This window comes from Cyprinodon tularosa, unplaced genomic scaffold, assembly GCF_016077235.1.
Source record: "Cyprinodon tularosa strain WSP-4 unplaced genomic scaffold, ASM1607723v1 ctg106, whole genome shotgun sequence".
Classification (NCBI taxonomy): Eukaryota; Metazoa; Chordata; class Actinopteri; order Cyprinodontiformes; family Cyprinodontidae; genus Cyprinodon; species Cyprinodon tularosa.
The window spans coordinates 1914454-2058632 of record NW_024037849.1 but is presented as its reverse complement, the minus strand read 5'-3'; the positions used below and the strand labels follow the sequence as shown (position 1 = coordinate 2058632).

Below are 144179 nucleotides of genomic sequence, written 5' to 3'. Positions count from 1 at the left end.
GTGAAGTGTTACTCAGCTTCAGCCTCATCACAGTTTTGATAGCAAAGGAGTGGAGTAAGAATGAGAAAGCTTGAGAAAAGAAATCTGTATTTTCTGTTTCTGATTGCCAGAGGTTTTCTTTTAATGTAAGGAAGAAGTGAATTGTGATTTTTAGGAAATATAACAAATATCTGTTAGAAAGTTTACTCTGTAATTCAATGTAACAATTAATTTTGATCATAAATGTATTACAATTTCATTTCTCAGGAAAACTGCATTGGTAGTCAAATCATTGGCATGCATCAAGCAGAGAAAACATCTAAAGAGATTGCAGAAACTACTAAATTTCGGTTAAGAACTGTCCAACGCATTATACAAAACTGGAAGGATAGTGGGGACCCATCATCCAACGTGTGGTGAGATCAAATCGAAGAAAAACAACAGTAGAACTCAGGGCTATGTTTAATACTGAAAGTAAGAGCATTTCCACACGCACAATGCGAAGGGAACTCAAGGGATTGGTACTGAACTGCTGTGTATCCATAAGAAAACCACTAATCAGTGAGGCTAACCGAAAAAAAAAGGGTTCAATTTGCTAGGGAGCATAAAGATTGGACTGTGGAGCAATGGAAGAAGGTCATGTGGTCTGATGAGTCCAGATTTTCCCTGTTCCAGAGTGATGGGCGAATCAGGGTAAGAAGAGAGGCAGGTGAAGTGATGCACCCACCATGCCTAGTGCCTACTGTACAAGCCTGTGGGGGCGGTGTTATGATCTGGGGTTGCTGCAGTTGGTCAGATCTAGGTTCAGCAACAGTATGTGCTCAAAGAATGAGGTCAACTGACTACCTGAATATATTGAATGACCAGGTTATTCCATCAATGGACTTTTTCTTCCCTGATGGCACAGGCATATTCCAAGATGACAATTCCAGGATTTATCGGGCTCAAATTGTGAAAGACTGGTTCAGGGAGCATGACACATCATTTTCACACACTGATTGGTCACCACAGAGTCCAGACCTCAACCCCATTGAGAATCATTGGGATGTGCTAGAGAGGGCTTTGTGAAGCGGTCAGACTCTACTATCATCAATGCAAGATCTTGGTGAAAAATAAATGCAACACTGGATGGAAATAAATCTTTTGACATTGCAGAAACTTATCAAAACAATGCCACAGCGAATCCGTGCTAAAGTCGGTCCAACAAAGTATTAGAGTGACTGACCTTTTTTTTTTGGTGGCGACTTTTGTTTTGGCCAGGCAGTGTGTGTGTATATATATATATATATATATATATATATATATATATATATATATATATATATATATATATATATATATATATACAGTTATGGTCAAATAGTGGAAATATTGATTGAAAGATCTAAAAAATTAATACATTTTCCCAATAATTTTTTTGCTAGTAATATGGCAATATCATTTAAAGATGTTTAGCGGACTTTAATTGCTGTAACTTGCTTGCTAGTTGTGAATACCTAAGATACAAGCCTTGAGAACACCTCACAGAAATTACAACCCTAACATCAAAGTGTATATGATATTCAGCGTTGAATTTCTATTATGCGTATTATCTATTAATCCATAAACTCAGGTTTCGTGTAAAGGAAGAAACCACTGATAGCCTATTAAAAGCAACACTTCAGGTAAGTATTAGCCTGACGTAGTCCGACTCAATTCTAGTCAGAATATGAGTCTGATACTGCTCCATAGAGCTGTGATTATCGGGCGTGTTTCGAACGAACCAGGAAAAAAAATGCCTCTGCACTCTATTGGATAGACCTACAACCAATAAGAGCAACGGAGTGCGTGACGTATGTTAAGCGAGGCATAGTTGTTGTCCACAAAAATCAAAGCGTGCAGTTGCACGCCTATAATAAGAAGATGAGACTTGATCGCGTTTCTCTGTTCCTCTTTTAAAATTAATTTGCTGTCGATATCTTCTAGAACAGACCTAATAGCAGAATCTACTCACCTAAACTCTCCAGCGGCAGCCATTATTGTTGTCACCCAAGCGCGCATTGGTCACGTGGTTGATTACGTTACTGTTGGTCATCTGTCCATCATCGTATAAAGCCCGCCCTGACAATTTGATTGGATCGCCTGACAGTGGGCGATAATACTCGCGCTACTATGGAGCAGAGCCAGACCGAACTTCCCGACCTCAAACTTTGTGGGCGGGACAAAGTTCGGAATGGCACCCAGGCTAGGTAAGTATGGGACGGTTCATGTATTAGACCAATCAAAGCAGAGAACTGAGGGAAAACAGAGAAAAACAGTCCAAAAAACAATGAAGAGCATTAAAAATTAAGAAATTAATGAAAAAGGAAATAATAAAGAACAGGGAGAAAAAAAATACTGGAATCAATTTAAATGGACCAAATGCAAACACATCTTTGAGCCAGAGAACAAATGTAGTTTATGGCTTTTTATTAAACGTCAGGAAATGGATTTTCTCAATTTTCGTATGTCTTTGACCTCATCTAGAAATCAAGCTTTGAGATTTAGAGCCTCTACTCTGCAGTTACCTTCACAGAGAGCCTGAATGTTGTACAAAGTCTCTGGTTTCTCTTCTGTGCTACTGTAGAGTAGATTAAAACTATTTAATTCTATATTACCAAGATGAAATACAATTTGAAAGAGTTTTCTAAACAAAACATACAGCCAATTATACAGTAAGTGGTCAACGGTTTTCTAAACTTTTAAAAAAATATTTGTATTAGATAACATAAACAAATAAAACCTAGGCTAAAAACAAGGATACATCTCAGTGAACCACAGAGTGGCTGCTCTTTACCGCACCTTGCTAATGTTTTTTTTTCTATAACATTCAATTTATAACCTCTGTGACTCCTTAGTTTTCCAAGTGCTGAGAGTGGATCCACTAAATAAACATATTTTTATTAAAACCCTTTAGAATAGTGGCGTGATAATTAGATGATTGATCAATATGGGATTCCTGCTGCTCAACCCTGGGTGTTGTCCATGGTGCTGAACAGCACACAGCAGAAAAAGAGCAATGCTCGGTCGCTTTTATTCAGGTGCAGCTCCCACAAACTGCTTTTTAACACCTTCTGCAAGGCTTTAGGTGATGTAATTGATCGTGTCATCTCGTGCCTCTCGGGGTGAATCCCATCCCACTCTTCAACACATGATCCCTGTGCCTGCCAGACTGATAGGCAGTCATGCCACACATAGAGTTAATTCAGATGCCTGCTCCTGAACAAGATGAAAGATTGTGTTTGTTCCAGAGAGTTGAACAGATCCCCTTGACACCGTAAATCTGCTGCACTGCAGGTTTTTTTTTTGGTTTGTACATTTGCACTCCTCTTACCTTCAACCACCAAAAAGAGTAACTTTTAAAGAGGGAAAAACATATTTCCTGAAGCTCTTTTCTCCGCTAAAAATATTTAAAAAACTTTCACAGAAGTGCAAAGACTTGTGTCTTTCAGCAACATAGTTTGTTATTTGTGTGTTGTCTTGGATATATGCCAAAAAACAGAGATGGGATAATAAGGATTTCTCAGTACTCATACAGAGATAAAAGCATGCAAGTGGAAAATAATTACATCTTTTGGGAGTCAGGAATCTCTTCCTGCAGCACACGCAAGAATGCACTCATGCAAGCAGAAGTAGATAAATACACTAATTCTGCTGCATTCCTTCTGCATATTGGATACAAACTGTTCTTCAATTCATTTCTGTGTAATTGAGTGTGGGTTTAGCTGCCATATAACGGCTACTGTGGAAATTAGAAGGGCGTCTGTGTGTCACCTGCAAAGCCTGATATGCTGCTCTGGGACATACACTTCTTGTCCAGGAAAGAAGTTCTGCTACAGTTGTGCCAGTTCACTGAGTCACTGAATGCAAACAGAAGTATATATACACTTGGAGGCTGTTTTGAATAAATTGTTAATATAAACCTCCATTTTGGACCTTCTAATGTAATTGGTTGGACTTTCATTGCATCACCAACTATCCCACTTGGGCTTTCGAAACAGCAAGCAAAAATAATCCCAGCTGCAATGAAAAGATAAGAATTCACTACACGGTGGGGGATAATCTCCTGATAATGTGTTTTGCAGCAGGGAGTTGTGCAGTGCAGGTAGCTGGTGGTAGTCATTTAAAAGTCCCATTACCAGTTGCAGAGACAGCCTTGCCGCTGTGGGATTTACCGAAGTATTGGTCCTGTGAGAGGCTGGAGTTACCAACACCGGTGCAACAAGGATTGCTCTTCCAAGAGAGAGTCACTTATGAGATTAGGGAGCAGAAATAGATCAGGAGCAGACGTTTGGGTTGTATTTTTTATTTGCAGTTTGTTTGCCCTCTCTCTCTCCCATGGTCTGCTGAAGTGTCTATTAGTTGATCTATTGTGGTTCATATAGAAAATGTAACTAAGTGACACTTAGTGTTGCTGTATATTTTTCTGGGGTGCTCTTTCCATTCCCCTCAAATCTTTATGAAATTTGGGCATGAACAAAAATCATTGTATATAATTATGATTTGAATGTTATACAGTAGCTCAATATTCAATGTAAAGTTTTGGAACCCCTGTTTTTAAGCCTAAGAGGAGAGCGTAATATTTAGCCGGTAATTTCAGAAAACCCTAAATAAATCATATTAAATAACATAAAAATCACTTATTTAGTCCCATAATGGTGTGTAATTCAATCTCACTATTGTTGCTTTATGAGCAAACAGCATCATAAAGACAAAGGAACGTACATGTAGGCAGGTTAAGGATAAAACTCTCCAGCTGTCAATGGGCGAGAGGCGGGGTATGCCCTGGACGGGTCGCCAGTCTATCGCAGGGCAACACAGAGAAAAACAACCATTCACACACACACTCACATCTAAGGGTAATTTAGACAGGCCACTTTACCTAAAAGTCATGTTTTTAGACTGTGGAAGGAAGTGCCTGAAGAGAACCCACGCATGCTCAGGGAGAACATGCGAATTCAATGCAGAAAGACCCAGAAAGAAAGGAATGCAATGCAACTTTCTTACTGTGTATGCTGTATATATATACTGTATATATATATGAGAGAGAGAGATGTTAAGTTATAGATATATATAAATGCTGCTAAAATGCTGCTAAAAATATAAAGCTATAATGCTGCTAAAGATATATATAAATGCTGCTAAAATGATGCTAAAAATATAAAGCTATAATGCTGCTAAAATGCTGCTAAAAATATAAAGGGAACACTCAAATGACACATCCAAGATCTAAATGAATTACAAATTCTCATTGCATACTTTTTTCTGTACAAAGTTCTAACAAAACAAACAAACACAAAAAAATATACATACATATTTGATGACACTGCATTTCAACACATGTCAATTGTTACTACTAATTACAATGTTCCAGCAACATATATATATGTATTTCTTTTTTCATTCCAAATAAAACTGGAGTTTAAACCTCTCTGTTTCCAGCTTTGAGTATAAGAAAAAGGTAAGAAGATTTAGTTCTTTACACTGTACATAGATGAAAGTGAAGGAAGTGGGTATGGCACTAGAAAATGGCCCATTAATATGTCCCTGGAGCCTTTAAATCAATAGGGTGGTGAAATGGGAGCTTTTGATATTTATCAATTTAGATGTTCTTCACAAAATATGTCTTATAGAAAACAATATTCTGACAGATGCCTAAAGAAGTGTACCAGGAGTCAGTTGATCTGAAGGATTTAGATACAAATTATTTCTTCTCTTTGGTTTCTCACAAACTTGGTTTTCCTATTTTTAAGCTTGGTCACACAGTTCCATGGGAAATTACACATCATTAAATAACTGTTGATTCTGTGTATTTTGGCATAAATGCAGCAAAGCTATATTCAGGGATCTAATAAAATTTTTCACATGAGTGCAAAGCAAACAAGAGAACAGAGAGAGGTGTGTGCCTTTGTGGATATTAGAAAAAAGCCTCAAGCAATCAAGACAACAAATTAGCAGGGCAAATGAAGCAAAAAATGAATAACACAAGTAAAGGAAAATTTTCATCAATTTCTCTCGACCTTGTATCTTTATGTATTTCTCTTCATGAGATTTAATCAGTGCATTAGTCAGCATTTTCTGTTCTATTAAGGGGTTTTCAAGCGTTGTTAGAGGACCCACTGTAGAGAGTGTTTGGGTGTGTTTGGAGTAGCAGAGCACAGACTGTGCTCTGACTCAGCAGACAGGAGTGGATCTGAATGTTAAAATGACTAAATGCTAAATGCCAGCTCAGTAATGAGAAACTGTCTGAAGCTGTCAGGAGCTGCCTGGACCAAACGCTCCAGTTTGATTAAGACTCGTATCGTCTGCGTCCCACAAACAGAAAGCAGACGGCCCTCTAAAAAGGTCATGTTTTCAGGCAGAAAGAAACATTTGTTCATTTACCCAGTGACATATCTGCATTTTTTCAAAGTGGTTTGATGTGTTTAACAAGTTTGTGGAAGCTATTCTGTCAGTGGGATTGTATGAGTGCTTTTCGGAAACTGCTCTGATATGCTTGAAACAGAATAATAATTTCCCTAATTGTTCTGCAGCTCTTTGAAGAAGAAGGCTTTAATCAACTTCTTTTGGGTTGATTTCACATTTCAAAACTAAGATCCAAGCAATGAGAAATTGTAAATGTATTCACCTACTTTTTTTGTTCTACTTCCTGTGTTTGTTATTTTGTTTAGATTAGGGATCAAAGGGGTAAAAATATCCGCATATAAACTTACCAGCAAATTTATTAGGTACACCTTAATGGTACCCCGTTGGACCCCATTTTGCCTTCAGAATTACCCTTATCCTTCGACTCAAAGATTTAACAGGATTCTGGAAAAATTCCTCAGTGCTTCGTCCGTATTGACATTAACAGATGCTGCATATTTGTCGGCAGCGCATCCATAATGCAAAATCCCCTGTTCCACCACATCCTAAAGATGCTCTATTGGATTGACATCTGGTGACTGTGGAGACCATTTGAGAACAGTGAACTAATTTCCATGTTCAAGAAACCAATCTGTGACTGTTTGCCTCTTATGACATGGAGCGCTATACTCCTGGAATTAGCCATCAAATGATGGGTACACTGAGGAAATTGTGGGATAGACATGGTCCGCAACTAACTAAGGTAGGCTGCGGCATTGACATGATACTCAATTGGTACTAAGGGGATCAAAGTATTCCAGGAAATATCCTCCATACCATTACATTACTACAACAGCCTGAAATTTTGACACAAGGCAGAATGGATCCATGATGCATGCTGCAAGATTTTGACTCTACCAGCCAGGTGTTGCAGCAAAAATTAGGACTCATTTGACCAGGCAACATTTTTCCCATCTTCTGTTGCCCAATTTTGGAAAGCCTGTGTGAATTGTAGGCTCAGTTTTCTGTTCTTAACTGACATGAGTGGCACCCAATTTGACCTGCTACTGTCGTAACCCATTTGCTCCAAGGTTTGATGTGTTGTTCCTTCAGAGATGTTCTTCTGCATACCTCAGTTGTAACGAGTGGGTATTTGAGTTACTGTTGCCTTTCTGTCTATTCAATTCAATTGAGTTTATTCATATAGCACCAATTCACAACATGTCATCTCAAGGCACTTTACAAACACAATTCAACCAGATCATACAATCAAATTGATTCAAAGTTTTCTACTTAATGAGAACCAGCTGACTGCATCGACCCATTGACTCGAAGGTAATGCCTCAAACTTAGCATCCTTGTAGTGACAGTGGAGAGGAAAACTCCCCTTTAACGGAAGAAACCTCCCGCAGAACCAGACTCAGTGCGGGCGGCCACCTGCCAAGGGCATCTGGTGTTCAAGGAGACAGAGGCAGAGATACAGAAAGAAGCAGAGATCCAGAAAGCCAACAATCAACCAGCTCCACAGGCAGCCCTGTCCGGGAAACACACAGCCAGGTAGATGAGCTCACATCCAGCTCCCATGTCACATACAGTTTGTCACACCAAGAAACAGGACAACAATAAAAAACTGGCCAAGCTCCAACATGTAAAAATAAAGGTGTTGATGGCAGCAACACAGCTGATATTTCTCTCCATGATGTAGTAACAGAAAAACAGGAACAGACCAGATGAAGCTACTATGAGAAAAAACAGTGAGAGCATGACATTAGAGATCGAACTAACAAATTTTGCAGAATGGGAGAGTAGAGATAGAATGAAGCAGAAGGATGAAATAGGGATCCCTTTGTCCTCCAACAGTCTAAGCCTATAGCAGCAACTATAGAGAGAGCTCAGGATGACCTGAGCCCCTCCAACTATAAGCTTTATCGAAAAGTAAAGTTTTAAGCCTACCCTTAAAAGTAGACAGGGTCTCTGCCTCACGGATTAACACTGGTATCCGCTCGAATCAGTGGCCATTGTCCTTTTTACCTCTGACATCAACAACTTTTATGCGCCTACAGAACTTCCGCTCACTGAATATTTTCTCATTCTCTGAACGTTCTCTGTAAACCCTAGAGAGGGTTGTGCGTAAAAATCCCAGTAGATAAGCACTTTCAGAAATACTTCGACCTGCCCCCCTGGCAACAACAACTGTGTCATGCTCAAAGTCACTTAAATTGCCTTTCTTCCTCACTTTGATGCTTTAGTTTGGACTGCATCAATCCTTTCAGATTTATTACTAAGGTATTGTATAACTTTGGATTTTTTTAAATATGAGGAAAGCAGTTGACAAAGATATCAGTTGTTTCCTCTGAGTGGTCTTTCTTTAGTCTCATGTTTAAAGAATAATTTATATTTTCTAATATTCTCATATAAGTGTACTTACTGCTGCGAAGGTATGACCAAAACAGCTTTTGTGAATATTTCTTCTTCTCAAATTTATACAAGAACTAAACCCATCGTAACACTGATAAGATTCCTCTTGCTTACACAATTCAGTCAAACAGCTAAAAATGTTGTTTAATAAAACTATCATTAATTTGATATTATAGTTTGTTTATATTTATTACTATTTTCATACTATATTACCTGTTGTGCATTTAGAGTACATTTTCAAACTAAACTCAAAGCCACAGTATTTTGCTGGCAACTCCAGCAGCATCTCTCTGCTTAACGGTGCTCTTTGTAGCCTTTGTTTAAGCATCATTAATGCAGAAACCTGCTGCTGAATGCAGGTGGCAGCTCGCCAAGAGGTTGCCTACTCTATAAATGAATCTGCACATGGAATACACTGATTGTGTGAGTCATTCTCAGCACAATGTGTTTTACTGCATATTTATTTCAACGTTCCCTAACACATGAACACACTCTGAAGCCTGGTGCTCTATTTTTTTTTTACCTAGGAAAAGAAGATTAAGTTGCTTCTTCGATTCATGGGGATAAAATTGGATGGATTCACATGTTTTTGCAGATTTAGGATGTTTCCCTGTTATCTGATTTCGCATATTCTAAGATGTATTCTCCTGACTGTTTTTAGCTGTTTTGAATATGTTAGTACAGAATGTATGTCCAATTTATGCTCTATATTTTAATACAGAATACAGAAGAGTAACATTATTAAATTATGATATTTCTGAAATGTTCTTCTGTTAAGCATTTATTTTGTTAAATGATACTTTAACACTTCTTTGTATAAATTCACTAGTGAGGTTAGGAGGTGAGGCAAGGCTTCATAGCATGTTCTGAGTTCTCAAGGGGGTTTTTCTGCAAAAAGTCTAATAAGGCTTGGTTCATTTAGGGGAGGAGCCTAAAATGATGATGTTTAATACTTGTCAACTTTTTTTTTTTTTTTACTTTACCTCTTTGATCATGCATATAGTTAACTATTATATCTGGAAATTATAATTGATAATGTTTTATTCAAATCAAAGGGAACAACTAATTTACCTCAAGAAGTGGGCAGTTAATCAGTTTAGACTGAGTTATGTTGACCACCAGTAAATGTTAACAACCTTAATTAGAGTTTTTAATCATCAATCTGTAACCACCAAATAAAGGTTCTCTGTATTTCGGCTGTTAACTGAAAAAGAAGATACAATATGAGGGGAAGGATTTTTGACAGCTTAGTTATACACTTTACCTGGTTTTCATAGAAGAAAGCCATATTTAAAAAAACAAATAATGAAAAAATATTTCTCTCACTACATAATGTATAAAGCCCTACTTAAAGGAAAACAGTTAGAGGCAGCAAAAACGTGCTTAAACTGGGATTCCACTCAAAAGAAAGGAGGAACTAGAGTACTGGGAGAAAAAAAAAACAGCCATGTTAAATTTAGCATTTAAATTATGAAATTTGAAATTCAATATGAAAAGCATTTTCTAATTGCACAAGCACATTTTAAAATGAATTATTAAAGAGGAATTGCAAATTGTATTATTAAATACTGACTGGAATTTGAAAATTAATTTTGAACTTCTATTTCAACAATTAAAATTTTAAAACCAAAATTCATAAATCTGATTATAAATACATTTTCAAACCAAACCTTTAAAAAAGTCATTCCTTAGTCCATTTCTCTCTCAGCTTTCATTTTCCCTTGTTGAAATTGGATTTTATTTTAAGTTTCCCCCACTCCGATTACTTTTTTCCATTAGAATTAAACAGTGATAACACTATTCCAGAAAATTAAAAATAAATCCTAGCAGGAAAGTATGTTTTTTTGTGTAAGAACATGTAAACCATGCAAGTTTGGGAAGTTTTGGCCTAGAGGGTTAGAGCAGTGCGCTTGTTCTCTGAGAAGGTTGCAAGTACCCAGTTCGATCCCCACAGCCTGCACTCTGGGTCCCTGAGGAAGATCCTTAACCTGACTCTGCTCGGCTGGTGCCACACAATGCCAGCCCACTGCTCCCCAAGGCGATGGGGCAAATGCAGAGATAAATTTTTCCAATATGAGATCAATAAAGTTCAATTACCGATATTATTATTACTAGGGTTGGGAATTGAAAAGATTTTCACGATTCCGATTCCCTTTTCGATTCTATGAAACGATTCGATTCTTTATCGATTCTTTTTTCGATTCCAATTTGGGGAAAAAAGGAGAACAAACAGTTTGATTATCAGCATCAACTTTGTTTACTTAACTATTGCACAATCTTACAAACTCAACAAGATCAAGATGTCCACAGGAAATGTGAAACTGAAGTAACATCTGTGTTTAAATGAAAAATGAATACAAGAACAAACTTAATAACCAACAATGTCTAATAACAAATGATGGGATACTAACCTACTTGAAATAACAAAAGATACTAATTATAAAACAGTAGTAGGGAAAATGAACAGTTCTTTGCAGAAAGATGAGCATATCTGCTTTTTCTGGAAGGATACAGGATCTTTCAGGGCTTATGGTGTCTCCAGCCGTGGAGAACACCCTCTCAGATGGGGTGGAGGAAGCCTGCACACAGAGGTAGTTTTCAGCCAGTCCAGATAGCAAGGGCAGCGTATCTTGCTTGTTCCACCACCACAGTGTGGCGCTATCCCTGCAGGGGATGGAGGGCAAGCTTTTATAGAGCTGGATTTCCTGATCTACCCTCTGGACTAAGGAAAGACGGGGCTTTGATCACACAGTGACCGCAGCTCGTTGTCTTCCTCCTCGAATAGTAACTTACGTAACTTGCGTAACTTACGTAAAAAGAGCCGGCGCTCTAGGCTCTGGTGCTGCGGGAATCGAAAAAAGAATCGTTCAGCAAGCTGCCAAACGATGCCATGGAATCGGAAAATACGGAACCGGTTCTTAACAGGAACCGGTTTTCGATTCCCATCCCTAATTATTACCTCTGCATTCCAAGCGCAATGCCCTAACCACTAGGCCACAACTCCAAACAAAATAATTACCAACGCTTTTACTATCTAATTAGTTACAGTGCTAGTCACTGTAACATATTACTTTATAATGCATTATTTCCCACACTGGTAATAATATAAATGGAATACTTTGTATTTGTTGTCTGTGTAGCCAAAGGCGTACGTGACTCAAATGTAGCCAGCAGCTTGGTGGGGAAACTGTTTACATGAGTTATTTTCTGGAGCCACCTTACCCTCTAGTCGTTCGTACAACCTCTTAAAGTCTGAGAGGAGTATATCAATGAATCACTTGCTGCAGGCATAATTCGCTAGTCTACTTCCCCATTGGGCACCAACTCCTTCCCCCCAGGACATTGGTGGGCACCCTGCCTACACTGATAGGGGAGTTCTGGATGTCCGTTGGTGCAGCAGAGGTTTCCAGTATTTGTTGGACTTTGGGGGTTAGAGGAATGTTTCTGGGTTTCTCGTTCCCTCATCCTGGAACCTGACCACATTAGAGACTTTAAGGATTCTCTTCTTGGCCCCAGTAGACCACCAAGGGGAGGTTGTTGGAGGGGGGACTGTCAGAACCCTTGTGGGGAGAGTTTTTCCTTTTCTTCTGGAGCACTGCAGCTGCGTCCATCTCTCAGTCGCATACTATGGTACCAATCTAGCCAATGTTTAGTTCCTATGAGAAAGTTTTGTCTGGCTCCCAGTGAAAACTTTCTACTTGCTCACCTCTCGTCTCTCTGGATTTTCAGGTTAGAACGAAGCACTCCCGGACTGATCCTTCAGCATCATACTCCGCTACCTGCTCCTGTCTGCAGCTTAGGTTCACTCTACCTGCTTGCTCTCCACCGACTCTGTGCACCTCCAGCCACCTGCACAGCCTGTGGCTGTGCTTCCCAATTTTTCTTCCCCATCCAGCTTGGCTGAGTTTTACAATATACCTTCTCCCTTCAGTTTGTGTCCGTGCCTGATTCTGCATGTGGGTCTGAGAGGTTCAGACAGACATGACAAAAGGAACCTCCTCATTGGGCAGAAGAGTATCTAAGGAGACAAAGGAAGCATAACTTTGCTTAGTCTCATTGCTTTAGAAGAAGACAGGAGATCAAGGACCAGGAGAAACAATGACCCAGAGGGACCAAGAACCATCATTCTTACTTTATGTCTCTCTGTTTTCTTTAACTTGTTGTGGTAGATTTGTCTGGCCTTTTGCTGTTTGGTTGTGTAACAATCCAGTAGCGGGACATCAGCTGGACTCTATCATCTATAACTGAAGTGCTGCCATCAGTGCTTAGTCCTGTTTGTCTTCTAGATGAACCTATGGGCTCAGCTTTGAATGTGACTAACTGTACCTTCTCACTTTCATCGCTTTTGACATGAAAACTAGCTCAGCTCACCTGCTTAACTGTTTCTTTCCTAGACAGTGGATGTAGTTTAGTGGTACATTGTCTACCATATAAAGTTTTTAAGGATGAGTGCTTCAATGTTTCTTTAGTATGTCTCTTCCTGTCTTCTCAAACCCCGAATCAGCCTTGGCAGAAGGGCACACACAATGAACTCATTCTATTGTATTCTATTCTATATGCTATACCCTCCTCAGTTTTGCATTTTATGGTGCTGTATAAGGTAATTTCAGTCAGATCTTATAAATCAACACAGCAGATGGAATTTAGTCATTGACTTAGATGGTACTTCTTACCAATTTCTTTCACCAATGACTTTCCTCTATACAACTTCACAAGTAGCTAGGTGTTCATATGAAAAATAAACAAAGCTGAAGAAACAGCACAGATGCTGTTCACTGGAAGGATGAGAATAAACTCACCTACTAGGTATGCTGACACCTTTTGGAGACAGGGGGAACTTCCTAACTATTTTGACTCTGTGTCGATATCAGTCATTGTCTATTTACCACTTTATCTACAGCAGAATGGAACCTGGCAGTGTCTTCCATAAACAAAATCTTACTTAAAAGTATAGTTGAGGATTTTCACTAATTTTTGAAAAGACCTGCCCTCTCCAGTTTAAAAAAAAAATGCACACGCACAACTCTGTACCTGCTCCCGAGAGGGAATGCCTATTAAACATGTGGGAGAGCATACACAAGCCCATTTCTCCTCATGCATGCTCTGTTTTAAAGTTACTTTTTGCATCATACAAGATTACTTTCCAAAGGAAGATTTGCAATGTTTCTACTATGTCAGACTCACCACAGTGCTATGCAGAGAAATACCTGCTTGCCAAGAATTACTTCCCCCCTCACACATTAATGAGAAAATGGATTGAAATATGAAAGAAAAAGGGAACTTTTAAAAATATTCTTAATATTTTCAGATTTCTTGTGCATGGATGCCCTTGAACTGAGAGTTTGAACAAATAAATGATGAGAAATTCCTGCCTGCTGAGAATGACCTCCCCTGTTGCAGGAGCGTGAATCGCCCTAAACTCTTTTAACAACTTGATTATTAGACTGGTAAGTTAAAACTTTCCTCCTAGTATACAGTCATATATCTCTGTTAATATTTTGGCTGTTTAGTAGAAGCATAATACTGGCACAGAAAGCTAGCAGCCTAAAAACAAAAGCTAACAGAACCCCACAGCCTAAATGTGTAAATCTTAGGCATTCCATGCAAACAACAGATTCCTCTTTTCATAAAACAAAACCAGTAGAACATAGTAGATAATCTTGTATGTCCATGATACTACTTGGCTTATTTTATTTTATTTTTTTATGTAATTGGCAGGGCAGCTGTTTTTACCTGTGTAGAGGTGAAACCTCAGACATGAACATTAAACATCTAGCGCCCCTAGTGGCCAAAAGGTACACTGTGTGCCTTCAACGAACTAAGAAAAATAATAGAAAAAAAGAAACAAGAGGATATTCGTCTTTATATTGACTTGGGCAGAAAAGAGAGAACCAAAAACAAAAATTGCTTTCAACTGCTAAAAAGGTGATTGGATAATATGGCATCCAAGAGGGACTAATCAGGGGAAAGCTGAGCAGCTTGGTGAGACAAAATGGACAAGTAAACACATAAGACCTACACTAAAAACAGAAGAATCTTACCAGACAAAGGGCTTAAGACTAAAGGGCAGATTCTACTTCTGCAATCACACACATCAAATGACGCTTGGGTCTGGTTGTGAACCATTTTTGCTCGAATGCTTCTGCACCATCAGTCTGGAATCTCTAGGGACACACAGCAGTTTCCCTCCAAAGCATAAGGGCGAGCCTATTCAAGATCTCATGAGAACTTCGGCAGATGGTCACGAGAAATTCGGCGGCGCCAGCAGGAGGGTTTACCTTCCATAACAACAATGGTGCATGTGCAAGATATCACGGTCACGGAGATGGATCTAGAGTTGCTAGACATCGAAGAGGAACAGGTTCTACTGAACCTGCCAGATTAACCTTTGTCGTAGTTGTCCATTGTTCCTCGGTTTTTAAGAATGGTGCACCGGCACCGAATTGAGAGGGAAGACCACACAGACTTCCGGAAAGGCATATCGAGGACCAATCACAGCTGCTTCTTGTCTGTGCACTTCCGCTTGAGGTCCGAGCGGGTCTGCGACCGTCGGACGCATAGTCAGGATGTTTTTGAGGTGCGCGACAACGGTTGCAGAACCTCTGAGCAGGGGGCCACGGTCGTGCACAGAGACAAATTTGACGGTTGCAGAGGCTATGCGTCAGAAGCATAAATCGGCCTTAATACAGAAGAAAAGTCGTGGGCAGAATAGACCTGATATTTGCCTTTTTGTATTTGCAAGTCTTTTTCATGTTCTCCCTGTGTCTGAACCATTTGAATCCTACTCCTTTCCATTCAAATCAGATGCATATTCTGTTAATCACTTGGGACTTCAAATTGATAGAGACCTTCTTTTCAGCAAAGTCCACTCGGGCTGTTCTACATTAGCACATTTTGTAAATAAATGATTAAGCACCTCACTCATTATGTTCGCCACAACAGAGTTATATTTTATTCAGCTTGACAGTGCTTTCAACAGCTATTGCAATCCTCTTCTATTCTGTTTGATAGCATGACTAACATCAACAGGGCAAGCATTGCGTCTTCATGTTTAATTCTTTCTCATGTGTCCTTTTTTTGTTGTTTCACATGGCCAGAAAACAGACAATGTCTTATGTGTATCATTGGACAGTCTGACTAAGCAGACAACATACTCCTTTCACTAGGTTCTTTTTTTAACAAAGCTCACTTTGATTTCACAACACATGGTTGGTAATGATGCTCTCAGTAGAGCACCCTCTTCAGAGTGCTTGCAGGCCATGTTTGTTGGTGTTGTTCAGATGCATCAATCTCACTGCTGAATAGAGTGGACTCCTGCTGTTTCTGCATCTCAGCATTCAAATGATCCTCCAGTCAATTACTCATTAAGTTGGGAAGAAAGCACATGCAAAGGATGTATTTTGTTTGTTTCAACAGAAAATGACCTAGATTCAGACAAAAGTGAAATGTACACTTTGCCAAAAAAAAATAAAAACCTGACAATTGCCCTAGCTGACATATAGTGATAAAACTTCCCTGCTGCTTCATAACTGTGGAAGAGTTTACTTTTTATTTCAGAGAGAGCTATTTATGGAGTTTTGTGTTTTTTCTTCTTCTTTTTTTAAGCTGCTGGGAGAATGAACGCAAACACACCCTCTCACATATGTACACATCCCCTCACTCCCTGACAAGAGCAGAAAGCCCTCATTAAGATCAAAGACTTGTTTCTCTTAATTACTCTGTCGCTGAAGCCCTATCCTGGCCTCACATGCACACACAAAGGAAAAAACTCATTAGGATTGGGTTATTTTTAAATGTAGCATCACTGTTTCATGAGAGAGCTTCTATGTCATGTCTGAGTTCAAGGTTAGGATTAACATATAACCACTGCCTTAACTGGCTATTTCATACTGTATGTCGCACCTTTTTTAGACAGGCCTGATACTCTACAAGTCTAAATAGTACTGATGGCGCAGTGAAGTTTTGCATTCTTTTTTCCGTTAAATATTTAATAGTGTGCTTTGCATCTAACATCCAGAAAGTGTGTAAACCCTTTAGAAGTCATTTTTGTCAGATCAATGATGTATGTCTGTTAAAACCAGATATTTACAACTTTTAGTATTTGATCATCTGACTAAACTCTTCCTGGATTTGGTCATTTGAGATTAGCAAAATGATCTGCAGTTTTAAAGAGTGACGGGAACACATCCATCCATCCATCCATCCATCCATCCATCCATCCATCCATCCATCCATCCATCCATCCATCCATCCATCCATCCATCCATCCATCCATCCATTCATTTTCTCCTGCTTATTCCATTAGGGTCATGGTGGGGCCGGTGCCTATCTTCAGCAGTCTATGTGCAAGAGGTTGGGCACACCCTGGACAGGTCGCCAGTCTGACGCAGGACAACATAGACATAGGGCAAGGACAATGTAGATATGCCAGTTAACCTAACAGTCATGCTTTTTTGACTGTGGGAGGAAGCAGGAGTACCAAGAGAGAACAGAAAAACCCGGGAATCGAACTGTGCTACAAACTGCTTTTCCATCAACTTTAATTCCATTCAATTCAGTAAATTAATATAATGTCACTTCATAACAAATGTCATCTCAAGGCACTTTATAGAGACAATTCAACCAGATCATACAGTCAGACTGGTTTAAAGTTTTCTACCTAACGAAAAACATTTTGTTGCATTGACTCATGGACTCAAAGGCATCCCTAACAATAAAGCTTGTAGCGACAGTGGAGAGGAAAGACTCCCTTTAAACAGGAAGAAACCTCCAACAGAACCAGGCTCAGTGTGAGCGGCCATTTGCCAAGGTCGACTGACGTTCAAGGAGACAGAAATAAACATATAGAAAGAAGCAGAGATACAAAAGGCAACTGCCAACCAGCTCCACAGGCAGGCTGTCCAGGAAACACAAGGCCAGGCAGACATGCTCTGAGCTAGTTCCCATGTCAGAGGATGAAAGAGAGCACATATTCTTAGTCCCAGTCAGAGAGACAGGACTACACTGAAGCTAATATTTCTCTCCAGGATGTCACAGCCAAACGGGAACTGACTAGATGGAGCTACTATGAGAAACAGCAGAGAGAACATAACATTAGAGATTGAACTAACAAATTCTGCAGAGTGGGAGAATAAAGAATTTATGAAATAGAATGATGAAAAAGGGTTCCCTATGTCCTCCAGCACTCTAAGCCTATAGCAGCATAACTATAGAGATAGCTCTGGAGAACCTGAGCCACTCTAGCTATAAACTTTTAAAAAAGGAACGTTTTAAGCCTACCCTTAAAAGTAGACAGGGTGTCTGCCTAACTGACTAAAACTGGTAGTTGGTGAAAAAATAACATCCATCCATCCATCCATCCATCCATCCATCCATCCATCCATCCTCTTACGCTTATCTGGGGTCGAGTCGTCAAATTACATTTATAATCGTCTAACTGATAATGAATAACTAGCTTTACCCTTGATTTGAATGACCTATTAATCAACTAACCTCTTGTTCTAGTTATTTAATATATTCATAATCTTCTGGTAAGCTGAATGGCACAACAGTGTTTACGTCCATGTTGTTATTTTCATAGTTTCTATGGCATTATTTGAAAAGGTTTCCTTTTTCCCAAACACAGTAGATGCGCATTTAACTGGTCTCTGTAGTTCCCCCACTGTGTTTCACACTTTATTTATATCAATCAGAGCTTGCCATTTTCTCTTGAAATTCACACTCACGTGTCTTTTTTTAATGATGGCATATTATTTATTATACAGTTAGCGTGTTTGATTTGTATATACCTTTTTAAACAATTTTTTAAATAGTTTAAAAAATAGTTTAAACATTTTTCCTAAAACCTGCTGGCTGTTATTTGCCTTTCTCATTTGTAAATGACACACCTGAATTTCCCCATTGTGGGACAGTAATGAATATTTCTCTTCTATTCTAAATAGAGCTATTTTGCTTAGGTGAGGGAGAATAACATTTCTGTCTCTAGATAGGAAAAACTGATATGGATTATGCCCAGCAAATATGCAGCTTCAGTGGCTCTGAATATAACTGTATCCAACACTTTTCTAGAATCTCTGCTGTTGAAAAAGAAAAATTATCCATCATTTTTCTTTTTTTTAGCTTATGACATTGGTTCCAAATAAATCAAATATAAGTTGTGGAATACAATGACTCAATTTGAATAAAGCTTAATATGCAGAAAATGATACCGAACTTACTAAACTTAGCAAAACTATTGTTGATAATAGGCATTCACTTTTCCCACTGACAAATCTAAACAACTCTAAGACTGCTTTACTTTTTTGTAAAACTATTCCTGTAGCCATAGTTATTTATTTTTTCCTTGAACCTAGAAGAATATGTCTTAACTAAAGCATTTAAAGACACTCAAGCTACAATAATTTACTAATTGTAACTCGTATAGGTCTCATATCCCATAAATAATATAAGTTGAAGCAGCTGAAAATAATTAATTCCTCATTTTTTATCAGTTTTTCTGAAACAAAACATTGTTCTCCACTAGAGATTAGACATTTAATCCCATATTCCTACAAACCTCTGGTGTTTTGTTGCTTTTTTTTTTAATGATGCCTGCATTTCATCACTTTCCACAATGGCACAGATCTCAGCCACCCATACAATGTACTGTACATATCTTATCTATCAGGAATATGATGCCGCAACAGTAAATCTAGCACAAATACACTGACTGTAGGAACAGCTTCTTATCCAGAGCTGTGGAAGCTATCGACGTGATGCCAAATGAGATTGCTCTGCCTACACGGAAACACAAGCTGGTGTAAACAAAAGCTCTGTCAAGTGCAGGACGGCAACATAGTAAAACACAATGTTAACTGAGGCATTTAATGAGGCTTTCACCTGATCAGAAAACATGAAGGCAAGGACAGCATGAGAAACTGTTTTCTTCATTAAGTCAGATAAGATATTTCAAGGGAGAAACAGAAAAATTAACCTTAAAGGGCACACTTTCCACATTCAGAAGAAGCCTAATAAGCAACACGATTAGGCTAGCTGTGAGTGAAGTTGTGTTTGAACGCTTTGCAGTTACATAAGCAGGTAAGTTAAATGCAAGTTAGCATTGCAATAAAAAAAAATGAACAATGTACACTTTTCCCAAGCTAAGCCTAAGCAAAAAATATTATTATCGCAAAAACAGGTTACTGTCATCACGCCCACCGACAGGGGGGGGACAAACGGGTCAATCGTCCCAGGCCCAGGACAGAGGGGGGCCAAAAATTGATACTCTGACCATCAAAAATACAGGCAGCGCAAGTAAATTTTTCAGAAAATATTTAATGTTAGAGTAACTAAATACATATCTGCATTAGGTATATGAAATATGTTTTCTTAAATCAGGAGCCATTAGAACTCCCCCCACCCCAACATAAAATGCTTTGACCAGGACTACGGCGGGCTCTGACTTTTAAAGTTTGTTTCACTGCAAACTAAGAATTTCAGGTTTTCAAAAGTCCAGCGCACAGAAAAAAAAGAGATAAAGGGAAGATGACACCAAAGGCAGGAGGGAAGGCATGAGGGAGACAGAGAGAGTCATTCTTACTGATAAAAGAGAGGTGGATATGGTTAAAAAACTATCAAAACATATTTTACTTTTTTAGTAGGTAATGTCATTCTATTGTCTTAAGATGGTTATATTTTATCAAATTGTGTATTTATAAATATATTCATGTATGTGTGCTCACTTCAATTCTAAATACTTTATAAATCCCAAAGTAAAACTAAATGTTGTAGTAACTGATGAGTTATTTTCTAAAACAGGTGTTATAGGTGTTGATAGATGTGGGCAGAAAGGAGCTCCTGTATCAGTCTGTCTTGCACCGGATCTGGAGAAGCCTTTTACTGAAGACACTGTTGTTGTTTAAAAGTCTTCTGAAGAGGATGCTCACTGTTATCCCCAATTATCTTCACTGTATGAAGAATTTTTCTTTCTGAAATTATCTCCAGAGGTTCTAGAGGAGGAACAGAGCGGACCTTCTTAATTAGCTTGGTGAGTCAGTGGATAATGCTGTTACACCAGCAGATGATGGCAGAAGAGATCACACTCTCCGCCACAAACTTATAGAAGACATGTAGGACAAATATATACATATATGTACTCAGCTTCTTGGCCATCTTTGATGCACCCAACGATTGCAGAGTCATCTCAGTATTTCTGTAGATGACAGGACTCTGTCTGGTACTGGAACTCAGAGGTGTACAGAGTAGAAAGGAATTATGAGAGTACTGTCCCCTGTGGTGCTCCTGTGCTGCTGACTATTTGATTAGACAGCTGACCCTTCAGTCTAACAAACTGTTGTTAGGTATTCTGATCCAGGTGATTGTTTATGCATCCACCCATTTGCAAAAGGTGTATGAGATAGTTGGCCTTGATGCATGGCTCTGGTGCTGGAACCAGTCTTTTTGAGAGGGGCTGGACATTCCTTCACTCATAAGTTCCCTCTGATGAGAGGCGCTGAGCAGGAGTGGGCATAATTATTGCCCCTAATGTTGGTGCCTATATGTTGGGGTTTACCCCAGTTAACGAGATGCGGGCTTCTCTCAGTATACGTGTAGGGGGACAGGTTCTGACTGTTGTTTGTGCTTAAGCGCCAAACAGCCGTTCAGGTTACCCACGCTTTTTGGAGTCCTTTGAGGGGTAGTGGAGAGTTCCCCTCCTAGGGACCCCCTTCTTCTTCTGGGGGACTACAACGTTCCCGTGGACAATTTTTTTTTTGAACAATGTTTTTATTAATTTCCAATACGAACATACAAACACATGTTGACAAGCGTTACACTGTTTGCATAATGAAAAGCTGGTGAACCTCATTACACACAAGTAGATAAAACAAAAATAAAATAGAATTAAAAAGAAATTGATTTAAATTAATTCAAATTAAGATTTCAAAAAGTACATACATAAACCAATAAAAATAATTGCAATTACAAATAATGATGCAGAAATAAAATGTATAAATAAAACAAATAAATCAAAACTACTACACTCAATAGCCTTACAAATAAACACATCTACTGTTGCTTAAGAAAGTCCATTAAGGGTGTCCATATTTCTTCAAATTCTTGTGCTTTACCTCTTATTATATAGGTTAACTTTTCTAATGTGACACACATTGACATTTCTCTGGTCCAGGTTTTTGTAGAGGGCATTTCAGTCTCTCTCCAAGGAGGCCAAAGTTGATCAGGGTCTTACACTTAGAGTTCACATGAAACCAATCCGGATACACTCCTAAAATACAAAGTTTTGCTATGAGAGCTACCTGAGTACCTGTGATTGTACTCAGAGTGCACATTACCCTTTTCCAAAAATCCATCACTTTAGGACACTCCCATACACAATGGATCAGGGTTCCTTTCTCAGTCAAGCATTTCACGCACAAGTCTGGAACATCAGGTGACCATTTATTGAGTTTCTCAGGGGTAATATACGTTCTCATCAACCACTTGTGTTGTAGTATCTTCATTTGAGTACTAATAGTTTGTGATTGAACTTTTAAACAAGCCGACATCCACTCAGCTTCTCCAATTTCTTTCTTAACATCTACTCACCATGCTCTCCTTCTATCATGGCTAGACTCCTCATCATGCGAGACAAGTGCTGTATATAGTATAGATATTTGTCTGTTCCCATTCATGTATTTCAGCATAATGTCTTCCAAGCAGGACAGAGGTGGTTCATGTGTAGCCTGGTGCTGTATTGATGAAATAAAATGCTTCAGTTGCAAATATTTAAAGAAGTGATTTTTTGGAATTAAATATTTCAAACAGACGTCATTAAATGTTAATAAAGTGCCCTGTACATATAAGTCTCCAATTTTTTTTATTCCCTTGTCAGCCCACATCAGAAACCCGCCGTCTGCCCTGCCAGGGGTAAACCGCGTATTCTTCCAAATAGGTGAAAACTGAGAGATGAGGGGAGTATCACCAATATGTCTATGAGCCTTAAACCATATATCTACAGAGTTTCTGAGGAAAGGGTTTGTTGTTTTTTTCTTTAAAGTTTTAAAATCTGCAGAATATAAGTATAAGCTTAATGGTAGCATAGGTGTTGATGCTTGTTCAATATGAACCCATGACGGAAGCGAGTGTGTGACAAAATAAAACATAGCACTACGGAGCTGAGCGGCCCAGTAATACCACTGTAAATTAGGCATCTGTAATCCACCCCTGTCGTAAGGCAAATATAGTAATCTACGTCTCAGTCTGGGTTTCCTATTGTTCAAGATAAATATACAAAATGCAGTATTAATCTCTTTAAAAAATTATTTTGGCAGTGGCATTGGGAGAGATTGAAACACGCTCACGTGGACAATTAAAGTAAGACTTGGACGGGGTGGGGAGGTATGGCCAACATGATCTGAACTTGATTGGTGTTCTGTTGTCGGAGTTCTATGTTCGTCATGGATTGTCCATAACAAACGCAATGTTCACGCATAAGGATGTCCATATATGCTTTAGCAACAGGACACCCTAGGCCATAGGTCAATGATTGATTTCATTATTGTTTCATCAGATGTGCGACTGCACGTCTTAGACACTCGAGTGAAAAGAGGGGCTGGAGCTCTTCACAGACCACTACCTGGAGGTGAGCTGGCTCCAATGGTGGTGCAGGACACCGGTCTGACCTGGTAGGCCCAAACGAAAAGAGTAGTGTGCCTTCTCCAGGTTGGGGAGGTTGTACTGCCCTTAGTGGAGGATTTTAACTATCTTGGTGTCTTTTTCATAAATGAGGGGAAGATAGAGCGGGAGAGCGACAGACAGATTTGTGCTGCGATTGCTGTGAAGTGGCCAATGTGGTAAAGAGAGAACTGAGCAGAAAGACAAAGGTCTCAATATACTGGTCGATCTACAGTACGTTCCTTTTTATGGTCATGAGCTCTGGGTAATGAGTAAGAAGAACGAGATCCCTTATACATGCAGCCAAAATGATTTTTCTCCATGTTTTCTGGGCTATCCCTTAGAGACTCCACGTCAAGAGGAGACAGTTTAGGTGACTCGGGCATCTTGTTGGGATGCTTCCGGGCACATGCCACCAGGAGGAGATCCATGATACTCTACACTGCAAAAACAATCCAGAAATAAGTAAAAAATTGCTTAAATTAAGTATATTTAGCCTTAATTTGAGCAGGTAAATAAGATGATTTGCCAATGGAATGAGTATTTTCACTCTTAAAATAAGATAGTTAGATAATATTTACTTGAAATAAGACGATAAAATAGTTTTTTCTTATTTTAAAAGGAAATTGTCTTGTTCCATTGGCAAAGTGTCTGTTTTACCTCCTCAAATCAAGGAAAAACACACTTATTTTAAGAAAAAATAACTTATTGAGGTTTATATTTTTTGCAGTGTAGGAGCTATGTTTCTCAGCTGGCCTTGGAAGGCCTTGGGATTTACCTGGAGAACCTGGCTCAAGTGGCTGGGGCGAGGGATGTCTGGGCCTCCCTACTGAAGCTCCTCCCCCCGTTATCTGCCCCCGGATAAGCTGAAAAGGATGGATGGATGGATGGATGGATGGATGGATGGATGGATGGATGGATGGATGGATGGATGGATGGATGGATGGATGGATGGATGGATGGATGGATGGATGGATGGATGGATGGATGGATGGATCAAGAATTAAATGAATTAGTGACATTAAATACTTAGCTAGATATTAATAGGTAATGAGAATAATAAAGGAGAACCAGATGAAAAAGGTAGATTTGAGATCTGGCAAAGGATAGTTAGCTAATAATCAAATCCTTCCAGGGTGATAGTTGAATATTTTACCTTGTATATATATATATATATATATATATATATATGGCTTGACTGTATGTTTGTAGATTATTGTGAATCTCAAATTGTTTTAATGAAATACAGTCAGAAAGTTGGATAAGAAATTGTGTTACATCCAGTCTTTCTCACATTAGCAATGAGTCATTGCTCACACCAAATGATTTCTAAAAGTCAAGTGTGAAGTTTAAACTATGTTTTGTCTCCACAACCCCCTAAAGAATGTGTGAATCTGTTTACCCCATCTCCAAAGTACTCCCTGAGTGCCAAACTGACAATGTGCATGTCCTTTGTACCTGCCAAAAAAAGACCTATCTCTCATTTCACAATTTGCTGCTGGCATTGTCTTTCTGTGTGTTTGTCTGTGTGTCTGTCCATGTTTGTGCATTTGAAAGTGTGTGGCATGTGTATGGCACACCTGCCACTTCAAAGCTGAAGCCAGATGTAGAAACAGGGGGGAACTGGCACCCCAGTAGGAGGTACCCACACAGTTCAGTATTGTATTATTATATTTATGCATAATTATTCATGCAGAAACAAAACATGGTTGCAGTGCTTTTGCAATGCTGTAAAGCCCTGTGTCTTCACCTGTGGTCTTCTTTTGATGGGTCAAATGGAAGAGGCCATTTTTCTTGCACCTTCTAACAATACCTTTTCCTTAGATCCTGTGTAAAAACTGTGATGGCAATAAATTTATTTAATTAGTTAATTTATTTATTGTTTATTTTGTCTGACATAAATTTTACCTTGAAAACAAACACACTTCGTGTACAGTGGGTACGGAAACTACTCAGACTCCTTAAAATTTTTCTATCTTTGTTTAATAGCAGCCCTTTGCTAAAATCAATAAAGTTAATTTCATTTCTCCTTAATGTACACTTTGCAAGCCTTTTGACATAAAAAAAATGTCAAATTTTTTACTAATTTCTTAAAAAAGAAAAACTGAAATATCACATTTCACTTTTGAGCTAGTACAGCCAGTAGTCTTATTGGGAATGATGCAACAAGTTTTGCACACCTGGGTTTGGTGATCTTCTGCCACTCTTCCTTGCAGATCCTCACCATGTTTCACTGTTGGGATTGTATTGGGCAGGTGAGCAGTGCCTGGTTTTCTCCACATATACCACTTAGAATTAACGCCAACAAGTTCAATGTTGGTCTTATCAGACAAGATGAGTCCAAGAGCATAGTCTGGGATTCCTTCCTGTGCTTTTTGGAAAACTCTTTGCAGTTTTTATAAGTCTTGCACTGAGAAGAGGCTTCCATCTGGCCACTCTGCCATAAAGCCCAGAGTAGTGGAGGGCTGCAGTGATAGCTGACTTTGTGGAACTTTTTCCCATCTTCGTACTGCATCTCTGGAGCTCAGTCACAGTGATCTTTGGGTTCTTCTTTACAGCCAGGTCTAGGACATGTTCTGGTCTTCCCAAACTTCTTCTGTTTAAGGATCATGTAGGGCCCTGTGCTCTTAGGAACCTTGAGTGATACAAAAGTTCTTTTGTAACCTTGGCCACGTCTGTGCCTTGCCACAAATCTGTCTCAGAGCTCCTTGGACAGTTCTTTCAACCTCACTATTCTCGTTTGCTCTGACATGCACTTTGAGCTGTAAGGTCCTATGTAGACAGGTGTGTGCCTTTCCTAATCAAGTCCAATCAGTTAATTTAAACACAGCTGGACTCCAAAAAAGGAGCAGAACCAACTCAAGGAGGATCAGAAGAAATGGACAGCATGGAATTTAAATAGGAGAAAAGATACATTTTCAGATTTAAATAAAGGAAGGAACTACTTTGTTTTTCTTAAGATATATTTGGTGAATTTGAGAGTAATTCACAGCTGGGTATATGAAGGTGGTTATACTGTCATTAAGGGAATCCCTTCAACATAAATGATTGCTACGTGTGTTGACATGAGTTAGTATTTTATCTCTCAGTCTCTCTGGTGAAATGGGTGGAGGGTAAAATAGGTGGTAGGTGTGTTACTCTACTTACATTTTTTTGCGTTGTTGTTGTTTTTTAGCCTGCCAAGTCCCAAAAAATTTGTCTGATTTGCGCCAATTCCCGGACAAAAATCACGGCATCAGGCGGAAAATCTTGCGGCGTTTTCAAATCACATGAGAATGTGTACAAAACAACAAAAATGTCGCGGCAACGCTTCTGGGTCCTTTTTTAAGCGAATGTTGGTGATTTAAGAGTAATTTTGAGTGCTAAATAATTCTTTTTTGCGATCATTGCACTTGCCCGGCGGGCATATGCAATGAAATTTGTACTCTCCCGACAATAAAAACTACTTTCCCCGGGAGATCGGGCAATGGTTAACATCGAGCCCTGACGGATAATATTTAAATGTGCGGCATTCCTGGAATATAACATATCAGAAGCAGAAAAATACAATCCCAGAATCCCACCAGATTGATGAAATTAGGAAACTGGTCAAATGCACTTATTTCTTACGTTTTTTTTATGGTTAATTTAACTATGTTGCAGGTAGCTCAGGAACATTTATCTCCTTCTTAGGTCTGAAACACTAGGTACTGTTTTTACACCTAAATATTTATATGATCTAAATCTGGAGGCTCCATATGTAATGCTATTAATTTTGATGGAAACTGCTGTGCAAATGTTTTGGGATATTTCTAGCAATCACATTTTGACTAGAACAACAGAATTTTGATATTCCTTTCAAGCATTAGAATGCTGTCAGGATTTTGTCCATTCAAGTGAGGAGAATCAGACAGGGGGAAAAGTAGAGGAAGTAGGATGACATGGAAAGCACACACATATGCAGGCACACACATTCTGTGTTTCGCTCATTCTTTGGCTGGCATTTCCCAGGGTTGCTGTCTCTGCAGGAGCTTTTCACACATCCTCCCTCTCAGCCTCTGAGCAACGCTGATCTGATGGGCAGAGAAGGAGGAAAAGGGAGTGCAATCAGCCAGATAGTTGGTCAGAGGCAGCCAAGCAAAGAGTGGTAGTCAGAAAAGGAGACAGACTGTGTGGGAGTTGAGCCGCCACCTGAATTTCTATTTTACCAAAACCAGACTTTGTGATGCAAACATCCAACAGAGATCAATTCAGCTGATGCGAATGCAAGTTGAAAATGACATGTATCCCTTAATGCTCCTGACAGAATTGACATTTTCTTCCTCCTCAAAATCAGAGATTCTTTAACTTGTCAGTTTACCTAAGTTAAAAATAAGTAATACAACTTTTACCTTTGCACTAAAGTTGAACTTATAACCCTATAATGGAATATGCATAGGAAAATACTTGTTCTTTTCATCATTGCATTGTGTTACACCCAATGACTTTAGTAACAAGTGAAATTCATTTGTAAATGACAGCTCCACACCCCACCTTGTAAATTAGCTAAAATATTAGCAGAGTTTAAATTAGATAGATCAAACCATTCCCATCAATAAACTGCGCCTGATCACAACTTGTAATATAAAATATGTCACAATAATTTAAAAATCAACTCTACTAAAAAAAAAAAATACCAGCCTGTCTTTCAAACAAGTAAAAAGAACAAGACTCAATAGAGATTCAGTTTCTCCACATTATTATTCACTTTATTCATATTTTTTCTCTCCCTCTATCACACTTGGCATTGATATACATGAGGCTAAGTTTTAACAATTGGAAGGTTTTTGTTATTTGTCATTGGGGATCACAGCTGGATCTGAAAGTATAGGGCAGCAAAATAAAAAAAAACACAGTTTAAGTTTTTCTGTTATGACAAATTATTACTGTGTTCAGGTTACAACTGATAGCTTTGTGCTCACTCAGAGTAACATTTATGTCAATCCCAGTAGTATGTAGGGAGATCCTCTAATGCCCGCTTTTGTTGGGATCTGGAGGTCTGTCCACCTTTCTCCAGCAGAGGGCGTCCTAGGTCTCCTGGAACCGAAGCTGACTTCTACACCTGCGGCTCGTTAACTCATCAGAAGACCAGCATATAAGCAGTGGCAGCGCAACACTCCAGTGCCAGAGTGTTAAGCCAGTTACGGTTAGCAAGCCTGAGCCAACCAACCTGTCTGATTCTCTGACTCCCTTGAAACCTGAACCTGAATCTAACCAGTTTTGTCATCTCTGCTTCTTAGGAAGAACCTGACTGAATCCTGAAACTCTGGAAGAGTTTCTCATCTGCACTACCTGTCTGATCTCTGGAGATCATTGGATGATCAAACTGTCTGAACCTGCCTGCCCGCTCTCAAGAAGAGAACTGGAGAAAACCTCTGACCTGAACACCAAGAAGTCTGAAGTCAAGCCCTGCCACTGCCAAGCCCTCTGCTCACCATCTGCCTCTGGACCCTCCTGGTTCCCTCCCTCTGCCGCTCAGTCAACTACTGAACAGGTACAGACCTGCATTATTCTACAAACAACTGAACCTGGATCTCAGCTAACCGAACTGTCCCTCTCTGCAGAGAACCCTGTTGTGACCAATCCCGGACCTGTTAATCTGAATTAGTCTTTATTATCCATTGTGTAACCAATAAACTGTTGAACTTTTCTTCCGTGTCTGAGTGTGTTCTGCATGTGGGTTAGGTCCCTTAAAGGAATAGTACACCCAAAACATGACTAGCCTTCATTTTCTACTCACCCCCATGCTGAACAACACCCTGGAGTACTTTTTTGATATCTCAAATGCATCTGGAGATCTGGGAGGCTTCTTGCTGTCTGCTGACATTCAAATAATGGAGGTCTATGGTGCCCGAGACAGAAAGGTCCATAAAAGTCCACAAAAAACATGTCAATATTCCTCCATACTGCTCGTCCAATGTATTCCAAGTGTCCTGAGTGGGTAGCATCCAGAATTTACTCGAACCGAAGTCATTTAGAATGTTTTTAGAGCATAAACAGTAGTGTATAGGATTTCCTGAAAGCGCGCACCTGCGCGTTCACGACGCTACGGAAGCCGGCAGACCAAACCAGATGAAAGTGCGCATTCAGCGTCTGCTCTGCCAAAAATGCAAGCGTAGAAGAAGAAATGTGCTGTTTACCTGTGCAAAGAAAGAAACAACGAAAGAAAAATGTCTGAGGACTTCAGTGTTGAGGAAGAGCATGAGTTCTTTGCCGAGCTGAATGCGCACTTTCATCTGGTTTGGTCTGCCGGGGTTTCCGTAGACTCGTGAACGTGCTTTCAGGAAATCCTATACACTACTGTTTATGCTCTAAAAACATTCTAAATGACTTCGTTTCATTTCGAGTAAATTCTGGATGCTACCCACTCAGGTTTTTGTGGACTTTTATGGACCTTTCTGTCTCGGGCACCATAGACCTCCATTATTTGAATGTCAGCAGACAGCAAGAAGCCTCCCAGATCTCCAGATGCATTTGAGATATCAAAAAAGTACTCCAGAGTGTTGTTCAGCATGGGGGTGAGTAGAAAATTAAGGCTAATCATGTTTTGGGTGTACTATTCCTTTAATCCCACCATGACAGCTTTAATTACTGATCAATTTTTAGTTTGAAACCCTCAAGCTTGAAAGGGTAAACGGTTAACAGTCTGTGATCAATTTTATGTTTTGACAAAGCAAGTTCCAAATAAACAGTTTCAACTTTGTGTCTTGGGCATAAAAAAAACATAATTCACTTTATTGCCATTCTAACACAAACACACACACAGATGCACACACACAAAACACAAACATACTTTTAAGGTGAGGTAAAAGCTAAGCCTGGGCTTTATCAAAACTTGACAGCAACACTAAATCTGACAGACAAAATTCTTTAGTGCAAAGTGTTCTCTTTTTTCAATTCCCACTGGCAACCCAGTATACTAACAGTTTATGAAAAATATCAGGAATAACTTTGAGAATCTCCCACCCCTCTTTTTATTGGGGCTGACATTAAATTACAGGAAATGTCAGTAACAATACATTAAAAATGATAAAACTCGAGTCCCAGAAGGGCTTGGTGAAGAAATTTTAATTTTTTTAATTTGGCACAACTTTCAATCGCCCTACTGAAATCAAATGTATGGAAAGGGCTTTGATAGGAGAGTACTTCCACATACACTGAATAAGGTACAGTAACTATAACTTCAAATTCAAAAAAGGGCAAATATCTGTAGGAGGTTGGATCTTAGAGAGTCGTATCTACTGAACACATCTAAAAAATTCTAACAAAAACCTTTGCTAAGAGATTGAGCATTAAAACAGCTAAATTAGTGCACCCAGATTAGACTGAATTTAAACCTCAGAAACATTCTTTTTAAATCTGTGATTCCTTTCTAATGTCTTTTAGTCCCCACTAGCATCCAAGCAGGAACCTTTGATCCTATCTTTGGATGGTGAAAAGCTTGGAAAGATAAGGACAATTAGAAGAATTTTATTCATACAATTACTTTAATCTAACAGGCCTGAAACTGGTGGTGGAGTGGAGATAGATGAACTAGGTTCAGTCTGTAGACTGCTGGTTGGCGAGACGGTTTGCTTGAGCTGTATTGGTGAGTTCCAGTAGACTGCATGAGCTGATACTAATGCTTCACTCAGGGACCTGGGAAGATGGAAGTCCAGCTTGGATAAATACAGGTTGCATGAACCTTTCGATGATGAGCAAGCATGAAGCAACAGTGGAGAGGAAATACTCCTGTTTGGGAAGAAACCTCTGGCATAACCAGGCTCAACAATAGCGGTCTTCTGCCAGACCGGTTGAGTTGAGCCAGGGGATGCCGTAAGAGTTTGGGAGGAATTACACTCTGATAAGGACGGAGTAGAAGAAGCATCATGGAAAATTCAGATGAAGCTTTAGCTATGATGGTGGAGAAGGGGATGGAGATGTGTTGAATCGGGGTCATGTGAATCAATTCAGACATTGCGCAACCACTGCCTGTTGTGGATTTGGAGACCTTTTAAGATGAACTCTGAATGCTTATTGGGCTTCTTGGAGGTGTGGTTCAAAGCTGATTGGCTTCTGATGGAGGGTAAGTAATTCAGTTTCAGTTGAACGTCCGCCTAGGCTCTATTACACATAACAGTCTCTCAATAGCTTCTTTATAGGATTACAAAAGAGAGTTTTGCATACTTATGCATAGTACTCATAAGATACAGTATTATGATTCACTTTCAAGGCTAACTTTAATACATAAACAAGATGCAAAACAGCATACAATTTTGGAGGACACTCCTGTACTGGCATTGATGAGAAGCAGGCAGCCTGTTTCATCAGCTCCCTTTATTTTCCTGAGTTTTTCATACTTTTATTTATCTTTTTGATTATTTTTGTTTTTAGTGTGACTTTGTAGCTTTCTCATACTATTTATAACATAATGGAACTCATTTTTTTTTCTGGAAAGCTCTGTGTTTGATTCTTTTTTCGCTGTCTTCACGTGAGGAGCCAACTGTCATGATGGGTTCACTGATGAGACCCAGTTATGCAGAACACCACAGAGACGGAAACAATAGTAAAATTTTAACAAGGTTTATTGTTCACAAGCACATGGAATAATGACTGGAACTGGTTCAGGCCTGGGGACGGGTTCACTGGAGTCTGTGTAGATAACAGAGCAGTTAGCTTTGAGAGCAATGGGGTTTGTTTCTGTGATGTTCAGATCTATACCTTGAGGGTTCCGGTTTGAACTCAGAGAGAGGAGCTGTTGGATCCAGAGAAGGTTTGTTTCAGCAGAGTCCAATAACTGCTTCAGCGTCTTACTTCTGATGAGGGTGCAGACCTTGGCTTTTGGTTCCCAGCTCTTAATCCAGAGCTGCATGGGAAATCCAGAGAAGAGTCTTCGGGTTTGGCTCAGAGGGCAGGCTCGGCAGTCTAAGCTCATCCAGAGCTTACAGAGAAAAACTGGTTTCCTGGAAACAGAGACACAAAGGATTAGAATCCAAGCAGGACTCAAAGAGCTATAAAGATTTCTCAGAAGGTTCTTTGGCTCAGGTGCTAACCAACTAGATTCAACACTGCGGCGTCGAGGCAAGGTCTGAAGACAGCTTTTATAGTGGACCCTCTGATGAGGGGACGAGCCACAGGTGCGTCGCAGGCTCGGCTCAGGAGGATCCACGGCGGACTCTGCTGGAGAGAGGTGGTACTTCTCCAGCTCCCAACACCAACATGTTTGACCAGGCTCCCACTGTTTACACCCGAGACCAGCAATTCACCTTAGGAAACTCTGCTATGCTGCTATGAGTGGACACATATCCCCCCACTAGCTGAGGACGAATAGACCTGGCAGCCATGCGAGAGTCGGGCGATACCCCCTGGAAAGGTGGTATCAACCATACCAACCAACCCGTTTGTCATCATGGTCAAAGTCAGATCGCTCTCTAACAAGGTGGATGAAGTGGCAGCTCTAACTCGCCATGAAAGACGCTACTGAGAGGCTAGCATTGTCTGAGATGTGGCTAACTGTGCTAACAACGGACTTTCATGTAAACATGGATGGATTCCGTCTACTCTGGGTCGACATAACCAGGGAGAGTAGTAAGAAGAGAGGAGGGGGTCGGGCTGTGTTTGTGAACAATAGATGGTGTAACTCTGAACACCTAGCCATTAAAGAGATGCTCTGCAGGAAGGACGTTGAGCTGCTAGCAGTTAGCATGAGGCCCAGCTACCTGCCCCGGGTATTTACACACGTTATTGTGATAGCTGTATATGCAATGTAGGTTTGACCAACCACCCACTTCTCCCATAGTCCAGAACCCCCTGCTGTTACCTTCTCCCTCTTCAACGACTGACTGCTTCACACTTCCCAGCTCTAAACCATCATCCAACCCCCCTACTCCAAAAAATTCCATCACACAGCCCAACTCCCCTGCCATCTTGTCGCTTTCAACAACACATGTGAGGAATGAGCTGCAAAAGATCAAGATGCCAAGGCTGCGGGTCCAGATGGCATCAGCCTCAGGCTTCTGAGATGCTGTGACGGTGAACTGTGGCATCTTGTGCTAAATGTTCAACTTAAGTCTGAGGCTGGGAGAAGTACCACAACTGTCGAAGACCTCTTGTGTGGTACTGGTGACAAAGACAAAACATCCAAAGGACCTCAGCAGCCACAAGCCATTAGTGCTGACTTCACACCTTATGAAGACCTTAAACAGTTGTCTTACATCATCTCTGCCCCCTGGAGAAGACTTCTATGGATCCATTGCAGTTTGCCTACCGTCCTGGGATTGGGGCAGATGATGCCATCATCTTTCTCCAGCACCAAGTTCTGCCTTACCAAGGGAAACCTGGAAGAACTGTCAGGATAATGTTCTTTGATTTCTCCAGTTCTTTCAACACCATCCAGCCAGGACTCCTAAGGGAGAGGTTGGAGCTGTCAGGAGTGGACCAGCAGATGTCCAAATGGATTCTGGACAACCTCACTTGCAATCCACAGTATATGAGGGCACATGGCTGTGTCTCAGATAGGGTGGTTTGCAGTACAGGGGTCCCACAGGGAACAGTGCTGGCACCATTCCTCTTCACCTTGCAGACTTCTCCATCAACTCCCCATGCTGCCATTCTCTGATGATTCTGCAGCCTTCTAGGCTTCTGCATCTGGAACACTGTCAGCTGCATCTTCTTAGCCGATCGGATGGAATCATCCTTATTCTCTGGGCACAGACTGAAGTGTAAAACCAGACATTCCTGCCTTAGACACCCTAGCTGTTACAGCCCACAGGACTGCAGATCAGTTCCACCACTGTTTAAATAAATGCTTTTTAATTATTCGACTCTCTGTCTTGACTGAATTCTGGGTCCTACTTTCTCAGCTATTACGCACTTAGTGTAATGTATGTTGCTTTAAAAAAAATTTTAATCCGATGTATGTACTCTAAAAAGTTTATGTTTACTAAACCAGTTGTAAATGCTAACTGGGTTTATTTATAAGCATGAGCTCAACTGTTCCGTACATTATGTTCATAGAGAGCTGCCTCCACTTATCCATACTTAGGACCGTATCCAGCCCTTGTTCCCAATATTCCAGTTGTTTTAAACTTCCAAATAATTGCTACATCTGTAGTATATGGACACAATTCACTGAATAGTTGTTTTCTTTCTTGTTTGCAGTGCCTGATCTCTGAAGATCAAAACATGTCCTACATTTTTAACTAACTGGGCTCAGCTGGACATTTCAAATTGTTTATTGAAAAGCTTAGTTTCACCTTCTATAAAAAAAAAAAGTGTCTTCTAATCAGGTTATGAGCATCAGGTTTAAAAAATGTATCATCTTCTCTATTGTTTCAGTTATTGATACTATCCAAATCTTTCCTCCAAATGATGCTAATATGGGAGCTATTTTGGTTACATGTTTATGCCCACATTGCTTAGCTGCATGATATGTTTTCCTGTCTTTCTCTTTTTGAGTGGTAAAGCATTGGTTCCTGTGAAATATCATATTCCCACATGAAAAAGAAGAAGTTTTAGATCTTTTTAAGATTAAAGTAAATTAAATGTTTAACATGCCTTTGTGCTACTTCAATAAAAGATGGTGGCAGTCCACAGGATAGTGAGGAATAACCAATGAAGCACTGTGCTAGCCAAATCTTAGGAGAGGGACACATACAGTAAGAAGGAAGAAAATATAAGTAATCGAGGGTGAAGACCAAGATTCAGCCTGTAGGACTTAACAATAGAGACCCTGGCTGCCACTTGTACTAATACAAAGTAGGATAAAGAGCTCAACTCACCCCCGCCTGTTTTGGGTCTGCTTCACCCTGGAATTTCTATTTCTTTTGAAAAATATATATCAGATAAAGAGTTACAATTACTTTGTAGGTTTTCCTACTATTGCTATTTGAGTAACTAAAAATTTAAGCTTTCTTCTATCAGAAAACAAACTGCTTCCTCTAGGTTTACTAAAACAAAGGATCTCAACTACTGCTAGGGTTACACTGCATGTCTGTCTGACAGATTATACCCCCGGTTCCCAGGCAGAACCCAGGATTGGTCTGCAAGTAGCTAGGGATATTTCACAGGAAGAGGTTGGCTAAGAATCTGCTGAAGAAAGCTGGAGTGTGCATGTGTTTTGGGGGAACTGACCAAATGTCACCTTATAATAATTTCAAAGGTGAGTTTGATGTATCTATTTGGCTTCTGTTGACTTAACAAATTCTGTTATCTGTGATCCATGAGCAGGGCAGTTGCAAAACATATTGATTCCCAATGTGTCATTTGTGAAAATATTGCTTAAACCAACCTGTTAGTATGAACTCCAAATCCTGAATCTGTAAAGACTGGGAAAATTGTTTAGGATGGATAGATGGACGGACGGACGGATGGAGGGACGGACGGACAGACGGACGGACGGAACTGCTACCTCCAAAGATCTACAGAAGCTGTAATAAACTTATTTAGTCAGGAATGAAAAAAATTAACACAAGCTCCAGCACAGGCACATTCAACAAAAAATAAAATCCAATATTTGATTAACATTAAAGAGCTGAGAAAAATTCTAAGTGATTTTCAAAGAGTACGCTGCGACTGTGGTGCTAGCAAGAAGATTAAAAGATTACTTTGGAGAAAGTGAGAGCAAAAGATAATTGAAATGGCTTTCTGCCAAGCACATACCAAGTCTGTGGGATATAAAGCCGACTGATGAGGAACAATGCAGGCAAGCAGATCATTGCCTTGTTGGGAGGATAGACAGAGATATTGGAGCTTTACTCAACAACCTGAGGAACTGCTATACTGTATTAAAGTGAAAACTATTGAAAACAATGACAAAATCCTAGAAAGTTCAAAGGCTTAAATACTTAATGAAACAACTCACCGGCAGAGTGATGAAGAGCAGATGGAACATAATGGAATGAAAAGCATAAGATTACACATTATAAACATTTGAACATGATGTGGGCGTGTGAAGAAAGGCCCAATCATAACCTGCATCTTCGGTCATAGTCTAACCTCTGTAGACATTTGATTCTTACATAGAGAATATCCTATGCAGTCTAGACTCATCAACAATGAATTAGCCCTTTAACTAAGCTTCAGACTTTAAGGTACATATTAGATAACAGCAGCAAAACCTAATTTTCTTGCAGTAGTAACAATAATACATATCACCCCCGGCCACCCATTCCTATTTACTGGGCACACCAGTAACAAAAAAGTAATCTCAATCTTATTGCCCTTTGCTAATACTACCTTGTATAGGAAAGCCACATCATCGCAAAGGAGTTAGCAAAGGTGGCTGAATAAAAAAAAACCTCCCAAAGCCTTAGACTTTTCCTTTTACCTAACAATGAAGGAACATGTATACATATATAGAGCTTTCTGTCTTTAATATAAGGTGTAAAAGTTTAACCTTTTTTTAATGATGCATTAAACATATAGTGGGAAAACTCCCACCCTCGAGGATCCTGCTGAGGGTGTAGAGCTGATCCAGTGTTCCACGGCCAGGACGAAAACCACACTGCTCCTCCTGAACCCAAGATTCGACTATCCGACTGACCCTCATTTCCAGTCTACATGTGTTTTGTGGATCTGGAGAAGGCATTCCACCGTGTCCTTCGGGGGGTCCTGTGGGGGGTACTCAGGGAGTATGGAGCACTGTGCCCTTTAATAAGGGATGTTAGGTCTCTGTATGACCGGTTTTAGAGCCTGATCCGCATTGCCGGCAGTAAGTCGGACTCGTTTCTGGTAAGGGTTGGATTCTGCCAAGGTTGCCCTTTGTTACCAATCCTGCTCATTACTTTTATGGACAGAATTTCAAGGTGCAGCCAAGGTGTTGAGGGGATCTATTTTGCTGGCCTTAGGACGGCGTCTCTATTATTTGCAGATGGTGTGGTTCTATTGGCTTCATCCGGTTGTGATCTATAGCTCTCACTGGAGAGGTTCACAGCCGAGTGTGAAGCGGCCGGGATGAGGATCAGTGCCTCCAAATCCAAGACCATGGTCTTGGAGCGGGAGATTGATAGGGGGATTGGTGCGGCGTCTGCTATGAAGCGGGCACTGTACCGGTCTGTTGTTGTGAATAGAGAGCTGAGCCAAAAAGCAAAGCTCAATTTACTGGTTGATCTATGTTTCTACTCTTTTCTATGGTCATGAGCTTTGGGTCATGACCGAAAGAACGAGATCCAGGGTACAAGTGGCTGAAATTAGTTTTCTCTGTAGTTTGTGTTGGCTCTCCCTTAGAATTTGGGTGAGGAGCTAAGTAATCAAGGGATGACTCAGAGTAGAGCCGCTGCTCCTTCTCATTGAGAGCAGCCAGTTGAGGTGGCTTGGGCATCTGGTTAGGATGCCTCCTGGACGTCTCCCTGGTGAGGTGTTCCAGTCACGTCCCACCAGGAGGAGGCCCAGGGGGGACCCAGGACATGCTGGGGGGACTATATTTCTTGGCTAGCCTGGTGCCATCGTGGGATTCCCCTGGAGGAGCAGGCCCAAGTGGCTGGGGAGAGGGATGTCTGAGCCTCCCTAATGAAGCTGCTACCCCGCGACCTGACCCCGGATAAGCGGAAGAGGATGGATGGATGGATGGATGGATGGATGGATGGATGGATGGATGAACATATAGTGTTTTACTATATTGAAAATTTCTCCACAGATTCATGGCTCTACACATGAGAGCAACTTCCTCTGGACAAGACTGTGCTGTCCACCTACACCTTAAGGAAAAAGGATATTCGTTATATTTTGGACAAAGAGGTGGTTTGATAGGGGTTTGAAAGAAGCCATTTACGTCAAGAGGGAAAAAACAACCTTAAAAAGAGGGGGTGGATTCAGGTTTCAGCTCTCGAAAACCTATAACACAGTGTTAGAGTTTATTCCCTCCCACCATCACATCAATCCTCATCGCCATGCAGGTGCTCAAACATTGAGCCTGTTAAGCTAAAAACAACCCTAACGACTCCCAATTACTAAGGTGTTGACCCGTTTTTCTGTTTAATTTTCATGTTTTCTAAGCCATAACAAGGCTTTTGTTGGGCTACTCTATAAAGCCTGGAATACAACGCTACACCAAGCATTTTGAATTGAGAACGTTTTCTGAATTGGAAGCAAAACGTCTTCAAACTTAGAAAACAAAGTCCAGTGGTTTAGTTTTTTTACTTTTTTGGAATATAGTGCAGCACAAAACTTCCATCCACCGCAACAGCGTGCTCCCACACATATAAACAAACATGCCGCAGGCACCTTGAGGTTTTCATGTGCCAGGCCATTCCTCTAGGGTGACTTAGTTGTGCTTTTAAGTGCTGAGATCAAAGAAATCTGTACGGGTGTACAAATTAGCTAAAGGGCTGGGGAAGTTGTAGCTGTCATGAGCTTGATAACCAGGCTGTAAAGCAAGGCCATGTGCAGACTTAATAACTTCTCCCTGACCCCTGTTTGTTTCCTCGCTAACACAAAAAAGGGAAAAACATGCAAATATCCAACAAACACACAGCAAACAAGCAAACAGCAGCCCCGCTTTCAAACACTACAGTTGTACAAACACATTTAAATACAAATATATTCTCTCATAATAGCAAGTGAAGGTTATGACATTTTCCAAGCAGCTACACTGTTATAGTGATATTATTATTATGTTTTTTTTTCAGCACAAGTGGCACTGACCTCTAGCTGGGAAGAAGGTCACAGGTGACTGGTTATGATACTTCTTACAGTCGGTCAAGGAGGCAACATGAAGAGTGGGCAATGCATTATAAGTCGAAGTTTGAAATACCACACATGGCACTTGAATCATATCTAGTGATTGCGTACCTCTCTCATACTGTGCATCATCATTCCAGCACTGGATTTCTATATTACACCGAGATAGCACTGTTCCTGAAAGTAAAGAGTAACAGAAGCTTTACCAAAAAAAAAACGGGTATCAATTTTCTTTGAAGATGTGTGTAATTTACTGCATTACTCATCATCACTCAACAAGATATGTTTATATCAAAAATATCATGTTCATTAAACAGCTTAGAGACTGTTATGATCCTGTTTATGACCAAAGGAGTTGCAGCTGATTACAGGAAGTTAAGCAAATTATGACAACAAAGTGATGTTTTACTTTGACTTGTGATTGAACTCTGTTGTAAGATTTTAATTTACTTTTTTATAAACTTTTTTTATAAACACAAATGAGGGTGTATCGATATTGTTAGACCAATATGCAGATGATCAATGTGCTCTATTATGTAAGAAGATTAAAGATACATTCTTAAAAAAATTTGCCAAAAATTCTAATTAATTTAAAAAAGAGAAGACATTTGAATTGTAATCCAAGTTTTAAGCATTAGGTTAGGGACCTGAATAATTTGCAGTTTTGATTTATGCACTGAAAGTGTGTGAACATTAGTGTTGCCCCCCAATGTAAGGTCAAAAGCTATCACCCATAGATCAGTCAGAGGTAATTCATTTAAATACACTGTTGATCTTTTTGCTCCTTTTGCCTTTTCATAGTTTTGCAGGTTTGGTAATGTTGTGTCTAGCTTATTTAACTATGAAACAATACAGATTTCCAATGCAGAACTTTTATAGTGACCAAGCGTCAATTCTAATTTTAGAAATTTTTTATATGTTGAATTTTAGATTTTTTTTTGTCCGCACCATCAACACCAAGTTAAATTCCTTGTAAGTGCAAACCTACTTGGAAATAAACTTAATTCTGATTATAATTTTAATCAGAAAAGAAATATTGCCAACATATGAGGAATTTGTTACTGAGGGCTACATGTAGGCAAACAAGCAGTTGACATAAATAACTTTGGAAATATAAACATTTGGATTAAACAAATGCAAGTTCCATAGGAATGTTATGAGAATAGAGAAAAATAGTGTAACTTTTTGGAGAGGAAAACTACATAAAGAAATTGTGTAACATTAAAAATATTAAATGAATTTAAAAAGTATTGTATAAACATGTGCTCTTTGTATTTTCTTTGTTTTTTTCTTTTTTTTTTCCATCCAGAAGGTCAGTGGGGGTCAAGACCTTGTTAATGAGGATAGTTGTTGTGTTGCCTTTTTGGGTGTGACGTCAGTTACAGTTGATGGTATTTTCTTGAATTCCAGCAGCCAGGGATCCCACCAAGTATAAATACTCAGAGACAAAACAAACTTGAAAGCAAGAGCAAATGCATCGGTTCTTGCAGAGTAGCTTTACCTGCACCCCCCTTACTTCTGGAGGTGTAGAGTAAGAAAATGAAGATTGCATCCAATTCCCCTACCTGCAGACAGGATGAGCAGTGGTAGCAGCAGCATACCAGATGGTGATGGAGGAGAGGATGGTAGAGTGCATCCCTCTGCACCATCACTGTCTTTAGCAGTTGGAACGTTTTCATCTGCTGCAGGAAGTACATCCTCCACTGTGACTTCTTGGAGGGAGAGATGATGTTCATAATGATGCCCTGGAAGCTGAAAGAGTCCACAGTAATGTCTGGAGAGTCACACAGAATGATGGGGCAGGGTGGGATCTTTCTGTTGTCTATGACCATTTCCACTGTTTTCAGAGGTCGGTCAGAGCTTCGGTTCAAGACTGTTCTGACTGCATCAAGCCTCAAGATGATCAGTCATCCACCTTAATGTGGATACATCCCCCCAGAGTTGAGCCTAATAGAAGTGGTGTCATTCACAAAGTTCATGAGCTTGATGGATTGGTGAATGTACACTAAAAAAAATTGGAGCACCATTTCCTTAGAAAAAGCTACGGAAAGCTTCTTTGTAAATTTGACTCATTAAAGTCTAAATTAATTTTACTTACTGAGAAGAGTAGATTTAAAAAACAAACTCAAGTAAATAGTTTCTCTCTCTCTTTCTCTTACATATTTTTAAAAAGTACATTTTTTGTTGCTCTTAGCAACAAAATATGTACTTTTTTTTGCTAGTAAATTTTACGCAACTCATATTTTGTTCATTTCAAAACTAAGGCTTTTTCTTTGCTTTATTCTTAATTCATAGTTAAGTAAATTATATTCAACTAATCTAAATCTCAACTGCATACTTTTCATAGTTCTTCATTTTCAATACATATAACTCATTCAATAAAACTCATTAAAATATCATAACATTCTAAACTTGCATGATAGTACACAATATTTTCTGTCATGCAGGAAAAAAGGTGCCAAGTTTATTCCTAATATCTAAATACATCTGTCTAAATACATCTGAACTTATATAGATTGTTTCTTTAATACTATTTGGTAAGATTGATCAAATGTCTTTTGATTGATATTGTCATGATCTTGGTGCTTTTGACTGGCTTGATTGCTAATCCCATTCATCTGCCTAGCTCTGCCCAGTTTCTCATCACAGTTCATCTGTCAATTGTTCAAGTCTCTATTTAACCTGCCTGCTTCCAGTCATAGGTGTCAGATTATTCGAGCCTTTAGTGAGAGTCTTCTAGCGAGTAGTATTTTTTTCTGATTGCCTGATCCTGACCCGTTCTGCCTTGAGACCTCTGAGTCTGCCTGTTCCTGTTCTGATCGGTTTGCCTGACCTGTCTTCAGACTCCTGTTAAATTCTGGATGACCCTGGAATTACTTCCTGACACGACCTGGATTTCTCTTCAGTACTTCTTAAGGATTATGATCTTCGGGCCCAGACTACTGTGAACCTCTGTGACGCTGGCCCTGGCTTCGTCCTCTGGATTGTCCTGCCTTCCCTCTCCATGGACTGAACTTTAAGACCAGGTTAGTGACTCACATGTTTATAATCATCCTCTGCCAGATTGATGTGGTCACTAACCACAGGGGTTTCTGCCTTACACGCCCTTAATGCCCACTGCTAAACCATCATTTTAAACTAAATGCTTTTTGAAAAAACTGTCTGTCTGCCTTGAATTTACAAATTAAAAATTTAATTAACAAATTAAATATAAGTAATACATTAACAGTGTCATTTTGAAGTAAAGGCAGTTACATGACAATTTAAAGTAAATCTTAAATAAAAACTAGGTTAATATTTACAGTTCCCAAAAGTCCATTTTCTCAGTGTAGGTGCAGCTGATTGTATACAGGAAGAGAGCAGAGAGGAACTAGTGCTGATGGTCCAGGATTGAGAGACCAGCTCACAGCTTACAGTTGTGCTTCCCAGCATAGGTTCCTGTGGTGTTCAGGCGCTGCAGAATGTTACTGCATTTTCTACAGACTTGTTGTCTCTGTAGGCGAAAGTAGATCAAGAAATTGGGTCTGTAATGGATTTAAGGTGGTCAGCACAAACACTCAAAGGGCTTCATTACCACAAAGGTCAGGGCGATGGGTCTGAAGTCATGTAGTCCTTTGGTCCTTAAATTTCTTGGGAACAGGAGTGCTGGAGGCTTTGAAGCAGGCTGGCATATGGCATGTCTCCAGTGAGGTGTTAAAAATGTCTGTGAACACAGGAGACAGCTGATTAGCAAAGAAAATTAATTAATTTTCAGTTATTTATTAATGATCTAGTTTAAGAAAATGTACTTTTGCGATTTCAACAGATGATGTGTTTCTGAAAGATATATACATATATATATTTTAGATCAAGACTTACAAGATGTTACATTTTGTAAGAGTCAGTCCCAAAAGATAATTGAAACCATAATCTGTATAGAAATGTGCAACAGGCAACATACAATTTCACTCATTTTAAATGAGGTTTAAAATGGATACTAACACACAGATGGAGACATTTTAATATTCTTATTGTGGTTGCAAAGTCTTTAAATGACAGATGATGGTGAAATTCGAAATATTTGTGAAATTGTAAGTGATTTTAATGTAAGTGATTGAAAAGTGATTTTTTTTCACAAGTTGCGGTTCATCAAAGGAGTAGGTGGAATAGAGTGACTGAAATCTTTGTGGGGTTTCACGACTTCTCCTTTGAACATTTAATGATCCTGTTTATTTTTGTAGTAGAGCCGCAAAGTATAAAGACCTATGGATTTTTCAACACTTACACTTTGACACAGAAAATATAATGAGATGTGTAATATTTTGGTTCTAAAATGTTTATTTTCAGTGTTTTTTAAAGCAACTGATTTATTTTCTTTCACTTTAAAGTTTTTTTTAAGGGAGAGGAAACAACAGGCAAAATCGATCAGCAAAAAAAATAAATCCTCACTGAGGGAAAAGTCAGCAACAAACTCCAGAATCCTTGGTTTTATATTTTAACAATCAAACCAAAAGGTTTAAAGAGCCGTACTGTTAAGTTTACTTTGTTTTTGTTGTTTTTTTTCTACATTATAATAACCCGTAGAAGTAAAATGCTTTGAAACTTTTGGCTTCATCTGAAAAATATCACATAAAAATGTACCCTCTAATTGCAAAGATATAAAGTTACATCACATGAGAAGTGGATACTTCAAAAAAGGCAACTTAAAGGAATAGTACACCCAAAACATGATTAGCCTTGATTTTCTACACACCCCCATGCTGAACAACACTCTGGAGTACTTTTTTGATATCTCAAATGCATCTGGAGATCTGGGAGGCTTCTTGCTGTCTGCTGACATTCAAATAATGGAGGTCTGTGGCGCCCGAGGCAGAAAGGTCCATAAAAGTCCACAAAAAACGTGTCAATATTCCTCCATACTGCTCGTCCAATGTATTCCAAGTGTCCTGAGTGGGTAGCATCCAGAATTTACTCGAAACAAAGTCATTTAGAATGTTTTTAGAGCATAAACAGTAGTGTATAGGATTTCCTAAAAGCGCGTTCACGAGTCTATGGAAACCGCGGCAGACCAAACCAGACGAAAGTGCGCATTCAGCATCTGCTCTGCCGATAATGCAAGCGTAGAAGAATAAATGTGCTGTTTACCTGTGCAAAGAAAGAAACAACGAAAGAAAAATGTCTGAGGACTTCTGTGTTGAGGAAGAGCATGAGTTCTTTGCAGAGCTGAATGCGCACTTTCGTCTGGTTTGGTCTGCCGCGGTTTCCGTAGACTCGGGAACGCGCTTTTAGGAAATCCTATACACTACTGTTTATGCTCTAAAAACATTCTAAATGACTTCGTTTTGAGTAAATTATGGACGCTACCCACTCAGGACACTTGGAATACATTGGACGAGCAGTATGGAGGAATATTGACACGTTTTTTGTGGACTTTTATGGACCTTTCTGCCTCGGGCACCATAGACCTCCATTATTTGAATGTCAGCAGACAGCAAGAAGCCTCCCAGATCTCCAGATGCATTTGAGATATCAAAAAAGTACTCCAGAGTGTTGTTCAGCATGGGGGTGAGTAGAAAATGAAGGCTAATCATGTTTTGGGTGTACTATTCCTTTAAGCTTAGGTGGTAGAAGATATAGCGTTTAAATTTTGTGTGAATCCATTTACCAGAATACCACAGCGAATGTTGATGGTGTGACTTTGCACCTTTTTTCATGGGCTCCACTTTGGCCGGCACAGCTCCACTTAGCCTGTTTTTGTCTTTTACTAGCTTTGGCCTTCTTGGTACTGTGACCCATTGGGTCTGCTCACATGATGTGAACAGACTGCTGTTCACTGATTCGTCAATGCTATAGTCTCCCCTAAGAGTCCATAAGCAGATAAACAGCCACAGTTTTCCAAACTCACCACTCTACAAGCCTTAGGAATCCCCAGTGCAACAATAAAGTCCACCAGGGGTTATATAATGCAGTCTTCTGTGTATCGTAGGAGACTGCAGCATTCAGCAGCAGCTTGACAGGGCAACAGGAAACCAGGTGTTTGGCGAGGTAGCAGAGAGGCATGGGTTTTACTGCACGTGGTGGCAGTGCCAGGAAAAGCTCAAAAGCGCAGCACATGACGGTGAGAGCAGTGGGTCAATGGAGATTATGCCGAGTGGAGGGAGGTTGAGTGGAGGGGGGCTGTGCTGTCTTGGAAATATGTATTCATATTCAAAAATAGTGGTCATCTGACCAAGATGTGTGTTACTGAAGGAATAAAATAGTGCAAAGAGAGTGTATATTTGAAAAAAGGAAAATGTATTTTTATTTTTATGAAATTTGCTATTTTACAACCGTCTTACAATTTTTTTTAAATTGCTTAGCATTTTTACTCATAGTTTTTCGATCACATTATGTATCAATACGCCTGAGGCTGCCTTAAAACGATACTTTTACTCTGTCAGACTAAAGGCTGGTTTATACTCAGAAACCAGGTCGTCTTGTGTGTGTGTGTCGCAGTTAACGCAAATATGCCCCCACCCCTTCCGCAGACACTCTGGCACACCTCTTTAAAATTGTAGGAGTTTGCCGCAGTGAGCTTATTGCAGGTATGAAGCAGATATTTTTGATTTATGCCCAAATGTGAAGGTGGTCTGCGCTATATTATTCCACGCCACAACACAAGACGGACACAAGAGGCTGGGGCGTATCTGCGTTAACTGTGACACACACCTAGATGACCTGGTTTCTAAGCATAAACCAGCCTTTAAACCTGTGGGTAATATTAAAATTAGTCTAAAACCTTAATCCACTAGAGGTATGCAAGTTTTTTTAATCAACCATATGCACAGTAATGTGTGTCAGAGGAATAGGCAAAGCTGGAGTATTTGCTCAGCACCATTCATACAAAGAAGTTTAATTCAAATAGTTTTTCAAAGAGCATTGTAATTCAGTGTAAAAGTAGACATGCACGTACATGAAAAAATGTATTTCAAATTAAACTAGTATAAAGGTAAAGTTTGTCAAAATTAGTTAATTTTCTCTGTTGAGTATAAGCTGCTGAAACATTGTTAATTATTGTAAATAAGCAGTTTGTTTTTAGAACAAATGCAGTCATCCTGAGTATGTTTGTTATACAGATCAACCTAATGGACCCAAGACAAACAATCAAAAGTACTCATGGCTCATCTATGTCATTTTAAAGTGGAAGGGTAAAAAACATAATACAAACCTGAAGTATGGCATGCATTTTTATTCAAACTTTTGTTTACTTCTGGAGAGTGGTGGCCTGGTGGTTAGGGCATTGCGCTTGGGTCCCAGAGGTTTTGATTTCAAGCCCCACTCCCACGGACTTCCACTCTGGGTCCCTAAGCAAGATCCTTAACCCCCCATTGCTCCCAAAGGGGATGGGTTAAATGCAGAAGGAATCATTTAGTCTCTTTGTACTTGTGACACTGTAATGACAATAAAAGTTAAATTTTATCTTGTAAACACTAAGTCCCTCTTGCAACAATATGCAGTCACAGAACCTTAGTCCCAATTGAAATCCTGTCAATGTGTAGCCAAACCATCTTAATCTCCCCCTTGTTTATACTTGAGTACAGAGTAACAGAGCATTGCATAATTTAAGACTTGTTAATGCAGTTTGTGTTTAATGTTAGATGTCAGAGTTGCTGTTAGGTTTAGGATTAATCCAATGAAACCATATAAGTGTTAATATTCAATCTAATAAAGGACTGACAGTGGTAGTGGGCTTGTAAATTACAATCATGGCTGAATATTTTCCCATAAATGACATGTACGCTATACATGTCTGACAAGGCTAGACTATTACATTTTTTATTAACAAAAATCTAAATCTAAAAATATCTAAATCTCTCTTTTTTAATTATAAACAAGTAGCCAGTTCATAGATCCAGGTTAAATTCTCCATCATCCTCTTGTTAAAAACAACTGTTGTTTGTATGCCTAATCTCCCTAGTTGATTTTATTTGATTTGTTAAAGGTTTTGTGTGTCAGCATTAAACTTTAATAGTATGTTTACCGCCATTAGAATTGAAGTCATCCTCTCATCACTTATTTTCAATTTTCTTTTTTTTTTTTTTTCTCCTCTCTTGTTGTCTCCCCATCCACCCCAGGCGCATTGTAGTACAAAGTGAACAGCAGCGGCCCCCTCGTATCTGTGCTTGGGCATCACTGCAGCGTGGCATCTCTGCTCAGCGAGCAGAAGGGGGAGATTATTCTGTGCTGACATCAAAGGAGGTTTGTCTAACTTGGGCCTGGCGTTTTGCTGGTAGAGCAGGCCCTTGGTGCAGCCTCTCCGTTCTTATCTCTCCCCCACAGACTCTCTTTGCTTTCTGCTGTAGCACAGCTGGCTCCCGGTAACACTGATGCATAAATTCGGGGTTCTATACAGTCTAACGTGCACACAAACACCAGTTCCTGTTCCCCTTGTATGAAACACACAAAGACACACAACACTGAGGCAGCTCTTTTTCTTCTGATATTAGTAGAATTTGTTCTGCTGAGCGAGTATCTCTGTCTTCCTTCTCCAGCTTTTGCTGATAGGTGAACCTGGTTCAGTGAATACTTGAAATGGATTAGGGAAAACGGATTATCGCAGGACAGATGATTAGAAAAAGAAGTCTATGTGTGAAAATGATGCTTAGTCTTTACTTTGTGCATTAAAAAGCTTCATTCAGAGGAGACAAGTAAACATTATTTAACCCCAGCTGAGTCATATTTGGTTTTATTTTTAATAACTAACTTCACTTTATAAGCTGGGACTCAGTGGTAGTTTCTCACCAAACAGTGTTCCTCTGCCTTACAAACTTTATCCTGTTCACACTTTGCACTAATCCCAGAAACTGTGCAAGCATAGCTTTACAATGTAGGGCAATTTCGAAGGTCGGTTTAAAGTGTGAAAACCCACACATCACCTAACAGAAAAATTGTAGAAAAGATTTCGATGAGAGAAACTGTATTTGCTTTGGGAATATCGTGCTGCTTTTGTTGCTGCTTAATGTTTCCGGTAACAAATTGTGATTCAATCTATTATAACACGTCTAGACTTTTATTACCAAATATAGTAATAGATCTTAAAAATCATTTTTAGTCAGCATTACCCATTGTCTTTTAGGCAATCCCTACAGTAATTTCATTATGTTGTTTGTAATGATTTCTGCTTGACTCCAGGGCAGTCAATCTATATATCTTTTCTGCAACAAAGCCCCTCCCCCCAGTATTCTTTTTTTCCCAGCTTGTATTGTCATTAAACTCTCACAAGTACAGAGCAACGAAATGAAATCTCTGCATTTAACCCATCCCCTTGGGGAGCAGTGGGCTGCCATTGTGCAGCGCCCAGGGAGCAGTCTAGGGTTAAGGGTGTTTTTGCTCAGAGTGGCAGTCTGTGAAAGTGCGGCTTGAATTCAGAAGCTCAGGATTCCTAGCTCTGTGCCCTAACCACTAGGCTGCCACTCCCCAAATAACACCAGGTATAGTGGCTGCAAAGTGGAATGTAAAAATAGGTTATAGAAATCTGTTTATTTTTGGTAAAGGCTTTCAGTGTCTATGTTTTCAAGCTCTTCTTACTATCACCCTAATCTTATGCTCCCTCTAACATCTCTCTGTCATATTCAGTTCAGGTCTAATTCTGGACCATCCCAAAATATTAAATTTAGTCAGAAAACAAAACCATGTAGGTTAAATTGCATATGATTCATTAGATTTGTAGATTCATAAGAAATGTATTAATAACTAACTTACTACTACTAATACTAATCATTTATCAAAGTACACACCACCTGTCATACTTTTCATTAGTATTTACTTCCAATATACACATGCAGCAAAACCCCTACGGTATTTGAAAAACACTTTAGAGGTTTTTTAAGATGGAATTAGTTTGTGATGAGGACAAATATGACAAATATGTAGGTAGTTTTGGTTTTCAGGTATCAACTGTTCTGTCTTTATGAATATTCTGCTCAGCTGTAGAGGGGGATTGTCATCTATACCATCACCATTATTTCAGAAACCTTGAGAAAAGTATTAACTACCAGGAGTTGCACTGTATGTTTTTAAAAGTTAGAAATAATTAAAATATGAAACAAACTGTGCTCTAGTTGTATGTACAGACATCAGGTGTGCAAAATCTCTACTGACATATGAGCGTGAAATTCTGCACGTATGTATATGCTATGGTGACATTACACATTACTGAGTCAGTGGAAGCAGAAATAATGTGCATTAAAGTATACTTAGAAAGCATGTCAGGATCTCCAAAATGTTTCATTAAGCAAACAAATCATCTTAAAATTACCCCATTGTGTCAATCCAAGTTAGGAATGATTCTCCATGTCTAGTCTGCCCTTCAAGACCCAAACTGGGAGGAATTAGGAAAAAGAAATATGCATTTGAAATTGGTTATCATTTTATCTGATGGTTGATAAACAAATTACTGAGAAGAAGTGACGTTTATTTGCCATCAGAGTTTAAAAACAAAAGAGCAGCTAGTTTTGAGAGAAGGCCTTTATAAAAGGAGAGAATAGCTGTTCGATAAACTACTATGCAAAATAATGTCTCCTCACAGAAAATGTAAACAAGTGAGGAAGACTTAGACTTTACCACAAACATTATAAACAGCTTGCAGACACAACGAGTGATTATCAATATCTAATACAAACTATCACAAGCTTACAATTCAACTTGAATCTACTCAAACTAAGGATTTTACCTCATTAACTCCCATCTTTCTCCTTTTTGTTCTTAAGTGTCTAACCTCGGCTGGAACCCTTTTGCTTTCTCCACTTCACCATCTTGTCCTGCTGGATTCCACTACCTCTCCTTCTCAGTCTTTGGTTGTTTTTGTTTTGTTTTATTGCCAAAAACTAGACTTTCCCATTAAAAAGTTGATGTCAGCCTCCAAGAAAATGTATCCTATTATCAGGTTCGCTTTGATGCGTGTTCATGTACAAATCAACCATTAACTCGACAAACCCAAAATCATCCAACACTTCACAGTATATGGTGAATGCAACCCCCACCCAACTGCTCACTAGATGAAAACACAACATGCTACAGCTGCTGGTGCTAAGGTCCTAGTTTTATAGAGATTGCATGCACAGCAGATTTTCTATTACCTGTGTAGAGATTTGCATTTTGCATGACTGCACTACTGAAGAGTCCAGCAAGCACAATTTTTCAAAGGTTTTTAGTCATTGCAGACAAAGAGAAAGGTAAATTTGAACTAGTTAGCACCATTCTCAAAGCTAATAGATTTTTAATCAAATAGCTGCACTTTCTGTGATTATGTCTCCAAACTGTGATTAATCAAATGCGTGTGTGGGAGAGGCTGACGAAGAGAGAGACTGTGTTTGTGTTTGCCAGTCTGCTGTGAGTCTGAGCTGCTGTTACAGACATTAACCGATCTGTTGAAAGTACTGGGAGTGAAATCTGACTGGTTCCAAAGTGAGAACCACACCCACAGCAGACAGACAAGCCTGGCTCCATTTTCTAGCTTAAATTTATGAGGAAAAAAAAACAAAAACAGAAAGAATAAGATTAGAGAATGCATAATTATAGCATGGTATTTACAATACATACAAATCAAAATAGATTTAACATTTTTTTCAGAAATGTTTGTAGAAGTGAAATTCAGATTTTTTTTTTTTTCTATATTCTCATAAATCTTCAGGGTTTTATTATTTGTGTTTGTCTGACTGCTTTTAGGAAAATGTTTATTCAGAGATAAAACATGACAAGATTAGTTTTAGTTTGCCATCGTTTAACTCAGTATTGCATGCAGAATTGAAATACCTCAGCACATCATAGTGAGTGCACAGTGGCTCCTACTGGTGCACTAATAGCACTACAGAACTAAATACTAGAGCTCCATTTGAACCAGGCTGGCTCATGAAGTGACTGAGTCAATGATTTTTATCTCCTCTATATCCAATCCTCAACCAGTCCACATGTTATATTCATATTAAATATGATTTAATATGAATATAACATGTATAGTTAAATTTTTCCTCATTGTATTATACATTTTTTTGAAATGACATTTAATATGAATCACATGTGGACTGGTTAAGAGTTGGATATAGAGGAAATAAAATATATGATACAATTTTTCCACATATGGGCTGCACAATGGAGCAGTGGGTAGCTCTGCTGCCTTGCAGTGATAAGGTTCCGGGTTTGATTACCAACCCCAGGTCTTTCTGCATTGAGTTTTCATGTTCTCCCGGTGCATGTATGGGTTCTCTCTGAGTACTCTGGCTTCCTCCTTAAAAACATGACTGTTAGGTTAATTGGATTCTTCAAATTCTCCTTAGGTGAGTGTGTATCTCTTGCCCATAGACAGAGAGGAGATAGGCACCGGCACCCCTCGCGACCCCAGTAGGAATAAACGTGGATGGAAAGGATTTTTCCACAACATTAACAACTCTGTCAGGTATCACAAATTCATGGTACCCCATCCAGTAACTATATTTAGGGGAATATCACCTTTTTCCCGTAAGCCACCCTGCTATGGACATTTTTTTCCACCTGATAAAAGTGAAAGAAACATTATGTAAAAAAAAAACCTTTTGCTCAACACTTGAATTAGAAAGAGAGCTGCTTGTTGGTAACAGTTCGCACTTGTACATCAGGGGTTAAAAGATCCCCTCACATCTTCATTCAAAAATATCAGCCGCTCTGTTCCCAAACAAACATTGTCCTTGGCTTCCTTTCGACGTCATCTTTTGATTCCAAAAGTCACTCTCTGGTTTTAAGCAAACAGAGTAGAACAAACTTCACTTTTTGTCCATACCTCTGCAACCATGGACATCTCCACGGTTCTTTTGCTAATGTCTCTCATATCTCTTCACACTTTTCATGTGAACGGGGAAGGTTTTCTGCTGATGCCTGTTGAACTTTCTCCAATTCCATGTACAGACAAAGCTGTGGAAAAGCTGTCTCGCCTAGCAGTTACTTACATCAACGAGGATCGCAACGAGGGCTACAAGTTTGCCCTCAACCGGATCACCAATGTCTACTTGCATGCACAGGTCAGCAAAACACAAATCTACAGTTAACACCTAACATGGATGGATTGTCTATTTGTATTTTTTGCTGTTGCTATAATAAAACAGGAGCTGTGGTTTCTTGACACTGTTTGGGGAAGGTTTGAAGATCAACATGAGCTTAATAGGTTTTTACAATCAATCTGGTATTTATAGGATAAACATAAATTAAAATAAAAGCAACAACAACAAGGAATCTATAGTAACTAAAAAAAGGTAATAGATGTTTGCTGTCCATACTATTGGTTGCCAATATTACTTTTAATATCTGTTAAAATAAAATGAAAGTGCTTCCTTTAATATTCTAAAATGAGAAGCGTCTGCTCTAAAAGCTCATAAGAGAGAGCCTATAGGTCTAAAGTACCGCCAGTAATATCCAGGTTAATTTAGGAGACCCCCCCTTAACAAAATGGCTTTATTATCCTTTTGCTGTGTTGTGATTTTAGGCCACACTCTGAGATGGATCTAACTGACACAATTTAACCTTCTAATCTAAAAGTAAACTTTTTTTTAAGGTTTTTGCTCAAATCAATATTGTATAAAGTTCTTTTGCAGGAGAGTTTCCATCTAACTTAACTAGGCATTCAATTGAAGCTCATCCAATAAATCCATCCAAAGTTGTATGATAATGTTGCTTTTCTTAAAAAAAACAACCAATCGTTATCTTGTATTTGTATTGTAAATAACAGGGACCGGCAGGAAGTGTGTACTATCTGGACCTGGATGTCCTGGAGACCAAATGTCACATAGGCAGCCCGAAGCCGTGGAAGCGTTGTGAAGTCCGACCCTTCATGGAAACAGTAGGACACACACGGTCGAAGAGCACAGAAATAAATCTTTGCACTTATGTTTTACATCCTAACTTGTTGGACTTTTTGTTCTGTTCCATGGATGATCGTTTGTTCTTATTGTCAATTTATAATTATTAAAATAAACAGATTTTAGACTCTTTATTTATTTTAGGTTATACGTTGAGGGCTTTTATTTGTACAGTTTGCCAAAGTGAACTTCAAACAAACAAAAAAAAAGCTAACTATCCTTTCCTTACTCTAGTAGAAGATTTAATTAAATCTGATTGTAATACCTGAAGGTCAAGCTGTATTTAAACAGCATCAAAGAGTTCTGAAGTATAAGAAATAACTGCTGTCCTCATTATGGAAACACAGAAGAGCTGTTCAGATATTTTTCTTTTCTATTTGATTTCTGAATAATCAGGATATGTCGCACCCTACTTTCAGATACTTTTTCACAGCTCCAATAAGGATTGTCACCAATTTTACTAAATTATTTATGATCATCCAAAGTGGATTGGGAATATCTATGAAAACTGAATTTTAAGTCTTAAAGTGGATTTTAATTTTAACAGAATTTTCACTAGATCATTCCAAAGCATTGATTTATGCAATCCTATAGTAACTTTAGGGTTGGTATCCTACTTAAAAGTTTACCTTTGTCCTGCGTTCCAGCTGTGTAGCTTCTAATTCCTTTATTCCACTTTATATTGTACTTAATACTATTCTTAATCAATCTTTTGATCTGTAAAAGATTTTTTGCTCCTTGAATCCTTTCACATTCTTTAAAGTGGACCACGAAATTACTTTGAGCACCCTATTTTCTAAAATATCGGTATTCAACCTGTTCAATCACATTTTTGAACGATTAAAAGAAAGTTGGTCATGAATAATCAAGACAATTTTCATCCAATGCACTTGCTCTATATGATTTCCTGTGGAATATATGATAATATACACCAAAGAGCTTTTTTTTACATGGCCTTATTGGCTTCGGTTATCCAAAATATTTTACTTTGAAGTCTCTCTAAGTTTGTGTAGGATAAAATTAAGTCTTTTTTTATCAACCCTAGAAAGTATTTGTGGCATAGCATAGGCCAGCAACAAATCTTGTCTTCTGTATTCCTTTCAGCAAGTCTCAGGTAGCTGCAACACCACCATCCTGCAGACACCGGAGGGCTTCACTTATCTCTACAGCTATGAGTGCGCTCTCATGCCAGGTAATGCTTTCTGCCAAATATTAAAAAAAAGATCCATACATTATATAAACTATGTTGTTAAAGCTGCCGCTGTTACTCAAATTAGATATAGGAGCTGTAATGCTCACCGGGAAACCAAACAAAATGGCTGCAATGATCATAACAATAGTACATAGGAAGATTGTATGCATTTTCACTTAAATGACCCATTTAGCAAAACAAAATAGGAAAATCTAAAACTTACAAAAAATTTTTAAAAAATCATTTTCTCTGTTATGACAAATCAAAATGTGGTAAAAACATAGAATTTATTTCACCATGATCTCAATATATATCTTTTATGATCACAATTTTACCTTTAATATATTTTTTCATTTTTTTGTGTGATTTTATCAACCCTGTTAAACCTGTAGTGTGGTTTATTCTATTAGTGTTAATGCATGGCTCTATTTTTTGATAAAACAGCAAACATTGATATCCATATCCATTAATATCTAACAATATGACCGAGCTAAGCTATTCTTGCTGCAGATCCACCAGAGAAGCTACAGCAGACGTGTCCAACCTGCCCCGTCCTGCTCTCTGTAGACAGCCCAGACGCCATGAATGCTGCTGGGATCACTCTGGAGGCCTATAGGAGGCAATCCACCCTGGGTGTCGGGCTCGGAGTGAAAAAGGTCACACGAGCTGCAGTTCAGGTATAGCAGCGGTTAATCCTGTGCAGAAAACAAGGTTTTGTTGCTGAATTCAGTGCTCCTAAATTTATTGAATGCTACCTTTATGGAGAAACTACACTTAAGATGGATATCTGTGTGTGTGTGTGGGGGGGGGGCAAACATTACAGGGAACATTTGATCTTCTTTGGGCCAGAAGAAAGCCATTAAGGCTCTGCAATAACTATGACACACTGGCAGCACAAGGCTTCAAAGGATCCATGAAGATTTTAACACCTTTATGACTTATCTAGCTTATATTCGGCAAAAACAGCAAGAGCAAAATTGTTTCTTTGTAGGCCATATCTTTATACATTGCCTCTTATAGTAAATGGCAGTGCAGCTTTGGGAGAAAAAATAAAGGGTAATAGTCAATGATGGTCATTACAGAACATTACATATAAAAATACAACAGCTCTGCCTCTGGCAGTACTTGTGGATGCATTTGTGCAGTTTGTCATATTATTTTATTACACAGAATGTGCCAACAAAAGCCATCTTTGTGGAGTACACAGTCCAGGAGTGTACAGAGGGATTTACAGAGAGAGGGACCTGCCAGCGACTGACTCTCAAATCAGACACACAGGTACTTCAGCAGGGATTAACCTGTTCACACACCTTAGCGGTGCTCCATTAGTAATTTCTTAGATTAATGTGGAGCGTTTTTGTGTTTATTCACTGTTGTAATTGTCGTTTTCCATTCCCCAGAGATGACGCTGTTGGGAAAGGTTTAATTTGACGTTTTGCACTAAAGCAAGATTGTTACACAGCTTAAAGATCCATATTTGTGTGAGATACTTCTAGGTACAACAAAAGGAGGAAATTATTTAGTTTTCATTTAAATGATTTCCAGAGGAAAAATCCCAAATTATTAACACTTTTTCAGAAAAACAATCACTGTATAATATTTAGAGAATGACTTAACAATTTTCCAAAAATAAGTTAAACTGATGCATTTTTACCAGAATTTTTACTTTTTTTTTGTTGATTTTGTTTTTCGCACCGCCACCTTTCATGCATGCTAGCTACAAAGAAATAGCTTTTTGCCTAAACTGTCAGAAAATCTACTGTCAAAACAAAAATACAACTCTGAAAAAAATGAAAGAAAACCCACCATCTACAGTGACATAAAAGATTGGGGTAAATAAAAATTCTGCTATTTTTCCTGACGGGGGATTTGTGAGTTTTTTTTCTTTTTGAATAAATCAAATGAGATTATTACACTCTACATAATGCCCAAAAAGTCTCCTGAAAGTGGAAAGCTGCATAACGTCACTAAAGCTTCAGTGTTCATCTTCTTTGTTTTCATATAACCGGCTCCTTGGTGTTGTTATTTGGTTATTCTGTATTTTAATCTTTACTTTGATCAAAAGCTTCAGTGAATTTTTCTTTTACTTCAGAATCATTACAGAATTTATCTGTATCCTGATGCTCTAATAATAATTCAAGAATAAGCAAGCCATAAAGTTTTTTATTTTCTTTCCTTCAGACTGCAGGGTTCTGTACAGGATCTGTATATGGAGATTTAAACAACTACCCTGATGTCAAGGTGTCCTGTGAGATGTTTAAAATACAGGTAACAAATAAGGAACAGGTTTTTTTTCTATATTATTGTAAACGGTTGAAGACAATGTTCCAATTTTCTGCAGTTAACGGTTTAATGTAAATAAGAAAATAGTGATAAAGATAAACATGATAATTTACCATAAATATAGCAACAGCAAAGAAATTCAGCACCAGAAAATGCACTTTTAAGTGAGCAAGGTACTGCATGAATATCTAAAAAATATAATTTTTTTTTATATATATATTGCTAATTTCCTTTCATAATGCATTCTCATATTCTTAATTCTATGATTTCATAGTTTTGCATCTGCATTCTTCCTTTTACCTTGCTGCTGGAGTTCACCATCATGAGGCAATATATAGTAAAACATTTCTGTAGTTTTAATTCACTTGGTCAAGAAATGTGAAGGACCCAAATCTGAACAAACTGGATAAATAAAGAAAAAAAATTAACGCATAATGATTTATTTTAAACAAAATTGGAAATAGCAAGGGTCTGTAACTTATATATATATAAATGAATCGTTTCTGGAATAATCTACAGTTAATACCTAACAGGGTTGGATTGTCTATTTTCATTTATGCTGTAGCTTTTACAAAACAAGAGCTTCAATATATTAAATAGGATTTAACCGTTTTTTCTGCATGTTAGTATAGGTTGGTTATATGTAATTGCAGTGAGATGTTCTATGTTTGTCTGCAGAATGTTGACATGGTCCAACCAGTGAAACCGCAGGTTCTTGACCTCCCTACAGACCCTGTGATCCCAACCTTTCCACCTCTGCCTGATGACCCAGTAAATGACCTGCAGCCCATTCGCTCTCACCCTTCAACTTCCTCCACTACTCAGCAAGCTCCATTTGACCCTACAGCTATACCCTCCCTCCCTTCAGAGGCCCCAATTCTGGTTAACCCCTCTGCCCCTGTCCTCTCTTCTTCCAGTGAGTCTGAAGAGAGCATAGTAAACCGACAACAGCACACTGCAGGAACTCTGGATTCGTCCTCTGAGGAAAGTGGAGCCTTACTGGCCCGGCGTCCACCATTCAATTTCCGCTACCAGAGACGTAACCGTAGGAAGCGGCAGAGCTTGACAGAGACCACTCCCTCACACAACCCTGTATTTCTGTCTGATTTCCCCAGTGGACCATCTCCTTTTCGATCCTGTCCTGGTCCCGCTCGCTATGCCACAGTGTAACCATTCTTTCCCTGCTCAGAAATCCATTTTCTCATGTATGATTTACCCACTGAGAGCTTGAAACGATAACCTGCTCCAATCCATGTCACTGGAGGCTTGTAATAATTAGTGCTAATGAGAGGAAAGCGTTTTTTTTTTCCATTGTAGCCTTGGAGCGACCTCTCAGCGGCCTCTTTGCTGTTGCTCCCACAGCAGCTTCACATTAATTTAAAAATGGCTGCTTTCATTTAAAAAAATGTGATAAATATCTTGTAAACTACTTGGAGATATTATAGTAGTTGGGATTTTTTTCACTCTTTTAAATAAATATAAAAATGTTGTTCTTGGTCTGAACATTTCAGTTGGTTATTTGAATTTATTCAGTTAAATTCCAACACTCTTCTGCAAGTACTTCATTTGTTATAAAAACCTAAGCATCCCAACTTAAACATATTTTTTGTGGTGGAGTGGGTTGAGGTGTTGGGTAACTGGTTTATCCTGGACTTATTCTTTATTCCTTTACTTCATATGAATTCTGTGGGACAATAAAGGACTTATCTATTCTATTGTGATTCTAACCCTGTAGAGACAATATTTGCTTTCAAAAATAATAAAACAAACATATGTAGTCTAATTAATTACTTACACAGTCTAATAAATGCTCTGTATGGTTTGAGTACTTGAGAGAAACCAGTTTAGCATTGAGAATACATTTTTTCTGCTTTTCTTTTTCTTTGACATTACAGTGCTGCAGTTTAAAAGTCATTTAACAACCATTATAATTTACATTTAAATGAAATATGCTTAGATTTATGTCAAGAAATGTTCTTTGTCTAGTGAGATTTAATTGGTTATCTATGACTAACTGTGACCATGTGCTAAAACTATGACATGACACAAATATGTAAAGATAATATGACTGCGGCAGACATATGGTTTCTGATAAATCTAAAGATGGCTACCAAAGAACAGCTATTTTCCGAAACCTTTAAAAACAGAGGATAGAGCGATAAACACAAAGGTGGAGCTAGGGGTTGACAAAGAAAATGAATTGATCTTAACTCCCCCTTAACAATGTGTGGTTGTCCAGTCTCAAAAAGAGCCACAAAAGATAATGAGTATGTTAACTTGTATTTTGTGAGGAAAGAGATTTTCCTGTTTTATCATTCAAACCTTAAAATATGGAGTTTGCTAAATCCTTTTAGAACTCTGCCTGGAGAAATTTGGATTGGAATGTTAACACCAAAATGTACTTATCAGCAACAAACACTCATAGTGGGTCTGGTTTGGATCAAAAGACAAACCGACAAAAGGCATGCCACCCCTAGAGTTGAGTATGAAAATTGATTTGTGATGTTGTGGGACTGTTTCTGCTAAGAGAGCTGAAGGGGCCTTGTTTAGAGGATGTGGTGCAACCTTTAAACCTTGGAGTAAATAATTAAAAAATACCGAATGCTCTGTCCAATTACTGGAAATGGAATGAGTACAAAGGTAAATAGCTCAGCAAACATATATTATATGTTCTTTCATGGATTTTAAGTCTTTATATATATATGGGAGATGATTTCAAGGAAGAAGTGGCCCAAGGACTTTGAGAATTCTTAAAAAAAAACCTCCTTTGTAAACTACAACATTGGGAAACTTGATAGAAGAAGAATCTAAACATAAAGTGATCTAAACATAAGGATGTAAAAAGCATTTGATTTCGCACATCTGCTATTTTGCACATTGGAATAACCAAAGGAACAAACAGTGTTTCTTTCTTTGTTGTCATGAGGACTTTATCCTTATATATGTATCCATATTTGTGTGAGATACTTTGTTCTTGTATATATATCTATGTATAGCTATATATATGTATAGATATACAATTATATACGTATATATATATATATATATGTATATATATATATATATATATATATATATATATATATATATATATATATATATATATATATATATATATATATATATATATATATATATATATAGGTGTGAATGGCTGCTAAAATGGCCCTTCCCGTAAAACACCAGCCAAATGGCAGCCCACTGTCCTTCAAATCCCAGCAAAATCCCCTCCAGCCATTGGAGTGATATGTATTTTTTTTTCTCTGACTCCACAATTTTACTGAATTATTTAGATCTTAATGTCAACAAATTATGACAGAAAGAATATTTTAGTACAAATATCGATGTTTAAAAAATAATTGTAGGGGAACCAGCCAAGGGCTGGTGAAATTTAGAATGGCCACTACTGTACACATCAATATATCTATATTGATATATATATATATATATATATATATATATATATATATATATATATATATATATATATATATATATATATATATATACCTCAGAGAAGCTAACAGTCATATGTTTTTGGACTGTGGGAGGAAGCAGGAATACCCAGAGAGAACCCATGCATGCACAGTGAGAACATGTAAACTCCATCCAGACAGATCCCGGGCCAGTAGAAGAAACCTGGAACCTTCTTGCTGCAAATATTATTTCAAAGAAACTTCAACAGGTATTAGAAATTGAATTCCCTCCCTAATCTTTTAGTATCCTATTATCTTACCAAACATCATATCCATTAGAGAAGAACTACATTTTACTATGTACACTAAAAAAGCAACAACCAAAAATATTAACGGCACCTGTGAAAACATAAAATAAGGGTAAGGTAACCAAATGGAAGACATCCAGAACTACTGGAAATAATGTGTCTTTAACTTCACAACTGATCTACAGCAGTATAGCCTCAGCAGTTCAAAATAATACTTAAAGGAAAATGTAAGTAAATGTAATGACGCACTGCATGCACAAGGGGGCGCTAACAGACCATAAGCCTCCTCATAGCAACCTCAAGAAAAGTTCATCAGCAAATATTCTTAAGGATGTTGTGGTTATATTTTCCTTTAAAAAACACACATATGCAGGAATATATAATGTACCTCATCTAAAGATGCATTCAGTATGAATTCTTAAGAAAACTTTACATATTTTTTTCTTTTCAATTGTTAAAATAATGTGTCTGTCTAATGCCAGTCAGTGCATTGTAAAGGTCAGTAAATGACTTTGCATCTCTCTGCAGATGTAAGAGAGATGTAAAAAGAACAGCACAACCAACGGACATGGTACAAGATATACAATAAAGTAGCACCTTGATACTATCGCTGAAGTATAAGTAGTATTATTTAATCTTTTTTGCTTAATTTCTACACAAATCAAAAAAAAAAATGGAAGTAAAATCATTCAATTTTACCAATTAGTTATAGATAATGCTACATATATTATTAATTTACTTATTCATAACCTTACATCTACTTCACCAGATGTCAGTGGTGAATTCAAAATTAATTCACTATATTTTTTCCAGATCTGGGGAAGCAAAATACAGCGAATTAATTGTAACAGTTTATAAACTACATTAAACACATATTTTTATATGTTTTAAGTAAGCTGCAGAACACCACACATTCATTATCTACATTATTGTTTGCTTTTGCAGATTTAAAAGTAGCATCTGTTTTTTTGTTTGTTTGTTTTTTGCATCAGTGTACATAAAAAAATGTAGGATCCTCATTTTAATGTTCAACTCCCCTTCAGCTCTAGCAGATAAAAATCTGTGGAGCTGTCACTGTACTGAAGTAAAAAACGATTGGGTTTGAAAAAGGGGGCGATAGCACGGAAAAAGATTAGGGCCACTGAAAAAATTTAAAAAGTTTACAGATTTTTACATGAGATATTATACTGAAATATTTTTTCTCAGAATTCTGGCTTTAATTTCAGAATTCTGACAGAATTCTGACTGAATTCTGACAGCTAATAAACATGTTAGTATCAAGCCGTAGCCATATCTGTTTTATAGACTAGCTCTCTTGTTTTAATCACCTTCTGCTCTTCCAAAATAATGAAATAGCATCACTGCGGACCCTTCGGGCATGTAAAAAGTCGCCTAAATCCATCATTTTCCAGTGTGTTACTGGCCCTCTAAAAAACTCACATCGTTGTCAGTGAAGCTTGTTGCTCCAACATCTCTTCCTTAATGGTGCCCATCTACATTAAGATAAACAATTATGAGATTAAAGTCAGAATTCTGAGATTAAAGTAAGAATTCTGAGATTTAAGTTAGAATTCTGTGAAAAAAGTCAGAATTCTGAGATTTAAGTTAGAATTCTGAGATTAAAGTCAGAAATGTGAGACTAAAGTCAGAATTCTAAAAAGAAGTCAGAATTCTGAATAAAAGTCAGAATTCTAAAAAAAAAAATCAGAATTCTGAGATTAAAGTCAGAATTCTGAGATTAAAGCTAAAATTCTGAGATTAAAGTCAGAAATCTAAGACTAAAGTCAGAATTTTGAGATTAAAGTCAGAATTCTAAGAAAAAAGTTTCAATTCTGAGGGGAAAAAAATCAGAATTCTGAGAAAAAAGGTCATAACTCTAAGAAAAAAAGTCAAAAAAATTTCAAAAAATTCAATTTTTTTCCCCATATTAAATTGAAATAACAATTAGAAATCTCTTAACTTAAAAAAAAACAGTGGTCCTAATCTTCCGTGGTACTGAAGTAAAAACTGATTGGGTTTAAAGGGGGGCGGTAGGAGTTAGCATCGGGGTAAAAATTTAACAAATAGCAGCTTTGAGCTGCAGATGGCGGAAGTGAGCGTCAAAGATGTTGCTTCTATCCGATCACAGCGTGTTTCCAATAAACCACCTCAGGCTTGTGTCTAAATATGATGATTCAGTGGAGGTTTTCTCATCTCACTCCTCCTTCTAACGTCACTGTTAGAATATAAACCCTGGTCTCTATGTGAGCAATTTGTATCATAATCTCAGTCAGATTGTAGCAACGAGGAGGGGCTTCCACTTTTCTGCTATCCGAGACTTTTTCAGCTCCCTTCCTCCCAAATGGACGAGTGAGTAGTCAGGCCACTATAAACAACTTGAAGAAAATCAAAATAACTCATTTTTAACGCTTCTGACTTGAATTATTTGTTGTTTTTAAGCTGGAGGCATTCCTGTGGGATCTTTGCAGATCTCCCCTTTAGGTAAGAGAAACCTTTTACATCCGTTTCATGTGTCGAATACCGTTGTTTGCTTATTTTCCTCTCTAGTTATAAACGTTTGCGGTGTTCTTCAGACGATGTTTGCCAACAGTTAGTTTCTCACGTCTCTCCCAGCAGCTACAAGTCCCGACTTGTTTGGAAAAAGAAAAAAACTAATTGTCTGGTTCACATCTTTCTAGGACATCATGTCGCAAACAGTTTCTACTGCCTGTGATTCATTACTGTGGAAAAAAAAAAACAGCTTTATAAGCATCTGCTTTAAGCGCACTTTTAAACAAAGTAAAGTCATATTATATTAAGTTAATTTCGCTTAATTACAGAGATCTTTACTGATGGTTTCGAGGCACAATTTTCCCATATAGATTTTAATTGTTTTTAATTAATTTTGTTTTAATTTGTTTTTTATTTTGGTTGGGTTTAAAGTCTCTCTTGATGGTTTCTCAACAGTTTCTTTAAAACAAAAAGAAAAAAATAGTTAACACTCTTCATTTAATTGAAGAGGGCCCCGTTGGGCGTATTCCACTGAAATAGTTCTGGTGTACATTTGGCCACATTTGGCCTTTTTATTATGCAGTTATGTGACTAAATGCAGTTTAGCTGTTTAATGAAGGACTTCCCTTGGGTAGGTCTTTTAATTTTGTTCATTTGTTATGTAATTAAAGAGGTCTTTGACATGAGAAAATGGAGCTGATGAGTAAAAAGCAATGATGATTAAAATCTGAAGAAACTAGGTGTTCTAAGTTTTGTTTTATTTCTATTTGTTTTTTTTTCCCCTTTGGGGTATTGACAAATTTAAAGAATTTGATAAAATACATTTACTACCAGATATCTAGTGTCCTGACAAAGCCACATATAAATGTGTATATTAGTATTATTTGTGAGTGTGGGGCCATGGTTTATGATATAAACAGTCACAAGGCTGTGAAGAAGTAATGTTTTTTTTATTTTTTTTATTGTTACTTTTATTTTTTATCATGATAGTATCCCTCAAAATCAGGCCCAGCCCTAATCCTGAGACACATTTTGAGAGCTTCCATCTAAATGGGCTGATGCAGTGGATGGGGTTAGGCAGGGTTATTGGCAGGATAAGAAAGTGACGGCGAGTTCGATCTTTAAATAATCTAAATGGTTAATTTTAAAATTGTGCAGGATAATTAAAAGCGTAATACACAGACACTTGATTAATGCTCCCATTTCAAACTCCTAACTGACCAAGGGGGTGTTCATTAGTAATGGTTCTATGGGTGTGTTCCTTTTCTACTCAGAAGTGAAAATAATTCATATTTTTTTTGTCTCCCATTTTTATGATTTAATAGTCACCATTTACCAGGTTGAAGATTATGGCAATCTGACTTCCCAGCTTTGAAGTAACTCTAATAGCTAGTACATCATTATGGGACTACAGCTGAAAATGAGCCACCATGCTTATACATGTTTAAGTGAACTTTTGAACTCATGTTAATTCATTTGCACTGTGCAACCCAAAGGAGGCTGTCACAGCCTCCTTTGGGTGTATTCAGCTTATTTATATAGCTCCAATTCACAACCCGTCATCTCAAGGCACTTTATAGAGACAATCCAACCATGTCATAGAGTCAGTTTCGTTCAAAGTTTTCTATCTAAGGAAAACCAGCTGATTGCATCGACTCATTGACTTGAAGGCAATCCCTCACACCAGGCATGTTTGTAGCGACAGTGGAGAGGAAAAACTACCTTTTAACAGGAAGAAACCTCCAGCAGAACCAGGCCCGTGGGTGGCTATCTGCTGAGGATGACTGGGGTTCAAGGAGACCAAAGCAGAGATGCAGAGATACAAAAGGCAACTTTCAGAGAGCACAGTTAGACACATTCAGAGAAACAAGACTACATTGAAAAACAGGCTCCAACTTCTATAAACAAAGCTGTTGATGGCAGCAGCACTGCTGAGATTTCTCTGCAGGATGGAGTCACAACCAAACAGGAACAGACCAGATGAAGCTACTATGAGAAAAGGCAGAGAGAGCATAGCGTTAGAGATTGAACTAACAAGTTCAGCAGAGTCTTTCTTTGTCAGATACGGGGTCGCATGCAGGCGAAGATGTCATGAAAACTGACTACACCTAAAACCTGCTCTCAGATTGGATACGATTTATGTTGCACCCCTCATCCACGGCATCTCTTTCATGATACCCCTAACTGTTACAAACCGCCATGTTTGTGCGTTATAGTCAACTAAAAGTATATTCACACCGAGCAAAGGATTTCAATGTTATACCTATGTAAAGGCCGGTTCATGGGGGACAGAAGGGTCATTGACAGGAAGGAGGGTGATCAGAGTGAAGCGGTGCAGCGATAGGAGCGTTAGACGCATGATTAGAGCAGTGAGATTGGGCTGTGGTTACAAATCTGGAAATTTGCTGGATGTGGTTTTGGCGTAGAGTGAAGAACTGCAGCGTAGTTTTATTTGGTAAAAAACTCACCGGAGGGTTATCTGCTCCTGATGCGAGGTCTGGATAGATGCATGCACTGCTGGAGGCAATCTTCTAGCCACAGAGTTAGGAGCAGGAACAACCACACCAGTCAAGTTTAAAAAAAAAACATGCTTTTGTATAACTTTTAGGATTTTATTTCTTCCAACTCATGAGAGGTGTTACTGAGTTTTGTTTCATTTCTTCTAAATTAATCCCTATACTATATCCACCATAAGGGGAACTACTTGTTAAAGTGGCAACATGGATGGGAGATTCCAATGAGAATCAGGAAACTGGAGGCCTTGGAAACCAACTTAAAATTAGGTCCTAAAACTAATCATTGCTCATAAGAGGCTACGTTGCACAAGTATTTTGCAACATGTGCATCATGCGTGTGCACATTGTGCATATGAGTTGTGGTTTTATGTATTACGCACCCTAACTTCCATCATAATGTGATGACTCTCATGATTTGTCACACTATTAGTAGCACTTGTGGGGGAAAAAACTGAACCCAGTTACTTTACAGTATTTCTAACAAATATTTAATTTACAATTCTATCGTGTTATGATTGAATTTTGGATAATTTTGGATCCATCCTCCATTTTTTTTTTCTCATAGTTTTTCCTCCACAAATGTACATCTTATTTTATTTTAATAGGATGTACATTTTCTTTATATTGTCATAAGACGTTTTCTAAATTAACTTTGAATATTTCAACAGTTTATTTTTACTTTTTTATCAATTTAATTCTGAATTACCATGGAATTATTTAGCGGTCTTAGAGGTTCTCTGTGCAATTTGGTTTGTCTCTTATGAGATAATTAAAAAAATAGAAGTGTGTTCCATGGGTGAAAATTGTTGTTACCAGGAAAGTTTAGTTTTTGATTATCAAAAGTTAAAATCTAATCTTACTTTTAATAAATAAAGAGTTCTGTCTTACTATCTCTGGTTAGTTTCTTTGACATAATGCCAGTAAATGATTTTCTATCTATAACTGGAGAGGATGTGAATAAAGGTCACAGAGCATTTATAAAGTTTAAAAATTGGATGAAGAGAAAAATAAACCGGAATTATTTAAAAAGAATTCTTTAGAGAAAGAATATCTTTGTATTTCTGTTTCGAGTTAATCACCTCTCAATTGTTTTATATACTTTATTTATTGTAATTGTTAAATAATCAAAACCAAGAAGCTAAAGTACACAAGTGTAACTCAACTATTATATATTGGTCTATATTAAAGTTTCATATTTTAAAATGGTTACAGGGCATGAGAAAAATGAGCCAGTTGGTTCTTTATGCAGTGGTGAAGGTGGCTTACGATGATGTGTCCTCATACCTTGTTGTTGTTGGTTCAAGCCCCTGCTCAAGTGGAGCTGATATATGACAGCCTTGACTCTGTCGGTAACTGTGGTTATGTGGATCCCCACTATAGGCGTGTGAATGACTGATTTAAGTGTAAAGCACTTTTAGGTCCTTGGACATGATAAAGCACAATCGCTGTTTTTATAACAACACTAAAATTGAACTGGAGTAGCCACCCTCCAATCCGAAAACATCAGCACTCAGTGCTAATATGGTTTCAGGTCATATTTTTCAGAAATAAACAAGTTTACACAAATGTTTAACTTTCAACGTAACATAAAGACAGCACTCTTCAATAGAATAGAATAGAAAATCCCTTTATTGTCCAACAATGGGGAAACTCTGGTGTTACAGCAGCAAAAAGATTCTAGGAAAAAAATGGTCACACAATTGTGGACCTTAGAAGAGTGTATAAAGTAACATAATAGTGAAGAGTTAAAAAAAAAATATATATAAAATACTTTACTGTTAAATACTGTTAAAGTCGAGTTTATCTGCAAAAAAGTTTATTTTTAACTTCAATGTGTTTTAGTGGAAGGAAGCAAGGCTTTGAACCAGTAAGAGAGAATCATGCACGTGGAGAACATGCAAACTCCATGCAGAAAGACCCCTGGCCGGGGAGAGAACCCGCAACCTTCTTGCAACAAGGCAGGAGTGCTGCAAACTGCACCACCCAGAGATTATTAATTTTTAATCCGCCCCTCAGATAGAGAGCCAAATTTATGCTGGATTTCTGGACCATTCTGCCACTTGAAAAATTAGATTTCAACAGTTCATGTTTTGTTCTGGCTTCATATTTCTGGGCATTGTCCTACTTGCGTACATCTGTCCCAATCCTAAGGCTTTTGCAGCCTCTAACTGATTTTATTCCAGAAAGTTCTTGTATTTTTTTTCCATTTTTCCATCTCAGCCCCCACGAATAGTATCTCCAAAGAACAACGGTCCCCCACCATGCAACAACTGTCTTTCATTGCGGGAAGGTAATGTTCAGGTTGATTATTAGCTACTTCAACAAGCATTACAGAAAATTCAAACGAAAAGTATAATAAAGGTTGTAAAATGGCAGGAAAGTATGAAAAACTTTATATCAATAAGAAATTCATTGGTAGCTGGAAAGGAAGGCGGCTGCACTCAGGACTGTATCCTCCATGCTTGGTTTGAGTGCTCTGCGGTGTGGAAACCCTTCATTTCATTAAGAAATTACCAACAGGAAGGTGGAGACAGATTTTTCATTTTGCGTGTATATTTGTGTCATTTAATATTCACGTGATAGTCAATCAAGGAATTTCCCTTAAAATTGACCACAGGTAACATAAATATTAGACCCCTAAAATTGTGTGTAATGGTGAAATTTGCTTAACAAATTTGCAAGTTGGGAATTTGTTTGTATTTAGGGAGTGCTGTCTAACCTGGACAGCCTAAAAAAACATTTTAAAAATAGGAAATCATTCTTTGTTTTGTTTTTCTCTCTAGGCTGGTTTGTCATTTCAAGCCTTTAGAGCTGTGGTTTCTCTTATGAAGGGTTCATTTTTGTTTTGTACATGGATTTGCAAAAGGATGACTGGAGGAGGAGACGAGTCAATGGTATCACGAAATTGCACCCTCGTGTTTGATGAAGCTTACCTGTTTTTCTTTTTATAAAAGCAGGTTTTTTTAGTGTGTTCGAGGGGGGTCTCTTTTTTTATGCTGTTTAAATAGAGGAACACTGTATCAAGCTTTTTTTTAAGAGAGCAAAAGTAAAACTATGCCTATGTACTTTAGTCTAGTCTAGTTTTGTTTTATTGGAACAACCAATTCTTAGAATTCCCTTTTTTGCGCTAAACTGATACTTGATGCTGAATGGCTGGCTATAAAATCAGGAAGTAACTACAAATAAGAAACCTCTTAAAACGTAAACCGAGTTTCTAAATGAGTTCACCTTTTCCTTGAAAAACACTCCGTTTCAGAGATTTTACTTTAAAAATACGCCAAAGTGTGAAAGCTGTAAATGATAAAGACATTGGAATGGAAACAGAATCAAGCCTTAGCTGCCAATACTCCTACTCTCTGTAACTCTTCCTGAACATCAGAAACTGACTCTTTACCTACTTTCAAAAACCTCCTCTTCACCATGGCTTATTCACTATAATCCCCTTCTTAACTTAAAGCCTTTTGTTTATGTTGTCTTTGTTTCCATTTTACTGTCAAAATGTCCTTGACAGTCCCAAAAAATCCTATATAAGTTTGATGTATGATTGTTATCATCACCATTAGAACAGCTTCCTTGTTGGGGAGATTTGTTCACTACAGCATCTAGTTCCATGAGAATAATGCTAGGGACAAAGGAAGGAAGAACAGTATGCGATCAGCTCTTTGCATGAAAAACCTCAGCTGTAAGTGAGGTCAGATGATAAGCAGACTTGTTCAACAGGGAGGAGTACCAGTGCAGTGAAAACAGCGCAACTCAGTGCCGTGGTATGTGCAGTGTTATGATACGGTCCATAGAATTTGGCATGCTTTGTATTAATCTTTCCTCATGGTGCAACGGCATAGGGGGAAGTAGTTGTTGATGGACTTTCTTGCCGCTTGGTCTTGAAACAACATTGCAAGTCAGCAGGTATTTTGTTTTGCAGCAAAATTCGGATCCTGAACAAAAATAAACCATTTGGTTTTATTGCATCTCATTTATTCAGAGTTCTAGGGGGAAACATGTTGATTATTTCCACTAAGAGCTGAAGGAGAAGTGGCTAAAAATGTGCCAGCATTTTGCTGATTGCTGATTTAAGTGCATTCTCCTCAACCTTTTTGAATGCATTAAGTATTCAGAGTGATGTGAGGTTATGCAACCAGAAAAAAAACTTTTTTTTTTCTCTCTTCTAACAAGCTCTAGTTTCAAGAGCTGTGAGACGGGTGGTGTGACAGCAGAATCCAGAGGTGGTATTCAGTCTTTCCTCGTAAATGTCTGTGTTGGGTGTGTTTGCTGATTTTTCTCCTGGGTTGCTTAAAACTTATGCTTGTTTTTTTTCACTATTGGTGGATTGCAGGAATTCCCACTGTGGCTCTTGCTGTGTTTAACTCCGCTACTGTCGGGAATGCTAAGTTGATTGTCATGTATTGCTTAATTTCTATGCAACATTTAGAGGATGGAGAATTCTTATACCGTGTCCGTCAGAGGTAGGACTTCTATTTAAAGTCTAAATGATGCAATAAGCCTTTTGTGTCTAAAAGTATAAGACCATGCTTTCTTTGACAGCAGAAAAGTTGGTTAATTTTTTTTTTTTTTAATGGAACTGCTTTATCTGTTAGAGGAAAAAAGAAAATGTTACCTTATTCAATAAAACCCTGACCTTAACTTTTTGAAGGTAAAAAAAAAACATACATTCTATTTAATCAAGTTCCTGATAAATTACTGGTTGTAATTTTCAGATTCACACACTGAGGGAATAAAGAGGAAATATAATATAACATTAGTATATGTCATCGTAAGTTATCTAGATTATAATTAATTCATTTAAGTTGCTGTAGATGTGTGCTTCTGAAATTTATAAGTGTTTTTTTTTTTACCCTAGCTCATTTGTATCTGTAAATTGACCCCCTTATTGGTTACCTGATGAATGATTTGGTGTAGACTACAGGAGGTCTTCATTGTAAATATTTGATTAGAAGAAGCACCTGATTGCAGTATATGTTACCATGGTTAACAGCAAACTGATATTGACAGAGATGCAACCTCCTAGTAGCTTGTAATTTTATTTTAAATCATAAAGTATCTTAGTGCATCTTAAATTACATATTATAAAATGTAATGTTTTAATGCAATTCAAAGTGAAAATTAATATGTATTTGATACACATATAAATCTAATATAGATAGGTGCTTATCTAAGTTTAATTTTAAATGTCTGTTTAAAGAAAATAATTTATTGGTATACTAAGGTAGAAACAGGTTACAGCTTAGAAATCTAATCTTAGATTTTTTTTTCTTCGAAATGTCATTAATCAGTGTTTTTTTTTCTCATGTAAGTTTAGCAATAAAAATCACAGATAACATATATGTCTTTCAAAAACTAGCTTTGATTCCAATCATCCTCTCTGGAAGCTGTGAAACATACTTGTAAAATAATTATTTTAATTAACAAACCATGAAAATCTAACAAACTAAATGATTGCAGTAGATTAGTTAGTACGAGACATCTAAGAACTAAAAGTGATGAACTGATGTCACTCTGAGCTATAGAACCCAGAGAAGTGGCTGTGTGAAAAAAAAATGGTTCATAAACAAAAAAATGTATTATTTGATCAAATCAATTTTAGCCTGGCCCTGATTATGACTTATTCAATCATGGTATGACTGCTGACTTGACCGTGTTCTAGCAAACAGGTTTTTTTGTTTTTATGTTTCATGAACATGAAAGATCTGTCTAAGTTGCATGCAATTAGTGTTGCATGCAATAATATAAATTAAAAGCTGAGTTAAAAAACAATAAAGGGGCAAAAAGAACAAGAATAACAGTGCTTACATTATTGATTTATTATATTTTTAATTATACATTTGTCATTTACTGGTGTTCCTCTTTTTTTTCTTGTCTTTTTTTTTTTTTTAGCATTCATTCAAGCACTTCATGCCCCCCTTTATGGAGATACTGATTACATTTTCAGCCGAAGTTTGAGCCAGCCCACAATCACAGCAGCACTTGTTCTTTAATGCCCAGGATTGGGTGTTTTGATATAATGATCAAAACACCCAATTCATCTTTGCTTCTGTATTATAAATTGATTATCTAGTATAGTATCTAGTAAGTTAGTTTGCATATCACATGAACATTTATTGAGATTTATGTGTTTATAATTTAGATTGTATGGTGTTTGTACATATAATAGTAAAGTACCGCGTTGAAAAATACATTGCATCACCCTGTAGTCATTTAAACCTAAGCTTACAAGCCCCATCAAGTCAGTGAACCATCACCTCATTTACCCCTTGAATGAATTCCATTCTCTGAGGCTGGTTGCAACAAACTGAATGTTCCTGCAGATGAGTGATGCAATATGAAAACCAGGTGTTTGCTGATCTACATACAACTCTCGATTTTATGGAGCAGGATGCATGAAGCGTTAATAACTTGGATGATTTATGTTTTTGGGGTTTTTTTTATATGCCAACTTGCAGGAAACACAATTAGTATTTGGAAGTTGTACTTTAAGAAACACTTTGCGCTCCGTGGCTTTTCAATATTTTTGTGGTTCATTTATGCAGGATAGGTTGATTCCATCTGCTCTGATTTGTAACTCTTGCCTGGTATAGAAAGATTTATCTGGCTTAACTCACATGGCTCGTGCCATTCCTTAGGGGCAAAGTACTTGGTAGGTAACATATTGTTGCTTGCCCCACAGAGCGTGTTAGTCCAGAGTTCTTAATCACTTCAGACAAGTGGATTTCATTGGATTGTCAGCGGTGGAGTAGCGGGAAGCTTTAGTGTGGTAATTATTGTGCAATATGGCCATTTATCTCACCTTGAATTAGTTATCTGGCTTTTATGCCCCTCTAGTATCTGCTCAAGAAATCACCACAAAACCACACAATTCTCTCTAATTGAATGTAAATTATTACCCAGAGAGATATTTGAAAGGTCAAAAAATGAATATATTTTAAAGCTGAACCTTTTACATACTTCAGATTCAGCAAATACAGTAACGTCTGGTTTCACTAGAGCCATTCAACATGGCAATAATCAACACCCCACTCTGCACTAATTGGAAGTAACATGTACCAGCAGGTGATTTATAGATCCCTGTTTATGAAGATTAATTGCTACAAAACCCCACACTTCTCAACGGAGCATGTCAGCAGAGCATGTTGCTCTACCTTTAAATCATTTCAGCCTGCTAACGACATAAGGTTAATCTATGTTCCGCGACTCTGGCTCAGGGATGTTAAGGTTGATGTAAACCCTGAGCGGATTAAGTCCTTTGTTTATCCGTGACAACCGCTTGGCTGTATGCTCATGGAGAAGGCTGCAGATCTTTAAGGATTTCATTTATTATCGTTTGCTTTAGAAATTAGCACTGTTTGGTGCTATATTTTGTCTGTACGCGTTATGTGTATATACAAACAGGAAAAGAAAGTGAAGGCTGTTATGAAGAAAGAGCGACATTTGCTTCTGAAGGTTATTGAGAAGCTTGAAATGTCTGTCGTGTCCACCTGCCTTGAGTGTATCAGCATGAGAAGAGGAGACCGGTATGTAAGTCCATGTACTGTTGAATGCAGTCGGTACAAATTTAGTGTATTTAGACACAGTAATGCTTCATAAAGCCAAGTTGTTAGTTTTTGATGATTTTGGACAGAAAAAAAGTCTTTACTCTTAACATCCAAGTCTTTTCAAGCAGCATTTGTGTTAATATAAACTTCCCAGTTATGAACTTGGAATGGTTTAACAATTTAATTATTTCATTTAGATCTAGAAATTCCAAAAAATATATATATTCAAGTACAAAGAAAAACTTCTACATCTTGGTTATTTTTCATACAAGCCAAGAGAACTTCATATAATTATAGATATAGAACATAAAAGGCTCAAACATAACAGTTAATGAAAACATGTCCTCTTGGTGGCAAGGACAAGAAAAAAGTTTGTTTCTTTTTGTATTCATAGTTGACTTAAGGCTGGACAGCTGCAATCTAACAAAATGACATAGTTTTGTAGCTGTAGGAGCAAAATAATAAATACTTGCTTCAATATATTTATTATTTATTGAACTGACAGGAATTATAGATGTTATTAGTATAGATATGACCAAGTCATTACTTTCCAAAACACAAGTAAGTCTTAGAACTTTTTAGGCTTAACGAATACTACGTTCAAGCCATAGTCTTCTAATTTCATCATTAACAAGTTATACTGACCCAAGATTATTGACAGGAGGAAATCATGTTTTATTTTTACAATTGTTTTGCACGGTTATATATTTTACTTCAATGAGAGCATAAAGTCATTTGAGGTCAAATGCTCAAACAAAAGTCAAGTCTTAACTCACCTCCGCATATGAGGTTTTATGTTTGTTAGGTTGGTTAGTTTGTTGGGATTTTTACCATAATCCAGATCATATTACATCTACAGGACGTTTTTAAAGGATACTTTAACATTTAAAGACACAGGTATTAGGCGGAACAAGCCGCTACCCCCTGAACCAGAGGAGTGACTATTCACAGCTTGAGCACAAGACTCAATGTCAGGACGTATTATGCAGAAGACAAAAAACACGAGAAAGGGAAGCGTCGTTGCTTTGTTAGGATTTCTTAAAAAGTTATGAAGAGATTTTAAGGATTAGTAAGGATCCTCATGCAGATTAACAATTCATTATTATCTGGTAATAATCCAGATTATGTGAGAATTTTAGGTTAAGTCCCAATATATCTGTGCTCTCTAAATGCGTTTCCAGCTAAAAAATGTGACTGTGACAGCATTTGGCTGTAGCTGTCCATTTGTTTTTGTTTGTTTGTTTTTCTCCTTTTGAAGATCCTGTAAAAAACACCATTGCAATATTTCAGTCAAGTCCTGTTGGAGCATCAGACGTCCAATTCTGTCAATATGTAATTATGGCAAGTTTGGTGTGGTTGTTTAGATTCAGATCAGGGCCTATAATCACCCCAGGATTTCTGGCTTTGTCTGAGCTTCTTATATCAATGTACTGAAGTTGTTATTGACTTGTTATTTATGCTTTCATAGTTGATAAAACCAACAATGTTCAAGCGATGTTCAAGCAATCCACAACACTTCATCTTGAGGCATTTTTACAGTAACGATTGAAATCATACAGTCAGATTGTTTAAATGTTTTCTATCTAAGGAAGACCAGTTGATTGCATCAAGTCATTGACTTTATAGCAGTTGCTCCTCCTGGATGAGTATGTGAAAAGAGTAGATATTTGTTTGCATTATGCCATTGACTCTACAGCAATCTCTTACATTGAGCATGCATGCAGTAACAGTGGAGGCGCTGTGTGAGCAGCCTTCTGCTGAAGCCGGGTTGGATTTAAATACACAGAAGCTGACAGATAAAAGCAACATAGAAGCACTGATCTATACAAATCTTATCTGTTAGAAAAGGCAAACTAGCTGCAGTGAACAAAAAGTGAATGTTACTGGACTGTGGGCACCTGGTGAAAGACTAATATAGTTGTGTTTTATGTAAACAGAACTGAGAGATGGAACGTTATAGTACTGCTATGCAAAATCCAAGGTAGCTTAATTATCTAGGTAATGATGAAGAGATGAACAGTGGATTTATCGTTACATATCGACCCTCAAAACATATCTGTCATGAAGATGTGATTTAGGACGGCTGAGCACTGCCAAAAATACCAACAAAAGCATTTAGGTGGGGTTAATAAAATATGATCAACTGTAGAACGCTGCACCCAGATAACGTCTGAGGTTTATTAAAAACTAAATTAAGTTTCTCTATTGTAATGTTTACAAAAACCTGATTGATAAAAATCCAAAATGTTTTTCAGTGATATAAATCAGTTTTGTAAAAAATATATTTGATTGACAGATGCCGAGTAGAATAGGAGCCAGTCTTAAATCTACTAATTAATTCTCTTAAACCTAACCATAATTGTAGGACACAAACATTCCTAGTGTGATTAAATTTGTATTAAAGTCCAAATTCAGCTAAAGCATAATATTTTAAGTTTAAACGTAATCCAATTGTCTTCTGCTTAATAGCTTCATTTACTGAACATATATTTGAAATAACAAAAATTCAAGTTGTTAACTGTATTGCAATTAACTTTTGTAGAGTAAATAGAATAATGTACAGCTCATGTTCTTCAACTGAATTCTGGTCTTAAAATAGACAGTTTGAAGGATTTGAAACAGGATTGGGCAAGAAGGTTATGGGTTTGATTTCTGCATGGAGTTTGCATGTTCTCCCTGAGCATGCGTGGGTTTTCTCCGGGTTCTCCAGCCTCCTCCCACTGTCCAGAAAACATGACTGTTAGGTCAAATGGCTTCTCTAAATTCTCCTTATGTGTGAATGTGTGCGTGAATCGTTGTTTGTCTGTGTTGCCTTGTGAGGGACTGGCGACCTGTCCAGGGTGTACCCCGCCTCTCGCCCGTAGACAGCTGGAGATAGGCACCAGCATCCCTCGCGACCCCACTTGGGATTAAGGGTGTTGAGAAAATGGAAATGGGGTTAAAGGTAAATTGTGCCCCTGAATCTCCTTTTATTGCCCAGAAAAAGAGTAAATCATCTTCCAGCATGTGTGATTAAATTTGTTTAATGCCATTTTTTTATCACTTGGACTTTTACAAACTTTTTTTTTTTACTTTGTTCCAGTATCACTGCTAGAATGTTTACACCTCTTTATGTAGTTTGTTTTGACTTGAATGTTGGTCAAACTAGCAAACTTTGGTCAAAGCATCTTAGTGACACTTTCCTGTCTGTATGAGGGTATTGAGAGCATAACAACAACACCAAATGGATGACTATTGTTTGCAGGGTAGTTATTGATATTTTAGCAAATGCAGAGTTTCAGGTTAAATAAGTATTCACAAGCTTTGAGTTAGCAATATGTACTTAAAGAATGACTAATTGTATGACTAGTTTTCGGGATGTACAGCTTTGGTACACCGTAATTTCCCCCCTAAATTTCACAAAGTTGGAAAAGACAGGATCGTAATTTGGATGAACTAACTGCAGAGATGATGTTTTAAGGTTGACTTTCTCACTTAAAAACATATTAAAGCTACTTTTAAATCAACGTATCACAGAGAATATAGCAAAACCGCTCTCTGCCATTGTACACAGGAGCAGCACAAGCATCAGATGCATCTATACACACTTTACTGAATATAATCAGCAGGCGCTTTTTGGATGCTGAAAGCACGTGCTATGTGAACGTAGCATTACACTTTCTGATGTTTTGAATTAACCTATGAAACATAATATTGTATCTGAAAATGATCTCATGTCTTCCTTAGAAAAATTTACACCTCTAGTCACACTGCAAAAAATATAAATCTCAATAAGTTATTTTTTCTTAAAATAAGTGTGTTTTTCCTTGATTTGAGGAGATAAGTAAGACACTTTGCCAATGGAACAAGACAATTTCCTTTTAAAATAAGAAAAAACTATTTTATCGTCTTATTTCAAGTAAATATTATCTAACTATCTTATTTTAAGAGTGAAAATACTCATTCCATTGGCAAATCATCTTATTTACCTGCTCAAATTAAGGCTAAATATACTTAATTTAAGCCATTTTTTACTTATTTCTGGATTGTTTTTGCAGTGCAAGCACACATACTTCCCGTAATCAGGACAATAGTAGTGTTGTAACAAAGAAAAAAAGTTAGCTGCATTCCACCTCAAAATGCAGGAAATAGCTTTTCAGAGAGTCTAAATTTCAAAATGTTCTGGAGGAGGATACCCCCCTATAAGGTGTATATCCTATGAAATATTCCCAGCTAAAAGCCTGGGTATTCACATTATTAACTGCATGGACTGGATTTCAGGGAGGCCTGTCTGGAATCAGTTTATATCCAAATACAAATAGAAAAAATTAAAGCCGAGAGACCTTTATGCTACTCAAGCAAAGTTGCAATGCCCTTTTTTACTTTAAGACCCAAGTCGGATACTGTTTCTAATCTCTGGTACGTTTCCTTAAATGAATTAAAAGCTTTCTGTGGTCACTTGAGCGCTTTCTCTGCTGTCCAAAGACCTGCAGTGATTAACAATTAATCTGAATCAAAGCTCCATATGTTGGCTAGGCAAGTTGAAACTCAACACTGACAAAGGAAAGCAATGAAACCAATTGTTTTGGTTGAATTCACACAAAAACAGGGCAAACCAGCTTTCTTAGAGGATTGGGTTGGTTCATATGCTTTCTACCGTCACCTTAGCAAGCCATAGAAAGCAAAAGTAACTGGTTGGTTACTTTTTGTTTAGTTTGATCTTGTCCCAAATTAGCTTCCCTCAATGAAGAAGAACATAAAATATTCACTTGTATTTAGTTTTTCTTTTGGGCTGGTCAGAGTTAGAGTATACAAACCGTAAATGCATTATCACTGCATTTAACTCACTTTGAAAAAATGGTGCTTCTATTTAACAGTTTAGCCCAACTAAGCCCAAAGCTATTTATACTACAGGTACACCGATATCAGGTGGTTAACATCTATGACTGATATGAGCTTTTTTTTTCTTGCATTTGACCAATTTAATTGTCAATTCTATAGTATTTATCACAGTGTCATTACTATCATCTAAATGGAGGAAATAAAAACTATGTTGGCTTCAAAAGCAAAATTAGAATTGGCCTTAAAAATCACTTGATCTCTAAATCTGGCCCCTGGCAGATATAAAGTTAATGTAATGTTTCAATTTGAGCAGCAAGACCAAAGCTAAATCTGCAGGGAGCATTGAAAATAATTATGGGGATCATCTTTTTTCTTTTCTCTTCATTCAAGAAGACTTTCTACAAACACCAGGAAGATTTAATTGCTAAATTCCCAATGGAAGACTTCCCTTTGCAGTTTAGGAAGGATATTGATAAGATTAACAATAATAAAAAGATCTAAATCTACATGATTGTTTTTATTTATTCTTTCTTTTTTTTAGAAAGGATACCCTAGTACATCGTTTTAAAACCATTTGGATGATGTTTTTCATCATTTCCCTATAGTGAAAAATGCTAATTTATTACATAAAGGCATTACCATGTGCCAGAAGTGTTAATAATGGTGGGCTCCAATTTGTATATTCAGCATCTTTTATCTTTTAAATCTTCTTATATTTCCATCAGAATGTTGGGTTTTTTTTTTTATGTTCTTCTGTATTTGGAGGATACATTTTACTAACCGTAGAAAAACTAGGAAACTGGTAAGAGCGGAACATTTGTCAGCCGGCCTATATAGGAAATTTTAGATGCTGGCTAAAATGTTCAGATATTCATTTTTTTGTCTGATTATCGGACCGATGTTTCAGTTTCGGATCAGGACACCTGTAAGCTAAACCTTAGCAGTGTTTCTTACTGACCAACAAGTTTCAGGGTGCAAATGTAGTTACTGAGAATATAAAAAAAATGTCTTGATGATCCAAGTCTCTCATTCTTTCCTTGGTTTTATGAGTGAGAATGGCATGGAGAGTCCTATACAATAATTCTGTAGTAGTGCTGCAACTCTATAATCTAAATCTCTGCATTTCTTTTTATTTTGTCTCCGTCAGTTTGCTTAATATATGTTTTTTTCATAATAGTAGTAATTTTTTGTTATTTTACATTTTAATACATTTTATTTCTAGGTATATTTTGCACATTTATTGCATATTGAATCTAGTTTTATTTTATTTACAGTGCATTGAATGCCTGTTACAAGTGAGCTATATACATTGACCGACTGATTAATAAATACTTTAGGATCTGTACTCCTATATACTGGTCATGATCTCTGCTCATTTAGACAGTTACTCTGGCACGCATTTATTATGACCATGTTATAACACTTGATTTCCTTTGTTACACATAAGGGGAAAATTCTCGTAACCTTCTTTCAGTCAGCTGTCTGTTAGCTTACAGCATCGGGTGGGGGACCTATACTTATTAAGGCCATATTATTGTCATAGTGATGTTCACAGTGGAAACTCTTTAATTATCTCAAACAGATTCAGAGCTGCATTAATACCTTCCTGTGTTATTAAATGCCACTGGTTGTATGGTTCAAAGTCATTGAGACCTCAGGCGTTATATCTGTGTGACACATGCAAAAAGACCCAGAGCAAGTTCTGAAATAGCGCTTCTCTCCACGGATACATTTACTTAGCATTTAAAATAAAATGCAAAGTACATATTTTCAGTCTGGGGTAACCTTGGCATTTTTACAACCTCGTGGTCATGACAGGAAGGAAATTATTCATTCTATTTTGGATTTACAGCTTTTTGTTTCCTTGTGAAAGTTTTCACTACATAAGAAAGATTGTTTTGGGGGTTTTGTTCTCTATGGAAATCATATGAAAAGCAATCGGTTGTTCCTGCAGTTTCATTTACTGAACAGGTTGTTTTCTAAAATCAAAGAGAAGCATTTGATCGGTTTCAATCAAGTAGCTAAATGTCGGATCCACATGATCCCTTTGTGATTTGTTCTCAAAGCTATCTTTATTTGTTTCTGCAGGATGGAGTCATCCTGCCTGGACTTGGCTCTTGAAGGTGAGCGGCTCTGTAAAGCGGGTAACTATCGCGCCGGCGTGTCTTTTTTCGAATCAGCCTTGCAAGTTGGAACAGAGGATCTTCAAATTCTCAGCGCCATCTACAGCCAGCTGGGAAATGCCTACTTTCACCTACAAGAATATAATAAAGCGCTAGAGTACCATCGACATGACCTCACTCTAACTAGGTAAACATCTAAACAATGTTGTGGGTTTGGACTCCGCATAGGAGGGTATGCATGCGTGTATATAGTCTGACAAAGTTCGTTAAGCAACTTTACAAATAGAATGTTCTCTTATATACTTTTTTCATCTATTGTCTTTCTTTTATTTGTAATCCCAGAACAATTGGAGATGAACTTGGAGAAGCTAAAGCTAGTGGCAATCTTGGAAACACATTAAAGGTTTTAGGAAGATATGGGGAAGCTGTCGTTTGTTGCCAAAGACATTTGGATATTACAAGGGCCGTGGTTGATAAGGTGGGTAACATTTGGGTGATGTTTTTCAGTGTAGAAGTCTCTGGACTTTCAGAGGGTCCAGTCTGCATGCAAACAAGAAAAGCTGATATGTCTGTGTATTTTAAGTGTATAATTACAGCCATCGTCTCTGCGGTTTCTGTCTGTGAAAATGTGATGTGCGTGCTGTAGGTTGGGCAGGCTCGAGCGCTGTATAATTTTGGAAACGTTTACCACGCCAAGGGTAAGAGCATCTGCTGGAGTGGAACAGAGCCAGGAGATTTTCCAGAGGAGGCTAGAATTGCCCTCAGGAAAGCAGCACATTACTATGAGTAAGTTTGTATTGCTGTTCATGATGTATTGTTGCACCATGAAAAGCCTCTGGAATTCTGTAAAGGCTTTGATGGTTTGGGTGTCGCTCAAATTCATAATATCCTTAGTATCTATCTTCTAGGATTTTTCATACATCATTGCTCTGTATTAAGCAAAGGCTTCAGGATGTATCTTTCCACTTCAAAGCAAAATGTTTCTCTTTAAAAATAAAATCAAGCCAGAAAACCAAACCTTCCTTTCTGCTGTTTCTGCCCAACAACCAAGAACAAATGGATAATTGGAATTAGGTGATCCAAAAGGAAAAATTGAATAAATAATTCTGGCACATGTATGCAAAGCCACATAAGGCTTTTCCCAATTTGTTTAAATGTCAAAGAGTGAAGGGTTTGTCTTATTTATATTTATATATATAAGTAAAAAAAAAAAAAAAAAAAAAAAATATATATATATATATATATATATATATATATATATATATATATATATATATATATATATATATATATTTTACTTGGCAAAAAAACAGTTTAAAATTCAGAGAAAATGTCATCTCTTTAACGCCTGTGGCTTCCTTACAACTTTTTATAGCCAGGAATAAGCTAGCAAGAGCTTGTAGGAATAGCCTGGTAATTGTTCTGTAGTATAGTTGTTACACGGTGCATGTTAAGGCAAAAACGACTTGGCTCTTACAGTATGAGTTTGAGCCTTGTGCACCTTTTATTCCCAGTTTCCAAGCACTTCACAGGATGGCATAGAAGTGAAGAATTTACTTACCTTCACAAAATCCTTTTATTATCACTGATATTACACCAATAGATTATGTGATTTTCTGTTTGCCAGCACACATGACTGTGTCTGACTTCTTCTGTTGCTGGTAAAAAATAAAACAAATCAATTATTCTGTAATTTTATAGTCAAAATTTAATATTGAAGGTGCAATAGAAGTGCTTTAATAGCAGCTTGGATAGGGTGTGGTATTGTCTTTGCTTCTTTTTAATTCTTTTTATTTTTAACCATAGAGCCAATCTGTCCCTAGTGAAGGAGTTGGGTGATCATGCAGCTCAAGGTCGGACCTATGGGAATCTTGGGAACACCTACTATCTCCTGGGTGACTTTGAAAATGCCGTAGCTGCTCATGAAAAGGTAGGCTTTAGTCCATTTTTGAGATAAATTGCATGTTTGGTTATGTTTCATTCATATACAAGCCTCCTAACAACCATAAAGAGCTGGTTAAAACCTGGTGTCAGGGCAGTCATCTTTTCCTACTGTTTGCTCTGTTATCCAGCGGCTTCTCATTGCTAAAGAGTTTGGTGACAGGTCTGCAGAGCGGAGGGCTCACTGCAATCTCGGGAACGCATACATATTCCTGGGCAAGTTCGACATGGCAGCCAGTCACTACAAGTGAGTAAAATTGAGGCTTAGTGTCAGGTTTTCTTACTAGTTGACAAAAATTATGGACTATTATCCATTTGCCATTATCTGCAAGATCATCTCAGTTATTTTCACTTATTCTTACCCTATTTCAGTAAAGGAATGCTGTAGAGAATTATAATAGATTAATATTTTTTAAGAAGGTATTCATATTCTATTTGCTATTGTTTTCTCTCTAAATAACAAGATTATGACTTTCATCTTATGAATACTGCAACTTTGTTTTCTCAGAAACTGCAAAACTACTGTACACAAAACCATTTTGCAGCTCGCCAGCTGATGTCCATGCAATTTTAGGACAAAATTTTCACTGATAAATAAAGGGTAATAATTATGGTGTAAACAAAGATGCATATATATATATATATATATATATATATATATATATATATATATATATATATATATATATATATAATTTTTTTTTTTTTTTTTTTAACTAGCCATAGTATTTTGCTTTAAAACTTAAACGTGGCCAAATACAGCAAGTGTTTTAAGGGAAATGTCTTATTAAAAATTTCTTATTGCACCCAAAAAAAATTTTAAATTACACACTTCTTATACCAAGTAAAATGTTTGGGAAACTTTTTTAGCACCAACAATAATACGTTTCATGCAGACATCAGAGTTAGGGTTTACTTTTTCTCATAAAAATGTTGCATATTTAATTTATTGCTGTGTAGGTACAGAGAGAGAAAGAATTACAATATAATTTCCCTTCGTTTAAAGTTATAAACAAGGCCCCTAAGTCATTTTAACTTGGTGGTTTTGGACCATATTATAAAAAGTTTTCATCCCACCAGTGTTCGCCTTAATATAAAATTTCTGTTTTAAGAAGAATAAGCTGTTTTTATTGGCCCTATTCTTATTATCTAAGAAACTAAATTCCTTGTTTTCTAATAAAAGCTAACTTAGGGAACTTGAGGGAAGTGGCGGCCAAGTGGTTAGGGCATAGGGCTTTGAATCCTGAGGTTGTGACTTCGATCCCCCACTTCCACAGACTGCCACTCTGGGTCCCTGAGCAAGACCCTTAACCCCAACACTGCTCCCCGGGCACCTCACAATGGCAGCTCACTGCTCCCCTCGGGGATGGGTTAAATGCAGAGAAGTAATTTCCCTCTGGGATTATTAGAGTATTGAAAATCAAAAAAATAAATCAAAAAAAAATTAAAAGAACTGAATCAAGTATTTTATATGGAGAGAATACTTGAGTTTTCCTTGTAAATTACATTACTGAAAAAAATGAACTTAAACTTTAAAAGTCTTTGGTATGTTTGTATGTTCTTTTTTTGTTTGTTTGTTTTTTTTTCGTTTGTTTTTTTTTAAATAAAAGCTAAATGGAGAAAATGCTCAATGGGGGGGAGTGATTCCCTAGTGGTTAGTGCATTGCGCTTGGGTTCCGGAGGTTCTGACTTCTAGCCCCACTCATTCCCACAGCCTCCACTCTGGCCCCCTTAGCAAGGCCCCCAACTCCACACTGCTCCCAGAGGGCCGCACAGTGGCAGCCTCTTTCTCCCCAAGGGGATGGGTTAAATGCTGAGAGTGAATTTCATTCAGTTTCAGCTGAAATTGTCTGGTTTGGATGATTAGGTTATCACACCAACTGAGGGGCATTTTTGGCATATCTTCAAGTAGTAAATGTTAGCTATTTATAACTGGTATCTTGAATCGTTTTTGTGCAGAACCATGCAAACATTACATTACAGCTAAAAGGACCTAGCGGTGTGTTCAGCTACATTGTAGACTGCAAAAACAATCTAGAGATAAGCAAGAATGTTTTTAAATTAGGTGTATTCACCATTAATTTAAGTAGGTAAATAAGATGATTTGCCAATGGAATGAGTAATTTTACTCTTAAAATAAGATAATAAAATAATATACACTTGAAATAAGACAATGCAATATTTTTTCCTATTTTAAATGTAAATTTTCTTCTATTGGAAACGTGTCTTACTTACCTCCTCAATTCAAGAAAAAATGCACTTATTTTAAGAAAAAAATGACTTATTTAGATTTGCTTGATTTGTAGTGTAACTTTAGCTGTAACATTACCAATGACCCCTCACACCCCCAACATGGACTGTTCTCCCTTCTGTTCTCTTGGAAGAGGCTTCGAAGCATCCGATGCAGGTGCAGCAGATTCCGAAACGGCTCCTTCCCCTCCGCCATCAGACAGCTGAACTGTTGAAAAAACTCTAAATCATGTCACAGACTCTGCATCAAGCTGACAACACCAAACTAAAATTCATAATAGCACCATATATATAGTTAATGGTCTGAACTTCCATATCACTGTGTTTTGTTTTGTTTTTTGCACCATGATTTTTACCCCCGCGCTGTTTAAATTTAAATACTGCTGCATGTTTAAAAAGATTCCCAACCGATTTGATATATCTTTAATTATAGAGTTATTTTATTCTGTACAATCACAGATTTTAAATTTTTTTGTGTATCCTAAAACATGCTAACAAAAAAAATGAAAAAGCTGATAACTATCACTCTTCTTCACTCATCCCTGTCCGTCTTTGACCTCGTTCCTCCCTGTCTCTTCGGCCCTCAGGAAGACTCTCCAGCTGGCCAGGCAGTTGAAAGACAAGGCAGTGGAAGCTCAGGCATGCTACAGTCTGGGCAACACCTACACACTGCTGCAGGACTACGAGAGAGCCATAGATTATCATCTCAAACATCTGGTCATTGCTCAGGACCTAAATGACCGGTATGCAATCAGCACCATTTGTTGCTTGCTTTCCTGTGACTTTCTTTGAAGTCTGAGGATGGAGGTGGTCCTCAAACTGAATAAATTGTAGCGTTAGAAGGAACGCCCACAATACTAATCTGAACATGAAATGGGCCTTTAAATACCGTACTATTATCTGATGCATGGTTCAAATATCAAAAATACATAAACGTGTATATATATATTTTAAGTTACTTCAAGTACTACAGTACATATAGTATATAGCCAAACTTTACAAATTAACTTATTTCCTTCCATCTGTCCTGAATACTGTATGTAATAACGTACAGAAACATGGGAAATAAATGTGCTTTAAAAATCTTGTAAATCACATCTAATTTTCTTATGCACACTGAGAATTTTTGGCTCTGTAAAATATGTACCCACATTTTAGATTGTTGAGATAAGAGCTTTTGCTTCTTGCATGTCAGTTACAGTTGCTAAGCCGGTTTTTCTCCCTGCAGAGTGGGTGAAGGAAGAGCGTACTGGAGCTTAGGAAATGCCCACACTGCCCTTGGGAATCATGAGAGCGCTATGTTATTCGCTGAAAAACATCTGGAAATTGCCAAAGAGGTGTGTGTTTATTCTTCACCTCCCATTACATGGTTTTTGCTCTGTATTATTTCTGAAACCACAACTCCCTCTGGTGGTTTTAAAGTAAACTGCATGTGCATTTGTGGGATGTTGCATGTTCCACAGCGGCAGTCTGTTTAATCCAATTTCCGTTGTTCCATTTTTAATGGTACAGACCGGAGATAAGAGCAGTGAAGTGACCGCCAGGATGAACTTATCTGACTTACGGCTCGTGGTTAACTTAAAGTCAAACTCCAGCTTGAATCACATGTTCAGCAACAGTAATACCAACAACTCTGGGTTGGCAGAAAATATTCAGGGCTACATCACCCTGCCAGGTAATTAATGCTTCTTTGGGTATTTACCTTTACCGTCGGAACATTCAAATGCTTTCAGCTGCATTTTGTTGCAGGAAATAGCCAGAATTTAAACTCTGGAAAAGATTTCTTTGATTTTACCGTTTCTTTATGTGCTTGTAAAACTATTTAAACTTCGCAAAAAGTTAAATTTTCTTTTTTGCTTTAGGGTGTAAGTCATCTTTGAGAAGGAAAGGGAGCGGAGAAACCATGGAACGGAGTCAGAGTCCCAATAAAACTGAGAAAGAAGAGCCACATCAGGTATATAAGATATTACTTGTTCAAGTAATCTGTGTTGATGAATATGTTGTGTAAAAAGTCATCTTTGTCTGTGTAGGACTGGGACGGGCATCTCTTTGCCGGCTCATCAAAAAACAACACAATCAAGGCATCTACTAAGCTTTTTCTCTTCCACCGACTGAAAAGCAAGAAACACAAGAACAGCAAATCTAAAGAGAACTTAGAAAACTGCAGTGAGCACGCAGTCCCGGAGCAGGACTCGCCTGTCCCTTCTAAGGTATCTACCAAATACACAAATCCATTATGACCCATAACGCCTTCATTACCAATCCTAAATGTATTATCAATCATTTTCTCTCTAAAAGAATTGTGATCATCAAGAAGCTTTTAATCTTTTTATGTTTTTATTGGGTTTTTTTAAAAAAAATGCCATTTCTCAGAAGTACATCACGGCTGCCACTTTGTAAAGTAAGATACGGATGAGATCATTAGATTTTTTTTTGGATTACAAATGAGTGTTTTTCTTCTTAAATCAAGAAATGTCTCCAAGGATATGTGTCCTTGAGCAACAAGTTAAAAAAGCAACAGATGAGGCCAGCAAGGAGCTGAGCTTACAATGCAGTCCTTCAGAGGAGAATGGCACAAAAGAGAGAAAAATTAACACAAAAAGGTCACTGGTTAAAAAAAAAAAAAAAAACTGCAGCAAAGTTATTTTGCAAAATGATATAGTTTGCATTCAAGCTTTTTTTTTTTTTTTTTACACAACTACACCGTTGGGGTTGTGATATATGTTGATAGAGCTGCATTAATATCAATGGGCATAAATCAAAAATTATATAGTTTGTCCAGATTATTTTTTTCTTTGTTGTCAAAAAAAAAAAAAAAAGGTGTTATAGCCACTATGTAAGTCTTTACATTTTAATTGCTTCTTGCAGTGGGGGATCCTGATTCTAGTGCGCTTAGAGAAATGGTGTCTGTGTTAGGAGCTAGATTTTGGTTGGGTCCCATTTACTGAAATCAAAATGAAAACGAATGACTGTCCAAAATCCAAGGTGGTATGACAGTAGGTTGGAAGGTTGACCCATTATGGTAAACTGGAAAGTATGGTGAAGGTGAACTAGTCTGTCGCTACGAGGGAGCAGCAAAAACCTCATGACCTCCCATCATGAAAAAAATTTAAAATATATAGGTCAGAATGTTGACCTGTTTGTAAACAAAATACTGACTCCAAAACCCAACAAAACATATAAATAAAAACTGCATAAACGGCTCCTTACAGGTTGAAAGAAATTCAATTTAAACTATCATAAACCTTTCAAAGCCTCTCATATGAAGTGATTTCTTTACTCACCTTCAGATTTTTTTAAACTACATAGTAGTTCAATAAAGACATTTCTAAGGTAATTGGATTAAATGTCTCTGCAAAAAGGAATAAAGACTCTTCATACTTTCATTAGTCAGAATTTTATGTAGCCTAATAATAAATGAACTGATTGATGAGTCACTGGAATTTACAAATGTTTAGTTCTTGGCCAGTCGACCACCTCAAATAACTGATGTTCTTTTTTATGTATTTTTTGTTCAATCATTTTTTTTTATATCTATCTTGTATGTTATTTTTTTTTTAACCCCATAGTCAACAGCCCATGATACCATAGGGGACGACAACTTTTTTGACCTCCTCTCCCGTTTCCAAGGGAACAGAATGGACGACCAAAGGTGTACACTGGATGACCAGAGCCCTCCCTCCGTCCCATCCTCCCCTTCCTCTAGCTTACCCGTAGCTGAGGGGAAATGTGAGTGTGTCCTGTTTTCATGTGTTCACACCATATGTGTTAACAATTATCTTCTAAATACATTTTAAAGATCTGGTTAAATAGGTTTTGTTGTAGCCTTTCCTCATAAAAATTATTTTATTTTTGATAATATCCACTTCAGAGAAGGCTTTGCCACTCCTGCACATATGGTATGAATGCAAAATGTCGACATTTATTTCATATAGTGATACTCCACCCAAAGTCTATCTATTTTTATCCTCCAGTGAGGAAATCTATATTGAATCATGACAGTATTGTTAATGTATTTTGGGTGAAATATTACTTTGAAATTGAGAAAATCTAATTCCCTCCAAATCAAAAAAAAATGTTTGGGTAATAAAAATTTTCTTACCTGCCATAGTTTTCTGTTTTTAGGTATTTCAGAACACGAAACTCCATCACAGGATCCTGGTCATTTCCTGGAGCTGCTGGCCAGCTCCCAGGCCCGTCGTCTGGACGACCAAAGAGTCAGCCTCAACCAGTTTCCTGGCTTGCGTCTCAACAGCTGCAACCAGCCTCCTACACCCTTCACCTCCAACAAAGACCAGGCACAGTCTCAAGGTGATTCATATAAGAGGTTTAATCCGTTCTATTAAACCCTTTTTTTTTAAATCACCGTTCACATCATGATACCAGCTTGTTTTGTCTTTATAGCACTAGTCTCAAGTGCAGATACTCCTCACGCACCCTCCCTGTACAACCACCTCGAGGACAGCGCTGAAGGGCCAGAAGGAGATGAAGTCTTCTTTGACATGCTTGTAAAATGCCAGGTAAGGAAGAAACCCAATTAACAAGGCAAGAGAGTTGGTAGTGTTGCTTTATTGTACAAAGTTTCAAATAATGTTTTTAGCCCTAATGGTTCTAAATTCCTCTAGCCCAAAAAACACACATGCTCAAAATGTATTTACACTTGGCTTATAATTCCAGGTGACTATTAGCAAATTGCTGAGGAACAAAACAACTTTAGTTTTGATTGTCAACCTTATAGGCTTTGCTGCATATCATCCCACTTTGTCTCTACACAAGTTTCTTGTCTGAATCCTGTGAAAAAATGGTGCTGGGACCCCACATTCTTAAAGAAATGGCTTATTAAAGGGGAATATGCTTTTAAAACGTTTCTTTTTATATGTAAATTATTCATTTGAGTTCTAAATAAAGTGGAAATGGTATTTTTGTGTCTTATATCCTCATTATTATACCTCCACATAACCTTTTTTTGTCTCAGTTGTGAAGAGCTTCAAGAGCACCCCATTTATCTGTGGTCTTGAAATATAAATGAGGTGCTATACGCCTCGCCCCCTTACAGGGTGCCGACCCGCTACGTCCCCCAGGACCAGCCAGGCTTGTAGTTTTCTAGCCGAGAAACATTTTGTGGCGAACAAACTTATATTGGCTTACCTAAAAAAAAGTGCCAGTCATCCTCATAAAGTTGAGGGAAGAGACCCATCAATAAGCCAAAGCCTTTCAGCGATTCCCTCCTGGTAAAGGTGGTGATTGAAGAAGCAATCGCCCCTAAAGTGCCCGGCACAGAAGAATGTGATTTTGTCCAAAGATTCGGGTATGTTCTCTCGAAAAATTAAATATAACCAAAACCAACAAGGAACCCCCAATGGTAGGTGGTGTGATGTTTGGCCACCTTTTACAGCAGCTTTTTGTATCTCTGCTTCTGTTTCCTTGAACCCTAGCCGGCCTCGGCAGATGGCTGCTCACACTGAGCCTGATCCTGCTGGTGGTTTCTTCCTGTTAAAAGGGAGTTTTTCCTCTCCACTGTCGCTACAAGCATGCTTAGTGTGAGGGATTGCCTTTGAGTCAATGCAATCAACTGGTTTTCCTTAGATACAAAACTTTGAATCAATTTGACTGTATGATCTGGTTGAACTGTAAAGTGCCTTGAGATGACATGTGTTGTGAATTGGTGCTGTATAAATAAACTGAATTGAATTGATGACTTAGGTCTGGTTTATGCACCCAACAGCAAAGCATTTAGGCTTGTCTACTACTTTTGGAAATCCGTAGCGTGAAATCTCTTAGACAAAAAATGCAAAGAGGTCAATAAGCTTGGCAGATTGTCAAAGCTGCTAAGTAAAAAGTCGGTGGCCATATTTTGTATTTACGCTGTAGGGACAATGACGTCATAGATATGAAAACGTCACAGATAAGGGCAAATTCAAACGGAGCCTAAAATCTCACCCCAAACATTCTGCAAAAATATTTCTGCTGCACCTTAAGGCATTAATTTGCAATGTTCTACATTTATAGAGGCTCAAAATACAAATTAGCATGTATAAAAAGGTAAAAAAGTGGATTTTGCATATGTCCCCTTTAAGTCATGTTGTTGTTCCTTAAACTGTTAAGGAACATATGATGCTCACCACTATGCTATACCTCAATGTTAAGTGTTAATATTTAATAATTATGAATCATGATATTGTTTTGTGGGCCCCCAAGATTTTTTTTTTTAATCCAAAATCCCAAATCTATCCAAAGTAAATATATTTTTTCCTCATTTGATAATAATTTATGTTTGCAATATTTGTTTTATTATTTAATGTATTTCATTATATTCTTGTCCATCAATTTGAAAGAAACTCATTTATTTTATGCCCATTTGAAAGTCTCCAGAATTCAGGGCATTGTTTAAATTTAAGCTTGTTTTCTTTTAATGATACCTTCTATTATAGAGATGAATTATTCATTTTCTTTAAGCAAAAAATTTTGATTTTGACTCTGTAGGGCTCCAGACTGAACGACCAGCGATGTGCTGCTCCAACTTCTACAGCTATGGGGCCGACGGTTCCAAACGAGGACTTTTTTTGTCTCATCCTGCGTTCCCAGTCTAAGCGGATGGAAGAACAGCGGGTCCCAGCTCCCTCCGGGGCCACTCCGACAAAACCCGGCTGACTATGTGCAGAGATTCAGGACCTAAAATGAAGTGGATTGACTCATGCCTTTTTCTGACAACATTCCTGAAAGTTGATGTAAAAAAAAAAAAAAAAATGAAATTTTATGAAGGGATCAAGATTTCAGAAGTGGCATAAAGGGAATTATTTTATTTTATTTTTTTGAAGAACTTCATATTTTTAGTTGATGGCCTTCATTTTGGGTAACAAACTGACTCTTCAATCAGCGAAGTCCTTCTCAGTGATGTCTGCTCACAATGGAGAATTACAAAAAAATAATAAATTATGCAGGATTGAGACAACTAAACAAACAAAGAAGAATTTACTTATTTTTTTCTATTCCAGATGAATATATGTGAACTTTCAGTTTCAAAATGTACGTTTATTTTACATGCTGCTGGACAATGGAGCCTTTTACACTACCAGTTTTTGTACAATACCTTTTTTAAGTTTTACTGTTTAAGGTCATCTTATGACTCGTATATTTACATTTTCTTTGCTCTGAAACAAACCTAGATGGTGATCCAGTGTGTTGTTTGGAGGCAAAATAGATTTTCTATTGTCTTTCTCCTCACAGTAGAGAAATAAAATCTTTTTCAATTCACATGTCATCATTTTTATTGATTCAGTCATGTGTAAAACTGTAGGATATCTCAAAGTCACATGCTTTGTACAAACATTTACATTTTTTTTTTAATCTACAATATCATATTTAAGTTTATTTACAATATAGCTTTACAGTAGGTCAAGTACAGCATCCTGTCATCAATGCTGAGTTACTTTCTATTCCAGTTCTACTTTTCTTGTAGCACTCGAAACATGTTTTTCACTTACAGGAATTCCCACAGGATAAAGTGCTCAGTAATCACACTCTTAATCACTAAGCCTCTGATGTCAGCATCTCTTGATGATCGTTGCACCTGGAATAATGGAAATATGGCTCATCTTAATGTTTGTTAGAGCAGTTTATTATTGAAGACTGAATTTATAGACACCCATGTTGTTAACTGGTTGTCAAAATAATTGACAGCTGCAATTAAACCAATCTTAACCCCCCTACTTTAAGGCAATATGGTTTTTAGGCTGAAGATCACAAACTTGTGGAACATCACCAATACTGTGTACATACAGTGGGTATGGAAAGTACTCGGACCCTGACCTAAATCCAATTGAGCATCTCTGGAGAGACCTGATAATGGCTGTCCACCACCACTCACCATCCAACCTGACAGAACAGGAGAGGATCCCCAAATCCAGGTGTGCAAAACTTGTTTCATCATTCCCAAGAAGATTCATGGTTGTACTAGCTCAAATGGTTGCTTCTAATCAATATTGAGCAAAGGGTCTGAATACTTATGACAATGATGATTTCATTTGTTTTTAATAAATTTTCAAAAATTTCTACATCTCTGTTTTTCTGTCAAGATGGGGAATACTTTCCGTACCCACTGTTGTCATGGTCTTGGTTCTGTTGTTCTTTGCTCCTTGTTTTCTAGTTTTATTGGTTTAATTCCAGTTTTGTTGTAATTTCTAGATTTATGTTAGTTCTCATGTTTTTCTGTTGTCCTCTATTGCCCTCTTGTGTGTTCCTTTCCCCTTGGCTCCCTCGTTGTCTTCTTCTTCTTCTTATGAGATTTTATGGCGGTTGGCAAACTTGTGAAATGTGCATTACCGCCACCAACTGATATGGAGTAAAGCAAGGAAACAGGAAACGATTCACCCCAAAAAAAAAAAAAAAAAACCCTGTTTAACTTAAATCCACATAATACTAAATCACATTTGCCCGTATAGTTTTAATTTACTTTAAGTCATCGTAACTCTGCCATTTTCTGATGGTCCCATCGGTCCTCCCATCATGCTTCCAACCATCTCCCAGTTCAAATCTTTTACGTCCAGATATTTTTCTGCAGCCTTCACTATTATTTTGATTTTTTCAGATTTTTTTGTCATCTGTGCAGTACAATTAATCACTTCCACCATGAAAAGAACAAAATTTGTCTTTTTAACAATTAGTGAGTCTTCATCAATTTTTGGAGATTTCTCTAGAGGTTTGGAATTTGCCGTGTGTTGAACTGTAGGTTTGGGTTTTTCTAACTGAGATGGGATCCTTTTTGCAGCTTCAGCATAGGTTATTCCAAGCTCAAATTTCATTTTTTTATTTCCTCAGACCTTTTGCTTGCTTCACAGCCGCGATAAGCAGCAGTATGTTCTCCACCACAATTACAGCATTTTATTTTAGCTTCTTTTCCACATTTACCATATTCGTGTTCTCCTGCACACCTTCCACACCTCTGTTTCCCTTTACAAACTGCTGCAATGTGTACGAATTTTTGGCATTTAAAGCATCTCAATGGTGGAGGATTGTAGATTTTGACATTATAACTGATGTAACCAATGAATACTTTGCTTGGTAATTGCTCTTCCGCGAATTTAATTAGCACTGATAAACTGTCAGATCTTTCTCCGTTTCTTGTTGTTTTAAACCATTTTACTTTTGCACCGCTTATGTTTTCCAGAATCTCTTTTTCAGAAATATTTAGAGGAACTCCTCCAATGACTCCCCTGCTGATCTTTTTGTTCTCCATTAAGCTGCACTGAACTCTTATCCCGTCAATTTTGTTGATTCGTATTGCTTTGCCTTACTGGGCGCTGTCTCTGCAGTTAATTAGCAGGTCTCCACTGTACAGAATTCTGGCACCTCTGACTTCTCCAACAAGTTTATTGATGGTTTTTGTTAAGTGAACCGGATCCCAATTTGTAAAAGACTCTGCCTGATTAACGACTTTGAATATGACTTTGAATTCATTTTGTTTTGCTGTGGAATGTATGGATTGATCATCACTGGATTGTCCTGAACTGGATTCCCCTTTAACTGATCTCTGTTTTTTCCGCTTTTTCTCATTTTTTGATGTTGCTATCTTCCAACCTTCTTCATTGTCACTATTTCCCTCTTCCACAAGAATCGCTTCCTGTTTCCTCACTACTCACGGCCAGAGATGGCAAAAGTACTCACTTTCTGTACTTGAGTAAAAGTACAGATACTTGTGTTAAAAATACTCTGGTAAAAGTGGAAGTACTGATTAAACTTCTTTACTCAAGTAAAAGTAACAAAGTACAGGCTTATAAATTTACTTAAAGTATAAAAGTAAAAGTAGAAACCACTTTTTTCATGCCGTTGCCTACATTTTAAATGGATGTCTGCCAATAGGACTAGATCTCCGTTGTGTTCATTTTCAATCATCTCGTCGTCCATACTACTATGCTAACGCCACCGCCACCAAGCTGCAATGATTTGCCATGAATGAATACCGCCGAATCTGTCGATTCATCTTGTAGCGGTGCGTCAAATGCAACGTAGATTCCCATCCAATTAGATTGAATTTGGTATTGATGACGTGAAAAATAATAACGGTAACTCCGTTGAAATGATTCAAAACTAAAGTAACGAGCCAATTTTTTAAAATGTAAGGAGTAGAAAGTACAGATATTTGTGTAAAAATGTAAGGATTAGAAGTAAAAAGTCACCATAAAAATAAGTAGTAAAGTAAAGTAAAAATATCAGAAAAATCTACTTGAGTACAGTAACGAAGTATTTGTACTTCGTTACTTCCCATCTCTGCTCACGGCCCAGGACATTTCTCCACAAGCGCCTTCAAAACACGCGCCATGCACCCTCCCTCGTTGTCTCCTCTCACACCTGCTCCTTGTCAGCTCGTTAGCCCTCCCTTTGTCTCTGTTGTTGTGTATTAATCTGCACTAATCATAAGATAAAATAAAGTAAATGTTTTATAAGTTTAAAGTTGTTTTCACAAATACTGTTATAAGAGCCATTCAAGGCCAAAAGGAGAAAAACAGAGCAATGAGTGTGTAACTGTTGCACCTGGCCCTAAGAGGAGTGGAATCTGCAGGAAAACGCAGGGTTGAGGCCCCATAGTGATAAGAAAACACACTCATTAAAAATGAAATATTTGACATCTCAAGGTTGCCCAGCTCAGCAAAATTTGGCCATACAACTTGTGATAAATAGAGTTGTTATTTTCAAGGCACACGGAGCGGTAATGGTCCCAGAAAGGGTGATGCTTTGACTGAGACACGAGGGGGGAGCACTAGGCCAGACTGACATGGCTTGAAGTAAGGAAAGGATGTATTCCAACATGTTTGTGATTAAACTGTCATAAGTTTCTGATTTGAATGCACCAGATGTTTTCATGGCCTGAGAGATTGCTCTCACAAGAATGAGATGTGTCTATGAATGTCACCGTGATTTGCAGATAAATATCAATGTGACCTTTACCAAAGACTGAAATATATTCTGAAGGGGGTTTTTCCACCGATAAGAAATGTATAAAAGGGAGCTGTCTTCACCATTTGTTCAGCTCAGGCTCACCGGTGACCAGCTCAGTGTGTATGTGTTGTGTTTAGCAATAAACACACTGGACCCGGACTCAGCTGCCTCTGCCTGAATTTTTTTATCTTTGTTTGAGACTTTTTCTGCTTTTTAAGAACTTTGAATTTTTATAAAACTTAGCTTCAATTTTAAGTCGTCAAGAAGAGAATTATAGACGACACTGTCAGCTATATATGCTCTCCCTCTGCTCTCACTCTTTGTTGGTTCCTTGTCTTTGCTGTCTTCCCATGCTGTGGTCTACGTTCCTCGTCTCCTTATTCATATTTCAAATCTTCCCTGAGTCAAATATCTACCATAAATACATCACCAATCATACTGATTCAATAATAGGTTAAGAAGTCTTAGAGCAATAGACATTTGAGTCTAGGAAAATCTGGGAAATTCAACATGACTGTAGGACACATGCATAAGTAGTAAATCGTGCAGATTCTGTTCTTGTAACAACCACCAATAAAGAGTTCCTTTCATTCTGATTAAAACCAAAGAAAAAGAAATGCATGACTGCAGATGTGTGATCTTACCTGTTGATGCAGCAGCTAAATAAGCAGCCCTTGCTTTTTTCAAGTCTGTAAACTCCAGAATTTGGTAGATCTTTACACACCGAGAGAAATTTCTGCAGGTCTGAAATCGGTACTCCATTCTCCTGTTGCTGCTAAATGAGGCAGTTTTTGAAAGGGGACATTTCAAGATGATTTAGATACTAAACCAGGATTAAATTAGACATTAAATACAAAAAACTTTCACATAAAGTGATTGATTTGCTTATAATTCACCTCTAGCCGCCCTTACCTTGACTGTGTCGTATGTGTCTGTGATTATTGTGATGAAAAGACTTAGGATCATGTAGATGAAGAGGGATACAAAGGTATAGAGGTAGACCCTGCTGAAAATCCACACCAGGCTGCTTTTGTGCTTCATGTCTTTAAAGGTCGGAAACATGTCGTCTCCGTTGATCAATGAGAACAGACACTCCGACACGGTGTTCAAGGTCCGGAACTAAAGAAAAGTTGCAAATGATCAGGAAAGTGTGAGTATGTAACATTTCGGTTTTAAGTAATTTCAATACATGGGGGTGTGTTGTTACCTTTTCATGATATGGACCGATAACAATCCAGCCACAAAAGCAGTAGCTTATGTATATTATCCCAGCGCAGCAGATGAAACGTATAACATTTGGTAAAGCTGCCCGGAGTGTCACGATGAGAATCTATATGAGGAAGATTAAGATTTAAAATTACTTTATTTACTTGTTTTGTGTTTTTTGTTTTTATATTTGCCCCAGCACACCTAGCCAAATACATTCTTATATTCAGAAGGGAAAAAAATTTTGGATTCTCTATCTGAGTTTTACATAGTCCAAGCCTGCTATTATGGTGTGGGAAGTTTGTTTATCATAGTAAACTCATTTAAATCTGAACTTATTTGTTTAATAGCATTCTGATTTATCCTCTTCCATTAAAAAATATTCCTCAATTAATGGCAGATAAAAGAAATACAGAATAGATGTAAAAGCTCTGTTTATATTTCTCATACCCCGAACTAGAATTACCACATCAGCTTTAAAATATTTCATGCTTATGATTACTTAAAAATGAAATTAGTGTGTTTACCAAGAGGCTAATTCTTAGATGTGTTAGACAAACTTTCACCTGCTCCACTTACATTATATTTCTTGAAGTAGCCCATGTAGCGAATGACACCGATCCAAACAAACATGGTGCCTGTGCCGAGGAAGATGCTGCACACATCATAGCTTGTAAGGACCTGTTAAAAAGGAGAACAAATAGACTTTTTTTGCCTCGATATAGATCGGATTATGAAGAACATGTTAGTATGGGAAGGTCCTCATTACCTTAGTTTGGATCTCCATCTTGAGAATGGAGCCTATGATGGTTAGTGTGTCGCTGACAATGATCAGGATATACCAGCCGCTCACAAACTCAATCTTGTCTGACCATGGCACGTCTTTACCAGAGTGTACTTTGCAGTGTTGGACGTACTCCTGTTTTTGGCAGATAATTTCTTTATTTTTGAGCTTTTTTATTTTACAATCTACTATGAAAACAACCCTTGGCTTTAGTGTTTTACTGGGTGGCTACTTTTAAATAGTACTAATACCAGGCCAATCCCAGCTCATTACATTAAATCCACACTGATCATGCATGACCTAAAATAATCCTATTTACCTTTTGTGAGTTTTAAGTTAACAAGTATGAACATGCTGTTAGTATAATGAATCAATGTGAAATGTTGTGATGGTAAAAATGTTTAACCCTGACAGGGCAAACAAGTGTGAATTTGGTTTTGTTTTTGTTTTTTTAAGCATCTGCATGAACCACCACCCATTCTTTGAATGTGTTTCTGCTTTTTATTTAGACATATATAAAAACAAAACATTGACTAATAGCAACTAAAGATAACCAGTTAAAAGCCCTATAAAATGAATATTAAAATAATTATCCCTGACTGATTCAAGCTAAAGTATTTAACTTCATTATTTATGTTTTCCAAATTGGTAAACGGTTGATTTAAAGTCTTTCGTTAACTTGTATCAATCAGAGCAGAAGGATTATTGATTACACAGATGCATCTAAAAAAGTTTGAATTATATGTAGATTTGTTACACACACAAAAATAAAACATTTTAAGTCAGCCTTTATCTTTTGTAATTTTGATGATGATCGTTTTTATTTAGGATTTAAAGTGTTTTGGCTGGGATACCGCAATAAGTTTACCAATAAAAGTGATATTTAATGTGACGGCCTAGTGGTGTTAGGAATCCAGTTTGTGTGGTTGTTTTTCTGTTTCCTTTTCTCCTCCAGCAGGTGGTGCCCAATCCTCTTTTGGCCTCCCTGCACACCTGCAGCTCATTAGACCATTATCTGGAGGAGTATTTAAGCAGTGGACTGTCACTACCTTGGCGCCAGAGTGTTTGCCAGTTTTGGGTACTCTAGCCATGCTGAGATTAGCTGAGTCTAACATGAGTCTTTGTTTCACTGAGCCTAACTTTGTTTTTGTCTTTGCCTTTTGGCAGGAAGCCATCCTGCAAGCTGGATGTTTGGCCTTCTTCCCCTGGAAGGATTGGAAGAACCCCCCCAGACGTGAGTCCCTCACTAGCATTAACCTTGCGGCATCCAAGATTCCCACGGTCCCTGAACTAATCTTTGTGATATCATCTCCAGACTTTCTAGTTCCTGTTCACCAGCCCTCTGAGTTCCAGATCCAACCCCCTCTACCCTTACCTCAATAAACCTGTTTAACCTTTTGCCTTGCTCTCTGAGTGGTTCTCTATATTTTGGGTCAGACCTCAAAACACATCATGACAAGTGGTTAGGGCATAGAGCTTGGGATGCTGAGGTTAAGAGTTTGAAACCCACTCCCACAGACTGCCACTCTGCCTCTCTGAGCAAGACCCTTAACCCCCGATTTTTCTGCGGGCGCCCAACGAAGGCAGCCCACTGCTCCCCAAGGGGATGGGTTAAATATAGAGTTAAATTTCTTCAATGTGAGCAAAGTTCAGTAATTATTTCTAAGCAGAGTCTCTAAAAACTTATTTTTTCATCAATTTGACTATACTTATGATTTGGTAAACTGTTAAGTTCCTTGAGATGATGACAAGTTTTGTGAATTGTTGCTATATAAATAAACTGAATTGAAGTGCGTCATTTGTCCCGTCAGTGAGTCAACAGCTGTACTTTCAGCTCTGTGTGGAGAGTAATTGGTGCAGCGGACGTGTAATTGAGTTTGGTAGAAGTTTGAGATTACATTTATTGATTATAAATATGGCCAATTAATTTGTTTGCGGGGATTGCACAAACTCCAGCCAGTCAGGACATTAGTCAACACCTTTCCAAGCGGGGGAAAAAAAAAACATTTTACAGGGAAAATGAACAGTTTAGTTTTTACCTTCAACTCGTTGCCCATAGGAAGACATCACATGGATATTACAAAACCGAATATCTTAAAACGGCTCCAAATGACACAAAACTAATATTGGTGAGTAGAACATGATGTAATAACAATATCAAGGTGCCAATGTAAAAGAAAAAAAAAAAAAAAAAAAAACGGTGTTCCCCTTTAACAGATAGTACTTTGTATTTTACCCCAAAACGGATGTGTTTTATTTTGTAACCGCACTTCTCTTCCTGTCAGATCCATTAAATTGCCGCTGAATTGCTGCATAGTGCGACAAAAATAGACCTGGCGTCCATCTGGTTCGGACCTACGCAAGCCCTCTTGCAGAAAATCGTGTTGGGTGTGATCAACCCCACTGAGTTTCAATGGGCGCTAAACGCCATGAACTCGTCGGACAGGATTTTTTTGTCTGATTCGATGCGTTCTGGCCTTATGCCTAACCAGCCCTAACCCTGTCCCATTGATGAACTTGGAGGAAAGTGAAGAAGCTTTGATGTGAAAAAACCTTTCCCATTTGGAAATATAGGTTGCTAGTATCATGTAGGTTGAAGGCCGCTTCTTTACAAGACTTTACAAAATAGGTTACATAATTAGAAAAAAACTTTATGTGGAAGTAACCAAGTAAAAGCTTAAGAGGCTACAATTCTATAAAGCTGCAAAATACCAAAGAAATATAAAAGTAACTTAATTCTATCACATATTATTCAAGCATTTAACAATATATATATTTTTTTCATTTAGTAAAGATAATATGAAGGTCAGGGACAGATAATTTAATATTTAAAAATTTTTCTTATTTTAAATGATTCCTTAATTGTGATGGCTTTATAGCTATTATTCCTATGGTGAAGCCTGTTGCATTTTTTTCTTTTTTTGTTTGTTTTTCTGTTAACTCCTGTTACATACATTTTAGTAAAAAAACTCAAAACATCTACCAAACTTTACTGTCCAAAGTAAGAGTCTGATCAGCACTTCTAACCCTCACATATAAATGTGTATGACTTGTATTAAAGTAGCTTCTGCTCATTTATACCACTATATGACCTTGTTGATTTTAGTTTTACTTACAAGCATCAGCAGAATTCCTTTTATAACAGAGCGTGTGCAGAGTGCGAAGGAAGTGATGCAGGTTATTACAATTAGGCAGTCAAACATCACTGTCAGGTATATCTGTTTTGCAGCTGCAGGAATGACATAAAGAGAAGAAAAAGTCATCTTTCAGTCTCATGGTAAAGAAAGTGCACATACATTTGTGGGTACTCAAACCGGTTTGGTGACCTTACAGGCTCCAGTTACTTTCCAGTCTTTGCATTCATTAATGTCCACGTCCGTTTCCAGATCAACTTTCATTCTGCCGCTGTGAGCTTGATTGTTGAAAGTAATCTGTGAGGCCAAAGCATGTTTTTTTTCAGTGAGATAACAGATCACTAAAAAAAATTTAAGTCTTTAAATAAACCCAGGGCAGAAGCGAAAAATAATTTAAAACTCAATCTCTGTGTTCTGAAGTCAGCTTTGAGTCTTTCCAATGTCAACTCATTCTGCTAACTGGGTTTTAAATAAAACAAGTTTGGTGACATACAACCACAGTGAAGTCATAGCAGTCAGGCAGCTCTCGATATCTCACAGTTTGCAAATTGATAGCCTTGACAACAAATGTGAATGTCACAGAAATAAGCCTGGAAGAGAGAACAGGGAGGTCAATTCAAAGAACAAACTATAAATATATATATATATATATATATATATATATATATATATATATATATATATATATATATATATATATATATATATATATATATATATATATATATATACACTACAGCTGTTAAAGACTGTGAAAATTACAGACCAACCGTTTAAAATGCAGCTCAAAGCTCTGAAACATGTCACGTAGTGAGAGCGGAGTGACTGGATAGACTTCAAGGCATTCTGTTACAAAGGGACAACAAACAATGATCCATAGGGGATCTTTATGGATCACATTTTCTACACTGTTAAATAATTAAACTATGTATAATGCATCATTTAAACATCTTCATATTTTCAAGAAGATCTAAACTGGGTCTAGTGTGAGTAGAAACAAGTTAACTAAGCTGCAATACCTGGGTGTAGCTTTAAAAGGCAAGGAAGCTGTGTTGGCACATATGACAAGATACTCCAGTGTTCAAACAAGGCTTTTCAGAGTGTAAAACCATAACTGACATTTCCAAGAAAGGCAGGGCAATTTTTAGAATTGTGGATAAAATGAGTTTTAGTGCAGTGGGTAGCTGAGTATTTCTCCTTTTATTTGTACAATGCAATTTTCCTCCCATATCCCAAACAAAAAAGCTCAGGATGAAGCAAGATTGTTACGCAGGAATGTCTGCGTATGTAGAACCACTAAGATTACACTAAAACCTCAGACATCTTTTGTTTGGATTAGTTGTTGGTAACAATCTCTGTAGACAACAAAACCCTCTTGAGTAGGATAAGTCATGAAAAAAAGAGCATATTGACAGATGAAAAAGTTTTTTTTTTTCTAAACTGCAGAATATTTATATATTTTTATATAATGTTGGAATAGTTCCTTCTCTAAGTGGGTAGCTCTGTAAGCTAAAGGCATGTTTTAGAGTTTATATAATCCAGATAATGATATTTAGATTACTAAATTGTTGAAAATGAGTACTAAATTGTAAATTAGTTGGCAATTATTATAATTATAATTACTATAATTGCTTAAGCCCTTAAACAAACACGGAGTATATCATAATATCATAATATATCGGTTTATGACCATCTCTCCCTAGCAACGTGGTGCACTTCAATCATAGTTAGCAGCTTATTTTAACTTGAAGCTGTTTTTGAAACTTGGTGCATTTTTAATCTAAATGCTGTTTTTGTTGTTGTTTTCTTTTGTTTGTATGTTTGTCTGAGTTTCGTTTTTGCTAGTTACATTTTCGTCTTTGCAAGTCCAATTTTTGAGTTTGCAGGACCTTTTTTTAAATTTCCTTTGAAATCGTGTATATACAGTGTTTGCAACCCTCGGTCAACATATTATGGGCCAATTTTTACATTAAAGAAAAAGTTTGATAATTGTTCTCATGCTCTCAGCGTACCATCACTTGTGAAAAACATTAGATAAGACAGGTTTGAATGAAGTCCTTTTAAATTTAGTATTTTTTATGACAGAATTGTCAGCTTTCTGATAAATATGTGCTACACAGACGTTCTTTGAGATCTAGGACTAAACAGAAAACCGCAGCTCAAACTTAAGCCCACTTCCCTGAGTTTAGACCACCCACAAACTCCTGACTAGCCCAACATATTTTCTTGTATGGATGGCTGTCACAGCTATACTCCAAAGACAATTTTTTAATTCAGGCCAGCCACTACAAAATCAAGTACAACCATACCATAACTCTCAAAGCAGTTACTGATATTTTGATAGTGTAACAAAATACAAAGTTTTGCTAAAAAATCACATCAGTATCTAAAAAAAGCTTATCGGAATAATAAATCATCTAAAACTTTGTAGGCGTAGCGGCTTTTGAAGCATCGGATTCAGCTTCAACTCAATAGTATTATTAATAAAATGGGCTCTGCTGTACAATTCACCCATTACCGTGGTTTTTGGTGCATGTGCACTTTTTCTACCAGTTCACTCAAATTCTGGATCTAAGTGTAGACCCCTGAGCAGCCATCTTCTATGGCCACTCCGTTTATAGCCTTCTCTCAGTGCTTCAGTCGGCACTCTTGTTTTCGACTCTGTGGGCTATTCAATATCCTATTTATAAGCTGTACTTATACTCATCATACCAATCAGAAATAAAAAATCTAAAGTTTATTCTGTATAATGAATCCATGAGTTTCACGCGTTGTGTTAAATCACTGAAATCCCTTCAAACTCTTAAGTAATATTCCTTTTTTTGGATGGATGTAAAGATACTTAAGCTGTAATAAATGCTGAATATCTTTTTGATAGCTGCTGTAAAGTTAAATTTAGTTGATCTATTTTCAAGAGAAGTGAGATATCTTCTAAAGCAATCCATCCATCTTCTATACTTGATTGATCTTTTAAGTATCGGATGAGCAATCATTGAGCAGTACCAGTGCTTCGGTTGCATTAACTTGCAACCACTGTTTACTAATGTAAAATTAATTAGTATCAAAAATCTTCAGTTGCAGCAATATCAATGCTTACCAGTGTCAACATGAGCATCGATTTCAAGGGTCTCAGTTCCAGGGTAGATGCTGCCATTCCTGTAGAACTCCTGACATAGTGACAGCGGGGTGTAGGAAGTGCCATTTTTCTCATATTCATGATTCCCAACAGTGATGTTATGCAGAAGTCCATACTGGAAATGGACATTTTTTAAATATTAGAATCTGTTTGACAACAGTTGAGGGGATAATAAAGATGCATGCATTGTGGAGATGGAAGTCAGAAACCTACGTTAACCACTCATTCTCACTCACTCTGTTCAACAGAACAGCACAATAATAATAAAAAAATAAAAAAAATAGTGGTGAACAAAGTCCAGTCCCATGATGGCATACAGTCTTCAGTCTTTCTCATTATGTCAGGGCTTTGAGTCATAAAATTCTATCAATAATTAACACCAGTATGAAAGCAAAAAAAAAAAAAAAAAAAAGCATAAATAGAAGAGAACTCTTCCAATCTTTTACCTGAGCAATAATGTAGTCCATGTGATCATACACATCAGCCTGTTTGTAAATAGAGTAAGTATCCATGCCTCCATCAACATAATCTTTCAGGAAAATGTGCTTGAAAGTCATCAGGTTCTCTTCTTTGAAAGTAACAACCATCTGGTTGCTCAGTCCAAACAATACCAGCTGTAATCACCAAAACAAGTTTTAGACGAGGCTTCTGAAAATAAACACACTCTACTGCAAATATCTTAATTAATTCTGAGAAAGCTACAAACCTGGATTGTAACTATAGCGATTTTGACAATCTGAAGCACGAGTTTCCAAGGTTTTCGTCCCCTTGCGTGGTATTTCTCACAGGGATTCATGAAATAGTACTTGAGCTTCCTTCTGAGGCATTCAACCTTCTCCTCTATACTCTGAGCCCGCTGGTCTTCCCACAGAATTGAAGGACTGGTCTCCTCCATCTTCTAAAATGATCCTGATTTTTACAGAAGAAAAGGTGGTAAACCGCTGTGTCTTAAAAAAAAAAAAAAAAAGAAGCAAATATTAAAAAAGAATAAACTAAAAAATTTTCCATTACTATAATAGTCTAATTAGAGCTGCACAATATAATGAAACAGTGACATCATTGCATTAAGTATTTGGTAGAACATGATTTTTCAGCCTACCTTCTCACCTATAACGTATTTTCCAACTAGATGGAGTTTCCATGTCTTTTAATCTTAGAACTGATTTAGATTTCAGTGAACTAAACACTAAGGACAGTGGAGGGATACTTCTATGTACTTCTATGGGTTAATCCCAATCAATCTCATTGTGCATTTACTGATTATATCACATTTTCTCAACATTGTGCAGCCTTAACTGCAGTACATTCTGACATCAAGGCTCATTATGTTCATTCTATTAAATTTACCGTTGTATTTTATAGGTCATTAAATTAACATAACGTGCCTTGAAATGTACCTCTGTAAGAGTTGAGCATTCTGTCCTACTACCAGTACATAGCATGATAGATTTAACTCAGAATTTATTCTGAATTCAACGAAATCCATCAGAGTACCGTTCAATCCATCATTTGAAAATGGAAATAGGATTACACAACTTCAAATGAGCAGCCAGGCAAGTACAGAATTATTCAGAGAAACAGCACAGAAATACATGGTGACTCTGGAGGAGCTGCAGACATCCAACGCTGAAAAGGGAGAAGCAGTCAATTCATTTTGGAAGAGTGACAGCTGAAGGTCAGGGTGAAAGAAATCCATAAAAACTCTTTGATTTTGTTTGAAACGAGCGATGATCATGCTGACAAAATACTCTCAATAAATGTTACCAAAGCAGAGACATACAATGCTATGTGTTGTAAAACACCGCACAGCCGAGCTGTGAAACATAGAAGTGGTGAGTATATTTTTCAGCAAATTTTGGAGACAAAAAAAAACTGTCAGAGGCCTAAAAGTGTTTGAATATAGGGTGCAGATCTGTTTATCAGCAGGACTTTTACTCTAAAGATATATTTGTTTTTCAAAATGAGACAAATTAAATAGATCATTTCCAACATTGCTAAAAAATTTAAATCTTAAGTCTTTTTTTTTTTTAAGTGCACTTTTTCTTTCTTCTTGAACTGAGGAGGTAAGTGAAACACATTTCACTGGATTACATTTAAAATAAGAAAAAAACTATTGTTTTGTCTTATTTCAAGTGCATATTATCTAAATATCTTATTTTAAGGGTAAAATACTCATTCTATTGGCAAATTATCTTATTTACCTACTTAAATTAAGGGCAAATCGTCTTAATTTAAGAAATCTTTACTCATTAGTAGATCGTTTTTGCAGTCAAGCCTTAAAGTTCAACGGATTTGCAAAATTTGTGAAGTATTATATTTATGTATCAGATTTCTAAGGAAGGCGATTAATGTGCTGGAAATCTAGGGATAAAAACACATTTAAGCCTAATTTCCCCGATTATCAATTTGCATTTCACATCTAAACTTGTTGTATAAAATCCAAAGTAAATGCAAATAAAGTTAGTGGCTTTTACGAATATGTTAAACTTTCGCAAGTCGTTTGAACCAGGAAATAAGATCTCTTATTACAAGAAAAGAAAAAAGCAAACTTGACATGACTTCAGTCCGAAGTTTTGGGCTACTAGGTGTCTTTTATACTCAATAAAAGCTGGACTATTAACCAGAGGTGCGCAGATCAGGTGTATCTGAAGTGAACATGAATAACTCATTACTGATCGGAGATCCGAATAACCTCCTCCGCAGGAACATTGCTTCAAAGTGCCAAGATAAGTGTCAATAAGACAGGATCGGCGTCATAACCAAGAAAATAAGCAATAATAGATTCACTTACCAACGATCTTCAGTCCGGAAGAGAAACACGAACCCGAACTGAACCTAGTTCTTGACAAACAAACAAATAAATAATAAGAATTGTCTATACGGAAAAAGCCGTTTTAGTATGGGGGGGTCTTCGCTGACAACATTTAAGTCAACTAAACTTCCGACACCATAAATTCAAGCCGCCTGGGTAAGTGATTAACATTTTATGACGTCACTAAGATACCAGGATTTGATTGGCTGTCATACCTTCTGGTTTTGTAACCATTGGAAACCAAACAGTCCAACTTACAAGCTGCTGCTGCGATTTTGGAGTGAAGTATATGACTAAAACCAAACCAAACTTCAGATACCGGTAGGATGGATAGGCTATATTATTTTATAAATCTGGTTTTAGTCGCTGTAATCCATTAGACGTTGGTTTTTACTAAAAACCAACGTCTAATGGACGATGCGCATAGTATTGAGTCCAGAAATGGTTGTTGAAAATAGGGCTGTGTTTGGTCTGTCTGATTTTGTCCCACTTTAGTCAATGATAGACGAATATTTTTAGTTTTTCAACTTCTTTTCCAGCTATTTCCTCAATTTTTCAGGCCATGGCGTAAATTAAACGATGAAATCCCAAATTGATGCAATTAACTGGTTATAACTGCTGCTTTAACCCTTTATAGGCCTCTCAGTGAAATACTTTGAAAATCTAATTTTCCAGCCATAGTATTATTGGAATCTAGGACCAGACCTTATCTGTTACATAAAAAAAAATATTGTTAATGTAATAACAACTTGCCCCAACATATTAAGAAAAATAACAAAAGTTGTTCTTTAAGAAATTCATGAAAAACACTCTGAGAGTGAAAGAAACACTTTTTTTTTTTTTTTGGTCCAACATAACCTGAAAGACACTAATGCTGATACTTACATTTTTTAGTTTGAATACCTAATACCTAACTTGGCTTATCGCTTTTTTAACTTTGCTTTTTAACTTTTCAATTAGCTTTTTTAATTTTTTTCTTGATTTGTTAACTTTTACTTTTCAAATTAATTTCCAGTAGGTAATATGTCATTCAAGGGCTCATCTAATTGGTCAAATGCCAAATTAAGATGTACAGCCATTTAGCAGGATCTTTGCTGAATGGCTGGATATAGATCTAGTGCTTCTAGACCTCACTGAGGGACAGGGGGGACTCCATTAGTAAGGCAAGTGATCAAAAATTGTAACTTGCCCTATAAAGGGTTGAACTCGTTCAAACATTTATTTAGTGTTATTCTATATATTAAAAAAAATTAAGCTAAACTGTCTGACCGAGCCAAGTGATCTTATTTACAAGTGACCGTAATGATAAAATAAAGTTAATAATAGAATAATTGAAAAAAATGATTTTGCTTGTTTTAATTACAGGTAAGGTAATTCAACAAAACTGTAAACAGAGGTATACAGGCAATATTTAGCCCTTGACGGCAAAAAAAAAAAATAAAATATATATATATATATATATATATATATATATATATATATATATATATATATATATATATATATATATGCAAATTATCTGTAATGCTTTGGTTGCAATAATCAAAAATAAAATTTGTTGCCCTATTGTGTCCAGCTAATGAAGTTTTACATTTTATTGCACTACATTTTTCTTTATCTAATTATTACATCAATTTCATTGTTTCAAACTTAACATGCATTGCAATTCTCTTTCTTTTCCACATGATGTCAGCACATGAATTCACAAAGTTGTTAAGGAAACTATGTCTCTGTCGAGGTTCTACTCACAAATGGTGCTTTATTAAAGGTTGCTGGAACTTTTTTCTTTCTTGAATAGCTTCTGATTCATCTTCAGTAGATCTTAATAACAGGGATGCCTCCTAAGGGACGGAAGAAATCAACAAATACTGCAGGCAGCAAAAGGAAAGGTATTGCCTAAAACATTCACCTAAACAACAAAGAGTATGTGTGTATATATATATATATATATATATATATATATATATATATATATATATATATATATATATATATATATATATATATATATATATATATATATTAGTGCTGTCAAAATTATCGCGTTATTAACGCGTTAACGCGAGGCCATTTTAACGGCGATAATTTTTTTAACGTGAGATTAACGCTATGTGGTTTTATGGTACAATTTTTCCAAGTACATCCCGCTGCAGCCTGCGGGAAGGCGGGGCTATTTTCCCCCAGTCTATGCATTTCTCATAGGCTTCTAGAGCGGAGCTCCTCAAGGGAAAAAGACGCTCATACACTGGGTGACGCTAGTGCCTTTTCTTTAAGCCCCACCACCAACAAACAAGTTGAGTGTAGTAGCAACCTGAAATACGCTGAGAAAACTGATTACTGAGGTGAAATGGAATCTCGTAGCAGCACTCTTGCCGTCTGTGTACGCAACAGGTCGGTATCGCGTGTGTGTGTGTGTGGGTGGGTGTGTCTGTGTGTGGGTGAGTGGGTGTGTGTGTGTTCTCATTTTTGTTAAGAGGCTGAAAAGTAACTTTCTAGAGAGCATAGACTACCTTCATCTAGTGATGTCGGTCTATTGATTTGGATGTATTGATTGAAAATTGTTCATTATTACCTTGGTTAATTATCATCTAATGTTAACTCTACTAAATTTTATAGCAGTAGGGTAAAATGCTTGTCTTTGTTCAAAAGACTGTATTAACTGTAAAGACTGTCTTTTACATCAGCCTGTTTTCAGGGCCTTTTTTTTGCCTACATATTTGTTATTTTTTGCTACATGCCTCCCCATCTTCTTGCCATATGTTTCTATGGCATAAATCAGTATCTGTGACCTGTTTTCATTTTAAAAAAAGAACATTGGCACAAACCTAGCCTGTATGTATTTTTTTGTATGTCATCGAGAGTATTTAAATGATTTTCAATCAGGAAAAAAATGTGCGATTAAAGTGCGATTAATCGCGAGTTAACTCAGGCATTTATGCGATTAATCGCGATTAAAAAATTTAATCGATTGACAGCACTAATATATATATATATGAATAAAAAAAACTTAAAAACATGTGTCTGCATGCATTCTCTTTTTTTTATTCTCTAATTAAATTCATTTTTTCTTTTTTTAGTAAGGAGCAGTCTATCTTCTACACGACATGAAAATACAAGTAAGGGAACTTTTATTTGATTGTAGCTTTTGCTGCAAAACAAACTTCAAACTTGAGTTCACATTTTCTTCTCTCAGTGCAGATTAAACTAACAAAACTTCCATTGTACCCAACAATAAAAACTAATTGGATGTATTGTTAAAATCAAGATGTCTGGACATACCTGCATTGGTTTTTCTTTAGACTTTTAAGCGACACTGAACAATAAGTAACCATGATTTTGTTAGATGTTTCAAAAACTTAAGGATGGCATCATGCTTTTTTTTTTTTTTTTTTTTTTAACCCACGGATGTTTTAAAACTAGTATAGTATTTTGTCCATCTAATTAGTATCAGATATTTAGATGAATCTCTGAGGTGTAAGTCACACTATGCTGTCATGTGTTACAATATATAAATGTTAGTCTACCTCGCCTATTTCCATTGTTTTCCTTGATTAAAGCTACAGTGTGTAATAATTACAGGGATATACAGTCAGAAATGTAATATATTATACATAACTATGTTATTTATCATCATCTACGAGCTCAGCCTCTTAACCTTAATATTTGCGTTGCCTTAGAATTCGTTATTTATAATTACATAGGAGCGGGTCTCGCAGCCATGGAGGCAGACATCTTTACGCTACGGCAGCGCAGAGCCAACAAACTAGCGATTGCGAGATCGCCCATTACGCTCGAAACGGGTATATTTATTATCTTAAGTCTACACGAAATCTATACCCTACACAGACTAATGAAATACTATCTGTTAAATTATCTATGTAAACAAACCTCATCACTTGAGAAGGTAGGTGATGCGGACGTCGTGGAAGACATTTTGTCCCGGGGAGATGTTCATGTTGCTGCAGTCTGCAGTCTGGACGTTAGATGTCGCTGAAAATTACACACTTAAGCTTTAAGTCATCAGTTGTTTTCATTAATATGCAAAAAAAATCTTTATTTCTTTTTTTTTAGATAACTGTGTTAAGATTCCATATTATCAGTTTTACCAACTCTGAGCAAAAAGAAACAACTGTATGTCATGTGCTTTTTATAGAGTGTGCTGCCAAACCTTTTGGGAATAGAGTAGGAACAAAAAAGCCTGACAAATGTAGAAGGAGAATCGGAACTAGACAATAACTTCATTTTAATTGCATTCTTGGGGATAGGGTAAAGGACACTGTACATCGTACTTTTTCTTTCTCCTAAACAAACATTCCATCAGAGCGCAATCCCCATGGCTGACACATATCTTTGTGAAATGAAGGGTGTGAGTTTCCACTACAATGATTTGGCATGAAGCCTAAGTGGTGTGAGTGGGAAAGGCTGACACGCCCAGCTGGGAAGTGGGTTTAGCTGTACTTGAGCATTCCCCCGTCCTGTCAGCAACCTAGTGGAAAGACTTTGAAGAGAGGGACCGCAAGAAGAATAAAAACTATTATTATGCAGAGTCCTGTTTACTTTTGAGTTCCCTCAGCCGGGCCACAGCTGAGATATGGAGGGGTGTACATAGATTGCTAAAGCATTGAGAAAAAAAACAAAAAAAACAATGACAAATGCTGTAGTCATTGAGCTGTCTGCTAATATAGAGTAACAGTATGGCTAAAAAACACAGAATTCAATAGAAATAGTGCCTGACATTTTGGGTCCACCAGTGGCAATGATTGCATATGGAATTTTAGGAAAGTCCACCCTGCAGGGAGAGGCAGCTGCAGGATCATTCATATTGTTGTTTATCTGATGTGAGAAGCTGGGGAAACAATTGCCCATTGTGTAGTGATGATAATTGAGGTTTTCTTTTGATTTTATCTCCATCTTTTATTTCATTTTGTTCAATACCATCCTGTTTATAATCACGTAGTATCTGTCATTGTTGCTCTGCATATTTTCATCCAAGAGTAGCTGGTGGTCCTGTCTATCATCTCTATGCAAATGTCTCCCTAATTCCCTCTGCCATCTCACCGTTGCTTCCAGCACTAAGCTGCGGTATATCACTGTGCTTTCTTTATATAATCAACTGAACAACTTGGCTGAAAGTCAGTCGCTCGGCTAAAATCTGTGTTGTACTGGTGCAGACAGTTCATCTCTTTGGAACGTAAACATTTTTTAATGAACTACAACAAGTTGACCATCATTAAACAAATAAGAGATGGACATAGTGTACTTGTATTTTTAAAATATTTGTCCTTGTTAAAATGCATCTTTATTTTGTATTTTTTTGTGTATTTTAGGACAAAAGTAACCTTTTTGGTTCAATCCAAGCTTGTAAAATGGAAGCTCCTTCAATGTATATTTAAAGATTTTTAACTTTCTCCTCAAGTTCAGCCAGATGGCATCTTCCCCTTGGTCCTGACATCCGCCACCCAGGAACTCTTTGATTGCTGTGCCGATAAGGACGTCACAAAGAAGAGCCCTCACAAGCTGCTTAAAAAGGATGACATCCTACAGGACATAAAGACAAGAGCTGCAGAGTCTGATTTCACCCCAGTGAAACAGATTGTGCTTGTAAGTTATGCGCTGCTGTGTAGATCATCCAGACAAATACACTGTGATAATAAACAGATCCCAAAACAAAGGGATCTATCCCTTTGTCTGATAAAAATCAAATGCATGATATGTGATAACTGCACTCCTTCTTTGCCTAAAGCGTTTCCTGGTACATTACTCTTATTAGATTGTAGAACTTCCTTTAGGGGCCAATACAGGATAATCAGCTTTAAGCACAAAGTAGAGCCAATATTATTTCTATTTCTTTAGAAAGCTACTATTCAATTTATTGATATTGGCGTTAATATGAAGCCAATCAGCTTTAAATCATAACTCCACAAAGCCCAATCATCATCGAGAGTTCATCTTAAAAGGTGTCCAAATCCACAACTCAGTCTGCTACCCAGCCAAAGCCCAGGCAGTGGTTGTGCTATATCTGACTTGATTCAGATGACCCTGATTCAACCCACCTCCCTCCCCTTCTCCACCATCATAGCTAAAGCTTCATCGGACTTTTCCATTGTGCTTCTTCTACTTCGTTCCCATCAGAGTACAATTCCTCCCTGCCTCATCTCAACTGGTCCGGCAGAAGACCGCCATGTTGAGCCTGGTTATGCCAGAGGTTTCTTCCCAAAGGGGAGTTTTTCCTCTCCACTGTTGCTTCATGCTTGCTCATCATGGACAGGTTCATGCAACACATTTATCCAAGCTTGACTTCCATCTTCCTAAGTCCCTGAGTGAAGCACTAGTATCAGCTCACGCAGTCTACTGGTTCTCAGCAATTCAGCTTAAGCACACCGTCTCACCAACCATCAGTCTATGGACTGTACCTATTTCATCATCCATGTTCTTATACTCCTGCTTATGCATATCAAAGCAAAATTCAGCCCTGATGTTTCCTGTCGAGGTCTGAGCGCCAACGACTTAAGTTATTGTATCAATAAAATTCTTCTAATTGTCTTTTTCTTTCCGTCTGATTTTTTCAGATTAAAATGTAATTCATTTTGTCTAAACCACGTAAATTTAGATCCTATTTTCATATTTCTTTACATTTTTGTGTTTGTCAGATGGTCATATCATGTCAAATTTGTGATTCTCATTAACCTGGTATTCTGGTATAATCTAAACAGGATTACCCAGAGGAAGAGATATTGTTGGTCTTTGATGCAGACTTCACGCATGGGCAGAACTTCTACTTGGTTTTGGCACCAGAAGCCAAGGATATACTTAAAGTGAGCATAAACGTTTTCTTTTGTATATTTACTGAATTTTTTTTAAATAATTGTTTTTATGACATAACAAAATAAAAAAATTTTCAGGCATTTAAGTCATTCAACATGATATTGAAACATATTTTCTAGGCCTTGTAATTCATTTTTCTTCCATTTACAGAAATTAAAGCAGACTTCACAGCTTCAACTGGGGTTAATGATTGTAAAAACTGTAGTTTCTGCTCTGTACCCAGGCCCTATTTTGTCTGTGTTATTCAGCCTCTAGATACTACATCCGATGTATTTGAGGCTGAAGTCAAGAAAACCCCACAACCAAAACAATGGATTTCTCTTGGCAGTGAGAAGGAGATAGAGGGGCCTCTCAAGGAATCAACAGGAAAGGCAATGCACAATTATAAAACACACATATCCACTGTGAATTCAAATATTAAAAATGCCTTCATTGTGATGCATTTTTTGTAACCCTTCGACCTATTTTGTCTCCTTTCTCTCATCAGCTGAGGCTCAAAATAAGTCTGGAGCGGGAACTTGGATTGCCAGTCTGTTTTACAGATTTTACTCGTGCAGATAGCGAACTAGGGTGTACTTCCTACCAGGATAGTAGATTCAACATCAAGATACTTACCAGGGATTGTGGAATCCAGGCTGTACCAGAGGAACAGACAAGCAGTAGTCAGACCACGGGGTATGGATATGAATCTTTGCACATAAAGTCATTTTAATAAGCACAAAATACGTTCAAATATTTTGGCAGTGCAGAAAAGGATACTTCAAAAATGTAATAAAAACCTTAAACACGCCCCAAAATATTTGAAAGTCACTGCATGGTACCTGACTTCCATATTTAAAAATGGATGCTGCTTGCAAGCAGCAGTGGTTGCATTTTCCTACTTGGACTGTTTTAAGCCATTGTCTGTTACGTATGTAGCATTAAGCCAGTTCAGGAACTCTCTATAAGTGAGAAGATAAGAAGAAGATATGTTTCAATATCATGTCTACCAGTAGAACACCATGTAGAGCGGTACTTCAGTCATTGTTATGGATGTAACAGCTGCCAGGAGGGAATACAAGAGTGTATGCTGAAAACTGTAATGCATTTACCTCAGAGATGATGTCACTCTGACTTTTCACATTTAAATCCCAAAGACAATTGCACCTTCAGTTTGCCCTGGGGAAGCTTTATTGTCTAAGCAGCCAGACACTTCTGCTTCTAGATTAGGTATAACTGAAAGCTGTGCTCCCCAAGTTCCACTAATTTATAAAGTTTCCAACCACAAAACTGCAGTAAATCAGAAAACATTTATTGTAGCCTTCCAGGAGTTTTCAAGGCTGTGGCAGCTTCTTTCTTTAGAATGTCAGTTTGCACTTCTGTGGACATGATCCTTGCCTACCCACTGATCTGCAGAAAATAGACATTAACTCTGAATACGCATTTGAATCTTTGCAGTCCTATACTCACTTATGCTGCCTGACCCAAAACAACCAGGTTTCTTTTATCAAAGAGAAACTATGGGTAGACAGAACAGTGGGCTCGCTGCTTACAGACTGGGATGCAGCATACAGTACAAATCAGCAGATGGACTGATGTAAAGTAGCGCTTGGGAAAAAAGGGGCAATCAGCAGGCAAAGCATAGGTAGATGAAGCTTAGTAACAGCAACCTTCTATGTGGAGAGACATCAGGAACATCATGCATTAAAAGCGTAGCAACCAAAGAGCTTCTTTGCACTCCTTACTCCCCAAGTTACAGGAGGTCAGAACCACATCCTTAGCCGAAGGTGCAGCATCAGCCTCTCATCAGGCAGCTGCACCAAGTGACATCCATTTTCAGTTCAGCCTTCAATATCATCCCTCTAGACATATTGGCTCTTAAACTCTACTAGAGTTAAAAACTGTTTCTTACCCAAAGCTGTGAGAGCAATCATTTTTCTGTAGTCTCTGAAATTCACATCCCATCTTACCTTCACACAAACCCCTCCACACATCTGCAAACTAGTGTTTCGCCGAGGCAATTTTTTGGCCCCGATACCGATACCCGATTCCTGGCTGTGCAGTATTGGCCGATACCGATACCATAATAATGTAAAACAATTGCCTTCATGGCTTTGTCAAGCTGCTGCCTACCTTTTGTGAAGCAGGAAAAAATCTAATACAAAGTGAATCCAGCAGAACTTTTTATTGCCTACCAGGAGTGGGTGACAATAGTTGAATAAACTTATGGCTCTCAAAATGGTATCGGTGCCCTATTTGTTGGTACTCGCCGATACCGATACCACCATTTTAGGGCAGTATCGGGGCCCCGTCCGATACTGGTATCAGTGCAATACTATTGCAAACTAGATCACATCTTGTTGAACATCAAATGCTACCAGCCTATTTTATAGGCTGCTCTGCCACTTCATATAATATTGACCTTCTTCCAAGACTGTTTGATTATCTGGAAATGCTTTAATTGTTTTTCCAGTTTTTCACCAAAGGAGTATATTTAAGTAATAAATTTTTTCTTCTTTTTAAGGGTTACCTGTTCTGTTTTCTAAATATTTTACATTTGTGTTAACCTTTTGTGCGCATTCTGAGCTGAGAGTTATGGTCTTATAATGATAATAAAAAATCTTGTTTCCTAATTCTTTATAGAAACACTCAAAATAACATGGATGCACAGTACAACCCAAGAGAGTTCAGCAATGAGGAAAAAGAAAAAATTCTTCAAGATGAGAGTTTGAAGAATATTCTTGCCACACAGACCCCCAGGTAAAAAAAAAAAAAACTTTTTTCATTGCACTTAGACCACAGAGATACAAATATTTGTATCTCAGTTATTTCAACACAAAGTTTCAGACTCACCAGCTATCTCTGAGAAATACTCTAAAGCGTATTGCAGCAACATTTTCTAAGATCATAATAACTTGATTATTCGCACAACCAGTTATTGTACTGCTTTTTTTTAGGACCTTACATGCCCTACAAGAAGAAGAGATAATGAATGTGTTTATCAATTACTTCAAGGACCTGCTGTCAGAGAGTGCCATTACCTGGTCAGAGCCAGTTTTAGTCTTCAGTGATAACAAGTTCTGTGGAAACAAGGAAATTAGTTGCCTTAACTGGCACCCTATGATATATGGTAAAGTGCAATGTTTCAGTGTAACTGAGCTTCTTTTATCTGCTAATTTAAAGAATGAATTTTCTAATGCAAATTGACTTTAATCATGTTATATGTGGTAAATGAGGAGCTTTAAGAGTTCGTGCCTTTTTTTTTTAGTTTGATCACAGCATCGTTATTTGTGGTGATTTTTTTATTTTTTTCTGAATGCTGCAGGTGTGATTGCCATAGCTTTAATACAGAAGAGGGAGAAGCAGTCAGAGAGAACTGCTTTGTTAGAATTGGAACCTGCTCTGATCATTTTCTGGAGCTTTTTTGACCCCTATCATCCCCAGGTAGGACAAACTAACAACAAACTCTTCAAAGAATTTCAGAAATATCCACCATAGCTCTTAGAGAAAAGCTTTTAGAAGAAACAGCAAAAAAAATCAATTGCACATCTTTCTTCAATACTCTTCTTTGCCGAAGGAAAATTTGAGAGGTTCTATTGATTTGACCCCATGTATTATGTAAATCTTCTCTAGAGCATGAGTCATCCATTGCTTTGTTGGTACGTGTAGGGACATGTGGGACTTATGCACATACAGTATCTATTGAAATAAAGATGATGCAGAGATTTCTGTATTGTCTCCAGTCTTATCTTGATTTACAAGATAAGATTGGAGACTAGAATGAATAATAAACTCTCATGATGGCTAGTTACATCTTGTAAAACCTGTCCCATTTTGTAATATTGATGCAACCACTTTTTGCTGCAATGGCAGCTTTATGCTTCTACCAGCTTTAGACTTCACTAGACTAAACTCTGCAGATTATTCTTTTAAAAATAGCTCATGAGAAGATCGGAAGACCAGTTTTGTATAAACATTTTTAAACTTTGCAAAAGTTTTATTTGTGTATGGACTTTGACTGTGTGATTCTGATACCTGAACATGTATTATTAAAACCATTCTAGTATCATTCTGGTTGCAACTCTTGAAATATTTAAAGTCTCCCAGCAGGTTTTCTTTCTAGATTTACCCGAATTTAGCTTTGATAAACATTCCTGTCTACTGTGCTTTTACCACAAACCCTGCCCCTGTTAAAAAAAATACTCCTACGGCTTGATGCCACTACCACCATGTTCCACTGTGGGAATTGTGTGATTTAGACCTTCATCCACTCTCACTTAGCATTTTGCTTATAGGCCAAAAAGATGGGTTTTATGTTAGCTGCCTGACCAGACAACCGTTTCCTAAATCTCTTATCTAGCTTATGGCAAATTGCATACAGGACTATTTTATCTTTAATTTCAGGTCACCTTTCCAGTAGATAAATGTTGCCATTTTAATCTGAGCTGTGGATCTCTGCAGCTGCCCCACATTTACTATGGATATCATTTTTTTCTTGACTGCCCTTTCAGTTACAGTGGACAGGCTTGTCAAGTTTGCAGACGTACCAAATTGTATTTTCAATTACCTGGTTGAGAAAGTTGTTTTTGAGATGTTTATGCTTAGAGTATTGTTTTTAACCATGTAACTCTTCATATTTCTCTCAAACTGCCCTTTGCAGTGTATCCTTTGGTCTTCATAATGCTAGGTCCTATAGAATATTTACTAATAAACCTCTGAAGCTCTCAACAGCCTCAGTAAGATTCAATGAACTGATTTTGCAGGTTCTGATGGAACCTGCAGCTTATTTAGTGATAAAACAGTGAATTGTTGTGTCTTCCAAAGGTGTCAGTGTTTTATTGTGATTAATTTTGTTTTATCTTTTTTTTCCCAATCATCTTTTTTGTTGCTCTTTTAAATAATATCCCAATGAAGTACAGTGAAACTTTAACCGCACTGCAAAATAATTAATTCTGAATAAGTCACTAAATAAGTGTTTTTTTTTTCTATTAAGATGGTAAGTGAGACACTTTGCTAAAGGAATAAGAGAATTTACATTAAAATAAAATTTAAAATTATTAAAATGAAATATTTCAAATAAAAAAAAAATCTTCTTTCATATGCACCATATCTAATTATCTTTTTTTAAGAGTAGAAATATTCATTCCATCATTTTATTTACCTACTCAAATTAAAGGTAAATACACTTATTTAAAATAAAGTTACTTATTTTTAGATAGTTTTGCAGTGTCTTAAACAAATGAAACGTGGAGTTAAAAGAATAAGACAATTATAGTCATGTTCATGTTTAAATGTACATTTTCTGTACTTAGTTTTTTTGTTGTTGTTTTTGTGTTTTCCAGTTGCTTCTTGAGTGCCCAGATGAAATTCTTGCATTTGAGTTCTGCCCGTCTAATCCAAATATTATTGCTGGTGGCTGTGTTAATGGAAAGGTGCTCCTTTTTTATTATCACATCTCCTGTATTCTATGCTTTTCACAGTTTAAATATATTTCTTTCTACACATGGACCAAATCCTTAGTTTGTTATTCAATACTATTACATTATATGGTTTAATTTTATATTATTTATTTGAGCATTTCTTACCAAGCTCAGTTGTTGTTCTCTACTAACTTAAACCCTGTTTCAGGTTGTGTTGTGGGACATCTCTGCTCATGTCAACTACTTACAAGCAGCACAACCAGGGACATTTGTAAGTACAAATATTTATGCACTTAAAAAAAAAAACATCTGATTAAAACAGACTTTTCTGTCACCAAAATATATCTGAATAAAGAGATGTGTTTTTGAAACCTTTGTTTCCCTTCAAATTCAGAAGTTTACACACATTTCTTTACTCTTTGGCAAAACTGTTGTAAACTGTATGGTTTGGGCAGATATTTTTGGTTAACCATTCACAAGCTTTGCAACATATTTTGGGGGATTTTTTCTAAATCCTTATTAAAACTGATATGAATAGGTCAGTTGTGTAGTCTACTCTTCTCACACACTTTACTTGCAAATGGCTACAGAATTATATCAGTCGCCCCTGCAGCACAACGCTCACATAACATGGTGTTTTTACCAGATCACATCTTTTACCATTAAGATCTTAACCCCTTAGAGCATTTGCTTTATTTAAAAAAAATTTTTTTGTCAGAGTGAGATAAAGGGCTTTGTGGTTTTTATTCCTTTAATAACATAAGTTAATTTTAAGTTAATATTTGCTTTTTTATGTGGTATTGGTAAAAGCACTATTAAAAAAGTGATATAACATCAATCTGTTACTGTTTACTGTTTAATTAGCTACCAGACATTTAATGCCTCCTGAGTTTTTGAGAATGCATTTGGATAAGTTTTCTTTTCTACCTAACTGCAATGTACACTTACATCACCTAATAAATGTTTTACATTGCTGTATATATTAGCTCTGTGCATTTTTATTATCTTCACAGTTTTAACAGCTGTCTCCATCCCACTCCTTACTGCTTTTTTCTTCTTTACCTCTATACTGTCATCCCTCTCCATTTCTTTATGTCTTTGTTGCTCTAAATTCTCCAAAGTAAATACAGCACAGTTCACATGTGTCAGCTGTTACACAAGATAACATTCATGCTAATCAGATCATTGCTCTCTCGGCTGTTTGCAAAGTAAACAAAAGCAGTTAAACCGGTTGAAAAAAGACTTTCAAATTTGGATGTTGAAATCTGTGAAAGATTCAAATATTTATCAATTGCTTACCAGATCACCTTTGGTTTTGTGTTATGCTAGAGTGATTAGTAATGCATATATCCTAATGATCAGATATGATCTACAGTACTTTGTTCAGTCAAAATCTGTGATTGTTTGTTTTGTTTTTGTTTTTTATTAGTTACATGGCAAACAAAACAAAAAACTCAAACAGAGCTTACAATTATTTAAATTAATTGATCGTTCTTTGGATAGTTATGTACTTTCATATCCCGCAGAAGCATTTTGAAAGGCTTTTGTCTTGAATACAACCTGTCTATTTTGACTTTTTACTGCAGAGTGCTTTTTTGTGTTTGTTGTCCCTCCAGGATTTGAATGACAACAAAGTGAATAGGACCCCTGTTGTGCCTTACTGTGTAGAGTCAGAAAACAAGAGCAGCCACAGAGCCCCGATTACTGATTTGCAATGGTTGCCACCAACATTTCAGGTATGGAAAAGTTTCCTCTTAAATAGCTGACCTCAGTTCAAAAATAAAAACTAATTTTGTGCTAAGTAGAGTAGGTAATTCATATAAATATGCGTTCCTGATGAAAAATGTGTTTTTGTGTGTGCATACATAGCATTGATGTCAGTTTGGCATTCATCTTTGTTTTATGGAATTATCCCCAGTTCAAATATTACAGAGTACCTACAGTGAACTGTCAACAATATAACCATTGTTTATTGAAGTTAATGTAGAGGTTCAATTGAAAAATATTAACTATTCTTTAAGAATTTTATTATAGGATATATGGCTTAGAAGCAAGATGTCAACTTTGACTACAAACAAACAAAAACTAATTGGAATAAACAGTTAGCATACATAATGCAGTTTCTTTTTTTTTTTTGCTGTTACCTATATTACCTCTGTATAGAAAGGTGCGACAAATCATTTCTTCCTCCTGCGTTCATCAGGGTGAATAAAATTAGTAACCATATAAGTTTCACAAAGGAAAAAAAAGTGTCCTACATTTTCTTGCAGAATTTGTACCACTTGAGCTTTTACACATTGTTATAAACTTATGTTTCTTTTAAGATGAATTACTTTTGATAAAGAAAAAAAAATTGTTACCTTCTTTGAACCGCAATTTTTTATTCCAGCTTCAGGCTTTTAGTCATATTTAAGACCTTTTATCAGTCTGGTTCACATGGCAAGATTTCAAAATTGGCAGTTCATCTTCAAAACTTGAGACCCCCTACTTGATGATAAAAAAAAAAACAACAACAAAAAAACATGACAAGCACAGCCCACCATACGTGACCTGATTTTAATGCACTCGATAGCATTTAGCAAAGTGCGTACAAATGCATCTGATGCACCGGCCTGTCTCTGTGTACAATAGTAGATTTAATGGAATGGCTTAGCTTTATTTGCTGTGATGAATGGGAAAAAATGTAGTTCTGACATATTCTTAAGTGAGAAAGTAAACCTTAAAACATTTCCATGCAGTCAGTTCTTTGGGATTATGATCTTACCTGTAAATTATATGTTTTAGTTGTTGCGAGCAGCAAACCCCACGTACAGGTGGGCCATACTCTGAGGATTCTCAGTGACAGCACCCTCACACTGCTCAGCCTCTCAGGGATTTCCCACTGCTACATGTATATATAAACTTTTATTTTTAACTCTTTTGAGGCCTTTGAAAGAGAACTTAATTAAACACAGGGAGACTTTATTGCACTGCATTATATGTAGGGACTGATAACCTCCACAGTTCTTAAAAATGCTGAAGAACATTGATATTTTTGACAGGAGTTGGTGTAGACTTGTGTTGATTTTGTAACTCTCTCTCTAAAAGGTGAACAAGATGGGATTACCATTGGAGAACAAGATGAAAGTGTCTGTTCAGTTTGTCACATGCTCTCCTGACCGGTAGGCCTCAGAACACATTGTAAATCTAAATGGAAGTCTAAATCTTACTGTGAAAAAATTTAAAAATGGAACTTCAGTATATCATCGAGAAATAAATCTTTAGAATAAAAGTACATTAAAAATGCTTAATGCATTTGCAACATTGCACTATTGTTTTTCAAATATCTTAATTTGAGTCCAGGGGTCACCAACATGGTGCCTGCGCCCTTTAAATGGGGAAAAGTTGGGAAAAGGCACAATTAAGTGTGCACTCATCTCGCAAAAAAAAATGTCTTCTTCTTCTTCTGTTTATAAAATCTAGCAGCACATACGTGCTACGCGCTTTCCAGAAGGCTTCGAATAAAACACCCGCAACAAACTTTCAGGCCTGGCAGTAAGGAGACCGCATTGTGCAGGTCTGCAGCGAAGGGTCCTGACAGTTCAGGTCTGCAGCCAGACCCGTTTTGATTGGTTCAAATTATCTATCTAAGGAAAACCAATTGACTGCATCAACTCATTGACTCGAAAGCAATCCCTCACACCAAGCATGCTTGTAATGAAAGTGGAGAGGAATACTCCCTTTTAACAGGAAGAAACTTCAAGCAGGACCAGGCTCAGTGTGAGCAGCCATTTCCCAAGGCCGACTAGGGTTCAAGGAGACAGAAGCAGACATACAGAAAGAAGCAGAGATAGAAAAGGGAACTGTCAACCAGCTCCACAGGCGGCCTATACCAGAAACACCGGACAGGCAGATGAGCTCTGAACCAGCTGCCAATATTTACTTACACTTTAAAAATGGCCCAATACAGTCAACACTGTTACAGTTAAGCTTCAAGTTTTTTTTTACATTTTCAGGTTTCAATCGTTTAACCTTATTTTTCTCTATAGCACTCTACGATTTTGGGATGTGAGATGCAAAGATCTGGAGCCACCAGAGACAACCTACAGCATCCCTGGAATGTTTCAACACCTGACCAGCTCATGGAAACCCTTTTTCACGGTACTCTTACCTTTGGGAGTTAGTGATATGGGAGGAACCAAAGCCTAACCAAATAAAGAATAAGTGGATCCATTTACCCTTCTGGGACTTCGAAAACTAAGGAATTCAATTTTGGAAACTAATAGAGAGATACAAAGGCTAAAATCTTGTATCCTTTGTCATTTGTCAGGTTTCACTGCCAGAGACTGAGACCGATGGAAAATATGCTCCTTTGAACTTCTGCTATGAACATCAAACCTGCACTACAGGTAAGAACACAGAAGATAGTTTTTTTATTTTAAGTGTGACTTGATTACTGTGCCTAATTCATAAGAAATGTTATAGTTTTAATTATATTACAAATATTTTTGTTCAGTTTTGCTTTTAGAGGCTGAATTAATGGGTGTCCAGAGCCTTCTTGCTCTGTCTTTCTTCTTTAAGTTTCCCAGAGCGCTGATAAGAGTCTGTCTTACAAAACAAGTCCCTTAATGGTAGCAAAGCGCTGGCCTTGCTCACTGTCAGCTCTTTGTAATACCTTACTCAGAATGTTTGAGTAGACATTGAGTGTGTCCCAGACAGTCAAGAAGAGGCCCGTCTTTGTCTGGCTGAAGGTCTGGCTCAATAACAACACTTTGCTGGCTGCTTGTGGAGTTGATTTCCTCTTATTTAATTGTTTGTTTCACTGGCCCAAGGCCGTAAACAGTTTAGATTTTTATGAATCCTAGTATGAGGAATATTTTGGTTCAACCTTAGAGTTTTGGCTATCTTATTGACAAAGGTGAGTCTTTGTTCTCTGGTCTGTATTGATAAACTCCTGCTGTTATTTTGAAAGTTAGAGGTTATAATTAAACAAGCAAAGGTATTACCAGTGGGCTTTATTCAAATTGAGTTGAATTTAAAATATGTTTGGTCCTATAGGTGCTGTTGAAACTCTTATAGATGTTGAAAGTCTAGTGACATCTATAAAACAGTAAATCAACCATGTTTTTAAGCAGAACTACATCAAGTTCTGCAGTGTTGCAATTCATCACACTCACATTTTTAGATAGACTTAATTATAGAAGATAGAAGTTAATTTGGAAAATGTGTCTTAAAGATTAACCAAAAAATCTGTTATTAAGTATACAAGCTTAACTTTCTGGTTTGATCAGTAGGGACTTTATTAACTAGATCCTATTACCATACAAAGTGCTGCCAGGCTGCATCTGTCTGGAATGAAAGACTCAGTTAGTTAGTTTTATTATCATTATTATCAATAAATGAAGTCGGATAAAAAAGAGTTGTGAGAAGCTGTGGGAGACAGATCGTTCAGCCTACTTTATATTGTTACCTAGGGCCTATTTAAAAATCAAAATGTATACTTGATTCTAAAGGTGTAAAAAGGCTTTCTTTGGCTAATGAACCTGGGGTCCATTTGACGAGGCAGGTTTAACAAATTCAGAGGCACTCAGACACTGGTGGTATGCTTTCACTGAGAATCCCGTTTAGTGGCAGTCTCTGGCCCGGTCACCTCTTCGTGGTTTTCCACTACTATTCGTGACGGCTGGAAGGCATTTTTTCCTAATCCAAACTGCAGGCACCAGAATAATATAATCAAATATATTTTGCCAGCCTGGTTTCGACATTTTAAGTCAATTTACGCGTTAATAAACTGTTTCAGTGGAGTGATCATAGCGCTGTGCATCAGCATTGCTGTCTGTCTCCCTGCCAGGTCCCATATCAGCTTCTCTTATTGGTTGATGTGGCACGTCGAGCAGCAAAACTTCAATTTTTCCAACTCCAGCAGCTGCTGCTTCTGAAGTGCTTCATGCTCGTTAGATTATCTAAAGCTTGTGAGGTGCTGCTTCAGCTGCTCAGACACCCTGCTCCTTCTGCTCAAAACGCTCTGCAGGACCTTTTGCTGCGCCTGGATGCGCATCAACCGTTGCATGTAAACTAGCTGCTTCTGCTGCCCCTGCTGCTTACGGTCTGAACGAAGCATAAGTTTATATAAAGCGGGCTATGGCAGGCTGTTTTTATATTTCTTAATAGCACACTCCTCTCTGTTGTTCCATTTGTAGATCACTAAAATAAGATTATAAGATTCTTCCTGATCAAAATCACACTGCTAGACCTAACTGTATTAAATATTTTCTAAATTACATTTTTTTTGTAAGAAAGAAAAACAAAATTATACTATTTTGAACTAAGATTTATATATCTAGTATTTACACATTTTAAATGGCCATTCTGACATTTATCAGCTAGACTTAAAATGTATTTTTGATATCTGAAAAACATTTTTTCATAGTTAAAATAATACAATAATACAATATAATACACGCTGACCAGTAACATTAGGAATATCGAGATCTGAAACTAATTTAAAGACATCCAGAAAGTTTATTCTAGTTGGGGAGCTTGCCATTTTGTTTGAAAGGATTATTTAGACAAAGAAAATATATTTTTTCAGATGTCAGGAATGCATATTCAGTAAAACTAGTACATATCAAAACGACTTGCCATAGCCTGTTGTGAACGCGATAATATTACAGGATTATTTCTTGAATGGTAGTAGATCAATACCATACCATCCCAACTTTATTTACACCGACAGGACCTAAATGCTGTACACAGTCATAAAATAAAATGCAATTATAAAATCATTGTATCTATTTAGGTAAAATCTTCTGGCAGCAGGTGAAAATGAAGTCTAAAAATGTTGCTCTAATATATAGAACCTGCAGTTCATCATGGGTCCCTCCTCATGTTGATTCAGTCTTCTTTTACACAGTAGATACTAAGTGGCTGTTTCCAGCTGCGCTTCTGATGTTATTATCCTAATAAATAGTTGTTATTAGCAGCTATCAGTCCCATAGAATGGCTTCAGATTGTGTAAGCAGGCTCATTAGATTGTTATCATCAAATAACGAATCCTAGTCCTAACCCTAATGTAATACCTTTACCCTGCAGGATTAATTAATCTATTTATGTGTAATCTGAAAATAATTTCAGTGTTTTTCATGTACTGTAAATATAACTAAATAAAAATAAAATGATCCGCATCTTGCTGATTAAACGAACCAAAAACAAGTAACCTCATGCCCTGTCAACTATTTAATTCTCTGTGAAAAAGTGCCAGTCATTTTTTAATAAGTTTCTCGTCAAACGAACATGCAATGTTTCTTTTTAGAACTAATGCGTGTAACGGACCTAGTGTAATATATATATAGTTTTTAAGCACAAAACTACAACAAAAATCTGACTAAATCAGGAAATAAAAAAACATGATTGGCTGTAATGAGAGCAGGCAGAGGAAACTCAAGAGTTTACTGAAGAAAACCTGCTACAGACCAGGTTATCTCTGGGGAGAATTTTGCTATGGTAACTGAAACAGAGGTTGAGAGTTTCCCCGTTTTTAGGTTTAGACAACTTAGAGTTTTCGGTAAACCTGCTTCGTGAAACTGACCCCTGGACACCAAAATGTGGTTGATCACTGTTAATTGATAAATTTACATGAGAAGAGGTGGTGCACCTTTTTTTTACACAGGTCCATGCTGCTCTGGATATCTCATTGCCTTGAGGACAAAAATAATAATTAAAAAAAATATATATTTTTTCTTTTCTTTTTTAATATTTTTTCATTATTTGTACCAATTAACTTGTCAAAAAGCAAAACTTGTAGAGATTTAACAAATGAAGCCTCCTATAGAGGTACGGGGAAAGGATTCTTCATTCTCATGTTGATTAATACAGTTACTTTCCCCCTTTTTTTCCAGAACCCTCACTCCTTGCTCGCCTCCCAATTGCTGTCTTCCCCTGCTGTTCTCTTATTCCTTCTCCCAACCCATTCATTAGATATTCCCACCCTCTTTTTCCTCCTACCATATTTTGAAGAGTAAAATTGCTAAACAGACAGCCTTAGTCCAAATTTTGTTATATCGTTACATTAAGCATAAGCCATCGACTCTTAAAGGCACACTATGCAACATTTTTCAGTTAATTAATGTGTTCCATAACGTTTTGGATGATTAAATGAGTCATTTCAGGTTGAACAAAGGTATTCTCGGCCGCCCTGGTGGTCTGTGGGGGAAATACCGCACTTGCAATTGCAGGAGCCCTCGGCCCGCACCCACAGGCTCAAAAGTCTTGCGAGAGTCGGTCTTGCTTTACCGCGAGAACTGCTACACCCCCCAGTTAAATTATGAATAACAATAATAGTCAATCGTTTCGTTCGCCTGTCTGCTAAGCTTAAAACAACCGCGCCTGGCTTGAAGGAGAAACCAGGAGAACAGCTGTGCATATTTACGACAGTGCATTTTTACTTTCGCCCTCTGGGGGGAGCCTCGCTGGAAAATCAACACCAATTGCATAGTGTACCTTTAACTGTTTGTTATTTTTTATTAAGAGGCTTTGCTATTTTGTTCGTTTCTGGAAACATAATTGACTTTGAACTGTTTTCCCATTAAGAAAAAAGTACTGAAAAAAAGTGGCCAGACGTCCTTCCTGACTACAGCCAACTCAGAATTCCCTCGTCTACAAATCTGAAACCAATGGAAGATGTCAACACCAAGGTTTTTTTGGGAACAGAGGTACTTTTTTAAAATAAAAAAAAACAAAAAAACAAAGTGAAAATAAACTTCATTAGTAGTGTTTTAAAATCAGATTTATATATTTATGTTTCTATACATTTTAAGATTACTTTGTACCTTTTAGCCAATATCGTGACATAACATTTACTATGAAGACTTGAAAGATATATTCTTGAGAGGTTTATTCTGTGATGAGTCTCATATTGTGTGTCGTGTTTTCCACCACAAGAATGGAGATATTGTTTACACTGACTGGAAAATGGAAACCAAAGGGTCTAGCAGACCAAACAGTAAGTTGTTTAATATTCTTTGTTTGTTCTTTACTGTGTGACAATACTTTGATAGCAGACGACTTAAATAACAATGACCTAAACTATGATTTTTCCTCATATCCAGGTGCCGCACCCCTCCTGCGTTTTAACACACATCATCCGTTTGTGAATACAATGCAGAGATCACCATTCTTCAAAGACATTATTTTGACTACAGGAGGCTTGAACTTTGCCATTTGGAAAGAGGGAGTCTTGGTAACCACAGTAAAACATGTGTTTTAGGTGCCCACTGCCCAGTGTGTGTACATACACAGCTATAGGTCAAGTATTACAACATTGAATATTTAACACTGGAGGACACTTTTATCTCTATACATAGTGCCTTGCAGATTTGTTATACCCCATTGAAGGGCTTTTATGTGACAGTTTAACAGAAGGTAGAGCATGCCTGTAATGTCAAAAATAATAGATGCTTTTTAATATTCTTTTTTACAAATCAACCGACGAATGCGGTGAGCGTATTGATTCAGCCTTCTCTTTTCCATGAGTAAAGTCATGTGCATCTAAAGTTTAATTGAGTTTACAGTTAAAGCATGCTGTTAATTTCTCTGAGGTAAGAACAACAGTGAACAAAAACAGAGCGGAAATAATCAAGGAATAATGCAAAAAAGGATAAATAAATAGAGAAGGTTACAGTTACAGTAGAACAATATGGCTTCCAGAGCAATTTGAACAGTTTTACTGAGAAATAATAATTCAAGTCTACAACTATAGCTTGAGTTCCTGTACTTCCTTGTGCACTTTGGAAAGTATTCGACACTTCTTATTCAACGAAGAGTATGATGCATGTTAAATATGAAACGTCACTTTTTTTTTTTTAGGTTTAAGCAATAAATTTCATTTAAGGATGTAAAAACTTTAACATAATTTTGGAACATGCCATTAATCAGATTTGTTCAAAGAACTTCATTTTGAATCTGATATGTTGGTTGCAACTCTGGAATGTTCATCTGCTTTTTTGTCCCTGTAATGCTGCTTCATGTAGAAAGGCCCGTTGGTTGTATCAAAAAAATATGAGCAGGAGTGCACTGCGGGATGCTGGTCGCTGTCCCAACCAGCTGTTTTCTTTATTGGAAAAGAAGATGGCAGTGTTGAGGAATGGGACCTGCTGAAAAAAACCAGTAAACCAGCACAGCTTATACCACACATCAGCAAAGGCAAGATTACCTGCATGAAACCCTGGGCTGTCTCTGGTGAGAAAACACATGGGCTTCCCAATTTGAGTGTTTGTCTTTTTTAACCCCAAACTGGTAGATGTTCTTTTTAAACAACTAAAGGTTGATTCATCTCTTCTTCAGCCACCATGTACAGGAAATGGAAAGTTCACTCTCCAGCCCCTTTCTTTGTTGACTTGTATTTTTATGATAGCTATTTAGAGTTGTATTTTAGTAAGGTTTCTGCCTCAGATCATTGTATTTGTTGCTTGTTTTATTCATTTTCTTGTATTTCACTTCATTGTAAGAAAACTCTGCAAGCTAATTTAAGTTATTGTATGTTTCTAGCCAAGGAGAACTTCCTTGCCATTGCAGATGATCTTGGCATTGTTGCTGTTTTTGATATGTCAAAGTCCCAAGTTGAAACCCAGAGTCATGAGGTGAGTAAGCAAAGCCAAACTTGTTTATGAAAAGATCAAGAATAGCCTTAGAAGCCTTGATCAAGTCGCTTTCTAGTTTCAGTATCACAACAACAGTATAAATTATTTATACAATGCTTTCAAAAGTATGTATTCCCCTCAAAGATTTACTTCTCTTTTGTCTTTCCTCCAAGCAAGAATCTTAAAATATATTTTGTTATCGACTACTACAAAGAATCATTTTGAAGTTTAAATGAAAGTTATGGGAGAAAAATAAAAATCCAAAAGATACCCGTTTACTCTTTTAGCCATAAATAAATTCTTGCTTACCAAAACTGCTTAAAAAAGCCCTAACTATTATAGAGATAACATCTGTGTGTAATTTATTCTCATAAATAAAGCTTTTTTTTGTGGAGGTGTCTAGTGAACATTAGTGACCAAACAGCACCACAAAAGACCAAGAAAAATAACAACGTGATTACTTTTTGGTTATGGAGACATTGAAAGCACAGTTTGTTCATAAAGCAATAGGTTTTTAACAATATAGATACGTAGCACCATTCAGTCTGTCCTGTCATAAGAACCTACCAGGATATGACAACCCACCAGGCTGACAGGACAGTTTTTTTTCTTTAGAGTCATTGTTGTGAGAAAACCATTTCAAATTCCATGTGAAGTTTGCAACAAGGACACAGGAACATTTAGCAATAAAATGCACTTATTAGCCTTATCACCTAGAGAGGGCGGTGGGCAGCCGTCCTATGCCTTAGGGCTGTCAGTTGGGGTCTTGGGGGATCTGAGGACCTGGGTTCCTGGTGGTCTCTTGGGTTTTTGGGGTGGGTGGATGCTGTCTTGCAGCTTAGGATCCCCTGGTTGGGCCCAGTGCAGACTACTCGGGCATGGGCTTCAGGGCCTGAGCCCTGGGGTCCAGGTGCGGCCTCGATGCCACCGGGTATGCCCTTCTGCCGGTGTCTGGGGGGGCCGGGTCGCCTTGGGCATGCTGTGGTGGGGGTGGGACCATGTGGGTGGTGGTGGGTCTGTTCCCAGACTGTTGTGATTGAAGTAGATTGGTTGAGTGTTGGGGGGCTTCCTTTGTGACCCGGGTCGGGTCCAGTTGTCTCTACGGTGGTCTTCCTGGTCTCTGTGCTCCGGGATGTCCACTGGTGGACTGGGTCTGAGGTCCTCTTTGCCCCCTCCAGATTACTGGTGCGGGGCCGGTTGCAGCACCCCCAATGCATGTCTGTGCTCCTTTGCAGGTGCTTCTACAGGTTTTCCCTTGGCTTTGCAGACATTTTTTGTCTTCTACAGATACAGCAGTTGATTGTATTTGTATTTTTTCTCTTTTCTTTCTCTTCCCCTCCCCACCTTTTATGTTTGGCATTACTAATCTTACTTTTGTAATTAAAATAAATCTTAAAAAAAATGCTCTGGTTGAACTAGACCGGAATCTAACCTCTTTTGAAGAAAAACAATACTGATGGTCACCCTTAACCACCATCCTTAGAACAAAACATGCAGATCAAAGTTCAGTTCACACAGATAAAAAGCACAATAGAATCTCTTCTTAACTTCAGATATAATTCACTGCCACTGAAAATCTTAAATGTTAATAAAAATAAAGATTTACAGGCAGAGATAATTTTATACCCAAGAGAAATAATGGTGAAATCGATAACATCTTTCACCTGTTAAATAATGTGTGATCATGATAACATGTAGAAAGTGGAAAATACCAGGTGCAGTGAAACTTTTATTCAGACAGCAAGAAGAGTATTACACTGGACTTTAAAATCATAAAGATACATTCAGATTCCTGTGAAAAAATCTTCTTCTGCTTTTAAAAAGTCCAGAATATTGCAAATTGTAGTTACTAACTAAACCAAGCAAGAATTTGTTATGCACTGTAAAGTGAAATTACACTCCTCAATGTTCCATAATACAACACATTTTTATATAACCAAAAATAACTTCACAGCAGGTTAACAATTGAAAAAATAACACATTCTCTTTAATGTCTGTCCAAATAACTATGAACAGGTATCTCTCGCACATTGCTGTGGTAGCTTAAATTGGGCTTAACCTGCTCACTGTGCAATAATAAACCCTTTTAACATTCTCATCAGTAAGCTAACAGTAGGTAAACGGCAGAGATGGAAAGTAACGAAGTACAAATACTTCGTTACTGTACTCAAGTAGATTTTTCTGATATTTTTACTTTACTTTACTACTTATTTTTATGGCGACTTTTTACTTCTGCTCCTTACATTTTTACACAAATATCTGTACTTTCTACTCCTTACATTTAAAAAAATTGGCTCGTTACTTTAGTTTTCAATCATTTCAGTGGAGTTACCGTTATTATTTTTCACGTCATCAATACCAAATTCAATCTAATTGGATGGGAATCAACGTTGCATTTGACGCACCACTACAAGATGAATCGACAGATTCGGCGGTATTCATTCGCTGCAAATCATTGCAGCTTGGTGGCGGTGGCGTTAGCATAGTAGTATGGACAACGAGATGATTGAAAATGAACACAACGGAGATCTAGTCCTATTGGCAGACATCCATTTAAAATGTAGGCAACGGCATGAAAAAGTGGTTTCTACTTTTACTTTTATACTTTAAGTAAATTTATAAGCCTGTACTTTGTTACTTTTACTTGAGTAAAGAAGTTTAAGCAGTACTTCCACTTTTACCAGAGTATTTTTTAACACAAGTATCTGTACTTTTACTCAAGTACGGAAAGTGAGTACTTTTGCCATCTCTGGTAAACTGTAAAATGTCATTCACATTAACATATAAGCAGAATGTTCTCTGCAAAGCTATTGGTGGGAAGTGTATCCAAGTAGGTTTCTGCTTCAGTTTTTTGGAAATTCAGTGTGTTTTGGTTAAACCAGAAGAAGGAAGCTGCTACGTTAACGGTTAGAAGTCCTTGTTTGAGCATCACTCCCTAATGCAGCCGTTTTTCCTAATTTTGCTCACAGTTTAACATGAATAATGGAAGCATGATGGCTAGGGGTGTCCTGATACAAACTTTTCATTTCTGATACGATACAGATATTCTGGCTTTGAGAATTGGCCTATACCGATATATTGACCCGATATGATATAAGAAAAAGCTTGACGTTATTATTGCTGAAATAGGGAACAGAAGTTAACGACTAAAGGTATGAAAGCAACCGACGCATAATAAATTAACCAATGAGCCACAGAAAATTTTAACATAGAGTTTCTATTTGCGGGGTTTCTATTTGCATGAAAATATCTGAAATTGTAGATGCTGGCGGATAAAATCTGATATTGGTTTTTATTTGACCGTGATCCAATATCAATATCGGATCGGCACATCCCTAATATGGCTGACAGTATGTGTTCCTTCTTCTAAAGCATGTCTTCAGCCCTCATTCTCAGAGACTGCAGGATGTTCTATCCTACGACATGTGAACATTGGGCTTTGTGCTCTTATACAACATGCCATTTGCATCACTTTACAGTTGCACAATGGTTGAAGCCAAGTAAGAACGTCTTCTCTCACTGAAAGATGTTGAGTTCAGATCCAATGGGCCTGGGGCCAAGCTCATCACAGAGAGTGTTCTGGATAAGGTTATAAGAATAGCAGAGTCAGCAGCTTCACTGGTGTCTCTCTTGGAAGGTAATGTCACTCGGTTAGAGAGTCACAAAATAGAAGATAACAGAATTTTGCTGTGTGTCATTTGGAAAAGCAGCCTTCGAAAGAGCTTCTTCCTTTTTTTCAGTCACCCTGGCAACAAGATTTAAGGTGTTAGCCTTGTGCCATCTGTGAGATCTCAGTGGTGACAAAATCTTCTGCAAAGCAACTGAATGCTTTCACAAAATTTAGCAGCGTTGTCTATCCCTGTGCAAAACCAAAAATGCATGCCTTGATGGCTGCAAATGTAATCCTATGAATGAACGATGACACCTGTTGGGAGATGAAGGTAACACGTCCTTTAATAAATGCAGTGAGCTTCACTTGGGTGGATGCACTAAGTGGATGCATTAAATCTCTCTCCATTCATCAGTCAGTCGCAGAAATCTTGGATGCTTGAACTTAACATGTCGCTTCAAATTTCAAGTGAGTAAGGCAGATATAAGTTTGTTAAGACCCAGTGGGCACATTTTACAAAAAAAAAAATGGTTGTTTTTAAATGAATGCAAATATGAACTGTGCTTGTCATTCATTCATTCAAGCTGTGCTCTTGTTTATGTTCATCACTTGAAAATCCGTTCATTTCACCGTTCACATTATGATTGCATTCAGTAAGCAATGTTCATTGAACGTGTTCATGCACAACACTGAAAACATGGCTGTGGTAGCATTATTCTGTGGGAGTGCTTTTCAATAGCTGAGGCAGAAAAGCAAGTCAAAACAGGGTAAGATGGACAGAGCTAAATATAGCGCATCTAAAAATCAACAACAAAAACTTAACATTGCAAAGAACTTGAGCTTGACATAGATTCACTATCCAACTGGATAAAGATCCTACTCATGCACTGAATAGATTTAATCAAAATATTCCATTCAGTGGAATGATCCGGTCAAAGTCCAGACTAAATATAGTTCAGAATCTGTTATAATACATTCAAGGTGACATTCTACATCCAGTTTGACTGAGATTAGCTCTTTTAAATAAGCATAGATGTCAGTCTCTAAATGTGCAAAGCCGATAGAGACAGGGTCTTTGAAAAGAGCTGCTGCTGTGAATGGAGATATTTTGTCCTTATCATTTAATTTGGAAATTGGGAAACACTTTTTGTTGGTCCAGTCGCACAAAATCCCAATACAATGCAAAGCAGTTAGTTTTACATCTTCAAGGAATATGCAACAAGTAAATGGTTATGACTTTGTAAATCACGTTGTCATTCATACTATGTTGTGTTATTTGCAGATTGAAAGCATGAAGAAATACTTTGACCGTCATACAGAGTATGTAGAGTCTGATGAGGTATTGACCAAGAAGACTAAGGAGGTGGAGGAACTGAAGAAGAAAATGGTGAGGTCGTTTTCTGTTCTAAACCAATGGTTTTATTTGTGCGGAAACCTGAACACGAACATAGGAGTTCTAAGTACGTACAATACACAAGCATGCCCGTTTACCTTAAGCTGCCAAAAAGTAATGAAACTTTTTTTTTTTTTTTACCTTTTACTTCTTTTGGAAATGTTGCATCTAGCATCTCTAGCAGTACACACTAGAGTGCAGGGTGAAGTAAAACATTTACCAGTTTATTTATACTGTATCCTGTAACACCAACAAAAAAGCTCTAGGCCGGGCTTCTTTGTGTGCCTTTCTTTTTATCACAATTCCTCTTTTTCCTCCTCACCTCATGTTTAATTAATTCTCCATGTTATTTGATACTAACCACAGAGGACAGTGCAAGTATTAGCAGGAAGTGTCTGAAAGTCTCCTTGCTAACTTTATATGCTAAATATGTTAAGGGATACATGTTTTCATCTCAGGCTGGATGGGATATCAACTATAGAATGGATGAATAAATCTCATGTTTGTTTCCATACCAAATAAGGGCTGCTGAGCTTATCTCTAGCCTGTATTGCGTCTTGATATCTTTTAATTTAAAGGTTTGCATATCTAAAAACTGAAAATAAAAAATAATAATAAGCAGTAGCTATTAGCATCTAAAATATGATTGATAACATATTGGCATAAAGAATATTGTTTTATACAGTTGGAAATCTGTTGGAGAAAATATATATTTTGTTTCTTTAAATCAACAAAATAACAGCAAACAAGAGATAATAGCAGAACAAGCTGTTTAGCTTTAATACATTTTTTATTGAGTCACAACCCTTCAACTCTGCTGTTCATCCAATTTCTTACAGTTTTGTCTCTATTTGAGACAAAATATACTAATCCAACTATGATCAGTTTCCCAATAAAGAATAATTTGCTTAACACAGAGTTCTTTGCTTTTTTAATTTACCTGTTTCATATCTTGTTTTTTTGGTCAGCGAAATGTAGGTAATCTATGAGATTTGTTGAAGATACATTAAACAATTTGTCTCACGGATGCCATATTTAATTTTCCTCCAATCTTTGAAACTCATTGTCATCAATTCTTTTTCAACTCTTGTTGTGTTGGCAGGAACCTGATAAACCAGCCATGCTGCTGACAGACAATATAGATCCGCACAAGGAGCACAATGATTTCGTACAGAGGGAAGAAAGGATCTTAAGGAGCCTTAGCAGTTGGCCCACTGCTGAAGAGCCATAAAAAAGCAGAATACCTGACACCAGCAACTTTACAGAAAAACTTCACAACAAAACTTGTTGATTTTCAGTTAGCTATGTTGTATGAAAATTGTACTGAAATTTAATGTTAATGTTTATGTCCAATAAAAATTTTTTTCCACAAAGCATTACTCAGTCCTGAATTTTTTCAACCACCTGTAAAGAGGTACGTAATAGGTTGTCATAGTTTGCCTCTTCTTTGCTGGGAGGCATCAGCGTTTTAGGGCGGAAATAACTCCCACCAAAGCCACTCCAGTCACCAGTGTATCTGTTGCTGGGGCTGTCCAGACTTCCCGGGTGTGGGTCGTAGGACACCTGCTTTCTCTGCTTTGCAATTACTTTTTCTTTTAGCTTGGCCTTTTCCATAATAAACAAGTTTATTGGCTTTAAATCATATTCTTGTTATGTATAATAGTTTTAGACTACCAAAAAAGCAGATGAATATTCCCAGAAACCATGCTTCAACTTTGCATTTCCACTTTTATTTAAAAGGGAAGTCTTTCCTTAATTCCTTAAAACTGTATCTACTTTTGTGATGGTGGATATCGCTAAGAGATCATGCAGTATGATGCAGTGGGTCTTTCTTCTTTTCTCTCTTTCTATTAGTTTTGCTCCTACGATAGTACAAAAAGGAGAGCAGCAAACATTTAGTCCCAGTTGGACAGCCGGTGTCCTGACAGAAAAGAAAATGCAAAGAAGAGAGGGGGGTTTGCAGGTCAAACACTGCATAATGTAGGGGCAGCTGTCTATTGGCAAGTTTTCACACTGTTTTCAAGATTGCTCAAAAGGAAGGGGAGAGCACAAGGGTTGACAGAATCAATGAACGCCACAAGCACAGACTCTGGGGAAGCGGGGGTAACAGAGAGGGAACAGCTCTGCAGAGAGCTGGCCTCTACTTCACTCTGGCCATGACTCATTCACGTGGACGGCCCTGTCACTGAGCGGTCTCAGAGAGGAGGAGGGCGAGGAATGGGCTGATGTGTGGGTGCACAGAGACAGGCGTCCATATGGCCCCTGAGGCACCAACGAGGTCCTGGTGACAAAAGGAGCCAGCGCTCTCCAGTTGTCTCCACTTCAAACCTCTCTGGGAAATCTGTTTTCAGAGTGCCTCTCACTTTCTCTGTGGAGCAGCTCAGGAATGTTATGCCTGCAATCCTACACTCACCAACTAGTTATTGTTTTGATGGCTGATGCACAGAATCTCATGTAATACCCTGGGCCTTTTTAAAGCATAAACTCTAATACAAGAATGTTGAAGAGGGTCTTGGGCTGAACACCTTTTAATGTTTGGGACAATGGACAGCAGCACAGCATTAACCCAGTAACTCCCTCTGGCATAAGGGGGACATTCATGATGTGAGATTTTCCTCAGTTGACTTCTTCATCCAAGTCTAATAGATTTCCCAAACATAAAAAGAGATCTGTAACTAAAGGGGCTGTCAATATAGAATGGATTGCCTGGGGTTCAATTTTTATCCTCGGCTCTTCAAAGTTTCCATGCAAAATCCTGGGAAACAATGAAAGCAGGTGCTGTGTAGGAGGAGCTGTAAATCTGGCTTGGCGAATTAAGCCATTGCCTTGGTATTGTTCTGGCTGGCCTCTTAGCAGCTCCTGCTGGGGTGGGTGTTAGGTGGGGTGTTTTCTACTTCCACAAATCTCTCAACATGGGGCACCCTGCCCATTTAACACATGGTCATCCAAGCTGGAGCCCAGCTGCAGAGAGAGGAGAGAGAAAAGTGTCACACAAGACAATAACAAGAAAATCTGACTAATTTAACATCAAAGAACTGCTTAATTATGTTTTTTTTTTTTATTTCAAACATCTACTTTCTATAAAAAGAAAACAAATATTTTAAGGGTTATTCATTTTAACATGTCTTAGTTACTACAAAATAATTTCATCAGGCTTTGATTCATTGCTGTAAAGCAGCAAGTTTTTTCTTGTTGGAGCCTCTGTGAGGTAGGTGGTAGGTTTCATTATTTGACCTTTGACCTCATAAGAGATCAGGTGGCCAAGACACTGCTGTGGAATGTTACCCCCTTGACTCCCTTTCATTTTCTAATTGAAAGTTTGGAGTTTTCTCTTAGGCAACATGTCAAAGAAGAGGTTACTTTATCGTCATTGTGCAGGATTCAACAAAATTTCCTTTTGCAGCATCACTTTTAGAATCATAGTTAGAAATATTGAAAGTATATCATTGCAATATTCATACAAAAATATTTTTGAAGACAATAGTGTGTGTTTGCTCCATCAGAGTGAGGACCATTTTCCAATTTAATCATGAAACCGAGGAGCTGTTTGCCAAGGGTTAGGTTTAGGGCTGAGGTGTGAACTAGTTTTATGGTTAGGGCATAGAAAGAGTGACAGATGACTGAAAATAAAGGGAAGTCAATAGTCTGCATATAGTCCTCGCTACCTATAATCAAATGGGCATGGGTGTGTGTTTCTATAAATGTGTGTTCCTATTTTTTTTTTTCATAGTCCTGGGAAAACGGTTTGTTTAGGTCTGTCGGTGACTCCGAGTCTGCCAGAGGGAATGATGAAGAAAATAGGGTCCTGAGTTGGTTGGGTCGTCTTAATTCCTCGTGGCTCAACAGACTAGACGGCTCCTGTAGACCTCCTCTAGGTGTTTAATTTGGGAGGCAATGATCCACCAAGCAGAAAAGCTGCAGTTGATTTCAGCTTTTCTTTTCTCATATGCAGTGCAACTGGCATACCACGCCACACCTCTGCACAGTCAGGATGTTTTCTATTGGTAAAGGTCTTTAAACAAAGGTGAAGGGAATTTGGTCCTTCACGAAGAAAAGACTTGCTTGGCCTGTTAGATAAACAGAATTCTGTATCCTGCTCTACTTTTTCACTGTTGATGCTCAGGCCTAAGTGTGTTGTGGTCCTTAACTTCTGAGTATAGGCAATGATTTTGTTTGTCTTGTTCAAGAATGAAAGAATCAAGAGTTTTTTTTTTTTTACTGTCATTATGTTAGAATGTATTTTGAAGACAGTGTGATCCAAAGAAAATATTAGACAACGACATAAGTAAAAAAATAAAAAACGAAACAATGAAGAACAAGGACATACGTACATGGAATGTTACATCTACTATTTAAAATGAACATAAAGTGCAGTTTATGCCCGAAAGTCTACAAAATGGGCTCGAAGTCCATCCATCCATTCTCTCCTGCTTAGTCCTATAAGGGTAGCAGTGGGGCCGGTGCCTATCTCTAACAGTCTGTGTGAGAGGCAGGGTAGACTCTGCACAGGTCAAAAGTCTGTCACAGGGAGACACAGAACCCTGCAAACACACTTATAGCTAAGGGCAATTTAGAGAAGCCAATTAACCTAAAAGTTGTGTTTTTGGGCTGTGGGAGGAAGCCGGAGTACCCAGGGAGAACCCACACATGCACAGGGAGAACATGCAATCTCCATGCAGAAAGACCCCAGGCCAAGAATAGAACCCAGAACCTTCTTTCTGCAAGGTAACAGTGAAACCCTCTGTACCACTGTGCAGCCCTATGGGAAATATTGCCCTATCTAGTAAATACTGGAACGAGATTGTTCAAGTAATTTAACAACAATGGCTTTTAAAACACCTTTTTTTGTGATGTAAACAGACTATGAGAAAGCCATTTAAACTGTTACTGTAATATAACATCTCTCCTGTGCAAAAGTTCTCTAGCTCTAGGAAACTACCTCTTTTGGTGACTCTACTGATGTTCTGCCAAACTTCATTCTGGACTCTGCTGTTCTTAGACATTAATCTCCTCCCTGTGAAGCAATCCTTTTGTTGATGTTTATATTAGCTTAAAATAACCCTGATGCCTAAAGAATAAAAAATGTTTTCACCTTCAACTTACTAGCAGACAGGTGAAGTTTTTCTGTCAACACTGATTGGTAACTATGAGCGTTAATGATTTTGCTTACCTAGGCAAAATGGTCATTGTTTCTGTCAGAAGAAGGATAAATACAGAGTACGTACTACCATATTTCCCATTAGGTGTTGTGTTCTATTAGGGATCTGCTGAATTTTGCCTAACCAGACTTTTTTTGGTTTTTAGCCTAAAGTTTAAAGTTGGCTTTAATTAGACCTCAGCTCATTCTGTTACATGGCTGAGAGATTTTATTAAAGTAGCATGTTATGTGAAAGAGAAAGCTGTTATCTCTCAGTCCTACTTTTAGATGTATGGAAACACAGATGATTTTCTTTTTAATACAACATGTACTAAACGATAAATCATGCAGCTTAAGTGTTAATGTCAGCAATAACACCAGCCTCATCTATAAAGAAAATCTAAAAGAAGACTTTCCATGAACAACACAAGCCAAGTTTTCTTTGTCTTTACCAATAAGTCATTCATTTAAAATTTCATTAAAAAGTTATCAGCTCAAAGCAAGACGTTAGGGATAGAGAAAAACAACATCACTGTTTTTATGGTTTTTATCACAGAAAGCCTGCAGGAACATCTGCAAAGTGAACATTTATCTACGTATTTCTATCATTCTCCACCTATCTAGTTCACAACCAAATAGCAGAACGTTTTTAAGGACGTCCTTTCAATAATCACTTTTTAAAACTTTTTTTTACCAAATATATGAAAATAATCTTTTTTATTTACATATTTGGGTTGTTGTCGACGGGTCACAAGCCCTTTAAGTGTTTTTTTTAACTGCTTTTAGATGTTTTACTCTGAGATTAAATAAATCAAAGTGATTCAAATGCATTTATCTTATAAATACGTCTAGAGCTCATGGTCAGCATCAACAAAGTTTTCCCTATTGACAGCTGAAGAGTGCTCTGCTGAAAACAGGGAGGTGATCGTTTAAATTAAAATATGATCTGTATCGCCCTACCTTCTCCACATATCTTTTTATTCTCTTTCTACTTAAATCAGCTTGGTGCTTGAGGATCAGCTCAGAGGAAACATTTTTAACTAAAAGTTCACCACCTGCAAGTTAATAAACCAAGTTGGGCCCAAAATCTTCTCATTAAATCTGAGCACAGCAGCTGTCAAGGCCCCTTTTCCGTCTCACCTTTCACATTCTTCTTTCCTTTCCAGCAGAGAAAACCCTCATCCTGTCCTCAAGCTCAAAGGGAGAATGCTCTTTTCTGGAGGACTGGGAGGGGGAGAGGTGATGAGCAGCTTACTTTAAGGAGGGATTAGCTTTATTAAAATGAAATGGTCTAGTCCTGAGTGACAGAGCAATGGTGAAGCAGAGAAGAGGTCTGTATGACAGAGAGAGCGCCTACGTTATGTGAGGGTCAGCTCCTGAGGATCTGAAGCACCGCTGTTGTGTGCTCTCCTTCCCTCTATCCCCCACTTTCACTTCTCTTTCTTTCTCTCTTCATCTTTTTTTTCTTTTCATCTTTTCTGTTCTCTCATCATCGCTGGGGTTCAGAACAGACAGATATGTCAGCACTGTGTCAAGAGATCTGCCCCCAGGGCCTCAGATGGGCTGCCAAGTACAGGGGCAGGACTGCAGGGGGAACAGAAACACACCAGAAATCCTGAGTCTTTGGTACCATGTGTTTAGTAGCTCTAATATGGACAGGCACTGATCTGAGGAATGTGTACCCAGGTCACTTCATCTAAGGTTCTCAAGGAAAAAGAAGGAGGGTAACCATGTCTTAATATAACTGTGTAGTGTTAACTGCTTCATGTTATTATACACCTTTAAGCACATAAAAGGATGTAACTATAAAAGGAAATATTTTGTATGTGTTTTCCCTATGTAAACATATCACCAGAATGATTGACAATAAGGAGGACCACTTATTTTGACTATCACTGTTTTCATACATTTGAGACTGAAAAACTGTAGTAACTCTTTGCGGAATAAATAGTTCTAACCAAAGTTAAATGCATAAAAGCAAAGTTAAGCGCTTATTCATTCCTCCCTGATGGAATGCACCATAAACTACAGTTCAAGAAATACACAATATGTCTGTAAATATATTTCAATGATATATTAATGGAAAATTCAAAAAGTATTAGAGAAATCTATTTCTGTAAAAATGCACAAATAGATTTTTCTTCTTCATTTGTCTCAGATTTACTGGGCTTAACACTTAATTCAACCTGAGGTCACTATCATACTGTTTCTTGTCTTGTGCTTTACTGTATGTTTGCATATAAAAACATATCCATAACTTTTGTGTGGAAGTGCATTTTGCTGAGCATTGACCCTGTCAATAGTGATGTAGTCAAGATCCCACCAACTGAGATCAAGGTGTGGCGTTGACTCCATCACTACCTATCATGTTTTTGAAGTATCCGGGAACTTTTAGTGTACCCTTTACTGTACATTGTAGATTTTTTTTTAGATCTTTTTAAGTTATTCTTACTTTGCCACTACAGTACTGTTTTGGTTTATTTTATTCTTTATTTGTAAATTGGAGCTTCAATTTAAAATTTCTATTGCAACCATCCACAGACAGTAAAAAGTAGAATAAAATGTCAGGAAAAATCCGCAGTCTTTGGTCCTGAATCCTCTTTATAGATACATGATATATATATATATATATATATATATATATATATATATATATATATATATATATATATATATATATATATATATATATATATATATATATATATATATATATATATATATATATATATATATATATATATATATATAAGCCCTTAACTTTGGATGTAAGCATGAAGCATGAAAAGCATTCCTCAGCTAAAGAAGCACATTGTTCCAGGGATTCTGTGACAGGCGGATTGGTTTGTGAGGTATGAGCAGGTTATATAAGCCATGTATCTCATTTCAAAACAGCCTTTCAAAGGGTTGCTCAACAATATGTTAGTTCAGGAGCTCCATCTGCCTTGTTTGTGATCAGGAAAGGTACTCATCATCAGATTTAGGAACTTTGGTTTTTACGTCTCCTTTTAGCAAAATACATTTTCATATTCCAGTATTTCATAATGTATTAATAAGTACAATTTACAATTCCTCTTTAATAATTCCCTTTAAAAGGTGCAATTAGAAACTACCTTTCAAATTGCATGATTTAGATGTTAATTTCTTTTTCAGTGACTCTGTAGGACCTCAATACATAACATGTTAATCAACAAGTACTGTATTCTTTAGACAATGAATCTCAAACTGATTTCTAACATCAAAATATTTTTTTTGTGTGATTTCCTACATGATCTCTTATATTCTTCCCATCACACAGCAGGGAAAAAAAGAAACATACCTAAACAAAGTCTCCATGTTGTGTGGCTTGTCGTTTGACATGCAACCACTATCCGGACTTAAAGGTCAGCAGAGATTAACAGAGAGGATGAGGAGCTAGAGGAGAGGGTCTCTTTCACATACAGGTGGCTCTACAGGATGTTTATCTCACCAGACTCATATCACTTCTCTTCCAAATTAGAGTTCAGTTCATGTCAGACCCTCTGATATTTAAGTGGACGACCCTAATAATCCAAAGAGGCTCTGTATGTTCAGTTTGCTGTTGAGTTCAGTGAAGATTTCCCTCTTCCTTTTACAGGAATCCAGGGTGAAGCTTTTTGAGCTGGAGAACTGTTTGAAGCCAACACTTTTCCAGATGTTTAAAGATTTAAAAAAGGCAAAGAATGAATATTTCAGCTGGATTGGATTCATCTCTGTTCAGGCCTCAAAAACGAACCAAAAATAACTTTTAAACTGACACGTAAAATTTTCTTAGTGTGAAAGATTATACACACGACAAGACCGCCAGTGGAATTTCTGGCTCTGTCTTCACATAAATTCCAGACAGGACGTGTTTCTAGAGAATGGACATGTGGGAATTTAAACAGGGCTGCTCAGTGTAGACAGATATGTGTACATTCTGTATCCTCAAACTTTCTCATACCTGCTCAGCGCAGTCGTAAAAACATGATATGAACCCTCTGAAGTGACATCAAACACGCCTGAAAACCATTTAGCGCTGAAAGGCCTCTGGCAGCTCCGACTTCTCATGCTATTTGCCAGAGATCGGTATCACCTCAGACACAGCCATGAAAGCAACCTCATCTAAGTCCCTTTTACACTTATTGCACTTTTTTTTATTTGCAATTGCATTTTTAAATCATTTAAATATATCATTTGGGTTTTCCTGTTCCTAAGATTAGAATTTGTTCCAGAGCTTCAATAAATTAATTTAGCTTGATAGTTAGAATGCATCTGCATGATGGGAATGTCCCTGAAGCCAGAATTCATTCTGGGAGATTCCCACAGGCCAACATGGGCAATTCCCCATTTCCAATTTGTCCACAGGGTGCTGAATTTAGAGTGTAGTATTTCCCCAGCTCACCAAAGAACATAAAATATTTTTTTCTTTTTCAATTAATGATCATCCTTCGCCTTTAATTTTTATTTATCAAACATAGATGTGTTCAAACCATTTGAAGCAAATTGTTTCAATCCACTGGCATTTTTACAAGCAGGAAACATGGCTGTGTATGTTTTCTAAAAGTATTTTCCTAATGAGCGACTTCTAGGCTTGGAATGACTGTATGAATGGAAGGCAAAGACGTCAATAAAAACCTTTCCTTCTGTCTATTCTGTTTTCATGCTGCTATTTCATAGTAGATTCACTGAAACCAATGCTATATAAAATATAACTAAAACCAAACCACCTTTATAGAGAAATTATTTGAGTAATAATATCAATAACAATCAAAAAAACATTACTTGTCCATCGTACAGATTCACATGGACCAATTGATATACAGGAATTTAAATGATTAAGGTTTATGAGTTGTGTAAATGGAAAATAAAAATACACACCTCAGTTTCCAGAATGAGAACAGACAGAGGATACAAACATGCCTGTGTTTCGGTCTTCCTGTTTAAAAAAATGATCTAGAAATTAAGTGTATTTGCCCCTAATTTGAGTAAGTATATAAGATGATTTACCAATGGAAGGAGTATATTTACTCTTAAAACAGATAATTAGATAATATGCACTTGAAATAAGATGATGCAATTTTTTTTTCTTATTTTACATGTAAATTGTCTTGCTCCATTGGCAAAGTGTTTCAATTACCTCCTCAATTCAGGAAAAAATGCAAGGACTTAGATTTACATTGTTTGCAGCTCTTTCGCAGCTAAGATGGTCACTAGGAACAATTTCAATAAACAAAGAGACAAAGTAGTCCTTGAGTAATCAGATGTGCACTGGACAGGCCAATCATAAGAGCCAGGGTGTATCTACCATGCAAAACACAAAATCACTTCATCAGTGATCGACAGGCTTTCAGGCACCTACAGGCCAACCTGGCAGGAG

The 144179-nt window shown here is 37.4% G+C and overlaps 4 protein-coding genes and 1 long non-coding RNA gene across 8 annotated transcripts; 3 read left to right on the top strand and 2 right to left on the bottom strand.

Moving 5' to 3' along the window:
- Nucleotides 1–42380: 42380 nt before the first annotated feature.
- On the bottom strand, nucleotides 42381–49409 carry LOC119784245. The gene is made up of 3 exons (XR_005280912.1): nucleotides 49361–49409; nucleotides 42659–42787; nucleotides 42381–42577 (listed from the first exon to the last, which is right to left on the bottom strand). It is a non-coding gene; the product is annotated as an uncharacterized LOC119784245 (long non-coding RNA).
- Nucleotides 49410–51820: 2411 nt separating this feature from the next.
- Nucleotides 51821–58186, top strand: si:ch211-262h13.5 (uncharacterized protein LOC571127 homolog). Its single transcript, XM_038287161.1, has 7 exons — nucleotides 51821–52094; nucleotides 52799–52909; nucleotides 54033–54120; nucleotides 54631–54797; nucleotides 55291–55398; nucleotides 56302–56388; nucleotides 57082–58186. Exons 1-7 carry the CDS (start codon nucleotides 51867–51869, stop codon nucleotides 57571–57573), a joined length of 1281 nt encoding a protein of 426 aa, XP_038143089.1. The 5' UTR covers nucleotides 51821–51866; the 3' UTR covers nucleotides 57574–58186.
- Nucleotides 58187–62262: 4076 nt separating this feature from the next.
- Nucleotides 62263–91069, top strand: LOC119784858 (G-protein-signaling modulator 2-like). 3 transcript variants are annotated; one of them, XM_038287131.1, is made up of 16 exons: nucleotides 62263–62476; nucleotides 62567–62608; nucleotides 79590–79811; nucleotides 79967–80102; nucleotides 80271–80410; nucleotides 81431–81554; nucleotides 81697–81812; nucleotides 84403–84558; nucleotides 85044–85152; nucleotides 85328–85490; nucleotides 85678–85769; nucleotides 85846–86025; nucleotides 87385–87544; nucleotides 87941–88126; nucleotides 88220–88335; nucleotides 90299–91069. In XM_038287131.1, exons 1-16 carry the CDS (start codon nucleotides 62469–62471, stop codon nucleotides 90464–90466), a joined length of 2118 nt encoding a protein of 705 aa, XP_038143059.1. In that variant the 5' UTR covers nucleotides 62263–62468; the 3' UTR covers nucleotides 90467–91069. The 3 variants fall into 3 exon arrangements, with proteins under 3 accessions (XP_038143059.1, XP_038143044.1, XP_038143052.1); XM_038287116.1 differs by lacking the exons at nucleotides 62263–62476; nucleotides 62567–62608 and adding an exon at nucleotides 69457–69596; XM_038287124.1 differs by lacking the exons at nucleotides 62263–62476; nucleotides 62567–62608 and adding an exon at nucleotides 72423–72659.
- Nucleotides 91066–105978, bottom strand: mcoln3b (mucolipin TRP cation channel 3b). Of its 2 annotated transcripts, none has more exons than XM_038287142.1 (14): nucleotides 105802–105978; nucleotides 103717–103919; nucleotides 103457–103624; nucleotides 102972–103125; nucleotides 100645–100720; nucleotides 100368–100464; nucleotides 100072–100171; nucleotides 99857–99969; nucleotides 96726–96875; nucleotides 96536–96637; nucleotides 95958–96080; nucleotides 95663–95869; nucleotides 95395–95525; nucleotides 91066–91385 (listed from the first exon to the last, which is right to left on the bottom strand). In XM_038287142.1, the coding sequence occupies exons 2-14, from the start codon at nucleotides 103903–103905 to the stop codon at nucleotides 91346–91348; spliced, it is 1650 nt and encodes a 549-aa protein (XP_038143070.1). In that variant the 5' UTR covers nucleotides 103906–103919; nucleotides 105802–105978; the 3' UTR covers nucleotides 91066–91345. The 2 variants fall into 2 exon arrangements, with proteins under 2 accessions (XP_038143070.1, XP_038143077.1); XM_038287149.1 differs by having other exon boundaries at nucleotides 95395–95522.
- A 62-nt stretch (nucleotides 105979–106040) lies between these two features.
- On the top strand, nucleotides 106041–135304 carry dnai3 (dynein axonemal intermediate chain 3). The gene is made up of 23 exons (XM_038287105.1): nucleotides 106041–106143; nucleotides 107621–107711; nucleotides 108900–108938; nucleotides 111239–111423; nucleotides 112536–112637; nucleotides 112896–113018; nucleotides 113135–113322; nucleotides 115270–115386; nucleotides 115584–115756; nucleotides 115952–116070; nucleotides 117969–118058; nucleotides 118255–118317; nucleotides 119663–119782; nucleotides 121134–121207; nucleotides 122075–122186; nucleotides 122356–122434; nucleotides 126615–126736; nucleotides 126966–127026; nucleotides 127133–127263; nucleotides 128054–128261; nucleotides 128571–128662; nucleotides 133555–133659; nucleotides 134768–135304. Exons 2-23 carry the CDS (start codon nucleotides 107657–107659, stop codon nucleotides 134894–134896), a joined length of 2487 nt encoding a protein of 828 aa, XP_038143033.1. The 5' UTR covers nucleotides 106041–106143; nucleotides 107621–107656; the 3' UTR covers nucleotides 134897–135304.
- The last annotated feature ends 8875 nt before the right edge of the window (nucleotides 135305–144179 follow it).

Bases quoted from the DNA above. Each gene is read 5' to 3' on its own strand.
- LOC119784858 (XM_038287124.1), top strand. From the start codon at position 72,520: ATGTGTATATACAAACAGGAAAAGAAAGTGAAGGCTGTTATGAAGAAA. The intron at 72,660-79,589 runs GTATGTAAGTCC...TTGTTTCTGCAG, and splicing joins AGCATGAGAAGAGGAGACCG to GATGGAGTCATCCTGCCTGG. The intron at 79,812-79,966 runs GTAAACATCTAA...TTGTAATCCCAG, and splicing joins CATGACCTCACTCTAACTAG to AACAATTGGAGATGAACTTG.
- si:ch211-262h13.5 (XM_038287161.1), top strand. From the start codon at position 51,867: ATGGACATCTCCACGGTTCTTTTGCTAATGTCTCTCATATCTCTTCAC. The intron at 54,798-55,290 runs GTATAGCAGCGG...TTTATTACACAG, and splicing joins TCACACGAGCTGCAGTTCAG to AATGTGCCAACAAAAGCCAT. The intron at 56,389-57,081 runs GTAACAAATAAG...GTTTGTCTGCAG, and splicing joins GTGAGATGTTTAAAATACAG to AATGTTGACATGGTCCAACC.
- dnai3 (XM_038287105.1), top strand. From the start codon at position 107,657: ATGCCTCCTAAGGGACGGAAGAAATCAACAAATACTGCAGGCAGCAAA. The intron at 122,187-122,355 runs GTACTCTTACCT...GTCATTTGTCAG, and splicing joins CATGGAAACCCTTTTTCACG to GTTTCACTGCCAGAGACTGA. The intron at 127,027-127,132 runs GTAAGTTGTTTA...CCTCATATCCAG, and splicing joins AGGGTCTAGCAGACCAAACA to GTGCCGCACCCCTCCTGCGT.
- mcoln3b (XM_038287142.1), bottom strand. From the start codon at position 103,905: ATGGAGGAGACCAGTCCTTCAATTCTGTGGGAAGACCAGCGGGCTCAG. The intron at 103,625-103,716 runs GTTTGTAGCTTT...TGGTGATTACAG, and splicing joins TCGCTATAGTTACAATCCAG to CTGGTATTGTTTGGACTGAG. The intron at 100,172-100,367 runs GTATGTCACCAA...TTGGCCTCACAG, and splicing joins GCTATGACTTCACTGTGGTT to ATTACTTTCAACAATCAAGC.